At 46.7% G+C, this 127,526-nt stretch overlaps 2 protein-coding genes and 1 long non-coding RNA gene across 11 annotated transcripts; 1 reads left to right on the top strand and 2 right to left on the bottom strand.

Moving 5' to 3' along the window:
- Window positions 1-49,272: 49,272 nt before the first annotated feature.
- RHOBTB2 (Rho related BTB domain containing 2) lies at window positions 49,273-69,958 on the top strand. Of its 2 annotated transcripts, none has more exons than XM_519653.8 (10): window positions 49,273-49,841; window positions 54,163-54,364; window positions 55,110-55,213; window positions 55,698-55,883; window positions 56,466-57,484; window positions 57,731-57,849; window positions 60,279-60,429; window positions 64,445-64,533; window positions 65,397-65,502; window positions 67,012-69,958. In XM_519653.8, the coding sequence occupies exons 2-10, from the start codon at window positions 54,173-54,175 to the stop codon at window positions 67,227-67,229; spliced, it is 2,184 nt and encodes a 727-aa protein (XP_519653.3). In that variant the 5' UTR covers window positions 49,273-49,841; window positions 54,163-54,172; the 3' UTR covers window positions 67,230-69,958. The 2 variants fall into 2 exon arrangements, with proteins under 2 accessions (XP_519653.3, XP_054512559.1); XM_054656584.2 differs by lacking the exon at window positions 49,273-49,841 and adding an exon at window positions 53,923-53,939.
- Window positions 56,116-69,106, bottom strand: LOC134810840 (uncharacterized). Its single transcript, XR_010159448.1, has 2 exons — window positions 68,888-69,106; window positions 56,116-57,855 (listed from the first exon to the last, which is right to left on the bottom strand). It is a non-coding gene; the product is annotated as an uncharacterized LOC134810840 (long non-coding RNA).
- TNFRSF10B (TNF receptor superfamily member 10b) lies at window positions 69,892-119,626 on the bottom strand. Of its 8 annotated transcripts, none has more exons than XM_063816950.1 (11): window positions 118,538-118,833; window positions 118,062-118,422; window positions 92,404-92,509; window positions 80,530-80,643; window positions 79,383-79,494; window positions 78,301-78,374; window positions 78,103-78,213; window positions 77,493-77,524; window positions 76,907-77,059; window positions 73,950-74,022; window positions 69,892-72,745 (listed from the first exon to the last, which is right to left on the bottom strand). In XM_063816950.1, exons 2-11 carry the CDS (start codon window positions 118,203-118,205, stop codon window positions 72,432-72,434), a joined length of 1,233 nt encoding a protein of 410 aa, XP_063673020.1. In that variant the 5' UTR covers window positions 118,206-118,422; window positions 118,538-118,833; the 3' UTR covers window positions 69,892-72,431. The 8 variants fall into 8 exon arrangements, with proteins under 8 accessions (XP_063673020.1, XP_063673022.1, XP_001158074.3 ...); XM_063816952.1 differs by lacking the exon at window positions 118,538-118,833 and adding an exon at window positions 91,308-91,560 and having other exon boundaries at window positions 118,062-118,367; XM_001158074.8 differs by having other exon boundaries at window positions 118,062-119,133.
- Window positions 119,627-127,526: the final 7,900 nt, after the last annotated feature.

The following is a 127,526-nucleotide window of genomic DNA, read 5'->3' on the forward strand; positions in this document are numbered from 1 at the left end:
AGGACCCACCAGAACCCTCCCAGTTGCTCATGTTGGAAGCATGGGGCTGCTGGAAGAATGCCAGCCCCTCTCAGCCAACTGAGACCATGTGCCCCTGTCTGCAATGGTGAAGACTGGAGCTCTTCACTCTCTTCAGGGTTGGGCTCCCCCCATTTCTCCCCACCCCTATCTAAGACAGGCAGCAACACTGCAACTTGCTGTTGGCCCACTCTATCTAGCGAAAATATTATCTCTCTTAAGTTGTATCATTTAATGATACTGAAGTGGTGTCATTGTCTGGGGTAAATACCCGAGGTTTGTCGTCTCAGCCAAGAAGGTTAAGGACACAGACACACACCAGGAGAGAACTTAGGAGTGGAAGATTAATAGGCAAAAGAAAGAGAAAAGAGAACAGCTCTCTCTCTCTCTTGCAAGAGAGACAGGGGTCTCAACGGGAATTCTGGTCTGTGCCTGAGTGCACTGGATTTTATAGACTGGCTTGAGGAGGTGGTGCCTGATTTACATGGGGCCCACAGATTGGTTGGACCAGTTGTGACATTTACATAACACGCAGGGTAGGCTAGCTACCCCATTCTAATTTTATTATGCAAAGGGCTTTCCACTTGGTCTGTGCTGTGTTGTATGCTTCTTACTGTACACGTGGAAGTAAGGAGTGGCAAAGAGAAGGGAACACGGAGCCGCCATTTTGAACATGCCTAGCTCCAGGTAGCCTTTTCCTATTGGCACAACTGCCGGCATTCACCGCTGCAAGCTTCTAGCTTACTTGTCTATGTCTGCAGCTCTATTTTATAGGCTGCTCTTTGTTAGAAAAGAAAATGATTTCGGGGCTGTTTTTCATTAGAAGAAAAACCTTACCAAGGACTTCCTTACCCTTACTATCTGCCTAAATAATTTCCTCTTAACTCTGATATCAGTACTGTAACATAGCCTATCCTATCATGATGTAACTGAGCAACCCCATTTTTCTAAGACAAAAAGGTTTAAAAATTTTTTTTTCCTTTCTTCTTTTTTCTTTCCTCCTTTTCCCCATTTCCCACTTTCTACTTAGCTCTTTTTTTTTTTTTTTTGTGAAATGGAGTCTCACTCTGTCACCCAGGCTGGAGTGCAGTGGCGCGATCTCAGCTCACTGCAACCTTCTTCTCCCGGGTTCAAGCGATTCTCCAACTTCAGCCTCCTGAGTGTCACGCGCATCCATGTGAAGAGTCCACCAAGCAGGCTTTGTGTGAGCAACAAGGCTGTTTATTTCACCTGGGTGCAGGCGGGCTGAATCCGAAAAGAGAGTCAGCAAAGGGTGGTGGGATTATCATTAATTCTTATAGGTTTTGGGATAGGCGGCGGAGTTAGGAGCAATGTTTTGGGGGCAGGGGTTGGATCTCACAAAATACGTTTTCAAGGGTGGGGAGAATTATAAAGAACCTTCTGAACAGTGGGGGAGATTACAAAGAAACTCCTTAAGGGTTGAGAGATTACAAAGTACATTGATCAGTTAGGGTGGGGCAGAAACAAATCACAATGGTGGAATGTCATCGGTTAAGGCTATTTTCACTTCTTTTGTGGATCTTCAGTTGCTTCAGGCCATCTGCATGTATACCTGCAGGTCACAGGGGATATGATGTCTTAGCTTGGGCTCAGAGGCCTGACACCGAGTAGCTAGGATTACAGGTGTGTGCCACCAAGCCTAGCTAATTTTTGTATTTTTAGTAGAGACAGGGTTTTACCATGTTGGCCAAGTTGGTCTCAAACTTTTGACCTCAAGTGATCCGCCTGCCTCAGCCTCCCAAAGTGCTGGGATTACAGGCGTGAGCCACCATGGTTAAAGAGCCTCTACTTAGCTCTTTAGAAATGTAATTACAACCTTTACCTTCCCTTCACCAGGCATTCCCTACAGGGCAAGCTTATCTAACTACGTGCTTACTTAGAACCTCCAGAGCCAGAACGCTGACCCACTGGGAGAGACAACAGTCAATTTGCCACCTAAAGTATGCCCTTGACCCAACTCTGTCCCACCTGGCGAGTATCTTGAAACAATGGCCATTGTACAACCTAGTTCTGCTTGCGGTGGCACCAGCTGAACCACCTGGTAGATAAGGCACCGAAGTGAGTCATGCAGACCCCCACCTGCTCGCTCCCTCCTCTGCATGCCATGCATGCATGCCAAGTCCCCCTTTAAAATCCCCTGATTTCTGCCCCAAAAGTAAAGCAGTACCCTTAAAGGCAGGAGTCTGTACTTCTTCCCCAAAGCTAAGTCTTGGAATAAAGGCACTTTCTTTATACTGTTACCAGCAGTGAATCCATAATGGTCTGCAGCAACCTCAATTCTTGCCTCCTTAGAAGAAGGAATTTACCTGAAGGACATAAGGCAGAGTGACAGAGGAAGGCAAGTTTTACAGCAGGAGTGAAAGTGTATTCCAAAGCTTTTGAGGCCGGGTGTGGTGGCTCATGCTTGTAATCCCAGCACTTTGGGAGGCCAAGGCAGGTGGATCACCTGAGGTCAGGAGTTCCAGACCAGCCTGACCAATGTGGTGAAAGCCCATCTCTATTAAATATGAAAAATTAGCCGGGCATAGTGGCGCATGCCTGCAATCCCAGCTACATGGGAGGCTGAGGCAGGAGAATTGCTTGAACTCGGGAGGCGGAGATTGCAGTGAGCCGAGATTGCACCATTGCACTCCAGCCTGGGGGGCAACAAGAGTGAAACTCCTGTTCAAAAAAAAAAGTTTCAAGCGGGAACAAAAGGAAGTAAAGTGCACTTGGAAGAGCACCAAGCGGGCTACTTGAGAGATCAAGTGCTTGGTATGGCCTTTGACTTGGGGTCTTATACATTGGCATGCTTCTGGGGAATTGCATCCCTTCTCCCCTGATTTTTCCCCTGGGGTGGGCTGTCCACCTGCGCAGTGGCCTGCCAGCACTTAGGAGGAACCACATGTGCGGCGTGTTTACTGGAGTTATACACATGCTCATTTGAGGCACTTTTCCCTTACCAATTGAGTGTTCCTAGAGGAACGTCATGTACCAGTTACACTCCGCCATTTTGCCCCATGGTGCGCATGCTTGAGCCCACTCTCCCAACTCTTAAGATCTTATCATTGCTGATCACCAGCTTCAGGTGTTTCTATGTGTTGACAGACTGCCTTTCCCTGGTGCTGGCTCCTACCAATTATTATTTTAGAGAGACAACTAACCACAGCCTGACCATCACTTGATGACCACCTGACATTCCTGGGGTGGGGTTGGGGTGGGGGGGACCCTCTCCTGCCCTGCTCATATCTGCCTGACAATATCAGACCTTGCTCTTGTTCATTGCATTCTGCAAGCGATGAGTGACTGAACCTGCATTTTTGTTGCAATGGTAACCCATAACATATCTCTCAGTGTAGGGCCCATGTGGTTAGTTCCTCCTTTTGAAATGAGGAAATTAATTTCAATCAGACCAAAGAGACTTATTTATTTCCCTACTGCATTTTAACACTAAGTGCTGTACATCATAGGCACTAAGTCAACATTTGTTGAGTTGAGTGGATGGAGTATGGGAGCTCCGGGAAAGTTCACTTCTGCTCTGTTCAGTCAAGCTCCTATTCCAGATGTTCAGAGTTGATTATGCAATCCTCACGATGTTGAAAAGCTTCCTGTAATATGATGATACATAGAAGAATATGAATGGTTGGTTTGTTTCCCTGGCCTGTCAGAGCACTGCCAGATGTACAAGGCTGCCTTTGTACTCAGGGCTTGGCTGCTGATAAAATGGTCTAAACACTTGTAAATCGTATCCTATTGTCATGTAGGAAGAGCTTATATAAGTGAATAATCGCTATCTAATTGATCCCTTTGTGTTTGCTTCAAGCTATATGCCATCGATATGTGACTGTTAAAGGGTGGTTTCAAAAAGGGTAAAATCATCACTCTCACACAGACATAAAATGAACACATGGTAGATTTTTTATTTAACTCACCATTAATGAGGGAACTGGTAAGATCTTACAAGGGCAATCCAAGGAATGGACACATTGATAGATCAGAGATATTGACATGAACATGAAAATGGCAGCAAAACTAACTGGCTTCTTCCACAGCAGGAAAGGGAATGTCAATTGAAGCTCCACCTGACAGGTTTTTTTTTGTTTTGTTTTTGTTTCTGTTTTTGTTTTTTAACGTATGTATAGACAAAAATCACTCTATTGGCTCCTAGTTATCTACAATGTATAAAGTTGTAAAATAGCTTAATTCAATGAATCAGAGAACCTGGAAGAATGAGCTCTAAGCTATGTATCATTTTCTATTGCAGACACTTAATAATCTTTTTTGTTTATTACAAGCTTCCTTGGCAGTGGTGACATTTCAAGTGAATAGGGAAAAGGACACACTATCCAACAAATAGTGTTGAGACAATTGAATTCACTGTGAAAAAATAAAATCATGTTGTGATGCCATACTTTAAACAGAACAAATTTCAGGTGGATTAAAAAATGAAATCTTAAAATGGAAACTTTTAAATCTTTAGAATAATATGCAGGAGAATATCTTTAGTACCTTAAGGTAGGGAAGGAAATATGACAGAAAAAAAAACCACAAACTGTACCAAGGAAACCATAGATTTGACTATATCTAAAAAAAAACCTTTTCTTTCGTCAAGATGCCCCAGATGGCTGGGTGCGGTGGCTCACGCCTGTAATCCCAACACTTTGGGAGGCCGAGGTGGGCAGATCACTTGAGGTCAGGAGTTTGAGACCAGCCTAGCCAACATGGTGAAACCCAGTCTTATTAAAAATACAAAAATTAGCTGGGCATGGTGGAGCACGCCTGTAGTCCCAGCTACTTGGGGGGCTGAGGCACGAGAATTGCTTGAACCGGGGAGGCAGAGGTTGCAATAAGCCGAGATTGCACCACTGCACTCCAGCCTGGGTGACAGAGTGAGACTCTGTCTCAAAACAAAGAAAAGATACCCCAGATAAAAACTATTGCATTGCCTATGGCCAGTAAAGGATCCACTTTCCCAGAATGTATAAAGAGCTCCTGCAAATCAAATCAGAAAAAAATCAACAACCCAGCAAAAGGGGGGAAGCTCTAGGAAGAGACTGTGAGTGCAAATGACTCCGCACTGCAGTAGCCCCTGCACCACCTCTCGGAAGAGCACTTGCATCCCAAACCATTAAAAGGAACCTACTGGGACAACTGTGGCCCCCGAGGTTTACCGAATGCCAAGTTTATCCCCACTCTGGCTCCATGTCCTCCAGGACTCTAGACCAATGTACAGACTTTAACAATTGCAGTTGCTTTGAAGATTCTCACTGTGGAGGTCAATTCTGCTTCCATTGTGGAAACCAGGATCTCATCCATCCATCAATTCATTCAATAAATCTTTTTTTTTTTTTTTTTTTTTTTTGAGACAAGGTCTCTCTCTGTCACCCAGGCTGGAGTACAGTGGCATGATCATGGCTCATTGCACCCTTGACCTCCTAGGCTCAAAGGATCCTCCCACCTCAGCTTCCCAAATAGCTGGGACTACAGGTGTGCACCACCATGACCAACTAATTTATAAATTATTTGTAGAGATGCGGTCTCATTATGTTGGCCAAGCTGGTCTCAAACTCCTGGGTTCAATCAGTCCTCCTACCTTGGCCTCCTAAAGTGCTGGGATTACAGGCATGAGCCACTGTACCCAGACACTCAACAAATCTTTAGTGCCCACTCTGTGCTGGGTATAGAGGATATGGAAGGATGCCACCTCCTGGAGCTTCCCCCCAAAGGCAGATGAAGAAGTTAAATCCCAAATGGAGACGGGCACTAAGGAAGGGCTCTGGGACCCTACCTATGCTCACCTTTGGTTTGCCCCTCAACCCACCCCTGTGAGTTCGTGGGGTGTATTTTTTCCAATTGATTCCATACTTTCAGAGAAGTTACACAAACAGTACAGAAAATTTTCGATATACCTTACACCCAGCTTCACCCAATAATAACTAATGTCTTGCATAACTGTAGAACAGTTACCAAAGCTAGGACATTAGCCACAGAATTTATTCAGTGCTCACAAGTTTTCCCGTTATTGTCTTTTTCTGTTTCAGGTTCTGATATGCTTTGGATTATGTCCCCACCCAAATCTCATGTTGAAATGTAATCCCCATTGTTGGAGGTGGGGCCTGGTGGGAGGTAATTGGATCATGGGACCAGTTTCTTATGAGAGGTTTAGCACCATCACCTCAGTGCTGTTCTCATGATAGTGAGTTCTCATGAGACCTGGTTGTTTAAAAGTGTGTAGCCCCTCCCCCTCCTCCTCCTGGTCCAGCCATGTGAAATGCTCACTCCCCCTTTGCCTTCTGCCATGATTGTAAGTCTCCAGAGGCCTCCCCAGAAGCCAAGCAGATGCCAGCATCATGCTTCCTGTACAGCCTGTGGAATCATGAGCCAACTAAACTTCAGTTAAACCTTTCTAAATTACTCAGTCTCCGGGTTTTGTTTGTTTGTTTTTGAGACAGAGTTTTGCTCTTGTTGCCCAAGCTGGAGTGCAATGGTGCAATCTTGACTCACTGCAACCTCCGCCTCCCGGGTTCAGGCAACTCTCCCGCCTCAGCCTCCCAAGTAGCTGGATTATAGGCATGCACCACCATGCCTGGCTAATTTTATATTTTTAGTAGAGACGGGGTATCTCCGTGTTGGTCAGGCTGGTCTTGAACTCCTGACTTTAGGTGATCCACCCGCCTCAGCCTCCCAAAGTGCTGGAATTACAGGCATGAGCTACAGTGCCCAGCCTCAGGTATTTCTTTATAGCAATGTGAGAAAGAATTAATACAGCTTCCAATCCTGGATCCACACTGTAGTCAATGTTACACATCCTTAGTTAGCCCTAGTCTGTTCTTCAGTCTTTCCTTGTCTTTCATGACCTTGACATTTTGAAGGGTACTGGCTAGATGCCTTGCAGAACTCTTCCTCACAATTAGGTTGAGGTGATATATTATTGCAGAGGATGCCACAGAGATGATGAGCTCTTCTCGGTGCTTCAGATCAGGGGTGTGGGATGCCGACGTGTATTCCTGGTGAGGCTGATCTTCACTGCTTGGTTAAGGTGGTGTCTTCCAGGATTTTCCACTGTAAGCTCACTATTTTGCTCTTTTGTGATCACTAAATATTTGAGAGGAAATACTCTGAGATTATGCAAATATCCTCTTTCTGCTTAAGTTTTGCTTTGGGCTGTTTTTCAAACACATCCCTGGTTTGGGCTTCATAAGCCTGATTATCCCCGACAGCCAGCCCTTCTTGGCTACTCAGCTGACAAAGGGCACTTGCAGCCCCTTCCTTTTGTCCCCTGCCCACAGGCACAAAGAAGCCACGCTGTTCCCACCTGGGGCAGCATGTGTGTTCCTGGACCAAACTGAGGGTTGGGCTGCTTGTTCTTGTGGCCCAATAACGAGATGCAGATGAACTAGGAAAGGACGGAGTTCATTTCTGTAACAGGGCACAGGGGGAAGGCTTGCAAAATATCGCCAGGCCAACTCAAAATTACAAAGTTTTCCAAAGCTTATATACCTTCTAAGCTATATGTCTATGTGTAAGAGTACGTTCATTTACAGACATAAGTGATTAACTTTTTTTAAATCTATAACTAAGATCTGAGTCCTAAAGACCTTCCTCTGGAGCCTCAGTAAATTTATGTAATCAAAATGGGTCCAGTTGCTGGGGTGATTACCCTTATCATGTCTCCTGCTAAGCCATGGAGGTTTGGGGAGTTTCTTCAGACCCCCAGTAAATGTGTTTAATCCTAAACGGGTCCCATGAAGTATTTCTTCATTATCTTGTCTTGCCTTAAGGCCCAGGAAAGGCCTAGGCAAAGCTGTTGGTGGGCTTTTGTTGTATCCCAGTCTTTGTAGACGTGCACTGGCTCTTTTGGCTTTCAATATTTAACTTTACCACTCAGTCAGTGCTGAAACAGTTGTGATGGAGGCCTGTCTGTTCAGCAGTTAGGGAGACCTGGCCTGGCACAGGTGGGTGCCCTCCCCTCTCCAAAGACGTGGGAATGCTCCAAATGCCTCGAAACAAGACAGCCTGCATGACAAGGAGCTGGGAAGAAATTTCAAATGAAGATGAGCTACACAAGTTAGTCTTCTGCAACCTGGATAAGTGAAGACTGGAGGGGGTATAACAGGGTCAACATGAACTTTTGTTTGTTTCTTTAAATGCTGGCAAACTGGGGCATAGTGTGGGGTAAGGAGAGCTTGAAACTTGAAGGAACTTGTTTTAAATATCAAGGCAAAAAAGCTGGACTCTCCAGCATGGGAAAGACACATATGAAATTAGTTACTCAAGAAGCTAAACAGGCCAGGTGCAGTGGCTCATGCCTGTAATCACAGCACTTTGGGAAGTTGAGGCAGGAGGATTTCTTGAGCCCAGGAGTTCAAGACTAGCCTAAGCAACATAGTGAGACCCTGTCTCTACAAAAAAATCAAAAAAATTAGCTGGGCCTGGTGGTGCACACCTGTGGTTCCGGCTACATGGGAGGCTGAGGTGGGGAGGATTGCTTGATGCCAGGAGGTGGAGGCTGCAGTGAGTTGTATTTGCACCACTGCACTCCAGCCTGGGTGACAAGAGTGAGACCCTCTCTGAAAAAAAAAAAAAAAAAAAAAAAAAAAAGAGGTTGAACATCTGAAGTATGCTCTGAGGCTATGGGTACACATCTGAATGGGACCCAGAATGGGGTAAGCCAGCATCACACAAACACAGTGGCCACACTCTCTGGCCGCAATTGGGGCCACTGTGTATGGTAAACATGTGTGTGGCCTGGAAAGTCTAAGGCTCCGGCTAGTCCAGTAGTCCTCAAGCTTTTGTATGAAGATGATTGGGACTCTGCTAGTCTTCCAGGTTTGAAAATCCATTGTTCACTCTCCTTAACCCCCTTAGGGGATGTATCAGAGGCATCAACCAATGCCTCCTTGGTCTTTGCCCTGTGTGTAGCCTGCCATAGCATTCTCCCTTCACCGCACTACCCCAGCCACAGACCCATCCAGCCACGTCCTGGGGTCCCATTTTTAATCTTTCATTTTTCTTTTTTTTTTTTTGTTTTTGAGACTGAGTCTCACTCTATGGCCCAGGCTGGAGTGCAGTGGTGCGATCTCGGCTTACTGCAACCTCTGCCTCCCAGGTTCATGCTATTCTCCTGCCTCGGGCTCCCGAGTAGCTGGGATTACAGGTGCATGCCACCATGCTCAGCTAGTTTTGTTTTTTGTTTGTTTTAGTAGAGACGGGGTTTTGCCATGTTGGTCAGGCTGGTCTCCAACTCCTGACCTCAACTTATCTGTCCACCTCAACCTCCCAAGGTGCTGGGATTACAGGCATGAGTCACCATGCCTGGCCTACTCTTTCTAGGGCTGAATTCAATTACAGCTCTCCCAGGAAGAAATAATTCTATCTCAAGATCAGGTTCAGTCTGGTATCTGCTTCCTGTTATCAGCTCCTAGTTATCCGCATACTTTTTGGGTTTTAGGCACTTTGACCACCAAAATCTCATGGTCCATCCCAGCTCTGCTCTGACCCCCTGTGGTTACCTTGTCAATCAAAATTAAGGCTGTTCAGGCAGAAGTAGTTTGATAAAGGTTTATTGGATGCCAGATGTGAGGACTGACCAGGGAAGATACACCAACAGATTTGGACATATTCTAGAGTTTGTTACAAGTCGAAATGCTGGCCGGGTGTGGTGGCTTATGTTTATAATCCCAGCACATTGAGAGGCTGAGGCGGGCAAATCACTTGAGGTCAGGAGTTCCAGACCAGCCTGACCAACATGGTGAAGCCCCATCTCTACTAAAAAAAAAAAAAAAAAAAAAAAAAAAACCTAGCCAGGTGTGGTGGAGCGCATCTGTAATCCCAGCTACTTGGGAAGCTGAGGCAGGAGAATCGCTTGAACCCAGGAAGTGGAGGTTGCAGTGAGCTGAGATCACAGCACTGTACTCTAGCCTGGGCGACAGAGTGAGACTCCATCTAAAAACAAAAACAAAAAAAAAGAACAAACAAACCAACAAAAAACAAGTTGAAATGCTTTCATAAAATGCTTTTATAAGAAAGTTTAGAAGAAGGAAGAGGAACCCCTTATAGATGAGCCCTCCCCTCCCCTCCCCTCTCCTCTCCTTTCCTGATAGAGTCTTGCTCTGTTGCCCAGGCTGGAGTGCAGTGGTGCAATCTCGGCTCACTGCAACCTCCACCTCCTGGGTTCAAGCGATTCTCCTGCCTCAGCCTCCTGAGTAGCTGGGATTACAGGCATGCACCACCACGCCCGGCTAATTTTTGTATTTTTAGTAGAGGTGGGGTTTCACCATGTTGGCCAGGCTGGTCTCAAACTCCTGACCTCAAATGATCCACTCACCTGAGCCTCCCATAGTGCTGGGATTATAGGCATGCGCTGCACCCGGCCCCTGAGTTGTCTTTTTTCATTGGAGGGTACAATCTTTGGCTACAGATCACAGTGCACAGCTAAAATGTTCTACGTGCAAGACAATCAATAAAACTTTGTGATTCCAAAACAAATCAGTGTCATTTTTAGTGTCAGCAAGTTACACATGAATTAGTATGTCTTAAGGAACTCACGATAAAATTTCTGGGACTCACAATCACTTTCTTTACTCAGGGACAGAATGTAAGCCATGAATTGTAAGACCTTCCCTGGGCGGTTCATTGGGAAGCCTGCCAAATGTGACCTGTAGGTTATCAGCTTCAAACCTGAAAAGTTATTTCTAGCCCTGATCCCCTACTTGTTAGCCTGCTTGTAACCATGGAGACTGTAGATTCTGTTAAATTAACCTAAATTTGGCCTAAGAATGCTTCCGTGCCTGAGTCCTTACTGAAGGAACTGCAACCTAACTTTTTTAAATTAATTTTTTGTAGAGAAGGGGGTCTCCCTATATTGCCCAGGCTAGTCTTGAACTCCTGGCCTCAAGCAAGTCTCCTGCCTCAGCCTCCCAACATAATAAGATTATGGGAGTGAGCCACTAAGTCAGGCCCTGCAATCTACCTTAGTAGTAAACTAACTGAAACCCTAACACAGGGATATACTTTTGTAACAAATCGCCCAGTCTCAACCAATCACAGCCTCTGAGCTCCAGTCAATCACAAGCAGCCAACTAATCAGACCACGTTCAAATGAGGCAAACCTGGAGCTGTAACTGATGAAGCTGTTTCTGTCCCTCTCTTCTATTTTCCTTCTATAAATGCTGCCTGCCTGCCTGCCTGCCTTGTGGAATGGAGTTCTCTGAACCTCTGCTGGCTCTGAGGGCTGCCTGACTCTCGAGCCCTTCTTTGCTCAGTTAAACTCTGCTAAATTTAATTTGCTTAAAGTTTTTATTTTTAATAACTCATTGGTCTTTGTTTTTGTCCTGCCTCGTAAGGTACATCATTGATGCCAGACATCACTGAAACGATATTCACAAAGAGCTAAAAGGTGGGTGGGGAGGGGAAAAATGAACACACAAGGACTCCCTGTGTGTCCACAGTGGCTCTGAGGTTGTCTTTGAGAGCTCAGCTTTGCATCTATCTCTTCAGTCTTCCCAAAAATTCTGTAAGTTATTTACTGCACTGACGTGATTTCCTTTCTGCTTACAGCAGTTATGGGGACTCTTTTTCTGCAACTGAACCCTGACAAATGCAAGTGAAAGAGGGAAATGACCAACAATGTAAGGAAAGGTATACAATCATAAATAAAAAGGCATTTTAAAAATTGTGAATAAATTGCATAAGACTATGCTGATACATTTGAAAAAAAATAGATACATCTGATAGTTTCTCAGAATATATAAGTTTTCCAAATTTACAGAAAAGCCAAGTGCAGTTGCTGGTGACTGTACTCCCAACTACTCAGGAGGCCAAGGTGAGAGGATCACTTGAGTCCAGGAGTTGGAGGCTGCAGTGAGCTATGATGGTGCCACTGCACTCCAGTCTGGGCCACAGAGTAAGGCTGTCTCTAAAAACAATAACAAATTTACAAAAAAAAAAAAAAAAAAAAAAGGAAAGAAAGGAAAGAAAGAGAAAGTAACCCACAAAGAGATAAATTAAAATGAAAAAAAAAAAAGCCTATCAAAGAATTATCTTCTGGATGTATACTAGGCCCAGGTGATTTTACGAGAAAATGATTTCAAATATGGGATATTTTATTTTACATTAACTGACGTACTTTTCATTAAAATAACTCTTACTTTCTCTTAGTTGCCTGGCAGCTCATTGTTCTTAACTCAAAGGCATTCACCGCTTTGAGGATATGGCAGTTCCAAGAACAAGAAGATGTTGCTAAACTTTGAGTTTCAAAGCAGGTTTTACTTTATGGGAGAAAGCCTGAATGCCAAAAACACTTGATTTTCAAGAGTCAGATATCTGAGAAAGAAGCCATTTTTATTTTATTTTGTATTCTAAAAAACTTGACTTTACAATTAAAGGCTATAGATGAAGCCACTGAGAACATAGAGTGTATGATCATATAATAAAAGGATAGTTTTGGTGACGTAGAGAGACATCAGACAGAGAGTCTCTGAGAGTGCTCAGCACCCTGACTGTCTCCTGCTGGACACTGAACAGCAGGATGAGAGAAACCCAGATCATTTAGTGCATCCCAGAGCAGAGCCATAGGCTGGTTTCTGTAGCCCAGCAAGCCTCAGAGGACAAAGAACAAGAGTGGTAAAAGCAAAATACTTGAGTGGACCACCTGGGTGGATGGAAGCCTCATTTGCTCACATGCACCCATGGGCAGGTAAGGGAAAGCAGCCAAGCACTAGTGGCCACAGAAGTGCTGAATAGGGAGGTGGACAGATTCGAAGGGTCCTGTCATCAGGACAAAGGTATGCAGTGCTCCTGGGCCCATTCCCACTAGAGACTATATAGCAGGGCTGGGCACATCTGCTTCAGCACCAGCATATGGCAGCAGGAGCCAAAGGACATGATGCCAGGACCAGATAACCCACCCCATGCTAGAAAGATGAGAAAGCCTCTTGGAATTAAGATCACCATGGGAAAGAAGAGGGGAAAGGGAGACAACTGACTTAAGTTTATACTCTGAATTGATACACATCAATACAAAAGCAGCTAAGATTTATAAAAGTAAGTTTTCTCTCATCAGCAGAAGTGAGCTGTCCTGAACTAAGTATCTGTTACAGAGAAATGAAGACACATATTTTTATCTCTGAGCCTGTGTAAAATTCATACCTGCTATAAAGATGAAATAGGTAAAGATATTTCCCTTGCTACAAAATATAATTTCACATTAGAGAAAAGCACAGGAAGTTTCCCAATACAATTTACAAAGCTAGCGCAAGTGTAATACCAAAACTTAACAAAGTGAAAAAAAAAAAGAGTAATTACCAACTGTTTTAGTCCATTCTCACGCCGCTGATAAAGACATACCCAAGACTGAGCAATTTACAAAAGAAAGAGGTTTAATTGGGCTTACAGTTCACATAGCTGGGGAAGCCTCACAATCATGGCGGAAGGCAAGGAGGAGCCAAAGTCACATCTTACGTGGACAGTGGCAGGCAAAAAATGAGAGAGGTTGTGCAGGGACACTCTTATTTTATTTATTTATTTATATTATTATTATTATTATTTTAAGACAGAGTTTTGCTCTTGTTGCCCAGGCTGGAGTGCAATGATGTGATCTTGGCTCACCACAACCACCATCCCCCAGTTTCAAGCAATTCTGCTGCCTCAGCCTCCCGAGTAGCTGGGATTACAGGCATGCGCCACCATGCCCAGCTAATTTTGTATTTTTAGTAGAGATGGGGTTTCTCCATGTTGGTCAGGCTGGTCTCAGACTGCCGACCTCAGGTGATCCACCCACCTTGGCCTCCCAAAGTGCTGGGATTACAAGCATGAGTCACCATGCCCAGCCTCCTGTTTTTTTTTGTTTTTGTTTTTTGTTTTGTTTTTTTGTTTGTTTGTTTTTACCATCAGATCTCATGAGACTCATTTATTATTGCAAGAACCGCACAGGAAAGACCCGCCACCATAATTCAGTCACTTCCCACCAGGTTCCTCCCACAACACATGGGAATTGTGGGAGTTACAATTCAAGATGAGATTTGGGTGGGGACATAGCCAAACCATATCACCTTTCTTATGAAAATAAAAGCATTCCAACATTCATTCCTAATATTAAAAACACATCTGAATGGAGCTCATAAGTAAGCAGACCATGTTCTGTGGGGCAAAGGTGTTCCATGTAGCAGTCAGAAAAATATACAGCGACAATCTTGTTTTCTGCAAAAAAATAAGACCATTTATTGTGCTATTGGGAAATCAGATTTCTGTCCTGCTCAGTAGGCATTTTCAGCACCTGCTCCTACACCAGTCCTCCTGCTAGAAAGGACCAGTGCCATCATGATGCCATCTCTGATTGTCCCCCAGCACCAGTGAACCCTCAGGGGACTCACATGAAGGCTCCAAGACACCATACAATCGTGTATGGTCAGTGAAGATCTGGTAGTTTGTTGTCAGTGAGCAATATCTTTATTATATGAGTTCTTGTAGCATCTTAAGAATTATACATGTATTTGAAATACCCAAACTAAGCTACACTGCTAGTAATTAGCTTTATTTTATTTATTTATTTATTTATTTATTTATTTATTTATTTATTTATTGAGATGGAGTCTTGCTCTGTCACCCAGGCTGGAGTGCAATGGTGCGGTCTCAACTCATTGCAACCTCCACCTCCTGGGTTCAAGTGATTCTCCTGCCTCAGCTTCCCGAGTAGCTGGGATTACAGGCGCCCACCACCACGCCAGGCTAATTTTTGTATTTTTAGTAGAGACGGGGTTTCACCATGTTGGCCAGGCTGGTCTCGAATTCCTCACATCAGATAATCTGCTCACCTCAGCCTTCCAAAGTGTTTGGATTACAAGTGTGAGCCACCACATCTGGTGTAGTAATTAGCTTTAGAATCTCATTTCTAGGCTGAATTTGAATCCATATTTATTGTCTTTTGTATCTTGGAAATTAGAGACTTGCTATAGACTAACCCAAATATTTGTCAACCTCATAGCTGACTTTAAAAATAATTGTAATACAATTAAGCTATCTGACTCAAAAAGAAAATCTAAGTGGAAAGACATCTTTTGTTCATAGATTGGGAGCCTTAATGTTGCTAAGATGTCAATACTACCAAATAAATTTAATGATTTAATGCAATCCCTATCAAAATCCCAATTATGCTTTTTTGCAGAAATAGAAAAAAATTGTAAAATTCATATAGAATCTCAGGGGACCCCCGAATAGCCACAACAATCTTGAAAAAGCACAACAAAGTTAGAAGACTCATACTTCCTGATGTCTAAAATTACTAAAAAGCTACAGTAATCAAAACAGTGTGTCACTGTCATAAAGACAGAACATCAACCAGTGGAATAGAGAAGAAGCCCAGAAATAAACCCTTGCATATATGGTCAAAGGATTTTTGACAAGGTTGCCAAGACCAGCCAATGAGGGAAGGATAGTCTTTTCAACAAATGGTACTAGAAAAACTGGATATCTACATTAAAAAGGATGAAATTTTTGCCTTTTACCATATGTAAAATTAACTCAAAATGGATTAAAGGTCTAATTGTAAGAGCTAGAACTATAAAGCTCTTAGAAGAAAACATAGAGGCAAAGCTTTATGGCACTGGATTTGGCAATGATTTATTGAATATGACATAAAAAAGACAGACAACAATAAAATAAACAAACTGGACTCCATGAAAATTAGAAACTTCTGCACATCAAAGAACACTGTCAACAGAGTAAAAAGGCAACTCACAGAATGGGAGAAAATATGTGTAAATCACATCCCTAATAATGGATTAATACTCAGAATATATAGAAAATTTATAAAACTCAGCCGGGTGCAGTGGCTCATGCCTGTAATCCCAGCACTTTGGGAGGCCGAGGTGGGCAGATCACTTGAGGTCAGGAGTTCAAGACCAGCCTGGTCAACGTAGGGAAACCCTATCTCTACTAAGAAAACACAAAAAGTAGCCAGATGTGGTGGCCTGCGCCTGTAGTCCCAGCTACTTGGGAGGCTGAGGCAGGAGAATTGCTTGAACTCAGGAGGTGGAAGTTGCAGTAAGCTGAGATGGCACCACTGCACTCCAGCCTGAGCAACAGAGTAAGACTCTGTCTCAAAAAAAAAGAAAACTTATGAGACCCAACAACAAAAAAACAAACAACCCAAGCAAAAAATGGGTGAAGGACTTGAATAGACATTTTTCCAAAGACATACAAATGGCCAATAAGTATGTGAAAAGATGCTCAACATCAGGCCGGGTGTGGTGGCTCATGCCTGTAATTCCAGCACTTTGGGAAGCCAGGGTCAGAGGATTGAGCCTAGGAATTCAAGACTAGCCTAGGCAACACATCAAAACCTTACCTCCATGAAAAGAAAAAAAAAAAAAGCGGGACGGTGGGGGGAACATCAACAAAAATGCTCAATATTATTAATCATTAAGGAAATGCAAATGAAAATTACAATGAGATATCACTCTATATCCTATAGCTATAGTAATTAGCTTTAGAATCTTGTTTTTCCTAATATTATCCCTAATATTAAAAACACATCTGAATGGAGCTCATAATAAGTATGCAGACCATACTCTGTGGAGCAAAGAAGTTCCATGTAGCACTCTAGGATGTCCATTATATATATTTTTAATACCAGAAAATAACAAGTGTTTACAAGGATGTAGAGACATTAAAATACTCTGCACTACTGATGGGGATGGAAAATGGTGTAGCTGCTACGCAAACCAGTATGGTAGTTTCTCAAAACATTAAAAAATAGAATTACCATAAAATCTAGCAATTCCTCTTCTGGGTATATATTCAAAAGAATTTAAAGCAGGGTCTTAGAGAGACCTTTGTAGTAGCATCATCTCATTAACTTGAAGCAACCCAAGTGTCCATCAACCATCATCATATGTATGTATCCATTCAATGAACGAATGGATAAATAAAATGTCATATACACATACAGTGGAATATTATTCAGCCTTAAAAAGGAAGAAAATTCAGACATGCTGCAACATGAATGGGCCTTGAAGGCATTATTATGCTAAGTGAAATAAGCCAGTCATAAAAGGGTAAATACTGGCTGGGCATGGTGGCTCAGGCCTGTAATCCCAGCACTTTGGGAGGCTGAGGCGGGTGGATCACCTGAGGTCAGGAGTTCAAGACCATCCTGGCCAACATGGTGAAACCCTGTCTCTACTAAAAATACAAAAAAATTAGCTGGGCATGATGGCAGGCGCCTGTAATCCCAGCTACTTTGGAAGGCTGAGGCAGAAGAATCGCTTGAACCCAGGAGGCAGAGGTTGCAGTGAGCTGAGATTGTGCCACTGCACTACAGACTGGGCGACAATAGCAAAACTCCGTCTAAAAAAAAAAAAAAAAAAAAAGGGTAAATACTATCTCACTCACATGAGGTACTTAGAATAGTCAAATTTATAGACACAGAAAGTGGAATGGTAGTTGCTAGGGCCTGTGGAGAGGGCAGAATGGAGAGTTATTGTTAAAGGAGTATAGAGTTGTAGTTTCACAAGATAAAAAAGTTCTGGAGATGGATGGTGGGGATGGTGGCACAACAATGCGAATGTGTAGTACTTAATGTCAGTGAACTGTCCACTTAAAAATGGTTAAAATGGGGCTGGGTGCCATGGCTCACACCTGTAATCCCAGCACTTTGGGAGGCTGAGGCAGGAGAATCACTTGAGTCCAGGAGTTCGAGAGCAGCCTGGGCAACATGGTAAAACCCCATCTCTACGAAAATTACAAAAAACAGCCAGCAAGGTGGTGCGCGCCTGTAGTCTTAGTTACTCAGGAGGCTGAGGTGGGAGGATGGCTTGGTCCTGGAAGGCTGAGTTGCAGTGAGCTATGATCAAACCACTGTACTTCAGCCCGGGTGACAGAGTGAGACCCTGTCTCAAAAAAAAAAATTGTTAAAATGGTAAGTTTTATGTTATGAATATTTTTCACAATTAAATAAAATTTTAAAACATTAGAAAACAATTTAAAAAATCTTAGTTAAGCTAAAATGGGAGTTTTTTTCTTAACAAATTAAATGAAGTATATATTAAATCATAAATATATATGGAGAAAGTGATTAAATTTAATAAAGTTTATTAAAGAAATCTTAACTTTTTAAAAAAATATTGAATAAATGGAGATACATATCTAGTTAGTTGAGAAGATTTACTATTTCAAGAATATCAGTTTTCCTTATGAATTCATAAAAGTAATTCCAGTCAAAATTTTGAGTTTTTAGTGCAACTTTACAAAATAAGTCTAAACTTCATTTGGAAGAGTCAATGTGGCAGAATATTCAAGACATTTTTTGAAAAAGAAAGTTAATGGAGTGTGGAGGGGAGAATATTATGCCTTATTAATAGTTTTCCTGTAAAGCTACAATAATTAAAACAGTATGATATGTTACAACAATAAATAGCTCAATGAAACAAAATTGAAAGTCTAGGAATAAACCCAAGAATGAGTAAATATTTAATATATGGTAAGAGTGTGATTTAATTAGGGAAGTAAGATGCTGGGACAATTGACTATTAATAAAAAAAATCAGATAGTTCAAAGAGAAAAGTATAACATAATGAGAAGAATAATATAAAATATTTATATGATATTGGAGAGGGAAAGGCCTTTCTAAGAATAAAAGCAAAAAAAAAAAAAAAAAGACACTCTAAACAAAAAATGGATCTTTTACAAGATAAAAATCTGGAATTCTTGAATGTCAAAAAACAGTATAAAAGTCAAGCAACAAATTAGGCGTATTCATTTGTTTTAACACTGCTGATAAACACATACCCGAGACTGGGTGATTTATAAAGAAAAAGAGGTTTAATGGACTCACAGTTCCACATGGCTGGGGAAGCCTCACAATCATGGCGGAAGGTGAAAGGCACGTCTTAAATGGCAGCAGGCAAGAGAGAGAATGAGAGCCAAGCAAAAGGGGTTTCCCCTTATAAAACCATCAGCTCTTGTGTGACTTATTCACTACCACAAGAACAGTATGGGGTAACCCCCCCACCCCCGCATGATTCAATTACCTCTCACTGAGTCCCTTCCACAACATGTGGGAATTATGGGAGCTATAATTCAAGATGAGATTTGGGTGGAGACACAGCCAAACCATATCACTGGGAAATAATATTGACAACAGATGACAAAATACTAATAATATATAAAGAAAGCCATTATAAACCAATAAGAACAAAAGTAGCTTTCCACTCGAAAAATGTGTAAAGACCGTGAACAAATAATCACAGGGGAAGAAATAAAAATTTGACTAAAACAATGCAAAATGAAGCACTAGCACTCAAAGAATGCAAAACGAAGCCAGGTACATTTTGATACATAATGCCTATCAAAAGCCTTAAAATGTTTATATAATTTAACCGAGATATTCTATCTGAAATTTACCTTAAGGAAATGCCCAAGTATAATCAATATTATTTATAATAGTAATAATCTGAAAACCATATCAGTTTAACAATAGGAAATTAGAATTTTACAAATTATAGTTTTGTTTTCTGTGTTTTCAGACAGGGTCTCACTCATCATCTAGGCTGGAGTGCAGTGGCAGGATCAGGGATCACTGCAACCTTGACCTCTTGGGCTCAGGTGATCCTCCCACTTTAGTCTCCCAAGTAGCTGGGACTACAGGCATGTGTCACTATGCCCAGCTAGTTTTTCTATTTTTTGTAGAAATGGGGTTTCCACATGTTGCCCAGGCTGGTCTTGAACACCTAGACTTAAGTGATCTGCCCACGTCAGCCTACTGTACCTGGCCAAACTGTAGTATTTTATACAGGAGAATGCACCACTACAATTTCGAAAACACACTGTCTCAGTCCATTTGTCCTGCTATAACAAAATACACAGGTGGGATAATTTATAAAGAAAAGAAATTTAGTTTCTCAGAGCTCTGGAGACGGGAAAGCACAAGATTAAGGCACCAACAGGTTGCACATCTGGTGAGCGCTGCTCTTTACCTCCAAGATGGCACCTTGTTGCTGCATCCTCACACGGCAGAAGGTGGAAATACAGGAGGAATGAACACGGCACCAAGTCTCTTTTAGAAAGGCCTTGAACCCATTCACCGGGGGGAGCCCTCATGACCTAATCACCTCCTAAAGGCCCCACCTCTTAATACCATGACATTGGCCATTATGTTTCAACATATGAATTTTGTTCAGACCATAGCATACACCATTAAAAATAATGTAAGCTGGGCATTGTGCATGCCTGTGGTCCCAGCTACTTGGGAGACTAAGGCAGGAGGATTGCTTGAGCTCAGGAGTTCCAGGCTGCAGTGAGGTATAATCATGCCACTGCATTTCAGAACCTGGGTCACAGGGCAAGACTCTGTCCCTAAAAAAAAAAAAAAAAAAAAAAAATTTATTTATTTTTTATTTTTTGTGGAGACAGTATCTCACCCTGTTGCCCAGGCTGGTCTTGAGCTCCTGGGCTCAAGTGATCCTCCCTCAGTCTCCCAAAGTGCTGAGATTACAGGCATGAGCCACTATGCCCGACCACAAAAACTATTTTTTAAAAACCCATCAGTCTCATACTCTATGTTCTCGTTTAATTTCCTTCTTTCCACACACAACTCTGCAGATGGTTGCTGCTAAACTGTGATGGTCTTTACCTCCGTTTGTCTCCTCAATGTTGCACGGTTTGATTTGTAATTTTCTAGTGCCTTCTCCCATTCTCCAGTGTAATCATTACAAACCTTCTGCACCCTCAATAAACCTCCCTGTGTTTCATGGTCCTTTCTACTTTATAGAGAAAAATAGAAGTTATGAAACAAAAACCACCTGAAATCCTCCGTCTCCCTCCCAACATGAGGGAGAAGCCATTTCCCCTTGAGTCTAAGCTGAGTTTTCTTCCTGTGCTTCAGCCCTCTCCTTCCCACCCTCACTCAGCCCATATTACTTCTCTCTTTCCCTTTTTCCTTTTTCTGTATTTTTTTTTAAGAGACAAGATCTCATTCTGTCACCCAGGCTGCAGTGCAGTGGCATGATCTTGGCTCACTGCAGCCTTGAACTCCTGGGCTCAAGTGATTCTCCTACCTCCGCCTCCCAAGCAGCTGCAGCTACTGGCATGTGTCACTATGCCCATCTATTTTTTTTTTTTAAGTAAAGGTGAGGTCTTCCTATGTTGCCCAGGCTGGTCTTGAACTCCTGGGCTCAAGTGATCCTCACATCTCGACCTCCCAAAGTGCTGGGATGAGCCACTACACCTGGCCCTATCTCCTTTCCTTCACAGCCAGACTCCTTGGAAGAGCAACCTGCACTCACTGCCTCCACTTCTACAAACCGACTTCCACAGCTCCACTGGTTCTGAAAGAACAAGGCCAGCTTGTTCACTGGCAACTCAATCTGAAGGACATGCTGCACTGCCCATTGCTGAACTTCTCTGCAGCATTTGACACCTGACTACTCTCCCTTGAAATGCTCACCTCCTTCGGTGTACCTGGGCCTTTCTGGTTTTCCTTCCACCTCCCTGGCCAGTCTATCCTTTGAATGTGACTTTCCCTCAGGTTTTGCCCACTGGATTCATCTTCTTACTTTCTGCAGAATAACCTCCACTCTTCTCCTGCTTCAGCTATCCCCTTGCTGGGAATGATCTACACATCCCTATCTAAGCTGATTTACCCCCTTGCTGGCCATTATTTACACATCCCTATCTAAGTTCAAATCCTGGTATCCAGCTGCCTCCTGGATGTTTCCACTTGGATGTGTCTCAGGCCCTTTGCACTTGAACTTGTATAAAGGAATTGGCCTCATCTCCTTCTGCAAATCTGCTTTTCCTCTGTGTTCTCAGCTTCAATGGACCACCTTCCACCCAGGACCCCAGCCCAGATGGTGGGCGTCAGTCACGATGCCCTCTCTCCCTCTTCCTCGCATTCCATCAAAGGCCACTTCCTGTTGAGAGTAGAGCCTGGATGTTCCAAACCAACTCCTCCACTAGGCACAGCACTTAGGGTTCATGACACATTTAGGGGCTCATGAAAAAGTTTTCATTTCTTTTAAAATTAGAAGAATAAAATTAACATAACCTGGCCCAAAGTATATTCATTTTTATACCAATGCAGTCATCACACATAATTTTAAATATCATTTAATGGAGGAAATGGTCCACAAAGTCAAAAGTGCCCAGACCCCACCAAAGTCAGCGCATGGCCCTGCTAAGGTTTCTTGAATCTGGTATACTGCTTCATGTCTGTTGTCACCACTGTCAGCCCTCCCGGGGGCGTTGGGTGCCACCACACACCCTCCTTCCTGCTATGCCTCCAGTCTCACCCACTTCCACACCACTTTCTGCCCTGCAACCAGAGACATCTTCCTGAGCTGCTTCTGTACTTCCCTGGTATAAAAGCCTTTTGCTCAGTGGTTCTCAAAAATTAACAGGCATCAGAGGCGCTCGGAGCAGGCTGCGAAGATGTGGAGGGTTGGACCCTACTCCCAGCGTTTCAGACTCAGTAGATCTGAAGAGGAGCCTGACAACTGGCTTTTCTGACCTGCTCTCCTGGCTGCTGACCATGCTTTGAGAACCTCCTGCTCTAGCAGTTCCCCTGTTCTGTCAGGATGAAGTCCACACTTCCTCACAAGGCCCTTCCAGATATGGCCTTCTTTTTCCTTCTCGGCCTCATCCCTCCTCCTGCCTTTCTGAATCTGCCGTGCAGCCATCCTGCGATGGGTGCAGTTTCCCGGGAAGGCATGCTCTCCACCGGGCCCCTGCGCCTTTGCACAGGCATAGCCTCCCTTGCCGGGAACTTCTCCAGCCTTCACTCCCTTCCCCTGACCTGGCTGGTGCTTCTCAACCTTCCTGCCTGTTCTCAGAAGTCTCCTGTTCAGGAAAGTCATTTTGGTCTTCCACCTGCCCCCAAGACAGTGCCCCTCTAGGGGCTCTGACCCCACCCTGTGCTCACCTCTCCTGGCTTTTATTTCCCTGAACTCTAACCGCCTGCTTATTTTTCTTTCTTACATTTGTTTGTTGGTTTGTTTATTTATAGACAGGGTCTCACTCCCTTGCCCAAGCTGGAGTGCAGTGGCCCGATCATCGCTGATTGCACCCTCAACCTCCTGAGCTCAAGCAATCCTCCCCTCTCGGCCTCCCAAGTAGCTGGGGTCACAGGTGTGTGCTGCCATACAGGACTAATTTTTTTATTTTGTGTAGAGATGGGGTCTCCTGGGCTATGTTTCCCAGGCTGGTCTCGAACTCCTGGCCTCAAGCAATCTTCCCACCTTGGCCTCCCAAAGCACTGAGATTACAGGCGTGAGCCACCACACCTGGTCTGCTCTCCCCCGTGTCAAACCACGAGAGACCCTGGAGGGCAAGCAGTGGGTCTCACTCCCAGCTGTATCAGCAGTGCCCAGCCCGGGCCTGGCACTTCCTCACTGATGAGACGATCACTGAATGAATGGAGAAATGGGTGATGGGAGGGAGGCCCCTCTCTTTCATTATATAATGGAAATCCCCCTCCTTGCTAAGGCAAAGATGGAAATATCAGAGGCAGAGGCTGCTTAGGGGACAGAGGGAAGAGGCAAAGTCTGCAGGAGGGGGTAGCACAGAGGTACCCTCCTTCCTGGAGGCCTCTTCTATCCCTCAACAGACCAGAGCAGCAGCCTGCCCCACGGGCATCTTCTCAGCCATCTCAGCCATCTCAGCCCATCACCCTCACCACCCCTCCCACGCCCCACCATTTGAGTCAGATGAGACCCACCCCAGGCACCAGCCCTTCCAGGGAGTCACCTGACCACTTCCGGGGCTCCCAGCCAGCTCTGCTGGGAGCCATGTGATCACTTAGGTATGCACAACCAGCTCCTCAAGGGATGCTCTGAGGGGTGACCTTGCTGTCCAGAATGGGCCCAGCTCCCTCCCTCCGAGTTTGCTGATATATAGTTGGGCTGATTCCCGGGTCTAGGGTGGGGGCATGGAGGGAGGAAAGCCGGGAGGAAGGGGCAGGGGAGGCTGGCTTGTTCTCTGCAGACATCTGGCCCTGATTTCCAAGCCTGGGTTACATAACACCTGAGGAGAACTGGGCTCCCGTCACCCACACCTCTTCCCTTTCTGTGGAGCATTTCACAACTGCAGCTGCTTCTCAGAGGTCTATTTTGGGAGCTGTTTTCATTTGACCTATATTAAGCACAGTCACAAGGCAGAGGCAAAGTGCGGGGTGCAGGGTGGCCTGCCGGCTCTTTGTGCCGTTTTTAGTGTCTTGGGTGAGACAACCAGACAAGCTGGGGGCCCACAGCACTCACTCCAGTGCAGGCCAGGCCTCTGCCCCATTTCACAATTCTAATTTTCCCCCTCCTGAGGCCCAGCTAAAAGATTAGACCTTAGTCACTGCCACATTGGTCAGGGAGAGATTTCGGTTCCCTGAAGGCCTAGAAGCTATAAGGCCAGGCCAGGTTGCATCCTGGGTCTATGAAGTGCAGTTTGTAGAGAGTTTAATTGGCCATCAAGCCCCTCCACTGGGAATTCCCTTTCCTGAGGTAAAAATTAAATCACATGACCAGCAGGGGGAGAGAAAGGGCTGCTGGGAGCTGCATGGCCCAGGTACTGTGCTCAGGTAGGTACTGTGCACAAACAGGTACTGTGCACAATCAGGTACTACTCAGAGTTCCTGCTACACGAACTTTAAAGACCCGCGCATAAAATGACAAGGGAAATGCCTCACCCACTAAGCGCCCCAATTGTCCCTCTTCATCTGGGGTTATCTCCTGGATCAATGTTTTGTCCCTTGAGATTCTTTCTATCATCTCCCTAGACATCTCTTTCCAGGGCCTAGACATCTCTTTCCAGGGCCTAGACATCTCTTTCCAGGGCCTAAACATCTCCCCCAATACTGCTGACCCCAAAACCCACATGGGAGGCGCCTCCTCTCTCCCAAGAGAGTCAAGCCCACATCTCCAAACAGCTGTCCCCCTGGCGCATCACATGTAAAGGGCTCAAAGTGGAACTGCATGCTTCCTTCCCACCCAAACCAGCCCTCTCCCCTCTGATGCTGCTCTTGGTGGGGCCCTTTCACCTGCCCCACCCTGTTTCTACCTTAGAAGGGGTGGAACGGGGTCTTCTCTCACTAGCTGGGGAGATCCTGAAGTTGCATTTCCTTGGAACTGCCAGAAAAGACTGCAGGCTGTGGGACAGGCTTTGGTGGGAGTTTGTCACACATACCAAAAGGGTCCCTTGACTCCCTCCCACCAGAGCTGGCTAGAGGCACAGCAGGAAGTGGAGAGGTGAGGCCCTTGGGAGTTGGTGCATGCGGTGTGTTTCATGTGGCCCAAGTGCTGGAGGCCTGAGGCTGAGAAGGCCAGGGGATGTGAACTAAAATGCAGAAGCGAAAGGAGATAAAAAGCACTAGAAAGTGCTAGAACTAGGCTTGGACTAGAGGGTGTCAAACCTGACGGATGGGTAGAAACTTCTAGGTACACAGCCCCCAGGTAAGATCAGAAAACGCACCTCACACAGGATGTGTGTGAAACCTGGAGAATGCAACAGGCTTGTTGGAGCAAAAGGTGGGATAGGCAAGAAAGAGGGAACCAGTCCAAGGGGGCCTGAATTCAAACCTGCTTTTCCAGCTGGGTGGCCCCTTCCCTCCCTCCTCTTCCCTCCCTCCTGTCTCTTCCTAGATCTCTCTCTCTAAAGACCACTGGGGGCCAGGTGTGGTGGCTCACACCTGTAATCCCAGCACTTTGGGAGGCCAATGCGGGCGGATCATGAGGTCAGGAGTTCGGGACCAGCCTGACCAACATGGTGAAACACCGTCTCTAATAAAAATATAAAAATTAGCCAAGTGTGGTGACACACACCTGTAATCCCAGCTACTCAGGAGGCTGAGCCAGGAGAATCACTTAAACCCAGGAGGTGGAAATTGCAGTGAGCCAAGATCATGCCATTGCACTCCAGCCTGGGTGACAGAGCGAGACTCTGTCTCAAAAAATAAATAAATAAATAATAAAATAAAATAAAAAATAAAGACCACTGGGGACTCCTGGGGGAGAAGGGCAAGGGTCAAAGCTGTAAAGTCCTTTATTTAAGTCGAAATTATGAGACCACCTCAGGCAGAGAGCTGACGACAGCCAGTGGGTATCACAGTTTGAAAACAGGCTGTCTCCCAGGACATCCTACTGCAAAGAGAGATTCCCGGACAGTAAATATTTCTGTTTTGGAGGTGGGGAAGACGGGACAAAAAGAGCTGTGGAAAGAACCTGGAAGCAGAGCCAAGCAAGGCACTTGAGGGGTTCAGGAAGAAAAATCCACTTAAGTCGTCAAGGAATAAAAAGGCAGTATTGTTTTCTACCCAACAAAGTGCCAAAGAAGAAAAATAAAAGAGAGTGATCCCATTATTGGGAATACCACCATTTTTAGTTGGGGTAAATGTCAGAAGCACTGTTTTTGTTGACATAGCAAAATCCATAGAACTTTTTTTTTCTGATACAGTCTCATTCTGTCACCCAGGCTGGACTGCAGTGGTGCAATCTCGGCTCACTGCAACCTTCACCTCCCTAGTTCAAGTGATTCTTGTGTCTCAGCCTCCCAAGTAGCTGCGATTACAAGCATGTGCCACCATCCCCAGATAGGTTTTTTTTTTTTAAGTAGACACGGGTTTTGCTATATTGGCCAGGCTGGTCTCAAACTCTTGATCTCAAATGATCCACCGGCCTCGGCCTCCCAAAGTGCTAGGATTACAGGTGTGAGCCACTGTGCCTGGCCTAGAACAATTTTTTAATGAAAATATACATATCAAGATGCAAGCTCCCAGGCAGGTACAGTGGCTTATGCCTGCCATCCAGCTACTTGGGAGGCTGAGGTGGAAGAGTTGCTTGACTCCAGGAGTTCGAGACCAGCCTGGCCAACATAGCAAGACACCATCTCTACAAAATTAATTAATTTATTAACAGCTCCCACTATTTAACTCAGTTTCCTCCTTCAGCTAATTTAGTAATACTTCAATGAAGAACAAAAGCCTCCTTGTCCACTAACTACATGCTGCACAAAGGTAGGAGCAATGGCTTTCACCCTACACTTCTCAGCACCCAGCACTTTCCTGGAACACAGTGGATGCTCAGTAGATATTTGTCGAAGGCCAGGTGTAGTGACTCGTGCCTGTATTCTCATCAATTTGGGAGGGTAAGGCAGGTGGATTGCTTGAGCCTAGGAGGTCAAGATCAGCCTGGGCAACATGGCAAAACCCCGTCTCTACAAAACATTAGCTGGGCATGGTGGTGTATGCCTGTAGTTCCAGCTACTCAGGAGGCTGAGATGGGAGGATTGCTTAAGCCTGGGAGGTGGAGGCTGCAGTAAGCCGAGATCATATCACTGCACTCCAGCTTGGGTGACAGAATGAGACCCTTTCTCAAAAAAAAAAAAAAAAAAAAAAAAAAAAAGCTGTTGAAAGAACAAATTTGCAAAGAAGCTCCTTGATCACTGAGAACACCTCAAGTGGTAGGAGAACTGATTAATTCCATCATGGTATACCCATTGATAGTAATATTAGGCAACTGTTAAAAAGGTATGAATAAGAAAATAGCTATAAAACTGTCTGGGGACATATTGGGATATATGACTATCAACTGGGTACTAGATAATATTGGGGAATTTTTATTAATTTTCTTAAATATGATGGTGGTTTTGTGGTTATATAGGAGAATTCATGTTAAAATATTTAGGAGTAATGCCAGGCATGGTGGCTCAGGTGTGTAGTCCCAGCTACTGGGGAGGCTGGAGTGGGAGGATTGCTTGAGCCCAAGAGTCCTGTGCTGACCAGATGTCTGCACTAAGCTCCATATCAATATGGTGACATCCTGGGAATGAGGGACCACCAGGTTACCTAAGTAAGGAAAACTCCCGTGCTGATCAGTAGTGGAATTTCACCTGTGAATAGCCACCACACTCCAGCCTGGGCAACATAGCGAGACCCCATCTCTAAAAAAAGAAAAATATCTTCTTTTTAAATCTTTTAAAATAAATGTGTTAAAATAAAAAATCAGTATTTAGGAGTAAAGTGACATGATGTCTACAAGTTATTTTGAAAAGTTATGGCCCAAAAAATACCCCAAAATTTAACAATTGTTAAGTTTATTTTAAAAAATACCCCAAAATATGGTGAAACCCCGTCTGTAGTAAAAATACAAAAAATTAGCCAGGCGTGTTGGCGGGTGCCTGTAGTCCCAGCTACTCGGGAGGCTGAGGCAGGAGAATGGCGTGAGCCCGGGAGGTGGAGCTTGCAGTGAGCCGAGATGGTGCCACTGCACTCCAGCCTGGGCGACAAAGCGAGATCTGTCTCAAAAAAAAAAAAAAAAAAAACCCAAAACTTAACAATTGTTAAGTTTAGGTAAGGAGAATATCAGTATTTATTGTACTTTTTTTTTTTTAGTTTTTTTTTTATGTTTGCAAACATTTACAATAAGAAGTTAGAAAACAGAATGTATTCCACGTAACAGGAGGCTAGAAGAAAGAAAGGAAAAAATGTTTCTGTATTTATTTCCTTTCTAATAAATTATAACTGCATGTTCATTGACTGTATTTACTTGCTAGAAATCATTTACGAGTAAATATCTGATAAAAAAGCAAAAAACATATAACAGTATATGACATGCAAATAGAATAACTAAAAATAGTTGGTATTCAGATGTTGAAATCATGTGTTTTTTTTAACTTAACTTCCTGTTATGTTTTCTTATCTTTGAAAGTAAGTTTAAAAGTTATTTACAGAAAGTAGTTCCCTGCCTGTCTTCCTTTATCTTATATATGGCCATGATGTATACATATATTCCCATCTTTATTAGAATCTTTTATGAACCAAGTTATTTAACATACCAAGTTGCAACTTTGTGTTTTGACTTGGTTAAATTACATTTTCTTTTATCACTGACCTTTGGGATGCAATAAAATAATTAAAATACTGTTCTTACCCTAAGAAAAAAAAATCCACCCATATTTGTTGCTTTAATGACATTTTACAAGGGAAAGAAAAGATCTTTCCAAACATTTTTCTTTCTTCCTTCCTTTCAAAATAATTAATTTGTTTATTATTTTGGTAAATAAATAAATCTGTGCTTCACTCAAACACTCCAATCTAAAAGTATTACATACATATTGTAAAAATCTGGAAAATATAAAAATACATACAGAAAAGAAAATTCTAAGAACGATAATTTTACCATCCAGAGATAACTACTTTTTATATTTTGTAATAGTTCTTTCTATCCTTTGTGTATGAATTTTTTTTTGGTTTTGTGTACAATCATGTACTGTGGATGTGTGTGTGTGCACGCATGTACCACACAGATTCTATCTTATGGATACGCCATTATTTATTGAAGACAACCCCTCTTAGAGGACAGTTTATTTTTTTCTTCATTTTTTTCCCCACTATCACTAGTGTTTATGACGTCCTATACATAAACCTTTTCCTGACTTGTGATTATTTCCTTAGATTTTGTTAGTAGAGTTTTCTTGGGCCAAATTATGGGAATTCTTTTTTTTTTTCTTTTTTCTTTTTCTTTTCTTTTTTTTTTTTTTGAGACAGAGTCTCACTCTGTCACCAGGCTGGAGTGCAGTGGAGCAATCGCGGCTCATTGCAACCTCTGCCTCCTGGGTTGAAGCGATTCTCCTGCCTCAGTCTCCCGAGTAGCTGGGACTATAGGCGCGTGCCATCACGCTCAGCTAATTTTTATATTTTTTAGTAGAGACGGGGTTTCACCACGTTGGCCAGGATAGTCTCGATCTATTGACCTCGTGATCCACCCTCCTTGGCCTCCCAAAGTGCTGGGATTACAGGTGTGAGCCACTGTGCCCAGCCAGGTATGAGAATTCTTTTAAGCCTCTTAATATATATGTAGAGGAGCAAAAAAGAAAAGTTTTCCTCTATCTTGTTAGGTTCATTACTTGAGGGCTGTAAATTGAACTGACAAAGAGCAGATTAATAGGAGAAAAAAAGGTTTATTTATGTGCACGTGGGAGTCAATAAAAGAAGTAGCATATATCATCTGATTAGTTTCCAGATATATTTTACTAATTTACACTCCTACTAAGCAGAAGGAGTATTATCACTCTTTAAAATCCTCACCAATTTGATAGGTTAAAAATTAATCTAATTTTCACTTTAAAAATTACTAAGTAAGGGAAAACCTTTTTAAATGTTTGCTTCTATATTTATTTCCTTTTTCATGAATTATAACTGCATGTTCATTGCCTATTTTTACTTACTAGAAATCATTTACTAGTAAATTTAAATCCTTCAGATTTTACGTATTCAATTGTTACATTAGAATATTTATGAGGATAAACAGTGAAAAACTTGTGTATTTACCTTACCAGTGTGAAGAGAAATAAGAATTCATTTAATCACCAAATTCCTTAGTAATTTTGAAAAACAGAAGGGCCAGTTCATTTAATCAGGGCAATTTTGATTGTTATGCTAGCTGTCTTCAAAGTGAAATTCTGAACTAATGTCCAACACCAAGTTTTTTTAAAAAACAAACTCTGTGGATATTTAAAATCAGAGCTCTAAATTCCAAGGAATCTTTTCTTCTAACAACTTCGTGTGATGTCCCAAATACTTTAGAAATCCCAAATTACAACTTCGTGTTTCAACTTGATTACATTAAGTGCACCTCACCCCATAGCCGTGACCCAAAAACAATATTTTTAAATTTGCTCTCATCTCCTATATTTAACTTTCTCTTTCAGCCACAGCCAATCAAAAGAAAACACCAAATTGCTTGGTGATGTTTCTTCTTCCAAGTATGATACGTTATCTGTTTGTAGAGATTAAAGCAAAAGAATTTGTTCACAACTTTTCCAATTTTAAACCACCAACTGATTTGTCTCTGAGATTTATACAAGTATTTTCCAGAATTCTATTTCAGTACATATAAAAGGTCTGCTTGTCAGATTACATATTCTTTTCTTACGATCTCATTTCCTGTTGTAAAGCAAGTTGTCAGTGCCTGGCACACCTGCCAGAATTCATTCAAGAAATGCTTACTGGCTGGAGTTGATTCAACCACCCAGTAAAAGTGAAATGTTTCCTTATCTCTGGTTGTGGTGACAATCGTTTTTAAACCTAGGCTGAATTTTATCGATATTCAAAAGAAAGAGAGCTTGGATGAGTCTGGGGGAGCTACCCTCAGCTCATTCCTGGTGTAGGACCCCCTCACCCTGGCTACTGCTCTTCTGTACTTCAATGGAGCCCTGAGACATTCTCTCGCCAGGGCAGGCCCCTCTAGACTGTTGTAAGTAGGCTGGTTTTGAGAGCTGGGTCTTTTGCCAAACAGATTCATTTGAATAAGACACCAGGTCCTTGCCTCGAATTAGGGAATGCAGGAATTTGCAGCTGTGGCTAGTCCAGGCTTCTTCTGTGGGGGTTGAAAGAGGGCAGAGGTGGGAGGTGGGGTAGGGGTGAAGCTGAAAGGGACAGAGGTGGGTGCAGTCAGCTGCCCTGTCCCCCCACTGCCTGCCCCTGAAGCAACTCAGTGTGTTTTCTTGGTGTGCAGAATGAGCAATAGGCCCACTCCTGGCTGGCATACTCTTACAGCAAAGTGCCAGCTTTTCCAGACGAGTTTAGGGCCTCGGCTTGGCCCTGAGCCCAGTCAGCTGAGCACCAGCTGCAGTTGCGCCTTGCTGCTGCAGCCTGGGCGGTTCCATATCCGGGCCACTTTACACTCAGGTGCAACTGGCCACTTTGCCCACCTGCCCCCCGATCCCAGGCGCCCCTACCAGGATCTTAAGGCCCTCAATGTATAAATGGTGGTGACCGTTACCAGAGAGGCTGAGCCCTGGGACCTGCCCAGGCATTTCTGCAGTAGACGAGAAGAGAGCAGCCACCTGCTTGCTCCAGTGACCTCTGGCTCTGTCCTGCCACCATTGCAACTAACCCAAGTGCAGGAAGACTCAGAGGCCGCCGGTTCAGTGCCCATCCCTATGCCATCAAGTAGCCAAGAAAGAGCCTGGGCAAGATGACGGTGTGTTTTAAACCCGTTCTCCCTGTCTCCTGGCCTTCCCACCTGCTGTTGGGACACACTGCTCTACCATCTCCTTCCAATAATCTTCTTGCCACTCCTCATTCTCAAATCTTTCTTGGCCAGGCTCGATGGCTCATGCCTGTAATCCCAGTACTTTGGGGAGGCCGAGGTGGGTGGATCACTTGAGGTCAGGAGTTCGTGACCAGCCTGGCCAACATGGAGAAACTCTGTCTCTACTAAAAATGCAAAAATTAGCTGAGTATAATGGTGGGTGCCTGTAACCCCAGCTACTCAGGAGGTTGAGGCAGGAGAATCACTTGAACCCAGGAGGCAGATGTTGCAGTGAGCTGAGATGACGCCATTGGCAAGAGGATCACTTGAGCCCATGAGGTTGAGGCTGCAATGAGCTGTGATTGCGCCACTGCACTCCAGCCTGAGAGACAGAGCGAGACAATGTCACAAAAACAAACAAACAAATGAAGAAAACCCCATGGATCTTTCTCACATACTATCTTATTCCATTCAGGCTGCCATAATAAAGTACCTTAAACTGGGTGACTTATAAACAGAAATTTATTGCTCACAGTTCCAAAGGCTGGACAGTCTGAGATCAAGGTGCCAGCTGACTCAGTGTCGGGTGAGGGCTGGTTTCTCACAGACAGCGCCTTCTGGCTGCTTCCTCTCATGACAGAAGGGCCGAACAAGCTTCCTCAGGCCTCTGCCTCTTTTATAAGGGCACTAATCCCATTCCTGACGGTGAAGCCCTCATGACCCGATGACCTGCCCAAAGCCCCACCTCTTAATACCACCACATTCCAGATTATGTTTCAATATATGAATTTGGGGAGGACACATTCAGATCATAGCACATAACAACATAGAACTGTCCAGCAAGTTAGACTTTCACTTCTGTGTACACCCCAATTACTGACACAGGCACTGTCTTGAGGATGGGGAGGTGCCTCTGATGTTGGGTTAGAAATTCTGGGAACTACGGTGGATTAGCTCTGCTTGCCATGTGTAAAGGGGGAATATGGACAACATGCAGATAAATCTGCACTGATGTGTGACACTTTTACCTTGATCCAGTGAAAGACAGTTCAAACCATTTAGTTAAAAAAAAAAAAAAGAAGAAGAAGAAGAAGGAGCAAGGCCAGGCACATGCCTGTAATATTAGCACGTTGGGAAGCTGAGGCAGGAGGATCACTTGAGGCCAGGAGTTTGAGGTATGGCTGGGCAACAAAGTGAGACCCACCTCTCAAGAAAGAAAGAAAGAAAGAAAGAAAGAAAGAAAGAAAGAAAGAAAGAAAGAAAGAAAGAAAAGAAACGAAACTCTGAGGTTGACAGTTCAGCCAGAGTAAAGCATGAGTAAAAAAATATAGAGAGTTACTTAGTTTTGGTGATGGTTATCATAACCTAGGTTTTACTTTTCTACCTTGAGGGAAAAAGGTTTTGGATGTGTAAAAGAAATAGAGGTATGACTTTTTTATCACTTAAATAACTGGTTTCACATACTTTGGATGGTTCTGTTAAATATTCAGCAGTGTAACGTGTTTTTTTTTTTGAGACAGAGTTTTGCTCTGTCACCCAGGCTGCAGTGCAGTGGCGCCATCTTGGCTCATTGCAACCTCTGCCTCTCAGATTCAAGCAATCCTCCTGCCTCAGCCTCCCGAGTAGCTGGGACTACAGGTGTGCGCCACCACGCCCAGCTAATTTTTGTATTTTTTAGTAGAGACGGGGTTTCACCATGTTGGCCAAGATGGTCTCGATCTCTTGACCTTGTGATCCACCTGCCTTAACCTCCCAAAGTGCTGGGATTACAGGCGTGAGCCACTGCGCCCAGCCAGTGCCACAGAATCTTACACTGCAGTGGGAATGAAGCCACCACAGCTATTCATATCAATGTGACCAGCTTTTAGTAAGGCAAGGCTGAGTGCAAAAAAAAACAGTACAAAAAGCTGTTGTACATGTTGTATAATACAGTTTCTTAAAACTTAAAAGCAAGCCAACCTAAACAGTATATGATTTTGGGATGCCCATACAATATGATACAAAATATCTTCAAAGACAATATCACCATCAAACAAATGACAAGCGCAAAATACAGAACAGGGGCTGGCTCTGTTGGAGAGGTCGGAGGTAGAAATTGGAAGTCACCACACAGGTGCAGCTTCAACCAGGCAGTGTATTGATTGTGTAATACATCAAGGTTTCATGGTTGATTGGGTCTTTGTTGTGTTTTATGACTTAGATATGTGTAATATTCTTACGCATCATATATTACATCATTTAAATATGTTGGTGACTATAGCAGAAGGAAACATGAGGCATATTCACAACGTGCAAGTGGAACATCTTCAATTTAAACCCAGACAGCTGGACTTGGGATTCCAGACTCTTAAACCCACCTGATCATGATGTAGTATTGTCTTTTTAAAGGTGTTTCTGGCCGACTGTGGTGGCTCACGCCTGGAATCCCAGCACAGTACTTTGGTGAGACCAAGGTGGGCAGATCACCTGAGGTCAGGAGTTCGAGACCAGCCTGGCCAACATGGCGAAACCCTGTCTCTACTAAAATTACAAAAATTAGCCGGGCATCATGGTGCATGCCTGTAATCCCAGCTACTCAGGAGGCTGAGGCAGGAGAATCACTTGAACCTGGGAGGCAGAGATTGCAGTGAGCCATTGCACTCACTGCACTCCAACCTGGGCAACAGAGTGAGATTCCATCTCAAAAAAGAAAAAGAAAAAAAAAAGAGTGTTTTCAGTTTAGGAAAAAAAAAAAATCTGTTATAGTCATTGGTATAGAATTAGAGGCCCAGACTCATTTTCCTACCCCCACCCCTTAGTCCTTTGATCTTCCCAAATGATCATGGTTCCCATGGGTGTGGCTAAGAGGGAGTGTTGGGGACCAGTCTCAACACCACCCATAGGGTACCCGAAGTCTGGTGGTGACAAAGGAATGACAAGAGACAGGTTAAGAGTTCATAAAGGTGGGAGCCAGGGGGCCAGTTGCAAAATGGAGGCTGCAAAAGGCCCAGAGTTCTGGTTCCACACTATTTATTGAGTACAATCACTTCGATCTAAGAAGCAGATGTTCAGGGTGAAACAGTGAAAGGGAGGCAGTGCGTCACAGGCGTAATCTATAGCAATAGCGGTTTAAATGAATCTCCTTTGTGCTCAAACAGCGTATCTTTAACTTATCGGAGAGGAGCTAGTGGGAGTGTGCTTAACTAGGAGGCTGCACGTCTGTCCACATTCCAATGCTTCAAAGGAGTGTCTTTCTCCTTGAACACAGTGTTTATAGATAAGAGAGCAGGTCTCGCTCTGAGCATGGGAACATGATGGCAGTTAGGAGGCTTTCCTCCTCAGAGGCCTCTTGTGGCTTTCCACAACTTATTGTCCCATATTTTTACGGCCAGTTTATGCAGGCACCCCACAAGCCCTTTTCCCAACAGGGAGGAAGGTGCGATGGAGGGCTGGAAGCATGCTTTTCCGGCATTCCCTATAGAACATTCCCAGCCAGACCTGCCTGATGAGAAGGCAGAGGATTGACCAGACCTCAGGGTGTGTCTTCACAGGCACTCCAATGCCCCTGACCTGGCCAGCCGTTCCTCTGCCTGGAGTCACTCTTCGGGCTGGAGTTACACGTAAGGGCATTGTTTCTAGAACCCACTCAGGCTCTCCCCTGGCCTACCCACCAGTGCACCCACAGGAGTCAGCCCAGCAGGCGGCACAAAGCCCTTCTCAACAGAGGCGCTAGCAGGCGCAGGAGCAAGGCTGGGACCCCTCAAGCCTGGGAAGCTGGAAGGGGGAAGCAGGTTAAGGACAGTTAAGTAAGAGATGGGAAAAGTAGTTGCCTTCCAGAGGAGTGGAGAACCAGGGGGCCTCTGCCAGTGACTGCAGGGAACATCAGAGACCCATGGGAGGGAACACTGCAAGGACGGTGGACTTCTCTCTCTCTCTCTCTTTCGTATTTAACTGATGAGGCACTTGGTAAGGGGTTGCCAGGGAATGGGTTGCTGGAAATGAATCCAGGTCTTCGATTCCCAGCCCAGTGCATTGCTTTTTTTTTTTTTTTTTTTTCTGGGAGACAGGGTCTCACTCTTTTCGCCCAGGTGTGCAGTGCCTCACTGCAGCTGCAGCCTCAACTTCCTGCGCTCAGATGATTCTCCCACCTCAGCCTCCTGGATAACTGGGACTACAGTCATGGGCTACCACGCCTGGCTAATTTTTTGTAGAGACGGGGTTTTGCCGTGTTGCCCAGGCTGGTCTTGAACTCCTGGACTCAAAGTATCCACCCACTTTAGCCTCCCAAAGTGCTGGGATTACAGGCAGGAGCCACCACGCCTGGCCCCCAGTGCATTGTTATGGCAATTTTCTTTCTCTCTTCCCTTCTCCAGAATTCTATCCAGGGCCAACCCGTCAAAATATATTGAAAATGGAGAGAAAACAGAGCTCAAGTAATTTGGAGTGACATGGAGGCACGATCACCCCAGTATAAAGGTCCTTAGCATCCCAAATCAGGAGCTATCAAACCTATAGGACTCACAAAAAGGTAAACTAAGGTCCAGAAATCCACTCCAAGAAGCATAATGGCCAGTCTAGATTTTACACTAGATCATTCCTGCTTCACATGTCTCCCGGCTGGCCAGCCCCGGATGTCTGGCCACTGTGAGCCGATAGCTTTTCTGCTGTTTGTTTTCTACCTGTGTGCAGGTGAGCAGAAGTAGGAGCAAAGCCTCCTCCCATCAACCAGCAACCACCCCTACCTTGCTTCTTCGTGGCCTTCCCTCTACCCAACTTCCATGGCCTCTAGCTCAGGTAGCCAGAATTAATTACCGGTGGGGTTGAAGCCATAACTTGTTCCCTGGCTGTAGGCCAGGCTCTCAAGATGTGCGTCAGAAAGGCCAGTGAGTGAAATTCCAAAGCAGTGTGAGTCACCAGGGGCTGAGAAGAACAGGCCAGGACAATAAGAGCAGGATGTGGACCAAAATAGTGCCCTGAGGGCCAGGGGCTGGGCCAGGCATCAAGAATGCTCACCTGGCCAAAGATGGGGAACAGGGCCCCCGGTCTAGGTGGTTTATCTCTGTGCTCTGCACAGCCCTGGACGGGGAACAAAGCCTCTGGCCCAGGATTTATCTCTGGGCTTTGCACAGCCCTGGAGGAGGAGGGAACTGACCAGCAGGCCGGCCCCCTGGTCACAGGAATCATGTCCTTCACCTGCCTTCCCATAAGCTGGACTTTGGATCCCAGCCCTTAAAACCCTTGTGTTGTTTCTTCCTGCCGACCTGGTCCAGAACACTACTTCAGGATAGGGAATAGTGACAGGCCAGCGGAGCCCCAGAGGCGAGGTGGCAGGTAAGTCTATAATCCTTGGGCCCTTGCTCTGTGCCCAGGGAAAAGAGAGGGATCTCCAAGCCCTGGCTTCTCTAACCTATCTTCACCTGGTCACTCACAGCACTGCACAATTTCCAGTTCTCAGAATCAGATTACTTCCAAAGGAGGGATGTGTGAAGGGAGCACGAGGGGTGGGGGCAATCAGCAATCAGGAATCTTCCCCATCAAGGTGCGGCGGCCCCTGGACTGTGGCCCAGCAGCAACCTGTGGCAGCCAGATCTGGGGCAGGAGGTGGAGGGCTTCCACTCGTCATGAGGGTGTCCAGGGGGAGTGTCACCAGTCGCCATGTGCCAGCGGCAGGCCTGGATGCCACTCTCTCCTTGTGACCCTGGCCAGGACGGAAGGGAAGGCCCCCAAGATCAAGTAGATGACACTGCACCCCACCCCCCACAACCCATTGAATCCTATCCATCCAGAGGGGCCACTGGCCAAGGGGAACACAGGAACAGCTTGTGATAAAGGGCTGCCTAGGCCCTCATGCCCACTCTATCTCCTGCCCCTCCCCAACTGAAGGCTGCTCTCCAGCATCTCTGTTGTCCTGCTCCTTCCCCCTTTTTTTTTTTTTTTTTTTTTTTTTGAGATGGAGTCTCACTCTGTCACCCAGGTTGGAGTGCAATGGCGCAATCTCAGCCCACTGCAACCTCCGCCTCCCGAATTCAAGTGATTCTCCTGCCTTAGCCTCCCATGTAGCTGGGATTACAGGGGCCTGCCACCATGCCCGGCTAATTTTTTTGTTTTTTTAATAGAGACAGGGTTTCAGCATATTGGCCACACTGGTTTCGAACTCCTGACCTCAAGTGACCCGCCCACCTCGGCCTCCCTAAGTGTTGGGATTACAGGCGTGAGCCACCGCACCTGACCTCCTTCCCCCTTTTCTTACTACTCACTCCCACGTCCTGGGTGGCCCATTCATGGCTCCACCCAACTCTGGGAGCTCCCCATCCTTCAGGCAGCAGGATCCGTTTATCAAGAGAAACTGAGCAGCATCCCAAATCCTCTCCCTCTCTTGCCCTCAGCCCCCCAAATTTTGTTCCTTTCTGTAGCCACACTTGGCCAGGAGCTCTCAGGCTTACTGTAGGAATTCCTTCCAGGGCAACAGAGACCCCCAACCACTCCCCCACCCACAACCCAGCCAGGCTGCTGTCACTTCCTCGCAAAGGAGTAGCTGAATGGGTCACCCTGGCTTTTGGAAGGGTTGGTGCTGAGACAGATGCTAGCGAGGCTGTGATAACTCAGACAAGGGGCTGAGGCTGATAGCCTCCACCGACACAGGTGGAGAAGGGCACGGGCTCTGCAGAAGTGGCAGCTTGGCTGATTTGGGCCCTCTTACCTCACCATGTAAGGATCTTGCTGGCCCTGTTAAGTTCACCTTTGCCTCAGGCTGTAAGTTAAAGAACTTTGTATCTTCTCCCTCTTCCCTGACCTCTAGAGGAAACTCATCTGCAACTGCTAAGACCTGTCAGTTCCTCTGATGGCCATCTCTATCAATACACGCATACTTTCCTTCAATTGAGTTAAAAGTCACGTGCCTTGAAGCAAGAAAACATTTCCACTTTCTTTTTTTTGAGACTGAGTCTCTCTGTGTCGCCCAGGCTGGAGTGCAGTGGCACTATCTTGGCTCACTGCAACCTCTGCCTCCTGGGTTCAAGCAATTCTCCTGCCTCAGCCTCCCAAGTAGCTGGGATTACAGGTGCATGCCACCACGCCTGGGTAATTTTTGTGTTTTTAGTAGAGACAGGGTTTCATCATGTTGGCCAGGCTGGTCTTGAGTTCCTGGCCTCAAGCAATCCACCAGCCTTGGTCTCCCAAGTGTTGGGATTACAGGCATGAGCCATGCATCCGGCCGCATTTCAACATTCTTAACTCCCTACTGGGCAAGGATTGTTCCCCGGGGTGCTTGTGGATGTGGCACGGCTCCAGGTCTAGTTTCAGCTGAGCCATTCCTGCCTCTCTGTTCTGTCTCCCTAACATGTCTTAGGCTAACATCATACAATCAGAATTTCAGAACTTGGGGATCATCTAAGGAAACTGCCTAGGTTCAGGCAAGCAAGAGGAAACTGAAGGCCAGAGGTAAAATCTGGCATCAGAATCACAGCGCTGGGGTCTGACACAACTGCAAACTAGCCATGACTTTGCGTAGGCCTCAGTTTGCTCATCTGTAAGATAAAGAGGGTGATTTTGACATACATTAAGCATAATGTGCTAGGGCAAGAGGCCTCAGGGCTGTGCTGTGCCTCTGTCTCCCCAAGAGGCTCTGAGCCAGCCGCCTGATGAGAACCCTCATCCTGCCTGCCTGCTTTGCAGCCCTGGCAAGTCACATCCCCTCTCGGAGCTCCAGTTTCCTTCTCTGCCAAATGCGGATAAGAATAGTTCCTCCATCTCATAGGATTGTTTTGAAATTTAAATGAGGTAGTACATGCAGCACAATCCCGGGCATGTAATAAACATTCAGTAAGTTATTATTAGTATTAGTATTATTAGACTTAAGCTCCTTGATGACATGATAGCATATCATCATTTTATCATCCTCACCATCTCTTGCACAGGGTGTGGCACTAGTGAGAGCTTAACATGCATTTGATAAATGAAAAAAAGAAAGGATAAACGAAGGAAGGACCAAACAAGTCTCATATTTTTCAGAGAAAAGGGGGACCCAGGTTAAGCAAGGGGACTTGGGGTGCTGTACAGGCAGGTCAGGTGTATTTTGGCCCAGAAGGGCTGCTGGTGCACCTGTGCCACCTTCGCCCTCCACACCCCCAGCACCCCACCTTGCAGGCCTACAGCTGGGAGGCAGCCTGCAGGCAGGACATCTTGGCTGGACCTTGGACTTGATACCTCCTAGTCCCCGGCTCTCTGGGCCTCAGTTCTGCATCTGTGAAGGGGTGGCCGCTGTGAGGCTTTGCAGAGGTGGCAGCGCGTCAGTCCACTCTAGGGAGACTCTCTCCTCCAGCCAGGCTTCCACCAGCAGCCCAGGCTCCCAGGGGGCTCTCTGTTGGCACCTCCCAGAAGGAGGAGGAAGAGGGTGGGTTGGGAGGAAGATCATGTGACCTAGAGTGAATGTTTCCAGGCATGTGGTGAGCCACAGAGAACCAGAAGGTTGAGGCATGTGTTTAGTGGCTTTTGAGGCACCCTGAACCGTGTGTCCAATGGGCAGTCCAGCAGCAGCCTGTGGCCCCCGCCGCTCAGCCCACGACCCCGCATCCCAGGCCATCTGGGGTCCAGCCTGTTCCACAGAAGGCTTCTAGCTCAGCATCGGCTTCTTGCCTCTCCAGTCCCTGCATCGGCTGCTTATGATCTGGCCTGCTTGCCTGCCTCCCCCCACCTCAATTCATGCCTTGTGGAGGGGTCAGAGGCTGTGTCAGGGGGGAATAGCCATGTCCTGCAGCGCAGTGCTTTGGCTGTGACAAGTCAGACTGGACACTTGGTTTTCTCCACCCAAGTCCTTTCCCTCTTCTTAGCTTAAAATTTGTCACTCTGGGAGGGGGTGGGATTCCCATGGGTGAGCTCAGAGGTAGCTGCTAACTTGGGCTGATGGGAGCCTGAGAGAGGGCTGTGGGTCCGGAGAAGGCCAAAGCAATGCAGCTGCCCTATGGGCTTCTCATCACTGTCACCACCTCAGGAAACTTCTGGCCGGCTTTCCCTGCCCTCGTCCATCCAGGGCCCATCCAGCCTTGTATACTTCCCACCAGGGTCCCTGGGGTCCTGGCCGTCCCAGCCTGCTAATCTGTGAGCCGTACAAGCCAGGGCCATGTGCATTTATTTTTACAGAAATCTCTGCTCAGGAAGTGGGGAAAGGGTAGGACAGATAAACAAAAGGGAGGAGGAGACGTAAGGAGGAAAGAAGGAGAAAAGAGGGGCCTGTGAAGATGGGCTGGAGGGTCTTTGATGGATGAATGAGTCTGGTGGAAAACACAGAGCCCTGGACAGTTGAGGGCATTCTCTTCTTTCAACTAGAAAAAGTCAGGGCCAGAGACCCCTCAGGTATCATCCAGGCCAATGACCTGTTTTCTTGAAGACCCCATGGGGACAGGAACTCAGCTCCTGACTCCACTCCACGGCTTTTACACCATTCTCTGACTTGCATTGTCATTTGGGGGTCTGTGTACCAAGAAGGCAGAGGGTAAGGGGGATGGCTGGGCAGGGTCCAGCCTGGAACTCTGCAAGAGGAGCTCAGAGCACAGGTGAGAACCACAGCCCTTCCCAGGTGGCCCCTGGCAATCCTCCAACCTGGGTCAAAAGCAGCTACGACCCTAAATTCATGCTTAGTTACTGACATCCAGCAATGCCTAAGGGAAGGGTCAAAGTTCAGGATTAGCTGACCTTGATAAGAACACTGAGTCTTCCAAGTGTTTACTACACAGATCCTGTACCCCTAGTCAGACAGCCTAATTGAAACCAGCCTCATTGCAATGTGATCATGGTTTTAAGCAGCCTGTTCTGTTCCACGCACTCCTTTATCTGGAAGCAGTAAACAAGAATATGCACGCGCAGTGGACCACTTCTGAAGGTCAACATATAACTTTCTCATCCCTGACATCAACTGTCATCCCTGTGAGCAGAACCAACTACCAAAGGAGAGAGGTGGGTCAGAGGAGAAGAGATGGGGGGGCTCCTGGACACATACCTCCCCTGCCCCCTCTAAATACTGCAGCCACATGGAAACCCATGGGGAACAGTTGGGGCTTTTTATAATCTTTATTTGTTAACAGTTCAGGCTATTTTTTTTCCATGCTGCAAGAGATGCTAATGCCTCATGAAAAAGTTGTGAAAAAAAACCAAGTTTATTTTGGGGTGATCAGCCTCCTCAGAGCTTCTCACTCCCAGCTCTGCAGGGCTTAAGGAATGGGACCTGCCTTCTCTCAGGAGGTCTGCAGCTTGGTCAAGGAGAAGGAGTCTTAGACCTGGAAGCCCTGGCTATAATTTGCATTTTTGTCTCCCTCTTGTACCCTCTCTGCCTAGAAAACAGGGTGGAAATCACAGGATCTAGCTTCTTTCTGCTGCAGACCTGCTTGATGGTGGCTTCCAGGCCCTGTCCTGAGATATCACCATCCCAGGGGACTTAGAGTGGATCAACAATCATTGATATATATCATGCATTTCCTTTGCATGCAATGTTTCACGTCATTAAGGGTGGTACTTGGAGCTCTTGAAAGACACAAACCATGCCCCAATTTCTTTACTGAAGTCGGAGATGTTTCAGAGATGCAATAAATGTTTCATGGAGGCCTTGGCCAGCTGTGACTTCCTGGGAGGCAGGGCCAGGGTAGGGAGGATTGGGGGAATGGGCACAGGGGTCTGCATGCCCACACCTCTGCCAGCAGGGACTAGGCATAGCCTGGCCAGACCAGACTGGAAGTGGATTCTTCAGGTCCCGCTTGGAGCAGCTCTGCCAGCTGCACGATGTGGCTGTAGAATGGCTGCAAGAGGCTGGCCAGCCGGGAGGACCCCACTGTCAGAACTCTGACTGGTGCTCCCTGTTCTGGGCTTCATTTTTCTGGGAGACCCACAGGGCACTAGAGCCAAGGTGCGCATGGGATTTATGGGATTTTTCTTTTATTCTTTCTTTTTTTTTGAGGGGAGAATGTGTTCTTGCTCTGTCACCCAAGCTGCAGTACGGTGGTACGATCATAGCGTACTGCAGCCTCAAACTCCTGGGCTCAAGAGATCCTCCCGCCTCAGCCTCCAGAGTAGCTGGGACTACAGGCGTGCACCACTGCATCCGGTTCTACATGGGATTTTTTGACCTTGGGAGATTAGGCCCTTACTCTCCGTGCTGTCTGCCCTCCACACACGGCCCAGATGGCAGAGGCACAAATGGGAGGTGGCTCCCCCTTTACCCAGGGCATGGGGCTTAGGTCTGTGAGGGGGAGCAGGCACAAGTGGAGAAGGAGTTAGAAGGGTCTCAGTGCCGGAAGGGACAGGAAGAAGGCCATGTAGCCACCCCTGTCTTCAGGTAAGGGATAATGTGATCTCCCCAATGGGAGACCAGAGAGATTAAGGTTCTTGCCCAAAGTCACACAGCCACTTACAAGGTTGGCACCGAGTTCATTGGTTGCTCCTCTGCATTGGTTTCTTTTCACTCCTGGGAGCTTCCTCTTCTCTTGGCTTCTCTGGCTTCCCTGCCCCTGAAGGGTTGTCACAGAAGTGCCCTTCCATCCTCCCTGAACCACACAGTGCCAATAACCTCCAGAGCTGTCTGCCTGGCATCTCTAACCTCTTCCTTGATCACTTCCAATCTCTCCTGAAATTCTAGACTTTTCTTTGGCTAAACTGGTCCCAAGACTGTGACTGACCATTTAAAGAAACTGAAGGTGGGAACGTTGCAGAATTAGATTCTCTTTCTGTCTCTTACCATGTGTTTAATCCTCACTCTCTCTCCAAAAAATACCTCCTCCTTCCATTCTCAGCCATGCTGGCCATCAGCTGGTCTTTTTCTGAGTCTCAATTTGGGTCAGGAGATGTTTCAATGAAAAGAATGACCAAGAAAATATAGACCTTCCATGCTGGGCACGCACAGAGGATATCGGGGCCAGAATGAGTCTTGGAGGTCACCTGACCTGGCCCTTGTCCATGAGAAAGTGAGGCCCAGAGAGGGGAGGATATTGTCCAGTGTCAAGCAGCTTTGTGCAGGCAGAATCCAGGCCTCCGATGCATGACTGACCGCTCTTTCCCAAATCACCAAACCAGCTCAGTATCCACAAATGCCTGAGGCACATGATGCACCAGGACCCCAGTTTCGGCCTCTCATCTAGTCCCTTGACTCCCTGGGTGGCCTTGGTCTTGGCCCCCAGGCTGGGGTCTCACCCCGCACTGGGCCCGGACACCAGGGGCCGCTCTCTTGTCCTGAGTAGGGCCCTCTATCTGGGCTGAGCGACCTTGGAGTAATTCGCGATGTGCTCATTCCCTTTCTCCCCTCTGTCTCCTCTGCCCCGCCCCATCCACTCCTGTTCCTCACAACCAGGAGCTTGGAGGGAACACAGAGCGATGCAAGCCTGGAGAAAAGGCCCCGATGGCCCCCAGAAGACCTCTTCAGACAGCATGTGAGTAGCTACTGTGTACTGTGCTCTCCCTTCCCAAACATTGATTCATCCATCGAGCATTTATTAAGCAACTCCCAAATTGTTTGTTGAAGCACTAGACTGCAAGCACCAGACCAACATAAAAAAAATACCTTTCTTTTTGAGACAGAGTCTCACTCTTCACCCACTGCACTGAAGTGCTGGAGTGCAATGGCGTGATCTCGGCTCACTGCAACCTCTGCCTCCCAGGTTTAAGCGAGTCTCCTGCCTCAGCCTCCCGAGTAGCTGGGATTACAGGCACATGCCACCACGCCCAGCTAATTTTTGTATTTTTAGTAGAGAAGGGGACTCACCTTGTTGGCCAGGCTGGTCTCAATCTCCTGACCTCAGGTGATCCACCTGCCTTGGCCTCCCAAAGTGCTGGGATTACAGGCATGAGCCACCACGCCAGGTTCAAAATACCTCTTTGAATAGGCATTATCTTTTTTAAAAAATTAAAAAAAATTTTTTTAATAGAGACAGGGTCTTATTATATTGCCCAGGCTGGTCTCCAACTCCTAACCTCAAGCTATTCTCCCAGCTCGGCCTCCCAAAGTGTTGAGATTACAGGCATAAGCCACCACACCCAGCCTGAACAAGCATTATAGTGTTGCTTCCTGGCCTGTGAGCAGGAACCTTGTCTGAGGAAAGAGAAATCTGCATCCTGGCTCTTAGGAAAGCTCCCCTGCCGGTCCCAGGGAGTTCTCAGTATAATCAAGGACAGAGAAGAACCCAATGATAGATTGGTATGATTGGTATTATTAGGGGAGCACAGGGGAAGAACAGGAAAGTTACACTTTGTCAAGTGTAAGAAAGTATTCATGGAAGGCTTGCTGGAGGAAGTGATATCTAGGCTGAGACTTGAAAGATGAGTACACATTTATCTGGTGAAAGGAGTAGAAATAGAAAGAGTGTTCAGGCTGAAGAACTGCTTGTGCAAAGTCCCAGAAGCTTCCTGTATCCTTGTGGGGACCTGATGGTGTCCCTTAAGGCCTGGACAGGGAGGCTGAGAGACTCCAGGCTTTCCAGATTCAGCTCCTTCACCCTGCTGGGGCTCTGCATCTTGAAATGCCTCTGCTTTTGCTCGTGGCTGGTTCTGAACTTTGCCCCAGCTGCAGGATAGGAACACCACGTGCCCCAGCCTGCACATGGCAGGGGGTGGGGGGCGGAGCTCATGTCACAAGGCCCATGGGGTGGGCTCCGCAGAGGCTGTAGTGTTCCAGGAGAGGGGTGCCATGAAAGCGCGGTTAGTAGCCTGCAAAGTGTTGAAGGGTAAATCTGCCTGTGAAGCAAAGGGAAGGTGCAGGTTGGAGGATGGACTGAGCCAGGGGGTCTGCGTTGGGCTGGCACTGGGGAGGGGCCTTCAGAGCCACAGGGAGAGCAACGCTGGTGGGACTGGCCGGGGAGCCTGCTGCGCTTTGCTAAGAGCCAGGATGGAGGTTTCTCTTTCCCCAGATAAGCCTCCTGTTCACAGGCAGGCATCTGCCCGGCTTCAGGAAAACAGCAGCCGCCTGACGGCCTGGTGGTATGGGGAGGCATAGAGGGGGTGCCTTCTGGCGACAGGTTCCAGGGGTTTATGTCACTGGGGAGGTGGGTCACAAGAGGGATTTGGTGAGGGAAGAGATGCTGGAGTTGGGCAGGGGCAGGAGATTGTAGAATGGAACCTGCCTCCATGCTGCCAGGAAGCCCTTGGGCTACAGCCACGCGGCCAGGCACATGGCAGGACATTGCCAGACCCACCAGCGGAAGCAGGCTTGGGAAGCCAGCAATGGGGGGAGTCAGTGCTCAGGCTGAACTGCTCCTCGGAATCACACCAGTGTTTCCAAGCTGCAGCAAATGGACAGAGAGGGCTGGTGTGTGTGTGTGTGTCTGTGTGTCTGTGTATGTAACAGAATGGAGGAGGCAGAGAAAGAAAGAGGACAGGAGCTTTTGTCTCCCACCCAGGCCTGCCTTGAGAAGTCACCTGAATAGAGGAAAATGGACTCCTCAGGGCCTGGGGTGGGAGGGCGCAGTGAGGGGAGTGGGAGGCTTCCTGTGCTGTGAGACGCTGCTGCCTGCCGGGTGCTAACAGCTGGTGACAGGGATGGGCATGAGAAGGCCCAACAGCACCTTGCTTGCTGGTGGGGAAGCCTGGCCTCCGGGAGTGGCCCTGTTTTCCAGGATCTGGCATTGGAGAGATGGGCAAAGATGAAGGGATGTGGCAGATCCTCAGCTGGGGTACCAGGGGCTGGAGGCTGTCTTGAATAGCAGGAGTGGGGGTCCCGGGGCAGTCCTGGCCAGGGCTGGCTGGGAAGAAGGCCTGGTTTTAGCCACAACTGGGGCGCAGGCCGACGGCTGCAGCTTGCTGATGGTCTGCCCCTCATACAGCGTGGGGAATGCTGCCATCTGAGCTGTGAGTAGTGAACCGCTGGAGCTCCTTGCAGGCTGGCCTGAGGAAGAGGTCTGCAGAGGTCCCCAGACGGCCTAGGGTGGGACATGGATGGGGCGGCTTGACAGTGACAAGGGGCTGCAGAGGATGGGCTGGGGGGCACTGGTTGGAGAAGGTGGGGACTTGGAGGAACTCTGATGATAAGAGGGAACTGATTGGGGCGCCAACCATGACAGCCCTAGAGGTGAAATGATGGGGAAGGACTTTGATTTGGAGAAAGGCTGAAAGAGGGAACTGCATGCAAAAAGCAGGGCTGGGAATTGAGGGAACCTCCCCAGCAAAGCTCCTGCCTCTACCTGAAACAGTTCACTGAGTGTGAGCGGGGCAGGGGCTGTGGGGGTGCAATTTCATTTGACACCCACATTTTTGTCCAAGACCCTTCCCCCCCAATCAACACTACACCTTGGAATTCACACAGTCCAGCCTGGTTGAGGTTTCCAGGCTGAGCTGGCTTTTTCTCCCAAGGCAGAAAGGGCATTGGCTCTAGCTTACAGGCCGAGCAGCCACCCTCTCCTGCTTCATGACTTTGGGTGGACGGGAGTTCTGTCTTCCTACTCCTTGCTCCACAGGGGCTATGGTCCTGCCAGGACAGGTGAAAGGTGATGTCAACCGGCATCTGGCACTCAGCTGGTCTCTGGAGGTGGGTGGAGGGAACAGGGTGGCCGTGGGAGAGACCCTGGCCTGCCGTGGGAATCATGCAGAGAGCTCATGTTATGATTTTCTCTGGCGCAGGGGCTCTTTGGCACACAGAAGATAGGGTAAGGCTCTTCAATGCCAAACATGTGGAGGAAGAACATGTGTGAGCATGGTTTACTTTCTCTCCTAAATATGTATTCAAATAAGTACTTTCTGGTTTATGGAGGGTGATTTCTAACCAGAAATGAGAAGTAAGTAGCACTGTCAGTCATTGTTAACCTCTTGGCTAGCTCTGAGTAGATTGAGAAAGGGGTGGGAGAAGCATCCTCCAACAACTGAGCACTTCCTGTACATTGACCAGGTAGGTAGGCACGTTGATCACAAACACCTTGAGGGACAGCTTCCAAGTATATGCATTCACAGATGAGAAGCAGGCTTCAGACAACACAAAATTCATTTTTAACCCGGCTTTCTTTTGGCAGTAAATTTCTCTTCCTAATCATATTTTGCATAAACTAATATTAGAGTGGATTTGCATTTTCAGAGCACAAGATGGAGGAGTGGTGGAGGCGGTTCAGGTGGGTGGCATGCCGGTCTGGGCTTTAAAAATTGTCCAGAGGTAACTGAGGAGATGAATCAAACCAGACTGAGCTGACTACTTAACACTAGCAGTCAAGATCATCCTGGCTGGGCATGGTGGCTCACGCCTGTAATCCCAGTACTTTGGGAGGCCAAGGCAGGCAGATCACTCGAGGTCAGGAGTTCAAGACCAGCCTGGCCAAGGTGGTGAAACCCCGTCTCTACTAAAAATACATAAATTAGCTGGGGATAGTGGCGTGCACTTGTGGTCCCAGCTACTCGGGAGGCTGAGGCTGAACTGCTTGAACCCAAGAGGCGGAGGTTGCAGTGAACCAAGATTGCACCACTGCACTCCAGCCTGGGCAACAGAGGGAGACTCAAAAAAAAAAAAAAAAAAAAAAAAAGATTATCCTGATAAAACCAGCCTTGAATATGGAAAGTGTCTTCTAGGGACCCCTCAGGTTATAGATGTTATACCTTAGAATCTCTCTATTTTACAGAGGGGTAAATTGAGGCAGAGAACCCAAAGAAGGCTTAGGGACGATTTTTGAGGCTACTCACTTCATGGTGTTTCTTTCAGAGATTAGCAGCTATTACTGAACTCCAGGAGGCAACAGGAGGGGGGTGGGATGGAGGTGGGGACCCGCTGAAGAAGGCCTAGGTGGGAGACAGGTAACCTGGTACAGGTACCCACCCCACAACTCATTAAGGGCCATGGAGGGAGGAAGGCTCTCAAGTGCCACGAAAATTCCCAAGGCAGCAGAGGACTTGTATGGAAACGCCGGTTATTCGTCCCTACCCACCCCCCGCCCCCCGCCCCCACGACTGCCCCTGCCGTCGCCTCCCCGTGGGCAACTGGTGGGGGGCTGGGCTTACAACCACACGTTCTCCTCCAACCAGCATCCCTTCCAGGGTGCACTAGGATGCCTCTCAGAGGTTCTCCCCCGCCTCCCGAAGGAAAGGGGAAAACCCCGTGGGCGTCCGGAGAGCCTTTGCGCCTCGCCAGGTGGAGGGACCGGCGCCACCCAGACCCGCGAGCCGAGACCCTCCCCGCGGCGTCGCTGCGGGAGGGGCGGAAGAGCGCGGGCGGTGGGCGGGAGCGGTGCTGCGAGGCGGGGTCTGCGGGGCGTCCAATCCCCTTCTTCCCCCGCCCGCCCCCTCCCCGCCCCCCGAACGCTTTCCACCAACTGCGCGCGGCAGTGGGCGGGGCCCGTCACGGCTGTCGTCTTGGGTGCGATTTTTTTCTCCTCCTTTTTTTACCCTCCCGTTTTTTTCTTTTCTTTTTTTTTTCCCCTATCCTTTTTTTGTGAATGAAAAAAGGAGGTCGCGAGCGGTACCTGGGACTGCAGCGCCAGGCGTCTTCGCGGCAGCGCCTTCGCCGCGGGCCCGGGCGCGTAGCGGCGGCGACCTCGCCCCTCTCCCGGCGCCCCTGCGCGGCGCCCGCAGCCTCCGCAGCCCGGCTCCGCGCGCCGCCGTGACATTGGGCGCCTGGGGCGCGGGGCGATGCTGATCCGGAAGGGGCAGCGGCTGCAGTGCAGCGCGCGCGTCCGCTCCTGGGCCCACGTCCGGCCTGGGCTGCCCTGCCGGAGTTTCTGAGTGGCCGCGAGCTGGCCGGGAGGCTGGAGCCCAGCAGCAGCGCGGCGGCGCCGGCGTCGTCCCAACTTGCAGGCGCGGAGGGACCCCTGACATTTCACTAAAATGAGCGTGCTCAGCAGGAAGAGATGTGTTCCTCACGCTAGAAGCCACCCCGTCACATGTAGTGGTGTAAGTAGATGGCTGCTTGCGGTTATGGCGGGGTGGCCAGCAGCCCTTGCAGACGCGCCGCGCCGCCCTCCCTGCCCTGCTGCGCCCCTCGCTACGTTCCCCGGGCCCCGCTAGTCCCTGGGCTCTGGCTTCGGCTGCTGGGTACAGTGGGGCTGGAGACTAATCCTTTCCGGTGTTTTTAGGGAAAGGAAGATGACTTGATTGCCTCGGCGTGTCGTGCCCCTCCCCCTTCTCGATGTTTAAAATTTTTTTAATTTCTATTTTGTGTGTGTGCAGAGTAGCGTGTCAGAAAAAAGGAAAAACAGTCCAGAGTGGTGGGAGTGATTCTGTTAAGAAAACAAACACAAAACAACAGTGGAATTGGGGTGTTTTGCTGGCGGTTCTGGAGCTGGTTCTTTGAACTCAACTCCATTGCAGTCTATGTAACTGAGTTCTGTGAAACTACTGGGGAGATCCTTGGCGGTGTTTGGTGATGTGTCCACATTTTAGGTTTGAGGGGGCTTATCTGTGTTTAGGCTTGCATTTCTTTAATCTGACCATTCAGGGTCCCTTTGGGCCTTGCTTTCTGTTGGATCTGCACGGGGCTTCTTGCAATGCCAGCGACCCCCGTGGGAGCCTCCCCGAATTCGGAGTCCACTCTCTCTTTGTTCTTCTCCTTCCAATTCTCCATTCAATCCATCTCCCTTGATTTTACCTTCATTTTCAGGATTTTCCTCCCTTTCCCATTTTGTAAGATGATGTGGGATACTGGTTGCTAGGAGACAAGCCAGGCTCCCAGGGAGATTCTGTTGTTTCCTTGACAACCAGACTAGGGCAGCCACAGATGAACAAGCCTCCTATCAGCTGTGGGAGGGAAAGGGGCCCTTTCTGAGCTCTGCAAAGAGTGTGTGTAGGGGTGTGGGGGTGGGACTGGGAGAGCACGAGGTTTGTAGCTAATTTCAGCACACCTTGGGTTTTGGCTTGCATCAAGTACAAAGAGCTGGGAGAGCGGTGGGCAGGAGGCTGTTTTTGGAGAGGGGCACAGGGATCATGGGACAGGGATGGAAGGAACACATGCCAGTGACTTTGCGATTGTCATGGAAGAGGAGTGAGTTGGGGGTTGTGATGCCCAGGGCTGGGTGGTGAGGAGGTCATAGTTTATGGAGGTTGATTGAGTGGGGATGAGGCAATTGTGAGGGAGAGTCTGGAGTCAGGGAAGAAGAGAGAGCCAGAGGGAGAGGGGAAGCTGAGAAGCTCACTGAGTGGGCTGTATCACCATATATCAGCAATGAGTGGGCTGTATCACCATACATCAGCAATGATACAACATCAGCAACATCCTAGGGCAAAAATTATATTACTCTTGGCACACTCTCTCCAGGACAGGATCCTCCTTTAAGACAGGCCTGATTAGACTAAGAGTTCTGCCACTTGAATTGGGCCAGTCTGTATCTTAAAGAGAGATATAATTACACATATAGATATGCAATCTAGCATTATATAATACCATATTACATAAGAAGACAAATACCTCCTTTCAGCCCAGCCTCTCTTGGCACAAATTAACCACGGTTCAGGAGACTCTTCCAATGTCTTCATACCCATTTCCCAGAGGGGGAGACTGATGCCCAGAAAATATAAGTGACTTGCCTCTTCCTAGATAGGACAGTGAAGTTTGCTAGTCAGGCAGTTGGGACAGGGTAGAAAGGGTGAGATGATACAAACAGAGACGCAGCTGAAGGACAAGGGGACTGCTGAAGGGGCTGGGGAATGGATGGAAGGGGTTGCGCAACCCAGCAGGTCTGATGTCTAAACTCATGGCACAGTATTTGTCAATTTCCACTTGTTGATTGGCTGACCACTGCTTAACCCTAGAGGTGACATAGCACAGGTGGGCAGCAGTGTTTTCATCACAAAGTAGCTGAACTCGGCCCAGCACTGCTCTGCTGGTGTCCTGGCATTATTCTCACTGTCAAGGTGCTCCTGAATTTGAGAACTGGCATCCCTCCATTAGGCCTCCTCATTCCCCCGCTTCTGTCTACAGACCTACATGCTGCGAGAATCGGAACTTGAGAAAGAAGTTCTTTTGGCTCTTGGGTTTTAATCTTTATCCTCCAGCTGCACATATTTTGTATTTGGGATTATATCTGTTTTGGTATTCACTCGACAAAACAGAAACCACAGCCCAGATGCTGCCTCCTGGCGCCAGCACATTCCTCAACTTGAGATCAGGAACTGTCAAAGTGGAGTTCCCAGTCCTCAGTTCAGGAGAGAGAATTGGGAGGAGGAAGCCTGTGGTTAGAATAACAGTTCTTAACAGTTCTCTGGGCCAGGTGTGGTGGCTCACGCCTGTAATCCCAGCACTTTGGGAGGCCAAGGCGGGCAGATCACTTGAGGTCAGGAGTTTAAGACCAGCCTGACCAACATGGCGAAACCCCGTATCTACTAAAAATACAAAATTAGCCGGCATAGTGGCACACACCTGTAATCCCAGCTACCTGGGAGGCTGAGGCAGGAGAATCACTTGAACCCAGGAGGCAGAGGCTGCAGTGAGCCGGGATCATGCCACTGCACTCCAGCCTGGGTGTCAAGAACAAAACTCCGTCTCAAAAAAAAACAAAAAAAACGGTTGTCTGCTGAGGGAGGGTTAGGAGAGAGAAGGGATGGTACAGTTGCCCTGGAGACCACGAGGGCACTGCATGGAGACCTCGTTGAAGGGTCCAGATCCTGTAACATTCCAAAAAGGAGGAAGAGATTGTCTCATTGAGAAGTCCTTGCTGCGCTTTTTGCTTAGGTTGCTGAGATGCATCCACTCGCGCGAATCCCAGTTGCTATCGTTACTTGGATATTTCGGTCTGCATCCCTGCATGCTGGCATCCAGTTACAGCCCAGCAGGAATGGAGCCTCCCTGTTGTTGCTGGTGGCCTGGCTCTGGGCTGGATGGCTCAGCAGCCAGGGTGCCTGGGCAGCCTCCAGCACTCAGAGCTCAGCCTTCCTTAGCCTAGGAGGGATGACTCCGGGCTGCTAAAGCCCCCCCCAGACGACTTTCATACACACAGGAATGTGAGCGGGGCGGGCAGATGACGCTGGCGAAACCAAGCGTCCTAATCACGCCGGCCCTGCCCCTGCTCCCTAATCCCAGGAGGGTGGATGCCGAGGCCAGGGCCTCCTGGCGACAGATTTTTAAACACGAACATGACATCTGACTACAGAAGTGCCTTCTGTTTGTTCATTCAAGCCATCCCTCTCTGGGGGTGGACAAGCCACTTCCTCTCTGCTCAACATCGAAGGCAACTGAGGCAAGCATTTGCCCAGAAATTCAGGCTCAAGTTTCTGATCTTTTGCTTTCTGGCAACCCCATCACCCATGTAGCCAGTTTAGTGAACATCACCTAGGAGTGCCAGCTGCCTGGGATCTTCAGCCTGAGGATCATCCTCCCTAGGAATGGGAAGGGCAGAAGAGGGTGGAGGTGGATCTCACTCTCTGACGCTGGGGGCAGGGTGCTGGGAGGACAGCCCCCCGTAGGGGAAGTAGAGGCCCATTGGCCACTGACTGTATCATCATAGGCCTGTGGTTCCCCTCACCCGCATCTGAAAGCTGGACCTGTAGCTGAGCATGACACATGGGCAACAGGACAGACCCAGAGTAGAGAAAGGGAGGCCCCTGGGCTGGTCAGGTGCATCCAGAAACCTCCCCATCCTAGAGAGGCTGGGAGGAAAAACTCTTGCATCTCCATAAAGGGGACTGGGGTCTGGGGTTGAAGCATGCACTTAGGCAGGCTAGGGCTTGGAAATCCACCACCACCAGAGAGGGCAAGGGAAAGAGTGGAGGCCAGGAGAGCTGCTGCCCAGTTCTGACAAGTCCATTAAATTTTAAAGTGCCCTGCCCTCAGGCATGCTGGGAAGGGGTGGGGACCTGGCCGACTCTGCTTCTCTCAGCTGTTTGTTGTTCTGCTGCCACTGCTCTGCCGGGGAAGGAGGAGGAGAGAAGATGAGGAGTGAGCTGCCCTCTCTGGAGAGGGGACAGGGCAGGGCCTCGGCAAGCTCCACTGGTGATCTCGCGCAAGTCTCCTTCATCCAGACGCACAGCTGGAGGATCGTGGGAGCAGGAAGGGGACAGGTGGCCCATCTGGTGACACTGCTCCTCTCAGCCTGAATGGGCTCCTGGCCCCTTGGACCCTCGCAGAGCTCTTGCCCAGAACATTGCCCACTCCTTCCTCCTCCTGTCAGCTCCGGGGCTTGCAGAGGGGGCAGCCTGGCTGAGGAGAGCTGCGGGTGCTGGCCCTGGCCCACAGCGAGCTGGCATGCCATGCCGTCCTGACCGCCTCCCTCCTCTCCCTCAGGTCCCGTTTAATGGATTCTGACATGGATTATGAAAGGCCAAACGTAGAGACCATCAAGTGCGTTGTGGTGGGGGACAACGCCGTGGGTAAGACCAGGCTCATCTGTGCCCGCGCTTGCAATGCCACCCTCACCCAGTACCAGCTGCTGGCCACGCATGTGCCCACAGTATGGGCCATCGACCAATATCGTGTGTGCCAGGAGGTAAGGCTGCAGGGCTACCTGGCTGGGGGTCCACGCCATGAGTCTGGGCTTGGGGGCTTCCTGAGGCATAGCTTGGTGTCTCCAGAGCTCACGGGAGCCCTCTAGGGGTGGGACAGGATGGGGTGGGGGCAGCTGAAGAGGAAGGAGCCCCTGGAGAGAGGTTTAAGCCAAGCCTGCCCCAGGGAAGTGTCTCTGGCTGGTTGTGTTTTCAGGGACTGAGCTGGTGCCTGGGACTCCATCTCTGTCTGGGGTACCGCATTGTATGTAGTCACAGCCCTAAGTAATGGGGAGCACTGGGGGGCTGGGGCTTGGAAGAGATACAAGCTGAGAGGAGCAAAGAAGCTGGCAGCTGATAGCAAAAGACCAGAGGCTCACAAACATGCAGTTTGCAAGGAAAGCCAGGAACAAGGGTCAGCTCCCAAAGAGGCCCCTTCCACACCCATAGCAGTCCCTTAGGGTCTCTTCCACCCCCTTAGGGTCTCTGCTACCCTCTTAGTGTCTCTTCCACCTGCTTAGGGTCTCTTCCACTCCTGGTCGGCTTGGAGGCCACCCTTGTTATAGATTCTACAGAGATTTTACGTGGATGAAAGTTGTGCAGGGTGCACAGTGGGCGATGCCAGCCTTGTCCCTCCATGCCCAGTGATGTCTGGGGCCCCTAGGTGTCAGCCGGCGCTTATCCTGAGGTGGCAAGCAGAGGTCCCCAAAACTGCTGCCTTTGAGTCCCACTCTTCCTCCCCGTCCCCAGGTGCTGGAACGCTCCCGAGACGTGGTAGATGATGTCAGCGTCTCTCTGCGCCTCTGGGACACCTTTGGAGACCACCACAAAGACCGTCGCTTTGCTTATGGGAGGTAGGGAAGGCCTCTGGCCGCCTGCAGAGAACCAACAGGGTGGGTTTTTCCCTGCTTTTCCCAGGAACCAAGCACCTCTGTGAAATTTCAGCTGGCAAGAAGAAGTGGAGAAAACAGCTCTGGCAGAGCCTCATGGAGGCTGGGGCAGCCTGGGGCAGTGAAGGGAGCCTGGGCCCAGGATCAGGAAGCCTGGATTGAGTTCCAGCTCTGTGCCTAGTAGCTCTGAGATGATGTTTCTCAGCTGTGAAGTGGTGAAAACGGCCATTTCTAACTCACAAAATAGCTGTGAGGCCAAAACAAGTCTTGAGCTCTAAAGTGCCACATAAATTGGAGGTATTGTGATTATATGTTTTGTGTCAAGAGCACGTGAGCAGATACCTAAGCCAGGTGTGGGACTGTACAGGGCTGGGGTGGGGCAGATGTTCCAGGACCAGGTAAGCTACCGCTTGTTTCTCTGCCCGTAACCTTACTTTCCCACCCGCAGATCTGATGTGGTGGTTCTGTGCTTCTCCATTGCCAACCCCAATTCCCTCCACCATGTCAAGACCATGTGGTACCCAGAAATCAAGCACTTCTGCCCCCGAGCACCTGTCATCTTGGTGGGCTGCCAGTTGGACCTGCGCTACGCTGACCTGGAGGCTGTCAACAGGGCTAGGCGACCCTTGGCTAGGTAGGAGGTGCTGGTACCAAGGAGACAGACATGGATGGGTGCCTCACCATGGCTCCCTGCTCAGCCCTGGGGGAATTCCACTGAGCCTGATATCTCTCCCTCCATTTGGAGCAAGCTTTCATTGGGAGTCAACAAGCATGCTCATTCATTCATTCATTCATATACCTGTTGCACACCTCTGGTGTGGGCAGTGCTATGTAAAGCATCATGAAGAAAAATAGAGAGGAAGAGGTGATATTTGCATGAAAAAGTCCTATAATTTTGCTGAGGGATAAACTAAATATGTGAGCATGTTAAATACCCATGTGAAGCATTGCCTGCTAATTGCCAGAGAGGCAGTGCTGTCACGGCTTTGTACTGGGGAGGTCACTGGGGCCTGGCATAGTAGGGAAAGCTTTCTGGAAGAAAAAGGGCTTGGGGTGGACCTTGAAGGAGCTTGATGGGATTTGGCCAGACAGAGCAGGGCAGGAGTGGGTGGGGATTGGCACCCAGATCCTGAGCAGAGTCCCTCCAGCCTGTGGAAGAACAGGCAGCCTCCCTCCACCACCAACACAAGCTTGGTTTCCTTCTCGAACCTACCAGGCCCATCAAACCTAATGAAATCCTGCCCCCAGAGAAGGGTCGGGAGGTGGCCAAGGAGCTGGGCATCCCCTACTATGAGACCAGCGTGGTGGCCCAGTTCGGCATCAAGGACGTCTTTGACAACGCCATCCGAGCTGCACTCATCTCCCGCCGCCACCTGCAGTTCTGGAAGTCCCACCTCCGCAATGTGCAGCGGCCTCTGCTGCAGGCACCCTTCCTACCCCCCAAGCCACCGCCCCCGATCATCGTGGTGCCCGACCCTCCCTCCAGCAGCGAGGAGTGCCCCGCCCACCTCCTGGAGGACCCGCTCTGCGCGGACGTCATCCTGGTGCTGCAGGAGCGGGTGCGCATCTTTGCCCACAAGATCTACCTCTCCACCTCTTCCTCCAAGTTCTATGACCTGTTCCTCATGGACCTGAGTGAGGGGGAGCTGGGGGGCCCCTCGGAGCCAGGGGGCACCCACCCAGAGGACCACCAGGGCCACTCTGATCAACAGCACCACCATCACCACCACCACCATGGGCGAGACTTCCTGCTCCGAGCAGCCAGCTTTGACGTGTGCGAGAGCGTGGATGAGGCTGGGGGCTCCGGTCCTGCTGGCCTCCGTGCTTCCACCAGCGACGGGATCTTACGGGGCAACGGAACAGGGTACCTACCGGGCAGGGGTCGTGTGCTGTCTTCCTGGAGCCGAGCTTTTGTGAGCATCCAGGAAGAGATGGCAGAAGATCCTCTCACCTACAAATCCCGGCTGATGGTGGTGGTGAAGATGGACAATTCCATCCAGCCGGGGCCCTTCCGGGCTGTCCTCAAGTACCTGTACACGGGGGAGCTAGATGAGAACGAGCGTGACCTCATGCACATTGCCCACATTGCTGAGCTGCTCGAGGTCTTCGATCTGCGCATGATGGTGGCCAATATTCTCAACAATGAGGCCTTCATGAACCAGGAGATCACCAAGGCCTTCCACGTCCGCCGGACCAACCGGGTTAAGGAGTGCTTGGCAAAAGGCACCTTCTCAGGTATGGAACAAGCTTGGAAAGCAAGGGGGTTCTGCATTGGTGCTATTAGCATTGCCTGTCGGTCTCAGCTCCTGGTGTCCTGGAGCTGCGGCTGCCATGCTTTTGAAGCCTGGTTTTCCCCAGCTGGGAGCGGGTTTGTTCCGTGCCCCGAATCTTCTGGGTTCAGGAGGAGGCTCTGTGGCTCCCCTTGGGGCTTGTTCTCCCAACTTCTTTCACCAGTCCTCCTGTGATGCTTCTTCTGGACAGATGTGACCTTCATCCTGGATGATGGCACCATCAGCGCCCACAAGCCCCTGTTGATTTCCAGCTGTGACTGGATGGCTGCCATGTTTGGGGGGCCATTTGTGGAGAGCTCCACCCGGGAGGTAAGGCTGAGGACACAAAGGGGGGAAGGAGGGAGTGAGACATTTGCACCCTTTACATCTGAGGCACTGCCACTCAGGGTACTTTCTTCGTTGACTGTGTGCTAACCACAGGGTGATGGGCCCAAGAGAGGTTTATGAGGTGGTTCCTGGAGCTAAGGATTATACAATACACCAGGAAAGGGAATTACACTGACACCTCAACTTGAGAGTTTAGAAAGCACTTTCTGTTCATTATCTCATTGAATTGACACGCAACTTACACATGTGCCACTCCTACCGTATATCTAGGAAAGGGAGCCCCTGAGAAGTTAAGTGACTTGTATGAAGTTGGAAGTAGAGTTAGGACTTGAACTCAGGACTTCCATTCCTTGGCTCTTTGCTTTGTACCTTACTGCCTCCCTGACACACCTGAAACAACTGAATGCATCACTGTTTTAAAAGATAGGTTTTATTATTATTGAGGTGTAGAGAGGCCCACAGATTGCAAGATGGCTGTCATTGATAAGACAACTTGTTACAGATCCCAAGAAAAGGGGGCATGCCACACCACCATGGCTGGGGGTCACATGGGGAAGCTCTGGGGTCAATCAGGAGGCAGAGGGTTTCCGTGGGAGGGAATGGGCGAGGCAGGTTGAGCAGGTTTAGGATTAGCTGTTTGAATAATGTTAGCCAGCTCTGGGGCCTAGAGGCTGTCTCTAGTTGTCTGTCACCTGGCTCTAGGGGGATTAGGGCAGGTGAACAGTGGCCTGGAGTGTGAGAGCCCATAGGGGAGGTAGTGGGCTGTGGGCTCTGGATTGGTTGGTTTGCATATGAAAGGCACGCTTGCAGGCAACTCCTTCACTATCCCTAGGACTTGGCCAGCCCTGAGGGAGGCAGTCCCTATAGGGCCAGCAAGGCTTTAGTTGTCAAAGCATCAAAATACAGAAAATAGGTGTAGGGGGTGGCTCACACCTGTAATCCCAGCACTTTGAGGGGCTGAGGTGGGAGGATTGCCTGAGCCCAGGAGTTTGAGACCTGCCTGGGAAACACAGACACCATCTCTACAGAAAAAAAGAAAAAAAAAAAAAAGAGAGAGAGAGAGAAAAGAAGGAAGGGAGGGAGGGAGGGAGGAAGGGAAGGAAAAGCATACTTAATAGAACCACCTGCCTCTCTAATCAGTGACCCTCTAGCTCTCACGATGCCACCACTTTCTCACTCACCTAGATTGGAAACTTAGGGTTGGAAGAAGCCTATCAATGTGTCCTTAGAAATATTCTCTTAGGTTTGGTCTCTTTTCCATTCCAAGCAGAGTAGCCTGGGCAGTAGCCCTTGGTGTGCTCTGAACTCCTGGACCTCAATTGCCCATCACTGAGTGTCGTCGAACCTTGTAGTTAACGAGGTTCGACTTTGTGCAGGCGTGTGGAGTTCTGAACGTCCACACAGTTTCCCCTACTGTTCTGTAACTGCTTCTGAGCGCAGGGACTGGGTCTTTTTCCTTCTGCCAAAAACCCTCTCAGCGCCAGTCTCTTGGGAAATGCTCACCAAATGCTTGAATGAAAAACAGAACCAAGCACAAGGCTGCATCGCATCCCGTGATGTGGAATGTGCATTTTCTAAGATTTCTGGGAAGGAAGTACTTAAGGAAGGCTAAGTGGAAGCGTTGGGAGTTGGTCTCTGAAGTGGGAGTAGGATTTGGATATACAAAATGTGAGACTAGGAGCTCTCACAAGCCCCAGGGGCCTGCCAGCCCCGGGCACTTCTCGGTACTGTAGACGCCAGCTTTAAACTTCTAGCCAGTTCCCAGCACAGCCTGGAGAGCCTGATGAGAAGGCAGTTTGTGTTACAGCGCTGCTCTCAAGAGATCCTGGAGGCCCAAAGCAGCAGCTTTGAGCAGACAGAAAGAAATCAGCTGCCGTGGGCCTTACTTATTCTGTATCCCACTTCTGTTCTGTGCAGGGATGGGAGGGACTGAGGTGTAGATTGAGGTGACCAGAAGGCCTCCTTCAAGCATCCCGTGAGCAAGAGCGGCTTCCAAAGGGTGCCAGTGAGTAGCATCCGGGTCCCTTTGGAAGAGTTTAGAAGCTGGACGCCATGGCTTGTGCCTATAGTCCCAGCTACTGAGGAGGCTGAGGCAGGAGGAATGCTTAAGACCAGGAGTTCAAGACCATCCTGGATGGCATAACAAGACCCTGTTTCTAAAAATAAACACATAAATGATAGTAGAGGCCTGTACTCTGGTGCTGTCAGCAAACTGGGGCTCAGCACAGGTTGTCGCTCTAGGGGTCAGGTGTTCTCAGGGTCTTCTCAGCAGATACACATGCAGCACAGGGAAGGCTGCCCGTCTGGGGGAGCCCGGGTGTGAGGGCCAGAGCTCTTCAATTTCTCAGGGTTCAGTTCATCTTCTCCTAAGCAGGATCTCATTGCTGTCCGCTCACTCCTTCCCTCCCCAGGTGGTGTTTCCCTACACAAGCAAGAGCTGCATGCGGGCCGTGCTGGAATACCTCTACACCGGCATGTTCACCTCCAGCCCCGACCTGGATGACATGAAGCTCATCATTCTAGCCAACCGCCTCTGCCTGCCACACCTGGTTGCCCTCACAGGTAACTAAGCAGTGCACTCGGGGACCTCCCCGCGGCAGAGGCCAGGGAAACCCCAAGGTGCAATGTTCTCCTCTCACGTCTCTCCTGGGGGACAAGCTGATGTCCAAGGGACTAAGCGTACATGAAATGGAATCTGTTGATGGGCACAGAGTTCTGGATGAGGACATGGAGTGAAGAAGGGTGGTGTGGGGCATGTTTGATGGGGTCACCTGAGAGGCTGTCTCCAAAGGCGATTTAAACCCAACAAAATGGAACATGAGGCTGGGCACAGAGGCTCACACCTATAATCCCAGCACTTTGGGAGGCCAAGGCGGGAGGATCACTTGAGGCCAGGAGTTTAAGACCAGCCTAGCCAACATGGTCTTACCCGTCATGGCAAACTGCCATGAAACCCGTCTCTACTGAAAATATAAAAATTAGCTGTGTTTGGTGGCAGGCGCCTGTAATCCCAGCTACTCGGGAGGCTGAGGCAGGAGAATTGCTTGAACCCGGGAGGTGGAGTTTGCAGTGAGCTGAGTTTGCGCCACTGCACTCCAGCCTGGGTGACAGAGTGAAACTGTGTCTCAAAAACAAACAAACAAAAAATGGAACATGACAGTGCTTTATATTCTTTGCTTGGCTTCACTTGGACAAGCTTAAGAAGTCAAAAAATAATAGAACACAATTCCCACATTTCTACCCTGTGGTTCTCCTCCTTCTTCCTTTCCTTTTATTTTTCTTCTTCTTCTTTTGCCTTTTTTCTTCTTCCCCTACCTTTGACATCACCTTCTCATCCTCTTTCCAGAAACAGCACACAAACATCCCTGCCACTCCTTAGTCCCTGCACAGATTGTACGAGCCGGAGCTCAGCTTTTAGTGTGGACCAATCCCAGGGGCTCTCTGAGTTGGAACAAGAACTGAGTCATGGGGGAGAGCCAGCGGCAGGCAGTCTGGGTCCAAGGGGCCAGGGAAGAGAAGTGGTGCTCGTGGGGTGAAGGGAGCCTGGGGCCAGAGACCCAGGCAGGCAGATGGCTCTCGTTCATGTTGGAGTTGGCATTTGAGTTGCTAGTGGTGGCGGCATGGGTACCAGCGCTGGTGTTGATGCCGAGGTTAATATTCTTGCATAGGTCGGGGACAGAGAGCACATCCTCACATACTGAGTTGAGATTCAGGGAAGAACCCAGTGTCAGAGCTGCTGGGGTCCAGGCAGATGATCAAGATCGGGGCTCAGATATGAGGGAAAACAGCAATCCATGAGGAAAAATGAATGATAAGGTGGGGCTGGGTTACGGAAAGAAGGCAGAAATCATTGATCAGAACCAGAATATTAAGAGCGGAGGCTGCAGTGGGAGTCCAGGGTCCCCAGAAGGGGATAAAGGGAACTTTGGGGCAGGTAGCAAGAGAGGCATCTAAAGATCCCAGCTACAACAGTATATCTTGTTTTGCTGTCCATAAAAAAATGGTGTGATCTTCTCAGAGCACATAAAACTTCAAATTCCTAGGTGGAATAATTCCACTTTTAAAAGACTATCTCCAGAGAAATGACCCAAAGGGGAAAAATGCATAAAGGTATTTCTAGAAGTTCATTTCGTCATGGCAGGCAATTGAAAGCAAGTCACAGAAAAACCGTTGGTGAAGCACACACAGGCAGTTTTCACATGGTAGTCATTAAAAATGTTAAACTAGACTGCTGCATGGAAAGGCTTATTGAAAATAATGTTAAGTAGCTTTTCATGAAATTATCGATACACACTAGGGAACATACACAAAAATGTTTATATCTGCCTTGTTAAGGATCAGGGGAAGATGCCAAGTTTTATATAATTGGCGATGGTTTAAGTTTTGTGAGATATGCTTCCTATGAGGCCATTAATTCAAGCTGAAAACTTTTATTGCTCAGTAGAACACAAATACATAAAAGCATATTAAACATATGTTCAGGTTACTGAATTATTATTGTTATTATGTTTTTTTAGAGACAGGATCTTGCTCTGTCACGCAGACTGGAGTGCAATGGCCTGATCATAGTTCACTGCAGCCTCAAATTCCTGGGCTCAAGCGATCCTCCCAACTCAGCTTCCCAAGTACCTTGGACTATGGGCCTGCCTCATCACACCCAGCTAATTTTTAAATATATTTTTATTTATTTATTATTTATTTATTTATTTATTGACATAGAGTCTCACTTGGTCTCTCAGGCTGGAGTGCAGTGGTGCGATCCCGGCTCACTGCACCCTCTGCCTCCTGGGTTCAAGCGATTCTCCTTCCTGAGCCTCCTGAGTAGCTGGGACTATAGGCGTACACCACCACACCCAGCTAAGTTTTGTAATTTGAGATGGGGTTTTGCCATGTTGGCCAGGCTGGTCTTGAACTCCTGACCTCAAGTGATCCACCCGCCTTGGCCTCCCAAAGTGCTGGGATTACAGGCGTGAGCCACCACACCCGGCCTAATTTTTAAATTTTTTGCAGAGATGAGGTCTCACTGTGTTGCCTGGACTGGTCTTAAACTCCAGCCTCAAGTGATCCTCCCATCTCGGCTTCCCAGAGTGCTGTGATTATAGGCGTGGGCCACCAAGCCTGGCCTAGTTTAATGAATTATTATAAAGAAAATGCCTTTCTACTCATGACCTATGTCAGGAACTAGAACCTTGCTGGCCACCAGAAGTCCTCCACCTCTCCCTCTCTCACAGACCCCTCTCTCCTCCCTAAGAGGAAGCCCTTTGCCTAGTATTCCTTTTTTTTATGGCACTTTTTATGGGCATACTTCCTTACTTTCCTTTATAGTTTTATCATCCAAGTGTGTGTCATTAAACACTACAGCATGGTTTTTTACATTATTTTTTACTTTTATTTTTTATTTTTGGAGATGGAGTCTTACTGTCACCTGGGCTGGAGTATAGTGATGTGATCTTGGCTCACTGAAACTTTCACCTCCCAGGTTCAGGAGATTCTCATGCCTCAGTTGCCCGAGTAGCTGGGATTACAGGCAGGTACCAACACGCCCGGCTAATTTTTGTATTTTTAGTAGAGACAGGGCTTCACCATGTTGGCCAGGCTGGTCTTGAACTCCTGGCATCAAGTGATCCACCCGCCTTGGCCTCCCAAAGTGCTGGGAGTATAGGCGTGAGCCACCGTGCCCGGCCAGTTGTTTGTTTTTGAAGTATTATGATGATCTCTTAGATTTGAACATTCTTGATTGGTTTCAGTTAATTGCAGTTATCCTTGCTGAAGCTCAAATCCTGCACTCTTTGGCTTGACTCCAGAGTCTTACGAGCTTCCTCTCTATCTGGAATGATGGGATGTTCTAGGTTCCTCTTGAAGGTTCTGTGCCCCAGACCTGGAATCAGCCATTTCTCCAGGAAGTCCTAGTTTCTTGTGTTGGAAGTGGAACTGGTATTTATGTGCACTAGGAATGCTCATTGTACTGGGATGGACTGTTGTTTCTAGGTCTTTTCTGGGGGCAGAGCTGGGAAATATATTGATCTTTTTAAAGATAAGATACCTCATGAGTTTATACTGATACTTCTAATTAAAATTCAGAACCAAGGGTGTTTACTTCTTCAATATAAGTGTTTTAACTTAAAATACAAGGTTAGTACACAATTTGTTACAAAATTTAAATTAAAACAAACAACTAGACTTAACTCTTAGTTCTAACTCACAGTTCTCAGCCTTTTTCTGTGATCAGCAGACATGAGGTTTCACACACTCTCCCTTTTGTATCAGAGGCTGGTTCTGTTGGGAACTTTGACCCTACCTGTATCAGATTATGTCACGGGACATACGTAGTTTGAAAAATCCTCTTAGGTAATTCCAATGTCCTCCTTCTCCCTACCCTACCCCGTTGAGCTCTTGCTGTCATCCCTGGGGTCCCCCTGGTGGCAGCAGACTTCATAGCCTGGGGCCTTTCCTGGCCTGTTGGGACCTGCCCGGGCCCTGGTTTTCCTCACCCTGAAGTGAGCTGGGGGATGTGGTGGGGCAGGGTGAGCACAGGTCATGTGCTTCTTCAGCTGATTGGTGGCCGTGTGTGTTACAGAGCAGTACACAGTGACCGGGCTGATGGAAGCGACCCAGATGATGGTGGACATCGATGGGGACGTCCTTGTGTTCCTGGAACTGGCTCAGGTATCATGGCAGGGGAGGGAATCTACAACAGTCTCAGTTCTACACTCTGCCTGCCCATTGGCTGCGAATGGGAAGGGGTGGAAGATGGTCTATGTGGGAGAACCTGTCATCGGACTGGGCTCTTTGACTGCGCATAGCCCATCTCCTCCTCCATGCCAGGAAGCAGCTGGGGAACTCCCTGGTGTACCCGGAGGGGAGCTGACCAAGCGGGGAAGGGATGAGGCTTTAGGCAGGCAGCAGTAGGGCTGGGGAGGGAACCCCAGGCTCAGGCTTACACATGGTTGCTGCCTGCCTGAGGTCATTTAAGGGGCACTGAGGACTCTCCATCTGAAATTAACCGCCTACTCCCTTAATCCCAAACAAACAAGCCAAATCTCCCACAGTGGCCTTCACAGTGCCAGAAATTCAGCCACCAAAGATTAGTGTGTGGAGTGGAAGCACGGCTCACGCAGGGCTTGCAGACACCCCTGGGAAGGCAGCTCCCTTAGCTCATTGTCAGTGCCTCCGTGCAGGCTGCCTTGATCCCAGATGTGGAGGAGAGAGAAGTCACGCAGAGTGAGATCTGAGGAGGGCAGATGCAGTATGAAGCCACTACATAGGGCTCTGGTGTCTGCAGCGAGGATGCCAGGAGTGGGCAGAACAGAGGTGAGATGATGGTGGTGCTGGCGGTGGTGCCAAGGAGCCTGAGGCAGCAGCATCCTCCTCAGTTTTGTGTGGCCTTGCCTCTGGCGCAGGCTCTCTAGAACTGCAGGGCCTCTGCCTGCCCTGCACCAGAGCTTCAGCTCTGAAGGCAGCTGGAGGTGTCTATGCAGACCCTCTCCCCTGGGGATTTCAGTACAGACGTTCTTCCCTTCTGTCCCCAGTTCCACTGTGCGTACCAGCTGGCCGACTGGTGTCTCCACCACATCTGCACCAACTACAACAATGTGTGCCGCAAGTTCCCCCGAGACATGAAGGCCATGTCCCCAGGTGAGCATCGGGGCCAGCCCTGGCAGTACCTGCTGCCCTCCCCTTAGGGGTTCACAGCTCCCATGTAATCCCAGGGACCCCGAGGCTGCCAGTAATCCTTGACCTTGGGGCTGGGAGCAGCCTGCAAAGGAGCCTCCAGCCAAGCCAAGGGGCCCCAGGAAAAATGCTGGCCTGGAGGGCAACTCACCCTGCCTCTCTGGGCTTCTCATTCTCAGAGGTATGAAGAGGATACTGGACTAGAGTTGGTAGATTTCAGACTTTTCTGGACAGAATACCATAAGAAATACATTTCATCTTGTGACCCAGGACACATATAGGAAAATATGTACATCTTTCTAATGCTCCTCATGGCCCACTAAATTGATGGTACAACCCAGGAATGGGTACAGGCCACAGCTTGGACCACCCAGGTCTGGGCATCCTCTGAGGCCTCCTGTCTCTTCTTGATTAATTTCTTAGGCCCTAGAACTCAACAGGAACTGCACAGGCTCCAGGGAGATGTGTCCCTGGCCTCCCTGAAGGGTCTGCCACTCTTTCCATGGGGTCCTCTCTGGGCTCCCTCCACTCTGCCATGACCCTCCTCCCTGCTGCCGTGTTTTTGCCTCATGCTGCCAAGTCTCCACCCCGATCTCTCCTTTTCACTACTACAACACTTTAAAAAAAAATTATTTATTTATTTATTTTTTTGAGACAGTCTTGCTCTGTTGCCCAGGCTGGAGTACAGTGGCACAATCTCGGCTCACTGCAACCTCCGCCTCCTGGGTTCAAGCGATTCTCATGCCTCAGCCTCCCGGGTAGCTGGGATTACAGGTACCCACCACCATGCCTGGCTAATTTTTTGTATTTTAGTAGAGACGGGGTTTCACCACGTTGCCCAGGCTGGTCTCAAACTCCTGACCTCAGGCAATTTGCCTGCCTCAGCCTCCCAAAGTGCTAGGATTATAGGCGTGAGCCACTGCATCCAGGCTAGCATTTTCTTTCTAAAGCACAGGTCCAATAGCATCACTCCCTACTTCCAGACCTTCCATTGAAACAGTAGTCTTCCATGGCCCCCCATACCCTGCAGAATAAGGCCAGCCGTTCCTCTGGTCTGCTGCTGTGTCCTGCTGTGTCCTGACTCCGTATTCCCCCTCGGAACTTTAGCTCTGGCCAGAAACTTCCACTCTCATCCGCTAACCATGCTGAGTATCTCCTGGCCGACATTCGCTTACCCCTTCTCCCTTATCCTTCGCCTCTGTTTCATTCCCAATGCACAGGAAGCCCTTGTCTAGATGGCCCCTGTCTTTGGAAAGGAACCCAGCTGGAAAGGCCTTCCCCAGTGCTGACTTTCAGCCCTGCTCTTTGGGAACTTTGCTTGCCTCGGAGGCTCATGTGCCGTGGGTCATGGGGATGTGTTGGGGGCTGGGCTGGAGGCCTGCTGCAGGCCTTGTGGTGGGGTGGGGCTGGTGTCCCACGTTCCTCTTGTCCCTCTGTCTCCTTTCTAACCAAGCTGCCTGCTCTCTGCTCCAGAAAACCAGGAGTATTTCGAGAAGCATCGGTGGCCACCCGTGTGGTACCTGAAGGAGGAAGATCATTACCAGCGGGCACGGAAGGAGCGTGAGAAGGAGGACTACCTGCACCTCAAGCGGCAGCCCAAGCGGCGTTGGCTCTTCTGGAACAGTCCATCCTCCCCGTCTTCCTCGGCAGCCTCCTCCTCATCCCCATCTTCCTCCTCGGCTGTGGTCTGAGATGCTGCCACCCTCTTCTGACCCTGCTGCTGTTGTCCCCATCCGCCTTCACCCCTCTGCTCTTCCGCATCACCCCATCCACCTTACAGGGACCAGGGGGCCCACGTAACCAGGACCCAGAGGGTGGAGCTCTTCTAACCACCCACCGTGGCTCAGCCAGAGAGGAGCTGAGCCCTGTGGAGCAGAACGGGAACCACCTGCAGAGGTCCCCAGACCCAAAGCAGGACGGGAGACAACTGCTTGGAGGAGCGAAGAGCCCTGGCTTTTATCTCTGGGTTTGAGAGCCCTAGAGTCAAAGGGAAAGCCTCCCAGCCTCCGGGGCTTCTCTGTGTGTCTTGGTCGCTGCTCTGGCCAGGGAGGCAGCCCCACTCCCAGCAAGCAGAAGTGATCCTCGAGGGTCCTGTCCCTGTTGGCCATATCTTTCCACCGATGGACTTGAGTGTTGCATTTGTTTTGTGGGCATTTCCACACGAAGCCTACTCACACCCTCACTGGAGAAGTCAGGGTAGAAATTGAGCCTTCAGAGCCCAACTCAAGGCTTCTACATCCTGGGGTGCAGCTGCAAAAGGCCAGACATGGAAAGGCCTGTATCCCGCCAGTGTCCCTCCGTCCCAGGGGGCTGTGCTGGCACAGACCTGAGAATGGGGACACAGGTCATTCGGAGCTCCAGGCCTGGAAGCAGTGCCTCTTGGTGCAACAAGAAACTTCTCCCTCACCCCCTCCTTTACCCTCATATTTGGAGATGGGAACCAAAGGAAGCAGCTGGGACAGGTGGAGAAGGAAGTAGGAATGAGTGCACGGCGACCCCGTGCTCCTCAGGGCCCTCCCCTGCCTCTGGGTGGCACTGCTTTTTATAGGGTGAGGCAAAATTAGCAAAAAAACAAAAACCAACGACAACCAAACTGAAACCGAAACAAAAAATCAACAAACACTCTGTCCTCTATCCCTCCAAAGAATGAAAATCAGAAAAAGCCCCTGCCTAGCTCACATTTCTATAAACAGAGGCCCCCATGATGAGGAGGTGAAGATTTAGGTTGCAGAATCGACTCCAATGCCTTTCAGGAAAGGACTCGGCACTTCTCTGACTGCGGAGGCCCTGACCCTGCCAGCTGGCTCCGAGGGCAGCACAGGGGCCTGGCCTCTAGAGGGCTGGTGATTGAGGGGCCCGGGCTGGCGGCAAAGAGGGGTTTGGTCTCGGGGCTTAAATGGCACCAGACTCTTGCTTTTGCCCATCTGGAGACTGCAGGCTCCCTTCCTTACCCTCAGAGGGTGCTTATGGTGGGTGTTTTTGGGGGGCTGCAATAGGGGCCAAAGGTCAGGGAAAGGGGCACTGACCTGTAGTGAAAGGCCACAGGACACAGCCTTATTACTGCTGGGGTGGGATAAGGGGAAGGAGAAGAGGGAGAATGGAGCAGGAGGAAAAGCAGAGTTGGTCTAGAGAGGAGGAGGGCGGGGCTGGAGGAATGTGGGGGATTGAAACTAGCTCCCAGCCCCCATGGGGCAGCAGCTGGGCCACAATTGCCCCTTTCCGTTTTCTAACCCCGACTCAGATTTAACCACCCACACTCTTTTTAGGTGTAAAAGATGGAGTCCCACGGAGGAGGGGCAGAGCCAGGAGGCAGTGGGGCTGTGGGCTCAGAGCTCAGGAGTCGCCTTACCTGAGAGAGATGTTCTAGCTGAGAGGGCCTGGCCCTGGGGTGGGCTCCAGGAAAACGCTGGTTAGGCCTGGGATTGAGCTAACCCGAAACAAAGGCAGCAGGCAGGACCTAATGACCAGAGGTTAAATCCTCATCAAGAGAGACCAGGCGGCTGGAGGACAAGCGGCTTTAACCCTGGGGGCAGCCATGTTGTCCAGGCCCAGGCCCCTCCAGGACTGTGGCTGCCTCCCCTCCACGGCCTCCAGGGCGGCTGGCTGGAAAGCCACGCGTATGCTGCCCTCTACAGGCTGCTCGGCCTCCCTGCAGCTCAGCGCAGCCCAGGGCTCCAAGTGAGGCCCAGAAGCCCATGGGCAGGGCGCGGGGGACGAAGGGGGAACCCGGAGCACCTCCACTTCTAGGGAAGATGGACAGCGTGGGGGCACACCTGGGCCTCCCGGAAGCTGTGGACGAAAGGGAGAGCGGGTCCTCCAGGGCAAGGGGAACGGGAAATAGGTCTCCTAGGTGCCTGAAGCGCTGAGCAACCTGGGTACCCTGGTGGGGATGCAGGGAAGGCCGGGGCAGAGAAAGCGAAGGTCGACCCAGGGCTGTAGGAAGCCATAGGAGAGTGACCACAGGATTCCCTGAGAAATAGGGCCGGCCCCCCAACTTCAGGGACCCACCGCCCATTCCCCGAGAGCTGTCGGAACCAGATGCAACCCGGCAGCCCAGAGAACTCTCCTGGGAGGCTGTGGGTGAGCCAGGCCAACATTGGTGTCCCTGTTCCCAGAGGGAGGAGCAGGCAGGAGAGAGAGGGGAAGGAGGTATGAATCCCAGTCCCCAGGAACCTAGCTCTTTAAACTCTGGGGAGTCGGATTCAGGAAACACCCCCAGGAGGCCAAGCCTGAAAACAGAGGGGAGGGAGGAAGGAAGGAGTCCCAGCAGGAGCACAGCCCTGGCTTCCTGTCACTCAGAGCTGATTCACAGGAGGGGGGAGGTTGGGGGGTGGGAGACAAAAACCACACCTCTTTTTATATAAGGTTTCATATTTAATTTGGTCATGGATTCATAAATACATAAGTATTTTGTACACAGTGTGCTTCCTTGTTTGTATTATAACACATTTCAAATAGGGACCTTTGACAGGGCAGAAGCATGAAAGGACACCAACCACGAGTGACACACTATACTATGGCTGTCCTGTGTCACATGCTATTTGGCCTGGGGATATAGCAAAGCCTAATGTAACTAAACAACAAAACCCCCAATTATTTCATGTCGTCAGGAAGCTTACTTTAAAAGAATAGCTTGGCCTGGCTGGTGGCTCACGCCTGTAATCCCAGCACTTTGGGAGGCCAAGGTGGATCACCTGAGGTCAGGAGTTTGAGACCAGCCTGACCAACATGGTGAAACCCCGTCTCTACTAAAAATACAAAAATTAGCCAGGCGTGGTGGCGGGTGCCTGCAATCCCAGCTACTCCGGAGGCTGAGGCACGAGAATCGCTTGAACCCAGGAGGTGGAGGTTGCACTGAGCCAAGATCGTACCGTTGCACTCCAGCCTGGGCGAGAGAGTGAGATTCTGTCTCAAAAAAATTAAAAATAAAAGAATAATCTTAAACACTGATAAGGCTGACACTCTAGATGCATCTTCTAGGAAGGCCTCTGTGGAAGGGACAAGGGACCTGGGACCAGACTGGCACCTTCTGAGCCCTGAGGCTGAGCGTCCTGCACAGAAGGCCCAGCAAAGGCAAAGACCAGGAGGCAGCAGCACCCTGTGCCTTCCAGAAGTGCAGGGGACAACGTGTGGGATGCCAGATGGAAGTGGGAGAGGATGGAAGTGCAAAGACCAGAAAGGTCACCCCTGACTCCTAAAACTCCACAGACACAACAGTCTGAATGTGTGATCTTCAGGCAATTCTAACTTTGTCCCACCCAAACCAGTCCAGGAACAAAACACACAATGCCTTGAGACAGAAAAGACGAAAAACTCCTGGAATGACTACCTGCATAAATGATCCTTCCATGACTGAAATACAATGGAGAAGGGTTTGCTGGAAAGAGGCTGAAATGGTTACTGAGATCTTAAAACAATAATAGAACAGGACACAAGAAGAAAACCTTAATGCGTCAGCCATTCTAGGTCCTGTTGCCACAGTGTTTAAGAATTGACATTTCTGAGATGAGTCAGATGCTTATAGAGCGGCCAAGGTCCTCAAGTAGGCAATCTGTACCCTAAAAGGCAGCTCATGGGCTCAGGGTGACAGATAACCAGAAGTGAGCCGGGCCATCTACTTCTGAGATGGCAATCATTTCACACCATTCTCAAGCACCATCTACTCTTCCCCCTTGATGCCATGGCAGACGTGGGAGACAGATTTTGTCTTCTATCTCCTGAGCCCAAACAGGGCTCAAGTTCACTTGGGATATGACATAGACCCTATTGTTATGTGTGATCTAACCCATCTGCCTCCGTCCCAGCCTGTCCATAGATGGGGGCTATGGGTGCAAATGAGACTGCCCAGGTAGGGACCAGCCATACACAGGACTTCACGTGGATCCAGTTCTCTTTGGTCCCGACTCATATGTAAACAACTACCTATAAATAATACTCATATACTTGTAAGGTTGTCCAGTTCAAAAGACTGGCCCCTGTAGAAGTTGCCAGTCATTGAAGCCAAAGTACATCTGCAGGAGGGCTGGAACCCAGACAGTGACATCTTAGAGGGGACGACTTCTTCTTCCCCCATTGTATGTCTCCTCCTTTTATGTTTATCTAATCCATTCACATAACTATGTAAACAAGTACATTTACCAAAGTTTCTTCATGTTCATAAAATAATAACATACAGAATTATAAAAGTAGAAAGGTAAGGCCAAGCATGGGGGCTCACGCCTCTAATTCCACCACTTTGGGAGTCTGAGGTGGGCAGACTGCTTGAGTCCAGGAATTCGAGACCACCCTGAGCAACATAGAGAGCCCCCATATCTAGACAAAATACAAAAAATTAGCCGGGCGTGGTGGTGCACACCTGTGGTCCCAGCTGTTTGGATGGCTGAGGTGGGAGAATCGCTTGAGCCTGAGAGGTCAAGGCTATAGTGAGCCAAGATTGCACCATTGCACTCCAGCCTGGGAGACAGAGTGAACTGCCCCGCACCCCCCGCCCAAAAAAGGTTCATATCATATAGTATCAAGTGAAGTCAGACATCAACTGTGTAGATGGATCTTACAATGTAGCCCAAATAAATAAATAAAGCGTTTACATTAGGATAAAAAAGTGCTGTGAAAACAATGACATCCCAAACCAAATCTCAAAGTACGCACAAACATGGAACGATCCAGACATTTCCATAGTGTCCTTATTATCACATTCAGCTTATAAAAATAATTCCAAGTGCAGTGAAAAGTTACAGGATGTTCCATCCACTGGGTGATGTTGGATGGGAGAGTTTCTTCCAGTACCGGTCATGTGACAATTGTGGCACTTTCCTACTGACTGGAGTCCAGTTGGGCTTTTTCCAGAAAAAAGGTAAACCAGGGAAGGTCTGACTTCCTGAAGAGATTCACACTTAGGACATGGCAGAGTCTGCATTACCTTCTAGATACATGAACTTTCCAGAGCTCAACAAGTGGTCCTCAATCTTCTGCTTGGCAAGTCTCTCTCCCAGCGTCTCCAAGGCATCCAGCAGGGTGTGGACAGAGGCATCTCGCCCGGTTTTGTTGACCCACTTTATCAGCATCGTGTACAAGGTGTCCCTGTGGCCCGCTGCCTCAGCTTTAGCCACCTTTATCTCATTGTCCATGAGGCCCAACTTCCTCATGAGCGGCTCCCAGGAGTCAAAGGGCACCAAGTCTGCAAAGTCATCGAAGCACTGTCTCAGAGCTGGTGGAGAAAGCCACAGAGACAGCCAGGTGAGTTGGGACTCAGAAAGGGCAGAGGATCCCACATCAGGCCCAGAACCCAAGGCGGGTAACCTGGAGAGCCCCGTGTGCGGGTAAACCTGCCGCTCCAGCGCCCACCCGCTTCCCATCCACAGAGAGCGCGCCCACACTGCCTGGCCTCCCCCACGCGCAAGGCACTGCGGGGAGTCAAAGTCGTCAGAGAATCAGCCCTCATACAGGGCTGAGAACCCACCAGGGGAGTATGGATGGACGTTACAGAGGCAGAAAGTAAAGTGGGTGAGAGTCCGAGGGAGGGAGAGAGAGTGGCTGCAGCGGGAGCTCAGAGGAGGGAGGAGGCTGCCTGGGCTGCGCTTGTCATGGGAGCAGGTCCCAGGGCGGCCACTTCTGCGTCTGTGGAAAGCACAGGGCCTGGGACAGGGGACCTCTGTTTTCACCCAGCTCGGCCTCACTTCCTGGGGCTGGGGCAGAGCTAGGTGGAGGCAAACAGACTCTGAGCAAGAAGTGAACCCAAAGACCGAGCAATGCTGCCCAGATCTCGGGACGATGAGGGATTAAATGAGACGTGTGTGCAACATGATGCACCTCGCCGTCCTCAGAGATAGACAGGGTCAGTAACACGAGGCTACGTTTTCCAACAGCCTTATTTTAAAGAACATCAGAAACAAGTGACATTCATTTTAATGTATGGTACTGAATATATTTAAAATATAATTTAATATACAATCAATACACAAAAATTATGAGTGAAATATTTTCCACTCTTTTTTGCATTAAGTCTTTGGAATTCGTATGTAGTTTACACAACAGCTCTGCGAATTGGGCTGAGGCACAGGTCAAGAGCTCCTTAGCCCACTGGGGTTAGTGGTGCTGTGCAGGACAGGCCAGCCCCTCAGGAGGTCCTCAGGGGCAGGCGGGGGCTACATCAGGCCCTGAACAAAGGAGGAGAGAGGATGAGGGGACGGACAGAGTCATTAGGGTCAATGATAGGGTGCAGAGAGGATGAGGTAGAGTGGGGAGAAGAGATGGGAGAAGACAGTTTAGGGTCCAGATGGTCTATAGCACAGGACCCACGGCTTCCAGCATGGAATACTCTAGAAGAGCCCTCTCACCTCTGGGGACAGCAGTTAGGACCCCTGTCCCTATTCCCTCCATTCCTGCTGCATCTCCAGGAGCAAAACACTTACTCTCAGTGGGATCACCTTCATTCGCTGGAACCAGCAGCCTCCTCCTCTGAGACCCTTCAGCTTCTGCCGGTTCCTGTAACACATAGTGGGGAATGTCCTGGTCAGAGCCAGGAGTCCTACAGTCCAGTACTGACCCCGACCACCAGCCAGCCCTGAGACCTGCAGCATGTCACTTCCAGAACATTGTTCTGAAAGGTCTGGCAACAAGACAGGAAACAAAGGGGCAAGACTCTCGGAAGGAGGCCGATACAGCAGTCAATATTTTAGATTAGGAGTCTATATTTTTAAAACCCCAAGGTTTAATTTGTAATACTTAAAAGTGAATATGTCCTGATGATTTTTTTTTTTTTTTTTTTTGAGACAGAGTCTCACTCTGTCTCCCAGGCTGGAGTGCAATAGTGCGATCTTGGCTCACCGCAACCTCCACCTCTGGGTTCAAGAGATTCTCCTGCCTCAGCCTCCCAAGTAGCTGGGATTACAGGTGTGCACCACCATGCCCAGCTAATTATTTTATTGTATTTTTATATTTTTAGTAGAGACAGGGTTTCACCATGTTGGCCAGGCTAGTCTCAAACTCCTTACCTCAGATGATCCATCCGCTTCGGCCTCCCAAAGTGCTGGGATTACAGGCGTGAGCCACTGCACTTAGCCCTGATGAATGTTAAACCACATAGCAGAGGCCAGGCATGGTGGCTCACACCTGTAATCCCAGCACTCTGGGAGGCTGAGGTGTGAGGATTGCTTGAGCCCAGGAGTTTGAGACCAGCCTAGGCGACATAGCGAGATCCTGTTTCTAAAAATAAAATAAAATAAAATAAAATAAGCTGGGTGTAGTGGCACAAAACTGTCTGTCATCCGAGCTACTCAGAAGCCGGTAAGTCCGAGCTTACTTGGCTTTAGAAGGTCAAGGCTGCAGTGAGCCATGATTGTACCACTGCACTCCAGCCTGGGTGACAAGAGTGAGACCCATCTCAGAAAGAAAGAAAAGAAAAGTAGCAGCAGACATAATAAATTAGAAAATGGACTTACAAGAAGACCCAAAATGCAAAGAAACAGCTTTGATGAGGAATAGGAAAAATTTATCTGAAATAAACTCCCAAATCTTGATTGAGTCATAATAAAACACTTGACTTGAAATATTATCTTCTTTGATAATAAAATTGAATGTTGAAAGGATCTCAATCATTCCTAGAACCATGTATTAATTTAAATTAATATTTTTAAAGTCTAGTGACTATGTGGGCGGGGGAGTGCTGGAGAAAATCTTATAATTCTAAATTTTATCTAATTTTAAATTATAAGATGTGTAAAAATAATTTTGAAAACATATTTGCTGTCTAAGATATTAAAACATATTAGACAGTTTTGTTTGGTGTTGTACATGATATAATCCTTTTCATGTCAATACCACATAAATACATATGCATTTATGTACCTAGATGGTATATGCATAAAGAGTTTAGCAAAGAATCGCAAGAAATTATCCACCGTAGTTACCTGAAATAAGAAGGGCCAAAAGGCTGGGAAAGAGTAAAGAAGGCTCTTGGTATGATCAAGTTTTTTCATACTCTGGTGGATGTGTGGCTATGGGTGACCTGCTTTCAAAAAATGATCAGGCCAGGCAGGCATGGTGGTTCATGCTTGCAATCCCAGCATTTTGGGAGGCCAAGGAGGGTGGATTGCCTGAGTTCAGGAGTTCGAGGCTAGCCTAGGCAACATGACCAAACCTCGTCTCTACAAAAAATACAAAACTTAGCTGGGCACGGTGGCACATGCCTATAGTTCCAGCTACTCAGGAAGCTGAGGTGAGAGGATGACATGAGCCCAGGAGGCAGGGGTTGCAATGAGCCAAGATCGTGCCACTGCACTCCAGCCCAGGTGATAGAGCAAGATCCTGTCTCAAAAAAAAAAAAAATCTTCAAAGTCATTAATAAGCATGGAGGAAGTATTGGCATTGTTCATTTGTTTCCTTTTAAAATCTCTTTATTTAAAAAGAAAGTGGTACAGATGCAAGGAAGAAACAGAAACAGTCTAGGTGGAAGAGATCTCTGCCCATATAAACATCTGACATTTTCAAGGATAAGATCTAGTTTTTGTTTGTTTGTTTGTTTGTTTTTTTAAAAAAGAGTGAAGAGGAAGAGAGAAAAAAGTAAACATTTGACATGTAGCAAAGGAGGTGGCAAAAGGGCAAAGGCAGGGGAAAAAGGAAGAATTGGTTGCTAAATGGGCTTGGAAGAAGGAAACAGAGACTCAGAATAATTCAGGGAGTTTCTCAGCTTATATTGAATCAAAAATTCAATTCTGTTTAGATTATATTGCTGTATGTTAAAAATCAAATCATTAAAAATAAAACACTGCAGGAAACTGGATAGTCTCATCTTATGTTCGAGGGAAGGACTTTCAGTGCTTACGAGCAATGAACAATAAATGTATATATAGATTTCCTGCCTACTCAATATCATATCAAAACTGATGGATTGATATGAACTGATTGTGTGCGTGTCTCCAATACAAAAGCCCTTTGTGCATCGACTTGGAATCCTACTTTTTGGAAGCTGCCCTACGAACTTTGAAATATGTTCAATGTAATAACAATTTCAGAGTAAATTTAAAACTGCTGTTACAAGCAAGGGCTCCCTGAGTTCTGTTAGGAGCACACGATGGAGACTGTGCAGCCTTATTCACTCATCAATGAACACTGTGACCCCCACTCTATGCCTGTGGAGCTCCAGGCTCGGGGGACACAGCAAGGACAGGACAGGGAGTAAGAAGGAGATGTCCTGCAGACTGGCACGGTCACCACCTCAGTGCAGCTGCTCCATCCCCTGCAGTCCCCTGGCTCCTTCAGGTTCCATTTCCTCTGGTCCAGGAGAGCTAAGGCACTGCCCTCTCCCACTGTCTACGAAATCCCAGGTGAGCAGCAGGCCAGGAAACAAAATGATCTGTTCCCCACTCACCGGCAGATGCTCTGACTCCCCTGGGGACATGTTGACACCTGTTGGCTCTGCTGGCTCCTGGACTTCCATTTCCTGCTCAGGGACCTGGGTGGGCTGCAAGATACTCACGATCTCATTGAGGGCATTGTCCTCAGCCCCAGGCCGTTGTGAGCTCTGGAAAAAGACATTGGGAAGGCAAAAAGCCGACTCAGGAGTCCACACCTAGGGCTCGCTGCAGGGTCCCCAGTATGCAGCTGCACCTGACATCCCCACCCCCTCTCAGAGAGGTCACCGCAGGCAGCCCAGACTCAGCACATCCAGGACCTGCTGCTGGGGCCAGGCCCCCAGTGCTGTGCTCAGGCAGACACCCCATCCCTAGGGTGCAGGCTGTGGGGTGAGGATGTCACCTGGGCTGCAGCAGGGCTCACCAGCCTATGTGGTGCTCAAAATGGCCATGTGTCCCCCACAGTCAGCCCAGAGCCCCCAGGCCACTTCAGAGAGTCAGGGCAGCCATGAGGACAATGGGGACCCGCCCACCCAGGTTCTGCTGTCCCAGGAAGCAGTTCCTGAACCCCTGAGCCCCCAGCTGCTGGAGAAATCAACTCACTCTGTCCACACGCTCAGGGTCCCCACCACCACCTAAAAAAGAAGGAGTCTCCTTAGCAGGCGGGAAGGGGCCCATGAAGCACCCCCCTCCCAGAGGACAGTGGGGCACAGGGCTGGGCTGGGGGCTGGGACACTGGACAAGGAGCCCTGGGGCTGGGGACAGGAATGGGGCCTTACAACTCAGAGACACCCTGAGGAAGGGGGATGAGAAGGGGAACTAGAGTAAAAACAAACACGTGGAAAATCTCTGGTTCTGCTCTGACCAAGGCTGAAAAAATCCCACGACCACTTCTCATCCTCACCCTTGTCACCCAGTTGAGGAGCCGACTGCCCCCTGCCTGGCTGGGCCTGAAGATGGGAGGAACTGGTCCTGCCCTCCTGGACTTGGCTGGGAGATGTGGGGACCCCCAGACCTGGGAGAGGGACTGATGAGACTAGGGTCCTGGGGGGTACACGGGATGTGGGGATGGGGGTGACCACGAGGAGGAGGATAGAGCCAGGCTGGAGGCACTTAGACTTGGGGCAGGGGCAGGTATTTCTGTCTGTGGGAATAGGGTGGGAGGGGGCAGGGCAGAGAGTGCCCTGTGCCCCCGCCCTCAGCCAGCACCTACCTGAGCAGATGCCTTTCAGGTAAGGAAGGACTTTCTTCCACAGTAAAGACTTGCAAACAAACACAGCCACAATCAAGACTACGGCTGCAACTGCGACTCCTATGATGATGCCTGAGAGAGAACAGGGAGAGGCAGGAGTCCCTGGGCTGGTGGTCACCGTCTCCTCCACAGCTGGGGCTTCCCCAGTGTGCTTTGTACCTGATTCTTTGTGGACACATTCGATGTCACTCCAGGGTGTACAATCACCGACCTTGACCATCCCTCTGGGACACCTGGGTACACACAGGGAGGGAGAGGGGGGACTCTTGATGGAAAGCTGGCCAGGTGGGATGAAAGAGGAGCCACCCTCCCTCCCCAGTGTCCCTGAGAAGGTGTCAGGGGAAGGACAGTCTCCTCGTGTCTGCAGGGGGTCCCCCAAGCTCCCTTGTTGAGGCTGGGGAAGGGTCTGAGCATGTGCACTTCAGCCCCTCGGCCTCCCTGCTCTGGGGTCAGAGCTGCAGTTCCAGGAGCCTTCTGTGCTGGGCGCACACTGAGCTTCCCTGGGCTGCAGGGGAGGCCTGCGTTAGGAAGAGCCACACTCCAGGGGAAGGTCACAAGCCCCTGTGGCCACAAGATGAGTCCGGTCTTCCAGTCAACCACAAAAGTGAGCTCTTGTCCCCAGCTGTCTGCCCATTTCCCCCAATCACAGCAAATACTAGGGGGCCAGAGAAGAGCAAATTACTCTTGGCCCCTAAAACCCAAATAGGGAAAAGACAGGTCTTACTGAGGGATCAGGGGCCAGTGGTGAGGCCGGCTGGGTGGGCTCAAGTCCTCATGGGAACTTGAAGGAGCTCCACCCCATGGCCTTATTATGCCTTTTGTGGGCCATGGGCACTTTTGTCTTTATGGACCCCTGCATGCATAAAAAATATTTAAAAATACATTTTATTGCTGAATTGGTATAAAGATGAATATATGCCTGGCTGCATTCTACTCATTCTTCTTATTTCAAGAGAAATTAAATCATTTCATGGGCCCCTAAAATTATCATGGGCCCCAAGTCATGGCCTTCTGTGGTCAGTGAACAAGTCAGCCTGGTCAAGGGGACTCGTGCTGGGGAGGGGTGGAAAGAGGCTGCTGCAGGGGGCAGGGGTGGTGACATGCAGAGGGACCAGGAGGGGCAGCCACAGGCTCAAGGATGCCCCATGGGGGTGCTGTCAGGGGAGAGACAGGGGTACAAGGAGACTTGGGTCTTTTTGGGGTTCCATGGAGCTACTGGGAGCCCCCGGCTCCTGTCTCACCTTGTACGGCACTTCCGGCACATCTCAGGAGAATCTTCTTCCCGGAAGGTGCCTTCTTCGCACTGACACGCTGTGTTTCTGGTCGTGGTGCAGGGACTTACCTCCACTTCACCTGACGACAGAGCACAAGGTTTTGGGAATGTTTTCCTGATGTGTCCTTTGACCCTTCCTCCCCACCCCAAGACCCTGCTACTCAGCTCAACTCGGTTTGCCAAGGAGTTCTGAGGGCCAGTTTCTGCACCAGCACACTTATGGCTCATTCAGGATACCCACCCTTCAGCTGTCACTAACACTCGTTGAGTCATACAAAAGGACCACAGTTCATTATTTATTACATTAGATTAGGGGAAAGCATCATTTAGGGGACAAGCATCGTTTAGATCGCATGGCCAGTAGCAAGGGAAGTGCAAGGCATCACCTGAGAGACTGCAAGGAGAGGAGCCCTTGGGGGACTTCCCCAAGGCCCAGCCTGCTGGGGAGGAGGGAGAGGCCTGAGAACCTGAAGGGTGAGTGAGGCCGAGCACCTGCCAGGAGCACAGAGCCCAGGGGAGAGAGCCTGGCCCCAAAGCAGACCTGTGCCACTGCTGATATCCAGCCCCGTCCACTTGGCCCAGCTCATGGCCCCACCCCCTTGCAGCTGACAGTTTAAAAGATTTCCTTACCATGTAGCATACATTATACAAATAATTTCTGTATTATTATTATTTTTATTAATTATTGAGACAGGGTTTTGCTCTGTTGCCTGGGCTGGAATGCAGTGGCACAATCTCGGCTCCCTGCAACCTCGACCTCCTGGGCTCAAGAGATCCTTCTGCCTCAGCTTCCTAAGTAGCTGGAAATACAGGCACGCACCACCATGCCCGGCTAATGTTTATATTTTTGTAGAGACGGGGTTTCTCATGTTGCCCAGGATGGTTTCAAACTCCTGGGCTCAAGTGATGCCTCCCAAAGTGTTGAGATTACAGGCATGAGCCACTGTGCCGGGCCTGTTTTATTTATTAAAAAGCTCAAAGACAAAATCATGGAACATGGTATGATGAAGACCAAGGTGGACCAGAATCTAGGTCTCCTGATCCCATTTTAGCTACAACTTTTATGTCATCACCCCGCATTCCACCTTTAGGCATGGGGTCCATATGTTCTGTACCTGAATCACACCTGGTGCAGCGCAAGCAGAAAAGGAGGTCATTCCAGTGAGTGCTATAGTCCTGTCCATATTTGCAGGAGATGCAATCTCTACTGTCTTCTGAGATATGGTGTCCTGGGAGGGGAGAGAAAAGCCAGTGAATGAAATGTCACAGGATTCCCAGAAGCTGGCAGTGGTGGCTGGGGGACTCCTCTTTCAGGGATGTGTGGAACCATAAGAGGGAAATCTCCTCTACCTAGCTTGGTCAGTTCATCAATTCTGCATTTACACACCTTAAACCAGCACTGCCAAAAGAAATATAAGCCACACATTTATTTATTTTATTTTTTATTTTTGAGACGTAGTCTCACTCTGTCACCCAGGCTGGAGTGCAGTGGCGTGATCTCGGCTCACTGCAACCTCCGCCTCCCGGGTTCCAGAGATTCTCCTGGCTCAGCCTCCTGAGTAGCTGGGATTACAGGCACACACTACCACACCTGGCTAATTTTTGTATTTTTTTAGTAGAGACAGGGTTTCACCATATTGGCCAGGCTAGTCTCGATCTCCTGACCTCATGATCTGCCTGCCTCGGCCTCCCAAAGTGCTGGGATTATAGGCGTGAGCCACTGCACCCGGCCTATTTATTTATTTATTTATTTAGACAGGGTCTTGCTCTATAGCCCAGGCTGGAGTGCAGTGGTGTGATCTCAGCTCACTGCACCCTCGACCTCCCGGACCCTCCCTCTCCCCCCCCCCACAAATAGCTGGGACTACAGGTGCACACCACCACGCCGGTTTAATTTTTTGTGTACTTTTTTTTGTAGAGATGAGGTTTCACCATGTTGCCTAGGCTGGTCTCAAACTCCTGGGCTCAAGTGATTCACTCTCCTTGGACTCCCAAGGTGCTAGGAATACAGGTGTCAGCCACTGTGTCCAGCCCACATATGAAATTTAAATCCATACTCAGCACATTAAAAAAAGTGAGAAGGGGTGAAATTAATGTTAATAATGCATTTTAATTTAATGTACCCCAGATAATATCACTTAAATATGTAATCCACATAAAACATTGAGATATTTTACAGCATTTTTTTCATAGTATGTCTTCAAATCCTGTGTATATTTTAACTCATGGCACATCTCAATTTGCAGTAGCATATTTCTTTTTTTTTTTTTTTGAGACAGAGTCTTGCTCTGTTGCCCAGGCTAGAGTGCAGTGATCTCGGCTCACTGCAACGTCTGCCTCCTGGGTTCAAGTGATTCTCCTGCCTCAGCCTCCTGAGTAACTGGGATTACAGGCACCCGCCACTGCACCCGGCTAATTTTTGTGTTTTTAGTAGAGACGGGGTTTCACCATCTTGGCCAGGCTGGTCTCGAACTCCAGACCTCGTGATCCACCTGCCTCACATATTTCAAGTGATTGGCAATCACATGGGCCTAGGGACTACTATATTAGACAGTGCCATCTTAGACCTTTAAAATGCACAGAAGAATGTTCTAATACCTGTTCTGAATGAGCTCCTAGCCAGTGGAAGATACACCAGGAGCAGAAGTCATACAACAGTGGGAAAAGCCTTCAAAATTAAAGCTCACACCATCAGCCATGGGAAGAAAACGGGAGGAATCTCTATAGAGTCAAAGAATGATCCAAAGAAAGGGGGACTAAAGCTGCCCTGGAATGAGGATATGTTTCAAAATTGGAAAGTGTGAGTCCCGCCAACTCTGCTTTTCTTTCACCAGATTGTTTTTGGTCAATAAGTCTTTTTAATTCCATACGACTTTGAATATAAGTTCTTCCATTTTTAAAATAACACCACTGAGATTTTGGTAGGGATTTCATTGAATCTGTATATTGCTTTGGGTAATTTAACACCATTTTGATCTATGAACATGGAATATCTTCCTGTTTATTTTGCTTTTTAAAAATTTCTTACAGCAATGTTTGATAGTTTTCAGCGTAAAAGTTTTGCAGTAGCAAAGAACAATCCAAAAAGGAAATTAAGAAAACAATTTCATTGACAATGACATAAAAATGAATAAAACATTTAGGAATAATATTTAACAAGGAGGTGCAAGACTTTTAAAAAACATTTGTCTGCATATCCAAGAAACTCAATGATCTCCAAGCAGGATAAGTTAAAAGAGAACTACACTGAGACACATTATAGTCAAATGGACAAAAGCCCAACACAAACAGAAAATCCTGAAAGTAGCAAGTGGCCCACTCAGTATGTACAAGGGAACCTCAATAAGGTTATTAGCTAATTTCTCACCAGGAACCATAGAGGCCAGAAGGGAGTGGGTAACATATTTAAAGTGCCAAAAAACAAAAACACAAGCATACAAAATCCTGCAACCAAGAATTTGATATCCAGGAACATTATCATTCAAGAATGAAGAAGAAATTAAGACATTCTTAGATAAATGAAAGGTAATGGAGCACATTACTAGTAGATCTGCCCTGTGAAATGCTAAAAGGAATCCTTTAGGAGGTAATGTAATGACATTAGATAATAGCTCAAAGGCATACGAAGAGATAAAGAACACTGGAAAAGGTAACTATTTAGGTAAATATAAATGCTGGTACGCAGCTACTTAGGCTGCTATAATAAAATACCATAGACCAAGTGGCTTAAACAATAGACATTTATTTATCATAGTTCTAGAGATGGCCACCATCTTGCTGTGCATTTGCGTAACCTCTTCCTTGCACACACCAGAAGAGGGGGGGAGAGAGCAAGCGAGCGAGAGAGAGCAAGTTGTCTGGTGTCTTTTCTTAAAAAGGCACTAATCCCATCATGAGGGCCCCACCCTCATGACCTCATCTAAACCCAATTACTTCCCAAAGGCACCATCTCCAAATACCATCTCATTGGATGGTAATGCTTCAACATATGATTTTGGGGACACAATTCAGTCTATAGCACAGTATTATGGTACATTTGGTTTGTAAATCCTCTTATTTACTTATATGATTTAAAGAGCAAATGCAGAAAACAATAATTACAAATTGATGTTAATGGGCACACAATGTACAAGGATGTGATCTATAACAACAAGATGGAGGAGGAAAGACGGAGAAGTACAGGAGCACAGTGTTTGCATACCATTGAAGTTATGTTGTCATTACTCAAACTAAGCTCAAGTCCATCTCAGAAAGGGGCCAGTGGGTCCCCAAACCCATCCTGTCTGATTTCCTCATTTTAGTATGTGTAATTGGAATAGACATACTCAGCAGCTGGCACAATCCCCACCTTCATTCCCTGACATGTGAAGTGAAGACTATTATGGTGGAAAAGACCAGGTGGAAGCCACCAGATTTGCATTTACTTAAAAAAAATAGTAAATCAAAAGCAATACCAGATGGGCATGGTGGCTCATGTCTGTAATTCCAGCACATTGGGAGGTCAGGGCAGGAGGATTACTTGAGGCCAGGGGTTTACCAGCCTGGGCAACACAGTGAGACTCCATCTGTACACACACATACAAAATTATCCAGGTATGACAGTACATGCCTGTAGTCTTAGCTGCTCAAGAAGCTGAGGCAGGAGGATTGCTTGAGCCCAGGAGTTCAAGCTGCAGTGTGCTATGATTGTGCCACTGCACTCCAGCCTGGGTGACAGAGTGATACCCTGCCTGTAAAGCACAAAAAAACAAAAGCAATACAACATTCCTGGAGGGATTGCAGAGATCATTACCACCATCCAGGATGCATCTGTGGTGATTCCCATCACATGCCCATTGAACTTGCCTATTTGGCCTGTGCCAAAGACAGATGGATCTTGGTGAATGACAGTGGATTATCATACGCTTAACCAGGTGGTGATTCCAGTTATAACTGTCCCAGATATGGTTTCATTGTTTGAGCAAATCGCCACATCCCTGGTACCCTGGTACCTGGTATGCAGGTGTTGAACTGGCAAATGCTTTATTGGTCATACCTGTCAATAAAGACTCCCAGAAGCAGTTTGCTTTCAGTTGGCAAGGCCAGCAATATACCCTCACTATCCTGTCTCCGGGATGCATCAAATCGCAGCCCTATGTCATAATTTAGTTTGCAGGTTTTTTGTTTTTTTTTTTAATTAAACAGAGTCTTGCTCTGTCTCTCAGGCTGGAGTGCAGTGGCATGATCTCAGCTCACTGCAACCTGCACCTCCTGGGTTCAAGCAATTCTCATGCCTCAGCCTCCCAAGTAGCTGGGATTACCCATGTGTGCCACCACATCCAACTAATTTTTGTATTTTTAGTAGAGATGAGGTTTCACCATGTTGGCCAGGCTGGTCTAGAACTCCTGGTCTCAAGTGACCCATCCACCTTGGCCTCTCAAAGTGCTGGGATTACAGGCGCGAGCCGCCACATCTGGCCTGCAGGGATATTGATGGCCTTTCCCTTTCACAAGATAACACACAAGACGATCCATTATACTGATGACATTATACTGATTGAACCTCATGAGCAAGAAGTAGCAACTATTCTAGACTTAATGGTAAGACATTTGCATGTCAGGGGGTGGGAAATAAATCTGACAAAATTTCAAGGGCCTTCTACCTCAGTAGAAGGACAACAACTGGGAAACAAATTCCTAGTTGTTGAATGATGTGGCACATAAGATATTCCTTCTCTTCTAAGATATTCTAAGATAAAAGATAAATTGTTGTATCTGCCACCCCCACCTCCCTACAACCAAGAAAATGACACAATGCCTAGTGTGCTTATTTTGATTTTGGTGGCAACATATTCCTCATTTGGGTGTGTTTCTCTGGCCTATTTATCAAGTCACCTAAAAATGTGCTAGTTTTGAGTGGTGCTCAGAACAAGAGAAGGCTCTGCAACAGGTCCAGGCTGCCGTAGACATTTTTCTGTCACTTGGGCCATACGACCCAGCAGACCCAACGGTGCTTGAAGTATTGGTGGCAGACAGCAATGCTGTTTTGAACCTTTAGTAGCCCACTCTAGGTCAACCACAGCACATGCCCTTAGGTTTTGGAGCAAAGACTTGCCATCCTCTGCAGATAACTACTCTCCTTTTGAGGAACAGCTCTTGGCTTGTTTCTGGGCCTTAGTGCAGACTGAATGGTTAACCATAGGCCACCAAATTACTCTACGACCTGACTGCTCATCGTGAACTGAGTGTTATTTTGCCTACCAAGCCATAAGTTTGGGCACATACAGCCTAAAGTTTCCATTTCCATTTTCAAATGTAATTGGTATATATATAAAATTAGGCTTAAGTAGGCCCTGAAGGCACAAGAAAGTTACATGAAGAAGTGGCCCAAGTGCCCATGATCCCCACTCCTGCAAAATTACTTTCTTTTGCCCGGCCTGCACTTATGGCCTCATGAGGAATTCCCTATGGTCAGTTGCCAGAAGAAGGTTTACAGATGGTTCTGCACCACATACAGGTAACCCTTAGAAGTGGATGTTTGCAGCATCACATCCACTGTCTGGGACGTCCCTGAAGGACAGTGGTGAAAAGAAATCCTCTAGGCCAGGTGTGGTGGCTCACACCTGTAATCCCAGCACTTTGGGAGGCCGAGGTGAGTGGATCACCTGAGGTCAGGAGTTCGAGACTGGCCTGACCAACATGGCGAAACCTCGTCTCTACTAAAAATACAAAATTACCGAGCATGGTGGCACATGCCTGTAATCCCAGTTACTTGGGAGGCTGAGGCAGGGGAATCACTTGAACCCGGGAGGCAGAGGTTGCAGTGAGCCGAGGTCGCCCCATTGCACTCTAGCCTGGGTAACAATAGCGAAACTCCGTCTCAAAAAAAAGAGATCCTGCCACTGGGCAGAACTCTGAGCAGTACACCTGGTTGTTCATTTTGCTTGAGGGAAGAATGGCTAGACATGTAGTTATATACTGATTCATGAGCTGTGGTCAATGATTTGGCTAGAGGGTCAGAGGCTCTGAAGGAAAACTGATAACAAGGAAGTCTGGGGAAGAGGTGTGTGGATAGACCTTTCTCAATGGGTAAAAAAAAATGAAGATATTTGTGCCCCATGTGACACAAATATCTTCACAAAAAGTGATCTTAGCAGGGAAGGATTTTAATAATCAGGTGGATAGGATGACCTGTTCTGTGGCTACCAGTCAGCTTCTTTCCCAGCCATCCTTGTCATTACTCAATGGGCTCATGAACAAAGTGTGCATGGTGGCAGGGATGGAGGTTATGTATGGGCTTAACAATACAGACTTCCCTCACCAAGGCCAACCTGGCTACAGCTGCTACTGAGTGCCCAATCAATAGGCAGCAGAGGCCAACACTGAGTCTCTGATATAGCACCATTCAGAGGGTCAGTCTGCCAGCTACCTGGTGGCAGGTTGATTATTACACTGAACCATTTCTATCATGGAGGGGGCAGCATTTTTACTGGAAGAGAAGCTTATTTTGCACATAGACTTGCCTTCCCCTGCATGCAATGCTTCTGTCAAAACTATCCTCTGTGGACTCACAGAATGCCTTATCCACAGTCATGGTATTCACACAGCATTGCTTCTGATTGAGGGACTCACTTGATGGCAAATGAAGCGCCCACTATAATGGGCCTGTGCTCATGGAATTACTGGTCTTACCATGTTCCCCACCATCTCAAAACTGCTGGCTTGGTAAGATGGTGGGATATGGCTTTTTGAAAACTCATTTACAATGTCAGCTGGGTGGCAGTACCTTGAAGGGCTGCAACAAGGTTCTCCAGGAGACTGTCTATGCTCTGAATTATCCTCCAATACATGCGGTTGTTTCTTCCATTGCTAGGATTCATGTGTCCAGGAATCTAGGGGTGGAAGCAGGAATGGCCCCACTCCACATTACCCTTAGTGGCTTGTTTTCAAAATTTTTGCTGCTTTATGCTTTGCTAGAGCTCTGAGTTTCAGAGGGAGAAATGATTCCATGAGGAGACACAACAGTGATTCTGTGTAACTTGAAGACTGCCACTTGGCCACTTTGGGTTCCTCATGCCTCTGAATCAACAGGCGAAAACCAGTTACACAAACCCTGCTGGCTGGATTGACTGATTCTGAACACAAAGGGGAAACTGAAGGGAAAATTGGACTCTTATTCCACAATGGACGTAAGGAAGAGGATGTCTAGAATACAGGAGATTCCTTAGGGCATCTCTTAGTATTACCGTGCCCTGTGAGTAAAGTCAATGGAAAACTACCACAACCCTATTAAAGCAGGACCACTAATAGCTCAGACCCTTCAGGAATAAAGCTTGGTTCACTCTACCAGGCACAGAGCCATGACCAGCTGAGGTGCTTAGTGAGGGCACAGGGAATACAGAATGCACAGCGAAAGAAGCTTCTTATAAATACCAGCTACAATGACATGACCAGCTATGGAAACAAGGACTGTAATCGTTATAAGTATTTCTTCCTTATTGTGTTATGTGTGTGTGTTTATGTGTAAATATATGTTAAGCAAATATCTGTGTTTTCTTCCTTCTCTTATCCCCTTGTTATGTGACACAAGATATTTTGAATTTATATCGTAGTATTTAAGTATTGTTCACTTTATAGTATTTATGTTCCAGGGTATCAAGGAAAGGAGTAAACACCACTCAAGAACTTTGCATCCTCTTCTGGAGAAAGGGTTAGTGCGTTTTCAGTTGTATACAGGATAGCTGTATTATGTTAGGTGGAAATATAATCTTATTATTTCCATTACTTGGAGATCAAGTATGGTTTAAAAGAATTTCAAGTCTTTAAAAATTCTGTATTAGTCAGGGCTCTCTAGAGCAGGGGTCTCCAACGTTTTTGCCACCAGGGACTGGTTTCCTGAAAGACAATTTTTCCACGGACTGGAGTTGGGGGCATGGGGATGGTTTCAGGATGATTCAAGCATGTTACATTTATTGTGCACTTTATTTCTATCACTATTATATGGTAACATATAATGAAATAATTACACAACTCACTATAACGTAGAATCAGTGGAAGCCCTGAGTTTGTTTTCCTGCAACTAGATGGTCCTATCTGGGGGTGATGGGAGACAGTGACAGATCATCAGGCATTAGATTCTCATAAGGAGTGCGCAACCTAGATCTCTCAAATGTGGAGTTCACAATAGGGTTCACGCTCCTATGAAGTCTAATGCTGCCGCTGATTTGACGGCATGCAGAGCTCGGGCAGTAATGCTCACTCATCTACAGCCCACCTCCTGCTGTGTGGCCTGGTTCCTAACAGGCCACGGACCAGTACTGGTCCATGGTCTGGGGGTCAGGGGCCCCTGCTCTAGAGAGATAGAGATTTATCTTAAGGAATTGGTTCACATAACTGTGGAGGCTGGCAAATTCAAAAGGTACAGGATAGGCCAGCAGAGAAGAGTCACAGCTCAGGTCTGAAGGCTGCCTGCTGGCAGAACACCCTCTTTCTTGGTGGAGGTCAGTCTTTTTTCTATTGAGGCTTTCAACTGATTAGATGGGACCTGCCAACATTAAGGGGGTAATCTGCTTGACTCAAAGCCCACTGATTTAAACGTTAATCCCATCTAACAACAACAACAACAAAAAACACACCTTCACAGAAACATCTAGGATAATATTTGGCCAAGTATCTGGGTAACCAAGTTGACACATAAAATCAACCATCACAAGTCAACCTTGCTCCATACACATACATGTCCTTAAGATCGACGTCAGTGGTCACACAACGTGCAAGGATGTGATCTATGACAGCAACAATAGAAAGCTGGAGAGATGGAGCGGTACAGGAGCACAGTATTTGGATTGCAATGAAATTCTGCCGGTATTATAAAACTACCTGTTTAGATACTTAAGAAGGTAATTGTAATCTTCAAGGAAACCAGTAAGAAAATAAGTTTTAGGCTAGGTGCATGGCTCACACCTGTAATCCCAACACTTTGGGAGGCCGAGGCAGGTGGATCACTTGAGGTCAGGAGTTTGAGACAGCCTGACCAACATGGTAAAACCCTGTCTCTGCTAAAAATCAAAAATTATCCAGGCATGGTGGCTACTCCCTGTACTCAGGAGGCTGAGGCAGGAAAATCGCTTAAACCCAGCAGCCATAGGCTGCAGTGAGCTGAGATCGCGCCGCTGCACTCCAGCCTGGGTGACAGAGCAGACCCTGTCTCAAAAAATATATATATATCTATATATATATTTAAGATAGATATCTTTAAGATATATACTAAAATAAGTATATATTTAAATATATATTCATTAAATATATATATACAAAATATATATTTAAGAAAAACAGAAAATACATTTTAAAATATGCAGAAAAGAAAAGAAGTGAGTGAAAATGGTACATGCCAAGAAATAAACTAAAGTTTTTTTAAAAGGTGGTAAGGGAGGAACAAAATATATATAAGACATAAAGAAAACAAATAACTGAAGAGCAGAAACAAATCTTTTCTTGTCAATAATTATGTTAACTGAAAATAGTTTAAACTCTGCAATTAAAAGACAGAGATTGGCAGAATGAGTAAAAACAAACGCAAAAAATAGACCATAATCATCTATATGCTATCCACAAGATTCCTGAATTATTTTTATTAATATTGAAAGACATTCTAAAAAATCCAAATTACACAAATCTTACTTAATAATGTATCATGATACATTATTATCAAACATAATGTAAGTATCATACATAATCATAGTGATTCATGTCACTGATAAAAATGTGATTATTTAATAATAGTGTTGGGGCAACTGAAAAGGTGGCTGGAAAATAATGTGTCTTCCTCACTCTCCTCTTACTACAAAATGAAGTCCACGTGGCTCAATGACTTAATTACAAAATAGGAAACCACAAAATGACTGCAAAGATATATGATAATTTTTTTTTTTTTTTTTTTTTTTGAGACAGGGTCTCACTCTGTCACCCAGGCTGAAGTGCAATGGCGCGATCTCAGCTCACTGCAACCTCTGCCTCCCGGGTTCAAGCGATTCTCCTGCCTCAGCCTCCCAAGTAGCTGGGACTACAGGCACGCCACTATACCCAGCTAATGTTTGTATTTTTAGTAGAAACAGGGTTTCGCCATGTTGCTCAGGCTGGTGTCAAACTCCTGGCCTCAAGTGATTTGCCCACCTTGGCCTCTCAAAGTGCTGGAATTACAGGTGTGAGTCACTGCGCCCGGCGTTATATGGGAATTTTTATTAGAATTTTGGACCCAGCGCAGTGGCTCACGCCTGTAATCCCAACACTTTGGAAGGCCGAGGTGAGAGGATCGCTTGAGCCCAAGTGGTTGAGGCTACAGTGAGCTATGATCCTGCCACCGCACTCCAGCCTGGGCAACAGAGTGAAATCCTATCTCAATCAATCAATCAATCAATCAATGCATAATTTCCCTAATCTGTAAGAATTCATGTGACTCAATGATTTAAAAAACAAAAAACAAAAAAAAAAAACTAACCTCTTACTAGGAGTGAAGAAAACCTAGCAGAACCAGTGTACAAACAGTGTCTGTGTCATGAACAGATTCTTGACCTCATTCACAGGAAGAGAAATGCGCATTTCGAGGAGTTTCCACATCTCAGTCCTTGACACTTGCTATGGCCTGCTCCCTGTGGCTGGAAGGGCCATCTCCCCTCTAGGATGGAAGTTCTCCAACTGCTCCTGCTCAGCCCATTGCAGTCCTGTCTCCCTGGCCTATCGTCTCCAACTTCAAATCCTCATGGGCTCAGTTGTGCCCCTCCTTCTCAGTATTTACAACTTCTTCCAGGTGGACACCCTCAAGCCAGCGGCTTCAAGCATCACCTATGTGCTAGGGTCCCCAAATGTGTACTGCTAGCCCTGCCACACACTGCCCCCTCAGAGGCCAAGTTACCCTGAGCAGTTGAATTTGGTGCCTCGATTGTCCTCATTCCCCACACGTCATCCATCCACACCCCAAATATGTCTTGAGTCCTTCCTATTCCCGTCCTGCTTCCTGGTCTTGACCCTGGACCACAGCAATAGGAGCATTTACAGATGAGTTTGTGTCTGCTTCACGCTGGGTTCTTCCTTCTCCATGCTCTGCTCCTGGCAAGCCCACACGTGCAATGTGAGGGTCTGCCCTCAGGCAAGCCTTTCCTGTGGCCCTTAGTCATGGAAAAGAAATGCAACTTTGTAAATGGATTTTAAAAGCCACTGCTTGCCACATTTGCCTGCCCTGGAAACCTTCATGCAGCAATCAATTCCTAACTCATACACATGGGGGAAAGGGGGGAAGAAGTGCGAGGCGAACACAACAGTCAAGCACACTTCAGGCCAGGTTCCTGCTGCATCTCTGGGGGCTCAAATGACCTTCTGGGCACCACATAACATCCCAGGGGAGCGCCTCACACTCAAGGCCCTCCACCTGCTTCCTGTCTTGCTCCGGTTCAATCCAGGAGTGGGCACTCAAGATGTACATCTGATGCTGGTGGCCCTCTGCTGAAAACTTCTCAGGGACATCCATCACTCATGAAATAAAATCCAGCTTCATCTGTGTGGGATTTGACCCCACCTGTCTCTCTAACTTCCTAACCCTCCACTCCCCACAGCAGCCCCCTGCTGTTGCTCCATCTTCTCCAACTCCTGCCCCCTGGCAATTGTTCCAGTGGAACCCTCCTAGGAGCACTCTTCCTGGCTCTCTGAACCTCTGGCCCTGCCCTCCTCCGGATGTCAGCCCAAAGTCACCACTGCCTGGAGGCCTCACCAGCCCCATCTCTGTCCCACTCAATTCTCTCTCAAGGTTCCTATCAGTTTCTTTGGCTGTCTCATTCATTTGTGTGTCTTGATACCATCCTAGCAGGAAGGGTCCAGAAGGACAGAGCCTTGAACTGGAGGCACCCAATGCCTCTCTGTGGAATAAAGAACAAGGAAGTGCAAAGGAAACAGACTGGAAGCTCATGGAGACAAGGGGAGGAAGGGCAAGGATTAGAGACCCATCTTGAACATACCAGGTGGACACAATCCCTCTGAGGGGCTGGACCTCTTTTGTTGTGGGGCCGCTCTCTGCTGGGGAGCTAGGTCTTGTTGGGTGATCAGAGCAGACTCAGCTGAGACCTGTGGGGACAAAGCAGGGATGGGCATGAGTGGCTTCCAGACCTCACCCCTCCCAGGATCCACTCACATTCTCTTGACCCCAGGCGCCCAAGCTAAACAGAACCTTCATCTTTCTTGCAGCTCTCACCTCTCAAACATCCTTTAGTGTTTGTTTGTCCCTTCATATTTCAGGGAAGGCCAAGTAACATACACTTGCAAAACTCTTCTAAACATGTTCATTCCAGAAAATGTGGGCAAGGAAAGTTTTTAGAAGAATACACAGACCACACGTGATATTCTCAGCTAAAGACAGCATCCATTAATATTTTGTCTCATTTAGTTCCACTAGGTTTCCATAGGTATGCCTATTCTCTCTCTTTCTCTCTTTCTCTTATTCTCTCTCACACAGACATACACACAGACACACATTTTTATAAATGGGGATTATAATATAGCAAACTTAAAAAATTGGGATACAGGATCAAACATTAAATAGTGAACTTCTGATTTAAAAGGTGCTTGACCTATAGACCAGAGAGCCCAGAAATGAACTTGCACGTACAGCCATGTATTGCTCAACATTGTTCTGAGCAAAGGGTCATTAGGCAATTGTGTTGTGTGAACATCAGAAGAGTGTGCTTACACAAACCTAGATGGTGTATCCTATGACACACCTGGCCTATATGGCATAGCCTTTTGCTCCTAGGCTACAAACCTGTGTAGCATGTTACATAATTGCATGGAGCCACCATCATATATGCAGTCTGTTGTTGACAGAAATGTTGTTATGTGGTGCATGACTGTATATGATCAAGTAATTTTTGGCAAAGGTATCAAGACCATTTAATTGAGAGGACAATCTTTTTAAAAATGGTCTTGGGAAATCTAGACATTGACTCATCACAAAACAATGACCTCGAACCTTTAACTTACATGTATACAAAAATTAACTCAAAATGGATCCAAAATCTAACATAAAAGTGAAAACCCTAAAACTTAGAAGAAAACATAGGAACTATTCTTCCTGACCTTGGATTTGGCAATGATTTCTTGAATGTGATCCCCAAAACACAAGCAATATATAGGAAAAAAAGTAGATAAATTGCACTATGTAAAAATTAAAAACTTTTGTGCATCCAATGATGATCAACAGTGAAGGGGCAACCCACAGGAAGAGGAAAACATTTGCTAGTTATATATCTGATAAAAGGTTAATATCTAAAATATATAAAAAACTCCAACTCAACAACAACAACAACAAAAAGCCAACAATGTGATTAAGAAATCAACAAAGAACTTGAATGGTAAAAAGCTCCTGAACAGCCAATGTGTCAAAGAGGAAATCAAAAGGGAATTTTAAAAGTGTATTAGAAAATGAAATGGAAACATAACATAACTAAATGTATGGGATGCAGCAAAAGCAGTTTTAAGCGGAAATGGCAATAAACGCCTACATCAAAAAAGAAGAAAGATCTCAAATACAAGACTTAATGTTGTACCTCAAGGAAATAGAAAAAAGATACACTAAGCCCACAGTTAGCAGAACAAAAGAAATAATAAAAATCAGAGCAAAAATAAATAGAGACTGAAAAAAATACAAAAGATTATCAAAATTCTGTTAGTTTTTTGAAAAAATAAATGAAATCACTAAACTTTAACTAGACTAACTAAGAAAAAAGAAAGAAGACAAATAAATTAAATCAAAAATGAATGAGAAGGCCAGGTGCAGTGGCTCATGCCTATAATCCCAGCATTTTGGGAGGCCGAGACGGATGAATCACTTGAGGCCAGGAGTTGGAGACCAGCCTGGCCAACATGGCAAAACCTCGTCCCTACTAAAATACAAAAAAAAAAAAAAAAAAAAAAAAAAAAAGCCAGGCATGGAGGTGCACTTCTGTAATCCCAGCTACTTGGGTGGCTGGGGCACAAAAATCGCTTGAACCTGGGAGGTGAAAGTGGCAGTAAGCTGAGATCGTCACACTGCACTCCAGCCTGAGCAACAGAGGGAGACTCTGTCTCAAATAAAAAAAAAATGAGACACGTTACAATGCATACCACAGAAATGCAAAGGATCATATGAAAATATTATGAACAATTATATGCCAAAGGATTGAACCACCTGGAAGAAATGGATAAATTTCTAGACACATACAACCTACCAATACTGAATCATGAAGAAATGGAAAATCCGAACAGACCAATAATGATTAAGGATATTGAATCAGTAATGAAAAGTCTCCTATCAAAGAAACACCCAGGACCCAGAAGGCTTCACTGCTGAATTCAGCAAAACATTTAAACAAGAACTAAAACCAATCCTTTCTAAACTTTCCCAAATAAATTACAGAGGAGGGACTACTTCCAAACTTATTTTACAAGGCTTGCATTACCTTGATACCAAAGCCAGAACAGAACACTGTAAGAAAAGAAAATTATAGGCCAATATCTCTAATAAACACAGATGCAAAAATCTTCAACAAAATACCAGTAGACCAAATTCAATAGCTCATTAAAAGAATCATTGACCATGATAAAATGGAATTTGTTCCTGGGATGCAAAGATGGTTCGACATATGAAAATCAATAAATGTGATACACCATATTAACAAAATGCAGGACAAAAACCATATGATCACCTCAATAGATGTAGAAAAAGCATTTGACAAAACACATTCTTTCATCATAAAAACTCTAATCAAATTAGGTGTAAAGGGAATGTATCAACACAAAAAAAGCCTTATATGACAAGCTTACAGCTAATATCATACTCAGCAGTGAAAAGCTGAAAGCTTTTCCTTTAATATCAGGAACAACACAAGGATGCTCACTCTCACCACCTCTTTTCAACATGGTACTGGAAGTCCTAGCCAGAGCAATTAGGCAAGAAAAAGAAAAGAATTATTAGGTATTGAAATAGAAAAGGAAGAAGTAAAATTGTCTATTTGCCGATGACATGATCTTATGTATAGAAAACTCTGAAGACTCCACCAAAAAACTGTTAGAAATTTGTAAACAAATTCAGTAAGGTTGTGGGATACAAAATCAACATATGAAAATCAGCAGCATTTCTATATATTAATAATGAACTATATGAAACAGACATTAAGAAAACAAACCTATTAAGAGCAATGACAAAAAAAACTTAGCAAATTTAACTAAGGAAGTGAAAGACCTGTATGTTAAAAACCGTAAAACACTAATCAACAAAACAGAAGAGACAAATAAAATGGAAAGAGACACAAATGCATGAAAATAAATGTTCATGACTTGGAAGAACTAATATTGTTAAAATGTCCATACTATCCAAAGCAATCTATAGGTTCAATGTAATCACTATCAAAATTCCAATATCATTTTTCATAGAAATAGAGAAAACAAACCTAAAATTCATATGCAACCAAAAAAAAAAAAAACCACAAATAGCCAAGGCAATCATGATCAAAAAGTACAATGCTGGAGGCATCACCCTACCTGATTTTAAACTATACTACAAAGCAATAATAATTAAAACAGCATGGCACGGGTATAAAAATAGACATATTGACCAATGGAACAAAATACAGAGCCTAGAAATGAATCCACATAGCTATGGTCAATTGATTTTTGCCAAAAGTGCCAAGAATATACAATGGGAAAAAAAAGTCTCCACAATAAATGGTGTTAGGAAAGCTGGATATCCATATGCACAAGAATGAAACTGGACCCTTATCTTACACCATATACAAAAATAAACTCAAAATGGATTAAAGACTTAAATATATGACCTTAAACTATTAAACTACTAGAAGAAAACACAGGGGCTAAAACTACACAACATTTGTCTGGGCAACATTTTTTAAAATTTGACCCCTACAGTGCAAAAAACAAAAGCAAAAATAGACAAATGGAATTATATCAACATAAAAAGTTTCTGCAGAACCTGAGGTCGGGAGTTCAAGACCAGCCTGATCAACATGGAGAAACCCCATCTCTACTAAAAAATACAAAATTAGCTGGGCATGGTGGCATGCGCCGGTAATCCCAGCTACTCAGGAGGCTGAGGCAGGAGAATCGCTTGAACCCAGGAGGTGGAGGTTGCCATGAGTCAAGATCATGCCATTACACTCCAGCCTAGGCAACAAGACTGAAATTTCATCTCAAAAAAAAGTTTCTGCACAACAAAGGAAACAACACAGTGAAGGAATAAGCTACAGACTGGGAGAAAATATTTGCATACCATACATCTGATAAGGGTTAATATCTAAAATATATAAGGAACTCAAATAATTCTATTCAAAGAGAAAAAATAATCTGATTACAAAATGGGCAAGGGACCTGAGTAGACATTTCTCAGTAGAAGACACACAAATGGTCAACAGATATTTGAAAAAAAAACTCAACATCACGAATCATTAGGGAAGTGCAAATTAAAACCACAATGAGATATCATCTCATACCTATCAGAATGGCCATTATCAAAAAGATGCACGATAACAAGTGTTGGTGAGGATATGGAGAAAAGGGAACCCTTGCTTACTGTTGGTGGGAATGTAAATTAGTACAGCCATTATGGAAGGCAGTATGGAGCTTCCTCAAAAAACTAAAAATAGAATTATTATATGATCCAGCAATCCCACTTCTGGGTATTTACCAAAAAGATTTGAAATCAGTATATCAAGGAGATATCTGCACTTCCATGTTCATTGCAGCTCTATTTACAACAGCCAAGTTATGGAATCACCTGTGTCCACCAACAGATGAATGGATAAAGAAAATGTGGTATGTAGACAATACAGAATACTATTCAGCCTTTAAAAAGATAAAAATTTTGTCACTTGAAACAACATGGATGGAATTGGAATACATCATGCTAAGTGAAATAAGTGAGGCACAAAAAGAGAAATACTGTATGTTTTCATACATGAAATTGAAAACAACGAGGCTGGGCACGGTGGCTCATGCCTGAATCCCAGCACTTTGGGAGGCCGAGGTAGGGTGGATCACCTGAGGTCAGGAGTTCGAGACCAGCCTGGCCAACATGGTGAAACCCTGTTTCTATTAAAAATACAAAAATTAGCTGGGCGTGGTGGTGGGCATCTGTAATCCCAGCTACTCAGGAGGCTAAGGCAGGAGAATCACTTGAACCCGGGAGGCGGAGGTTGCAGTGAGCTGAGATGGCACCATTGCACAACAGCCTGGGCAACAAAAGTGAAATTTTCATCTCAAAAAAAAAAAAAAAAACAACTGAACTCAGAAGCAGAGAATAGAATGGTGGTTACTAGAGTCTGGGCACGGGGGAATGGGGAGATGATAATCAAAGGTACAAACCATTGGTTAGACAGGAGGAATAAGATTTTTGAGATCTGTTGCACAATGAATGTAGTTAATAACAGCATATTGTACATTTCAAAATTGCTAAAAGAATAAATTTCAAATGTTCTCCCCATAAAAATGCTAAGTATTTGAGGTGTTGGACATATTAGCTGATTTAATTATTCCATATTGTATTCATAAATCATAACATAACTTTGTACCCTATAAATCCCCATAAATACATACAATTTATTGGGAGTTGCCATGTTGCCCAGGCTGGTCTTGAACGTTCGCCTGGGCTCAAGCAGTCCTCCTGCCTCAGCCTCTCAAAGTGCTGAGATTACAGGCATGAGCCACTGTGCCTGGCTGTAATTTCTTAATTTACAATAAAAATTTTTTAAAAATTTTAAAAAGGGCAAAGGACTTGAAAGACGTTTCTCCAAAGAAGATAAGCAAATGGCCCATAAGCACATGAAAAGATGCTCAACACCACTAACGTCTACTATGTTAAAAACAGCAGCATGGAAAATAACAAGTGCTGGTGAGGTGTGAAGAAACTGGAACCCTCGTGCCCTGTTGGTGGGAATGTAAAACGCACACTGGGAAAAACAGTATCGTCGCAGGCCAGGTTTCACTAACTGAGCCCTCCATCACAATTGTGTCAGTACTGACTGGGTGGTTAAGTTAAATATTAAAAGCTAAAAAAAGCCAGTGCCCTTATATAAAGTCTGGGATGTAACAAAACCCCACCAAGAGTTTTGCCTAGGCCTTTCCTGGGCCTTAAAGCATGACAAAATAATGAAGGAATTCTTAACAAGGACTCATTTAGGATTAAACAAGTTTTACTGGGGGTCTGAAGAAAATCCCCAGGCCTCCAAAAACAAGTGTGTGGGAGGGCTGAAGGAACTCCCCAAACCTCCATGATTTAGCAGGAGACAAGGTAAGGGTAATCACCCCAGCACCTGGCCCCACTTAGATTAAGTAAATTTACTGAGGCTCCAGAGGAAGGTCTTCAGGACTCAGACCTTAGTTATAGATTCAAAGAAGTTAATCACTTATGTCTTTAGATGAAGGCACACTTACATGTAGGCATATAGCTTAGAAGGGATATAAACTCTGAAAAGCTTTCTGAGTTGGTCTGGTGATAATTTCCAGGCCTTCTCCTTGTAACCAGTTACAGAAATAAAAACTCTCTTCCTCCCCAGTTCACCTGCATCTCATTATTGGGCAGTGAGAGTCACCTGCATCTCATTATTGGGCAGCGAGATTCACCTGCATCTCATTGGGCAGCGAGATTCACCTGCATCTCATTATTGGGCAGCGAGATTCACCTGCATCTCATTATTGGGCAGCCCCACCCTCAGTTTGGTCTGGGAACAAAAAAGTCGCCAGCCAGAAGATAAGGACAGTGCTGCGTTCAGCGGCTGGTAGCTTGCGATGAGACAGTCTTCAGGAGGATCCCAGCAGCTGTCAGGTGAGGTTTCCCCAGGGGACCCTCCAGAGGGCTGTTTATGTGCAAATCTACACGTCCCTTTCTCTACTGGGGAAGAACAGAGATAAGGAGCGGACGTGCTCAAAGGGTGAGTCAATGGGATCTTAGGCCAGGAGCCTATTGTTTTCCCATTTGGGCTTGTTAAGCCATTTATCCGGTACTGCCAAGGGAAGCGACAGGGCTGGCTCATACACCCACTTTCCCTTTGGTTGATATCAGGTTTTGCGTTAGTTTTGAGAGTCTTTTTTGCCGTAGTGCACTTCCCCTTGGGTTTTTCTGAAATGTTTCCATTTGTTTGTGTGTCTGTCTTGTTCCTTTTGATACCATGTAAACTTGAAAATGGGAAGTTTTGGGTCCATCTCTGCTGAGAGGCCTCTGGGAAGGAGAAAGATTTTTTGAAGCTCAATGATTGAGAGTCAGCTTAATTAAAAGCTAACATCCAAAATGTGTATGTGCATATGTGTGTGTGTGTGCACGCGCGGGCGTGAAGGCCTTTAAAAGGCCTTCATGTTTTTGGTTTTATTTCTCTCTCTCCTAGGGCCTTATCTTTTTGAGCAAAACTTTTTTTCTTCTCAGTTGACTGAATTCTGTTTTCTTCATTAATAGCTATTAAACAGAAGCTACTCTGGGGTTTTAAAGAAAAAGTGTAATTTAGACACTTAGAAATGTCTGTGGGAAAAAATTGTTTAAGTGCACTGTAAAAGCATCACATGGTCTAGCGTCATAATAATTCTCCCTTTTTGAAAACCCAGGATTCAGTGTGGGCTCCACCCAGAGCTCAAACATCCAGTTAAGGCCGGGAGTGGTGTCTCATGCCTGTAATCCCAGCACTTTGGAAGGCCGAGGCGGGCTGATCACTTGAAGTCAGGAGTTCGGAGACCAGCCTGGCCAACATGGTGAAACCCCATCTCTAAGAAAAATACAAAAATTAACCAGGCATGGTGGCAGGCACCTGTAATCCCAGCTACTTGGGAGGCTGAGGCACGAGAATTGCTTTAACCTGGGAGACAGAGGTTGCAGTGAGCAGAGATCATGCCACTGTACTCTGGCCTAGGCAGAAGAGGGAGATTGAAAAATGAGGTCTTATGAATCTATACAATGTACTTCTATTGGCATGCATAATACACTTATGTATTTGTCTTGTGTACACCATGTTTCACTACTGAAGATATATAAAAGAGGTCTAATTAAATGGCTCAAAGAAAAATAAAAGCACTTGAATAACAGAAAAAAGGAAAGACTAGTCAAATGCTTTTTCAAGTTTATGTGACTTAAAATCTTTAATAAGTAAGCTGGTTTTAAAAATTATTGGTAAAGTAATATTAGAAATGTCTTAAGAGTTTCCAGCATACATTTTAGTTTGCATTTATTGATCAAGCAATTTCATACTTATCTCTGCCAAATATTATAAGGTGTCAAAATTTGGCATAGAGGCTACAAAACTATAATTCAGCGCAAACAGAATAATCTTTGCATGTGTAATTTTTAAATAAATGAAACATTAATATTGTTTTAATGAAGATAGTTACATCTTGAATTATTTAGTAAAATACCCTTTTTTTTTTTTTTTTTTTAAGGTGGAGTCTCGCTCTGTCGCCCAAGCTGGAATGCAGTGGCGCGATCTCGGCTCACCGCAAGCTCTGCCTCCCAGGTTCACGCCATTCTCCTGCCTCAGCCTCCCGAGTAGCTGGGACTACAGGCGCCCGCCACCGCGCCTGGCTATTTTTTGTATTTTTAGTAGAGATGGGGTTTCATCATGTTAGCCAGGATGGTCTCCATCTCCTGACCTTCTGATCCGCCCACCTCAGCCTCCCAAAGTGCTAGGATTACAGGCGTGAGCCACCGCGCCTGGCCAAAATACCCTAACTTCTAATCTTGTGGCCTTAAGCAATCTAGTCCACAGACATGAAGGAAGTTTGTTCTGGGAAAGGACTGTTATCATATTTGTTTCAAAGCTAAATTATAAACTAAGTTAATAAACAAGAATACCTTGTAGGTTAGAAGGAAGATGGAGTCAGTTAGGTCAGATCATTTTCACTGTCTTGTTATAATTTTGCAATGGTGGTTTCATAACTTTAATGACAACTATCGCAGTTTTCATATATAATCTGGGTAAATGATTAAAATAAATAATTAGATAAATGTAATGGGATACATACTCATAAGTAAACTTGTCATAATTTAGAATCTAAAGTTATATTAAACAACAGATATCTAATTATTTGGGGATTTTCTAATAAAAATATATTGTAGGAAAACATTCTTTCTAAAGATTTGTCCTTTTTAAAGGGTAACTTTTTTTTTTTTTTTTTTTGGAGACAGAGTCTTGCTCTGTCACCCAGGCTGGAGTGCAGTGGCACAATTACGGCTCACTGCAAGCTCCACCTCCCAGGTTCACGCCATTCTCCTGCCTCAGCCTCCCGAGTAGGTGGGACTACAGGTGCCCACCACCACACCTGGCTAATTTTTTGTACTTTTTAGTAGAGACGGGGTTTCACCGTGTCAGCCAGGATGGTCTCGATCTCCTGACCTCGTGATCCGCCCGCCTCAGCCTCCCAAAGTGCTGGGATTACACGCGTGAGCCACCACGCCTGGCCAAGGGTAACTAATTTTTGTCTTATTCAAAGCTTATTTAAAGGTTATATATAAAACAAGGTAAAAGAAAGCAGGAAATAAGAGAGATATAAAGAAAGTTATAAAAATAAGGAGAATTTTAAAGATTATTGGTCAAAGTATCTTCAAAAATGTAAATAGTTGGTCTAAATTATGCAGGTCAAATACTAGGTTTGCTAAATGCTTTAGGTCATAAAATGCTTCTTTGACTTAAAAAGTGTTCAATTTATTTTGGACTGTTAAATTCTAGATACGGCCTGGGGACATGTGAAATTAGCCATGTCCCCTAGCTATGCAAAAAGTTTTAGAGAAAAGAGAATTTATATAAGAAGGGCTCCTGTATGGTAAATTCTTGTCCTAAAGTAAATTAACTGGTTGTTTAAAGAGAGGGATGTTTAGAACAAGTCGGAAAGTCAAGGCATGTCAGAGATTGTCTGTGTAAGTTGTGAAAGAATTTATGAAAGGAAATTTATGCAAGAAATGTTGTACAATTTAAAGGTGATTAGGCCTCCTAAATGCTTTATAAAATGCCACTATGACTCTTAGCTGTACAACTTGCCTGCTTTGCAGCTAGGTAAGGCCTAGGACACATGGAGCTAGATGCTAGAATAAGTCAGACCTTACCTGCATTTCTGTCTAGGTCGTAGGCTCCACACCTAGTATATAATTAAAATCCCAAATTTACCAAGGTTTTCACCAAAAGAAAAGGTTGCTAAGAATTAACAATGTAATGTGTATTTAAGACTATTGAAAAAACAGTTTACATGCAAGGTGTGTAAGGAAAGTAAAATATACTTTTGGTAAAAAGATTATAAGGAGGCATGAGAATGTGGATATTTTTTACTAGATTAAAAGGTTAAAGGATTGTTTTAAGTTGGATAAAATAAAAATGAAAGTTTAAGCAAGCTGTGGAAGGGTAATTGTAAAGACAATTCTGTGTGTAAATGTATTGGCTAAAGTTAAAGGGATATCATCCAGTTTTTCTGTAAATTGAGCATTAAAATAAAAGCACAATGGGTTTCTCTTAGAGCACTAACCTTCTGTTTAACAAAAATTGTAAAGAGTTATGAAAGGTCTATAAAACTCTTACTTTATGGTCAAACATTAAAATTGGGTAAATGTGTCTATAAGGTTTTATTAAAAATTGGATTTAACATTAATAGTACACTAATGTAAAGGTGAAATGTGGCTTATTTGATATAAAATTATACAGGAAGCATTGTCAAACATGAAATGGTGTTTGGCTTTCTTTGGGCTGTATGTGCATAAATGTATTATTGGTATGTGTTCCAAAGTTATGGAAGACTCCTATAATTCTGATATATCTTAGTGTATGTTATCATTAATAATTATAATTGTTATGTTAAAATTATTGTGTGCCACAGAGGTAACAGATACCCTTGTCATCAATTGTGTCTTTAACTATGGCTACCCTAAAACCTTTTGTCCTCCATAAATAATTGTTGTCTGTCTTGTTTTGGTCCTCTTTAGAAGGTGGTTTTATAATCAGCTGTAAAGCTCTAACAGGTGCTCTTGAATGCAGGTTTCTGATAACTTTGGAGATTGTGACATCAAAATAGAGGAAAAACGTTGATGACTCTTGAAGAGTTAAAATGTTCATTAATATCAAACAGGACAGCAATTAACTGCATGAACTGAACTAATAGGAGACTGAAGTGATCTTTTTGACTTTTGGCTTAAAATGTTGCTAATCCTTTGTTTTGCTTTTCAGAGGCAAGGAAACTTTTCTTTTGAGCTATTAACACCTTTTAACATTTAAGTACAGTATACTCCTATGAACAAAATTTGGAGCATATTTGTTTCTCTCTACCTGATTTTCTCCAGAATTTGGAAACTGTGAGTATTCTTAAGTTATGGTAATATAGTTATTTGCATAAGTGCAGTAAGAATCTGTTTTCTTTTGTAACAGGACACAATTGGAAAAATTGGTTATTTTACCAAGGCTTTGACTTTGCTCTCCTTTAAGGAATCAAACTTGACTTAGGAAGCCAAGAAAGCCCTTGGAAACTGGCCTCATAATTTGTGTACACAGACCCTGTACAGGGTTTCTGACCTGTGGTAAGTAAAGAATGTCACTTTCTGACAGGCCAGGAACCCCAAGTTATCTTGGAACCTCAAGAAGAGAGGAATTCACCCAAATCATAGGTATTTGATGGTATAAATCCATGGTTGGGCTCGGCTTTAAAAAGGTCTTACCTTAGATTCCTGCTATGGAACAAAGTTCCATCAAAGCCCATTTAAAAGGCCTATGTAAAAAATAATTATTCTTGCTGCATGGTATATAAGTAATTAGGCCAAGTATAATAAAGCAAACCAGTCCTACCATGATTTGTCTTTTAATAAAAATGGGAAACGAGAGAGAGAAAAATTATGTTTCAAAAATTATAGTTACACCTGTTAAATTCTAGTCTTCCTCGATGTTTTTCAGTTTTTATTATTTTCTACAGTTTGGATTAAATTCTAATTTTTCTGGCTGCAAGTCTCAAAATGTTTTCAATTTTTTCCTTTTTCTTTTCCTTTTTCTCCATTTTCCCTAACTGGAAATCACTGAAACCTAAGCTTTGCTTTCTTAAAGCCCTGTGAACTGAAAACTAGGTGTTTCAGCAGGCACTCTCTCTAAGCCCCTAAAATAGACAGTGCTACCGGGAACAAATCAACCTCCTCCACTCCAGCACTGCATTTGGTGCCCCATAACAATGACCCTCTCTCAGCTAAAAGTAGCCAGAAAGATTATGACACCCCATCTCCCTACGATTCTCATGATAAATAAATACACAAGCATGATAGAAATCATGCGCAAATTGACAGTGGGGATTGTAGCAGTCCAGGTTTCACTAATGCAGGCCTCCATCACAACTGTTTCAGTACTAATCAAGTGCTTAAGTTAACTATTAAATGCTAAAAAAAAAAAAAAAAAAAAAAAAAAAAGGCCAGTGCCCTTATACAAAGGCTGGAATGTAACAGAAGCCCATCAAGAGCTTTGCTTAGGCCTTTCCTGGGCCTTAAAACATGACAAAATAATGGAGGAATTCTTAACAGGACCCATTTAGGATTAAACAAGTTTTATTGGGGGTTTTGAAGAAACTCCCCAGGCCTCCAAAAACAAGTGTGTGGGAGGGCTGAAGGAACTCCCCAAACCTCCATGGTTTAGCAGGAGACAAGATAAGGGTAACGACGCCAGCACCTGGACCCATTTAGATTAAGTAAATTTACTGAGGCTCCAGAGGAAGGTCTTCAGGACTCAGACCTTAGTTATAGATTAAAAGAAGTTAATCACTTATGTCTTTAGATGAATGCACACTTACATGTAGACATATAGCTTAGAAGGTATATAAGCTCTGAAACACTTTGTAATTTTAAGTTGGTCTGGCAATAATTTCCAGGCCTTCTCCCTGTAACCAGCTACAGAAATAAAAACTCTTTCTTCCCAGTTCATTGGCATCTCATTATTGGGTGGCAAGAAATAGCAGCCCGACCCTCAGTTTGGTCCAGGAACAGTATGGTTGTTCCTCAAAAAATTAAAAGTAGAATTACCAGATGATCCAGCAATCCCACTTCTGGGTATGTATCCAAAAGAACTGAAAGCAGGGTTTTCATGTTTATAATTTCACTGAAGCACATATATACTGTCCTTAGAGTCGTCAGCTTTAAAACTATAAATACGATATTACCTTAATGCCCAACTTTGTATTATCTGCCCTACTATAATAAGTAGATTTACTTTGTTTTTTCAGGACTTGTTTTTGCCTGATAAGACTCAGGAATTCTGAAATGTGAAGTTAAGTGTGGCTCACGCCTGTAATCCCAGCATTTTGGGAGGCCGAGGCGGGCCATCATTTGAGGGCAGGAGTTTGAGACCAGCCTGACCAACATGGTGAAACCCTGTCTCTACTAAAAATACAAAAATTAGCTGGGCGTGGCGGGGCATGCCTGTAATCCCAGCTACTCAGGAGGCTGAGGCAGGAGGATCCCTTGAACCTGGGAGGTGGAGGTTACAATGAGCCGAGAAATTTGCCACTGCACTCTAGCCTGGGCAACAGAGCAAGACTCCATCTCAAAAAAAAAAAAAAAAGAGAACCATATTAATAGCTTCCCACAAGTTTTGATGCATTAAACCTTCATCATATCTTGAAATATTTTTGAATTAGCTTTTAATTTCTCCTTTGAACCATGGATTATTTATAAGTGTGTTGCTTAGCATCTAAATTTGGAGGTCTTTCTAGACATTGTTATCTATTTCCAATTGAATTTCATTGAGATCAGAGAACATACATTATATGAGTTCTCTTTTTTAAAAGAGACTTTACTTAGACTTATTTTATAGCCCAGAATCTGGGCTATAAAATGAGTGAGGGTACCATCTTCACTAGAAGAGAATGAGTTTTCAGTAGAGGCATGTGTCCTCTATAAATGTCAATTAAGTCAAGGTGGTTCAGATCTTTTATGACTTTTTTTTTTTTTTGAGACGGAGTCTCACTCTGTTGCCCAGGCTGGATGGAGTGCAGTGGTGCGATCTTGGCTCACTGCAAGCTCCGCGTCCCTGGTTCATGCCATTCTCCTGCCTCAGCCTCCCGAGTAGCTGGGACTACAGGAGCCCACCACCACCCACCATGCCCGGCTAATTTTTGTATTTTCAGTAGAGATGGGGTTTCACTGTGTTAGCCAGGATGGTCTCAATCTCCTGACCTTGTGATCCACCTGCCTCGGCCTCCCAAAGTGCTGGGATTACAGGCGTTAGCCACTGCGCCCGGCCCTTTTATGACTTTACTGATATTTCTGTCAAACCGTTCCATTAATTGCTTAGAACAGTGTATTATAATTTCCTCTGAATTCTGTAATTTTTTTTTTTTTTTATGAGATTGGAGTCTCACTCTGTTGCCCAGGCTAGAGTGCTGTGGCATGATCTCGGCTCACTGCAACCTCCGCCTCCTGGGTTCAAGTGATTCTCCTACCTTAGCCTCCCCAGTAGCTGGGATTACAGGTGTATGACACCACACCTGGCTGATTTTTGTATTTTTAGTAGAGACAAGGTTTCTCTATTTTGGCTAAGCTGGTCTCGAACTCCTGACCTCAGGTGAATCCGCCTACCTTGGCCTCCCAAAGTGCTGGGTAAATTTTTGCTTCATTTATTTTGAAGCTCTATTATTGAGGACATATATCTTATGATTATTATGCCTACCAGATGAATTAACTCTCTTAACACTACAAAGGTCCCTTTTCATGTCTTATAATATTCTTTACTTTAAAATCCACCTCATATGATATTAAGATAGCCACAGCAGTTTTCTTAGGCTTATTACTTGAATGGTATATCTATTTTCATCCATTTGCTCCTACTATACCTGCATTTTGCTTTTAAATTCCATCTCTTGGCTGGGCACAATGGCTCATGCCTGTAATCCCAGCACTTGGGGAGGCCGAGGCGGGCAGATCACCTGAGGTCAGGAGTTCGAGACCAGACTGGCCAACATGGTGAAACCCCATCTCTACTAAAAATACAAAAATTAGCCAGGCATGGTGATGCATGCCTGTAATCCAAGCTACTTGGGAGGCTGAGGCAGGAGAATCGCTTGAACCCGGGAGGAGGTGGTTTCAGTGAGCTGACATCTCGCCACTGTACTCCAGCCTGGGTAATAGACCAAGACTCTGTCTCAAAAAAAAATTCCATCTCTTATAAACATTATGTAGTTAAGTCTTGCTTTTTCATCCTTCTAACCCTATCTACCTTTGAGCTATAGTGTTTGGTGGATTTACAGTTAGTGTAATTATTAATATAGCCAAAATAGTTCTATAATTTTACCATTTTTTTGTCCATTCTATTTTTTTACCTGTTCCTTCTTACCTGCATATTTAATGTTAATTGAGTATGTTTTAGAATCCCATTTTAATTGTGTATTGGCTTTTTTTTTTTCAGATGGATTTTCACTCTTGTTGCCCAGGCTGGAGTGCCATGGCACAATCTCGGCTCACCACAACCTCTGCCTCCCAGGTTCAAGCGATTCTCCTGCCTCAGCTTCCCGAGTAGCTGGGACTACAGGCATGCACCACAATGCCCAGCTAATTTTGTATTTTTAGTAGAGATGGGGTTTCTCCATGTTGGTTAGGGTGATCTTGAACTCCCAATCTCAGGTGATCCGCTCGCTTCACCCTCCCAAAGTGCTGGGATTACAGGTGTGAGCCACCATGCCCAGCTTGTGCATTGGCTTTTTAAATCAACAATATTTCCATTTTATATGTAATTGTTATAGTGACTATAATAAATGCTGTTTTTTTAAATCTAAAACTAAGGTAAATTATATATAACATGAAACTTATCTTTTAATCTTTTAAAGTACGTAGTTCAGTGACACTACATTTATTAATGTTGTTGTGCAATAATCACAACTATCCATCCTCAGAAGTTATTTCATCTTCCCATTCTTCCCTCTTTACAACCCCTGGCATCCAACATTCTACTTTTGGTTTTTATGAATTTGACTACATTAGGTACCTCATATAAGTGGAATCCTATTTCATTTGTCCTTTCATGAATGGCATTTTACTGAGCATGTCTTTAATGTTCATCCATTGTGTAGCATGTGCCAGTATTTCCTTTCTTTTCAAGGCTGAGTAATACTCCATTGTATGAATATACCACATTATCTATTGATCTGTCCAACTTGGGTTTCTTCCACTTTTTGGCTATTGTGAATAATACTGCTATAAACGTGGGTGTACAAATATCTGTTTGAAACCATGCTTTCAATTCTTTTGGATGTATACCTAGAAGTGGGAATGATGGATCATCTGGTAATCCTGTTTTTACTTTTGAGGAACTATCATACTGTTTTCCATAGTGGCTGCACCATTTTACATTCCCATTAACAGGGCACGAGGGTTCCAACTTCTCTACAAACTTGTTAATGCTTATTGTGTGTGTGTTTTGTTTTTGTTTGTTTTTTGAGACGGAGTCTCGCTCTGTCGCCCAGGCTGGAGTGCAGTGGTGCCATCTCAGCTCACTGCAAGCTCCGCCTCCTGGGTTCATACCATTCTCCTGCCTCAGCCTCCCAAGTAGCTGGGACTACAGGCGCCTGCCACCACGCCGGGCTAATTTTTTTGTATTTTTTTTTAGTGGAGACGGGGTTTCACCATGTTAGCCAGGATGGTCTCAATCTCCTGACCTGGTGATCCACCTGCCTCGGCCTCCCAAAGTGCGGGGATTACAGGCGTGAGCCACCGCACCCGGCCTGTGTGTGTTTTTTATAATAGTCATCCTGATGGGTATAGGATGGTATCTCTGTTGTTTTGACCAGCAGTTCCCTAATGATTAGTGATTAAAGTATCTTTTCATATACTTATTGACCATTTGTATATTTGCTTTGGAGAAATGTTTATAAAAATCAGTTGCCCATTTTTAACTGGGTTGTTTGTTTTTGTTTTGTTAGATCGTAGGAATTCTTTATATATTTTAGATATGAAGCCCTTATCAGATATATAACTTACAAATATGTTCTCTCATTCTGTGGGTTTTGCCTTTTTATCCAGTTAATAGTATCTTTTGATGCACAAGAGTTACTGATTTTCAAGAAGTCCAAAATGTTTTTCTTTTGTTGCCTGTGTCCATGGTGTCACATCCAAGAAATTATTGCCAAATCCAATGTCACAGAATTTTTATCCTATATTTTCTTTCAAGAGTTCTATAGTTTTAGCACTTAACATTTACATCTTTTATTTGTTTTTAGCTATTTTTTAAATACGATGTTAGGCTAAGGTTCACTTCATTCTTTTGAATGTGGATATCCGGTTCTCCTAGCCCCCTTCATTGAAAAGACGGCCCTTTCCTCCATTCAACAGTCTTGGCATCCTTGTGAAAAATAATTTGGCCATATATGTGAGTGTTTATTTCTGGCTGCTCTATTCTATTCCACTGATCAATTTATCTGCTTTTATGTCAGTACCATGCTGTTTTGATTACTGCAGCTTTGTAGGAAGTTTTGAAAATCAGGAAGTGTGAATCCTACTACATTTTTATTTTCAAGATTGTTTTGGATATTCTGGTCCCTAGAAATTCCATATGAATTTTAGGATGCATTTTTTCATTTCTGCAAAAATGTCCTTGGGATTTTGATAGAGATTACATTGAATGTATAGATCACTTTAGGAAATGTTGACATAATTAGTCTTACAATTCATAATCATGGCATATCTTTCCATTTATTTTTGTATTCTTTAATTACTTTCAGTAATGTTTTATAGTTTTCATTGTACAAGTCTTCCACCTCCTTGGTGAGTTTACTCCTATTTTATTATTTTTGATACTATTGTAAATGGATTTTTTCCTAATTTCTTTTTTTGAATTGTTCATTGGTAGTGTATAGAAATGCAATTGACTTTTCCAGTTGATTTTGTATTCCACTTCTTTGATGAATTCATTTTAGTGCTACTAAATAAAAATTAAAAACACAGTTTAGATATACCCCACAGCAATTACCCATAACCATGTAGCCAAAACTTAAGACATCCTGATATCCCTGAAACATTAGCTATAATCATAAAAAAAACCCCACAAAATGTAAGTTTTACACCTTCGTCATGACGTAATATGGTTCAGTGAAGTTAAATCAAGCAGCTATAGAAAAATCAGCTTAAACAGCTCTGATTGCCTTTAAAAAGAATATAAATTTATAATAGTCAATCATGAAATTGTCAAAATACATCCTCCTTTATAGCCTGTACTATACCTGCTGTAAGGCAAGTTTCTTACCACTTGGTTTGAAATCTCCCACATTGCAATCTGTACTGTCTTTTACTGAACAACAATAAATTTCAAAATTTTAAAAATTTAGTATGATTTTATTTTTGGCAGTTTAATTTTTTGTGAAATCTTTTGGATTTTTTACCAGTAAGATCATATCATCTGAAAACACAGATTATTTTACTTTTTCCTTTACAGTTCAGATGCTCTTATTTCTTTTTCTTGCCTGTTTTGGCTAGAATTTCCAGTACTATGCTGAGTGGCAAAGGTGGGTAGGTATCCTTATGTTGTTCTTAATCTTAAAGGAAAAGCTTTCCGTCTTTCAACACTGAGTATGATGTTAGCTGTGGGGTTTTCTTACATGGCTTTTATGATGTTGTGGAAGTTTTCTTCTATTCTTAGTTTGCTGAGTGTTTTCATCATGAAAGGGCTTTGAATTTTATCAGAGGCTTTCCCTGTATCAACTCAGATGCTCATGTGTTTTTTCCCCCTTCATTCTATTAATGCAATGTATTACATTGTTCAATTTTCATTTGTTCAAACATTCTTGCATTCCGGAAATAAATCCAACTTGGTCATGGTGTATAATCCATCTAAGGTACTGTTGAATTCTCTCTGATAGTATTTTGTTGAAGATTTCTGCATCAATTAGGGATACTGGGATATAGCTTTATTTTCTTGTAGTATCTTTATCTGCTTGGGTATCAGAGCAATGCTGGCCTCACAGAAAGAGTCAAGAAAGGTTCCCTTCTCTTTAAGTTTTTGAAAGAGTTTGAGAAGTAGTGGTATTAGCTCTTCATTAAAAGCTTGTTAGAATTCACTAGTGAATTCTGTCAGTTTAATTAATAGTATTGAAGAATCAATGTTGGTTTTGTGGATTTTCTCTATGGTTTTTCTTTTTCTTTCTTTGAGACAGAGTCTCATTCTGTTGCCCAGGCTGGAGTGCAGTGATGTGATCTTGGCTCACTGCAACCTACATCTCCGGGGCTCAAGTGATCCTCCCACCTCAGCCTCCCGAGTAACTGGGATCACAGGTGTGCTCCCCCAGGCCAGGCTGCTTTTTATATTTTTTGTAGAGACAGGGTTTTGCCATATCCAAGCTGGTCTCAAACTCCTGGCTTCAAGCAATCCTCCTGTCTTGGCCTCGCAAAGTGCTGGGATTATAGGCGTGAGCCATCACATCCGGCCTCTACTGTTTTTCTATTCTCTGTTTTATTTATTTCTCTTCTAATAATTATTTCCTTTATAATGCTAACTCTAGGTTTGGTTCATTCTTTTTCTAATTCCTACATTTGTAAACTTAGCTTGTTGATTTAAGATCCTTCTTTTTTAATTAAACCATTTCTGGCTATAAATATCATAGATGGAATCAGATACTATATATGCTTTTCTGTCTGGTTTAACTCAGCATAAGTATTTTGAAATTCGGTCGTATTTTCACGTGCATCAGTACTCCGTTCCTTTTTATTACTGAGTTGTATGGCAGAATTAATATGGTAATATTATAAAATGTAGGAGACTTGAAATAATACAGATTCATTCATCTCCACTACTCATTCTTTCTGCTATAGTTGTCTCAGGCATGTTCATATGTTACAAACCCTACAAAGTGTTATATTACTTGATAGTGAATATTTTCAAGAAATTAAGAGGAAATAATCATTCTTTATATGTGCATTCATATTTCTATTCCTGATGATCTTCCTTCTTTCCTTAAAATCCATGTTCCCAGCCGGGCAAGGTGGCTCATGCCTGTAATCCCAGCACTTTGGGAGGCCAAGGCGGTGGATCTCCTGAGGTCAGGAGTAGTTTGAGACTGGCCTGGCCAACATGGTGAAACCCCGTCTCTACTAAAAATACAAAAATTAGCTGGGTGTGGTGGCAAGCGCCTGTAATCCCAGCTGTTCAGGAGGCTGAGGCAGGAGAATCGCTTGAACCCAGGAGGCAGAGGTTGCAGTGAGCCGAGATTGCGCCATTGCACTCCAGCCTGGGCAGCAACAGTGAAACTGTCTCAAAAAAAAAAAAAAAATCCATGTTTCCATTTCATTTCATCTCTATTCAGATTGAAATCTTTTAGCATTTTGTGTACTGCAGGTCTATGAGCAATGACGTGCCCATACTGTCTCCAATAGCACATTCAGGTTCCTAATTCTTAAAGCCATTTATGCCCATTTACTCTTTCTTATTTGGTAATGACCTCACCCAAGTCTCAGATTAGAAACACTAGAATCCACCACAAACCTCTTTCCTCTTCTTGCCAAACCCATTGCATCACCGGCCTGCGTTATCATCATTTCTCTCAGATCCGCCTCAGCTGCCACTTGCCTCCTTCACGATAATGCAACCTGACCCTCACCCTAACCACTAGGACCCATCCCGAATGCTGTCCAGGCCACACCTGAGTTCACCCACCTAATCCACTCTCCACTGGGTGAACAATGATCTTTAATGGGTGGATCTGATGAGGGATGTCCCCGGTGAAAACTTGACAATGGCCTTGGTGACTCTGGACTTGGGTGATCCTCCGTACTCTATTCAGATCCTCTGTTCTGTCCTCAGCCTGCCTGCCACACTCCCCACCTCTCACGTTTAACACACTCTATGAGCAGGCTGAGGACACAACGTCTGGGTTAGTGCAGCTTCCTAGAATCCACGTTACTCATTCATTCATTCATGGAAAGCATGTAGGCGCCTGGCGACCACATATGCAAGGAGCCGTGGAGTATCGGGAACATGGCACGGCCCTTCCTTTCCTTAGCACAGTTTCCATTCACAGGAGCTGAGGCACAGCCATCATTAACCCCAAAGTCCATGAACATGCAAAGAGTCTGGAGGGGCTGCCCAGGCAGAGGTGACAAATGCCATCGGTGGCAGGGACAGTAGTGGACATAGAGGAAAGAGTTCACACAGAATCCCAGACAGACAGGAATCCAGTGTAATGGGGGAGGGGAGTAAAAACAAGAGAGGTACTGCTGAATTAATATTGTAATATGATTACAAAATGTAGGAGAGTTGAAATAATAGATCCATTCATCACCATTCATTCTTTCTGCTGTGCAGGACGAGGCTGTGCTGTCTGTGGGCCTCTCTGATTGAGAGAGAATGGGCGTGTGGCCAGAGATGCACGGCTGTGTTGGGCCACAGAAATGGGCTCATGGGGGTGTCCATGGGCATGGTTAAGAGAGAGAAGGAAAACAAGAAAAAAGGAGGCCAGGGGTTTGGCTTATTTCAGTTCTTGTCCCATTGAATTCTAGGGACCCTGCCTCCTCCCGGACATGAGCCATTGGCGGGGTTTCCCTGTCTTATGACTCACCCACCTGTGATTCAGGCTCCTTGCTTTACACCAAGTTTGAGCATAAAACCTGCTAATATTTCTCGTCAAAAATTAACCCGAATAACCTCTTCTTTCCTCTCTGAGTCATCCACATCCTTAAAACTGCCCAGGATAATCACAGTTCCTGCATAGGTTGTTGTGTGAACTGAAAGTGTTAATATGTATGGAAAGTGCTTAGAACACAGAACTTTAAACACATGCTCTGATTAGTACAATCATTACCCTCAATGCTGATTTTAAGCAAACCATATTATCCTGGCCAAACTACCATGACCTGGAGCCTTGGGACTGCACAGCCTCCCTCTGTCAGTCAAATATGGAGGGATGACATCTCTGGAGCCAGCACAGCCACTCTGGAGGTGGGGGAGGTGACAGTGGTAGGACCTCATGCTTCCTGATAGTTATTTAGGTCCCTGCTGTCACCTGCTCCACCGGACTGTGGGCTCCAGGGAGTAGTCAGTATTCACACAGGGCTCATTTGTCCTTCCCCAACCCAGGCACAGATTTTCCCAGAGTAAAGGGCTCCTCCTCTACCTGATGAATGAATCACTCCTGTCCCCGCCGCCAAGCACATGCAGTGAGACCAGCTGTGGCCTCAGCTCACTGCGTAAGGACAGCCTCCAGCTACAGCAGGGGCAGAGGACCCTGTAGAGCTCTGTAGTCTCTGTTGAGAACCACAGGCAGGAACTCCCAGAGGCCAAGTGCAGGGCAGAGACTGGGAGAAGCAGCTGCCTGGAGGACTCTGGATCCTTGCAGAGGACATGTCCAGTGTCTGCCAAGACTGACTCTGGGTGCCTGAGAAGAAGCCACCCAGGGAAGGAGAGACTAGATTGTGGACCACTCAGGGCTGGGAGATCTGCATGTTCCCCTTCCCACAGTGGACAGAACGCATGCCAGGGTGCTGGCTAGTTACCATCAGAAGTCGACCACTATAACTTTAGTAGTTAACTAAATGAGCCCCTGAATAAGGCAACTGAACACAAGGTATATAGTTATACGTAGATAAAAGCTAGTATCAGAGGAGCAAACTGATCCTCAGTTTTCTGTGACCAGAATAATACCCAATAGACTTTGAAAGAACACAATGATGTTCGGTACCGAAGAAAGCAAAATTCACAATATCATGCAATAAGAAATTACTATGCATGAAAAAAAAAGTCCCTACGGGCAGGAAAAAAAATGTAATCAACAGAAACAGTGGCCGTAATAACAGATATAATGGTGTTGATAGATTAAAGACCTTAAAACAGGTCATCTAAAGCTTACAAATATACTCAAGAATATTTAAAAAACAGAAAAACAAAAAACACCACCACCAAAATCATAGGTTGTGCACAGTGGCTCAGGCCTGTAATCCCAACACTTTGGGAGGACAAGGTGGGAGGATTCCTTGAGCGCAGGAGTTTGAGACCAGCCTGGACAACATGGTGAAACCGTCTCTACTAAAAATACAAAAATTAGCCAGGTGTGGTTGCAAGTGCCTGTGGTCCCGGCTACTTGGGAGGCTGAGGTGGGAGGATCACTTGAGCCCAAGAGGTTGAGGCTGCAGTGAACTCTGACTGTGCCACTGCAGTCCAGCCTGGGTGATAGAGTAAGACCGTGTCTCAAAAAAGAAAAACACAAAAGATGACCAGGAAATAGATGGAAGATATTAAAAATGCCAAAAGAGAACTTCTAAAGTTCAAAAAATATATATCTGATATACAGTAGATGAGATTAACAGCAGGTTAGATTCTGCAGAAGCAGATCAATGAACTTGAAGAGGCCTCACAGGGAAATGTCCAAAATGAAACATAGAAAATGATGGGGGAAAAAAAGAACAGATACTAAGTTAGCTCTGACACAAAATCTAACATTCTAACGTAAATGTAATAAGATCTCAGTCACCAGAAGAGACAGAGTATTTGAAGAAATAATGGCTGAAAATCTTCCAAGTAGAACATAAACTCGGCTGGGCGTGGTGGCTCACCCCTGTAATCCCAGCATTTTGTGAGGCCGAGGCGGGCAGATCACGAGGACAGGAGATCCAGACCATCCTGGCTAACACGGTGAAACCCCGTCTCTACTAAAAATACAAAAAGTTCGCTGGGCGTGGTGGTGCATGCCTGTAGTCCCAGCTACGCGGGATGCTGAGGCAGGAGAATGGCGTGAACCCAGGAGGCAGAGGTTGCAGTGAGCCGAGATCCCACCACTGCACTCCAGCCTAGGAGACAGAGGCAAGACTCCATCTCAAAACAAACAAACAAAAAAAACATAAACTCTAAAACCCCAAATCCAAGAAATTCAACATAACTCTGTTGTGGCTTGCTTTCTTTTTTTTGAGTTGGAGTCTTGCTCTTGTCTCCCAGGCTGGAGTGCAGTGGCGCCATCTCTGCTCACTGCAACTTCTGCCTCCCCGGTTCAAGTGATTCTCCTGCCTCAGCCTCCCAAGTAGCTGGGACTGCAGGTGCCCACCACCACACCCAGCTAATTTTGTATTTTTAGTAGAGACGGGGTTTCACCATGTTGGTCAGGCTGGTCTCGAATCCCTGACCTCATGTGATCTGCCCGCCTCGGCCTCCCAAAGTGCGGGGATTACAGGCATGAGCTACCAGACCCGGCTGTTGTGGCTTTCTTTACAGAAAAGTCTCCAAGGAGAACATAAACTCTAAAACCCCAAATCCAAGAAATTCAACACAACCCAGTTGTGGCTTTCTTTACAGAAAAATCTTCCAAGTAGAAAGAACATGAAAGTCTAAAGCCAAAAATCCAAGAAATTCTTTATAGAAATTAAAAAAAAAAAAAACCCACAACAGGGCAAACAAACCAAATCACTGCAAACCAGTGCTAAGAAAAATCTTTAAAAGCAGCCAGAGACCAAAGATCCACCACCCAAAGAGAGGTAAGATGCCCTGGGGACCTAGGCCCACAGAAACCACAGCAGGAGGGGGAGGCAGAGGTCCCTGTACACTCTCCTCACTAGGACGGTTCGGTCCTCCCTCCACTCAGAGGTGAGACCAAGGACATACTGTGGTGTGGGGCGGAAACAGTGAACTCAACATGAGGTGTGTAACAATATCCCATGAAACTCCAATGCTTCACACTGACATTCTTCTAGGTCAACACCAGCATTCTCTTGACCTTCCTTTCACTGTTCCTCCTCTCCCTTCCAGCCCCTCTGTACAGTCTTGAGTTAGGTCTAGGCCCACACACTTCCCCACTCTGAGCTGCGGTCTCTTCCTCTGTAAAATGTGATGATTCACAACCTCTCCTGGCCCCAAGCGCTGTTCCAGGCGCTGAGCACACCATGCTGTTCCCTACAAAGCCGACTCTTTGTCCCTTCCCCATTATCACAGATACTTGCCAAGAGGTGGCAAGAAAGCCTCCTCCCAGGCCAAAATGCAGCTGCTATTATCAAGCAGGTCAGGCCCCAAGTGCCACAGACTCCCTTCTCCTAAATCTCGTTTTCCCAAGGAACCCCAAACAATGGCATTGGCGATGAGCGGCCCCGCACGCGTAGGGGCGCAGCCGCTAAGGAGAGGAAGGGGCCTCTCCAGCTGCGCCCGCGACGACTCCCGCGCACGGAACGGAACCACCGGGCCGCAGCGACCACAGGGGAGTTCTTCGCCGGCCGCAGGTTCAAAGCTATCTGCAATGAGCACCTTTAGGAATTCATTCGAAGGCGCAAAAGAAAAAGAAATTAAGGCAGGAACTGAGCGAGGAAGGAAGGGAGGGAAAGAAAGAAAGGAAGAAAGAGAAAAAGAGAAAGAAACAGAAAGTAAGGAAAGAAAACAAAATCAAAGTCCGACGACCTCCCCGTGGCTTCACGCAGCTTACTCGGGAATTCCCACTTTGTCGCCCTCCCCCACTGGATTCGGGAATTTACACCGAGTGGAGCGCGCGCTCTGCTCCCTCGCGGCCCAGGTCGCTCCTGCCCAGCCCGGGGACCTGGCTCTTCCCCCGACTCCGACGACTGGTGCGTCTTGCCCGGACATGCCCGGCCGCAAGCGACCCGGGCCACGCACCCCCGCCGTGTCCCCCTCTCTCCCTGCCCTCTCCAGGCGCCAGGCACGCTCTTCCCCAACCAGGGACCGCGGCGGGGACTCACCAACAGCAGGACCGCGGCGACAATGAGCACAAGGGTCTTGGGAACCCGGAGCCCAGGCCTGGCTCCCCGCGCCTCCCTGGGTCCTGGGCCGTGCCTTTTCCGGGCCCCCGAAGCGGCCGGGGCGTTCTGTCCCCGTTGTTCCATGGCGGTAGGGAATGCTCTTAGTCTCCCAGGCCCGTGGGTTTCAGCCCTTAAAGTAGATCGGGCATCGTCCGTGTATTTTGTGGGCGCAGAGATTGCGGGGTACTCGGGACGCGTGCTGATTTATGTGTCCAGGCTGACTTGGGGCGGCGCGGCTGTACTTTCACTGGCCCCCCGGCAGGCGTCATTCGGGGCGGGGCGAATCAGAGCCAATATGCAACTGCAAATTCCGCCACAGGTTAGTGACAAAAAATAAATAAATAATGAGTCTCGTCAAAGCAACCCTCCGGAAGCGCGTCCAAGTGGGGCAGGGAGGGGAAGGGACTGGAACTAACCTTCGCCCGGGGCTGTGGTTTGTTTCTGGGTCCTGTCCGCCCCAGGACAGGCACCGAAACTTGGGGGGAATGAGTTGAGGGAGGCGCTTAGGGAGTTGACGCCTCCCGGGGTCGCGCTCTTGGCTGTGAACAGGGTTCTTGAGGTTCAGAGTTGGCTTTCCAGGCGCGTCTTGATCCTCTCCCCTTCCCAGGGGCACCTGTCCCTCCTGTTCTCTCCTTCTCTCTTTCTTCTTTCCTTTTCTTTCATTCTTTCGTTTTCTTTCTTCTTCGTTCCTTCCTTCCTGCTTTCTCTTTCCTTCCTCCCTCCCTCCCTTTCTTCCTTGTGGTTTTTTTGAGACGGTCTCTCTGTGGCTCAGATTGGTGCGCGGTGGTGTGATTCCGGCTCACTGCAACCTCCATCTCCCAGGTTCAAGCGATACTCCCACCTCAGCCTCCCATGTAGCTGGGACTACAGGCCTGCACCACCATACCTGGCTAATTTTTGTATTTTTAGTAGACACGGGGGTTCACTACGTTGGCCAAAAGACCATTGAACCCAGCTTACACTCACACCTAGTCCACAAATGTGCCTGTGTCCCTGCACCCTTGCTACACTTGGCTTTCATTTGTCACTAGTCTAGGAAATAAAACATGATACATCACATTGTTACGTATTTTCATTCCTTCATGGTACTGTGTCCGGAATTGGTGGGTTCTTGGTCTCACTGACTTCAAGAATGAAGCCTCGGACCCCCGTGGTGAGTGTTACAGTTCTTAAAGGCGGCGTGTCCGGAGTTTGTTCCTTCTGATGTTCGCTCATGTGTTCAGAGTTTCTTCCTTCTGGTGGGTTCGTGGTCTCACTGGCTCAGTAGTGAAGCTGCAGACCTTCCCGGTGAGTGTTACAGCTCCTAAGGCAGTGGGTCTGGAGTTGTTCTTTCCTGCGGGTGGGCTCTTGGTCTCGCTGGCTTCAAGACTGAAGCTGCAGACCTTCACGGTGAGTGTTACAGCTCATAAAGGCAGTGTGGACCCAGAGTGAGCAGTAGCAAGATTTATTGCAAAGAGCGAGAGAACAAAGCCCCCACCGTGTGGAAAGGGGCCCTAGCGGTTGCCACTGCTGGCTCTGGCAGCCTGCTTTTATTCTTATCTGGCCCCACCCACATCCTGCTGATTGGTAGAGCAGGAGTGGTTTGTTTTGACAGGGCGCTGATTGGTGTGTTTACAATCCCTGAGCTAGACACAAAGGTTCTCCACTTCCCCACCAAATTAGCTAGATACAGAGTGTGGACACAAAGGTTCTCCGAGGCCCCACCAGACTAGCTAGATACAGAGTGTCAATTGGTGCATTCACAAACCCTGAGCTAGACACAGGGTGCTGATTGGTGTGTTTACAAACCTTGAGCTAGATACAGAGTGCCAATTGGTGTATTTACAATCCCTTAGCTAGACATAAAGGTTCTCCACGTCCCCACCAGACTCAAGAGCCCAGGTGGCGTCACCCAGTGGATCCTGTGCCGTGCGCCCGCACTCCTCAGCCCTTGGATGGTCGATGGGACTGGGCGCCGTGGAGCAGGGGGCGGCGCTCGTAGGGGAGGCTTGGGCCACACAGGAGCCCACGGAGGGGGTGGGAGGCTCAGGCATGGCGGTCCGAGCCCTGCCCGTCAGGAAGGCAGCTAAGGCCCGGCGAGAAATCAAGTGCAGCGCCGGTGGGCCGGCACTGCTGGGGGACCCAGTACACCCTCCGCAGCCGCTGGCCCGGGTGCTAAGCTCCTCATTGCCCGGGGTCGGCAGGGCCGGCCGGCCGGCTGCTCCGGGTGCAGGGCCCGCCGAGCCCACGCCCACCCGGAACTCCAGCTGGCCCGCAAGTGCTGCGCGCAGCCCCGGTTCCCGCTAGCGCCTCTCCCTCCACACCTCCCTGCAAGCTGAGGGAGCGGGCTCCAGCCTTGGCCAGCCCAGAAAAGGGCTCCCACAGTGCAGCGGTGGGCTGAAGGGCTCCTCAAGTGCCGCCAAAGTGGTGAGCCCAGGCAGAGGAGGCGCCGAGAGCGAGCGAGGGCTGTGAGGACTGCCAGCATGCTGTCACCTCTCAGTACTAGGGATTTTCAAGGATACGGGAGTTTTTGGTACTAGGAGTAGATGACTGGGGGGATCCAGGCAAGACTGCAGGGGAGGGCGGCAGAGAAGACTTAATTCCCAGCTGTGTACTTGGAAAACCGTGCTCAGCTGGGGCCAGTCCCTGCCAACCGCCATGCCTGTTAATGGAAATAAGGTCTCCATCCTCAGGCTGTCAGGGTGACTTCAGATGAGCCTGGAGCTTGAGCTCAGTTCCTGACCCCAGGTCCTGGCTCTGTCAATGCTGGACTGGTCCAATCTCTATGCCAGGTCCTTCCACCCCAGTCCTCTCTTTATCAAAGTAGGAATCAAGAAGATCCGAAGGCTCAGGCTCTCAGGTTGTTAGAGAGTACTGAAATTGGAGGCTGTGGATGGCGGGGCCCTGCCGTGCTCCCGGTCCAGCTCAGTGACTCTGGTATGGCCCCAGCTCCTTCCTGTAAAATGAGGGGATAAAAATCTTCAGCAGCCCCGTGTAAACTTCTGCAGGCTCTGTTAACAGGTCTGGGAGGACAAACTGCATCCTCAGGGCTGGTGTCAGTCACTCTGGACTCTGGATCCCCAGGGCACATGTCCTCCACTCAGCAGAGGCTGCACCTTCTCCTACCTGCACCTCAGTACCAGCTCCCTGAGCTTGAGACAGAAACTTCTGAAGACTGGGGTGGAGCGCCATGCAGAGGGGCCGTAGAGGAGCAGATGAGCCAGAATTCAAATGAGGACAGTGATGGCACTGCAGGGCCACAGCCTGGTTTACCTGCCATTCTTCCAGTTGTCTTTCTGTTGGGCACCCAACCTGTGCCCCAGTTTGAAGAGTGAGCAGCAAAGGTCTCAATCCGTGTGGCCACAGATGGCTGTTCACCCAGCCTCTACTGAGAGACCACAGTCCCGGTTCCGGTTCTCTGTCCTGCATCCAGAAGTGGCAGGGCAGCGAGGCTCTAGCTTCCACGTTGGGGATGGGGACAGTGGGGACAGTGCCATGCCCTGAGCCTGTGCTGTTGGCCAGCTGGTGTCCTGCTCCCAGCCAGAGACTGCACATCTTCATGTAGTGGATTTTCCTAACAACCTGGGGACATGAGGGTAGGTTGTTTTCCCTGTTTTACAAGTGGCAAAAATGAGATTCAGGAGCAGTGTCTCCAGCATTTTTGGCCTCACCTTCTGTATAATAGCAGCCATATTTGGGCCTCTGCAGGGCTAGAGTTCTCTGAGCAGCTGCTTCACTGTTCTCTGTCCTGCACTTGGCCTCTGGGAGCTCGTATGGTTCCTCAGCAGAGTCCACAGGGCCCTCCCTGTGCTACAGCCTGGAGCCTGTCCTTAGGCGGTGAGCTGAAGCCACCACTGCGCTCACCTCATGGGTTTGGGGGGAGAATGATTCACCCAGGAAGTAGACAGTGAGCCCTTTACTCTGGGAACACCTGTGCCTGGAGTCCGCTGGAAGCAGGGAGGACAAACGAACCCCATGTGAATCCTACTCCCTGGAGCCTACAGTGTGGTGGGAGAGGTGACACCAGGGGTCATATAACTAATAGGAGGTAGCATGAGGGAGGCCTGAGATCTCACCACCCTTGCCTCCCCCTCCTCCAGAGAGGCCGTGCTGGAGGGAGGCCATGCCATTGCAAGGCCATAGGATGTGGTATTGTTTACCTGGAAGATGTGGTTTGATTACAGCCACCATTGAGGGTCATGGAGGGAAGCTAAGCTCCCTTTAAGGGTTTTTTTTTTTTTTGGCTGGGCCTGAGAATTAAATTGACATAAGACAGGTCCACAGGAGAAAAGCACACAAATTAATACAATGCAAGTTTTACATGGCACAGAAAAAGCAGTAAGAGTCAGTTACTTATATACTGAATTAGACCAAGTAACTTGGGAAGAAGCAAGTAAATATGTGGAGGCTAAAAAGATGAGTTATTCTATTATTTTTGCTTTAATATCTGCTCCTTTAAGGAATAAGAAAGACAAGCTTACCTTTTAAAATGTATATTACATATGTATACAATCTAAATTTATTTTTCTCTCTTTATCCCTGCATACTTTATTATTATTTTTTTTTTTTTAATTTTTTGGAGACAGAGTCTTGCTGTTTTGCCCAGGCTGGAGTGCAGTGGCATGATCTCAGCTCACTGCAAGCTCCGCCTCCTGGGTTCACGCCATTCTCCTGCCTCAGCCTCCCAAGTAGCTGGGACTACAGGCACCCGCCACCATGCCTGGCTAATTTTTTTGTATTTTTAGTAGAGAGGGGGTTTCACCGTGTCAGCCAGGCTGGTCTCGATCTCCTGACCTTGTGATCCGCCTGCCTCGGCCCCCCAAAGTGCTGGGATTACAGGCGTGAGCCACCGCGCCCGGCCTACTTTATTATTTTATTTTACTTTAAGTTCTGAAATACACGCACAGAACGTGCAAGTTTGTTACGCAAGTATACTTTTGCCAGCGATGCACCTGCTGTTTTTCAATAGCCTTTAATTCATAATAGTCAATGGGCCAGGGTGGGCAGGGTGCAATGGCTCACACCTGTAGTTCTGCCAAGGCGGGCAGATCACTTGAGCCCAGGAGTTCAAGACCAACCTGGGAAACATAGCAAAACCCATCTCTACAAACAACAACAATAACAAAACCCACAGAAAATTAGCCTGGTGCGGTGGCCTGCGCCTGTAGTCCCAGCTGTTTAGGAGGCTGATGTGGGAGGATCACCTGAGCCTGGAAGGTTGAGGCTGTAGTGAGCCATGTTCACACCACTGCACTCCAGCCTGGGAGACAGAGTGAGACCCCGTCTCAAAAAAAAAAATTCTTTTAGTAATGATTATGCTATTCAGAGTGTGCGCTGAAATACAGCACTTCCCATAAGTCAGGCTCTATTCAGAGCCCTTCATACAAATTCACACATTTAATTCTGACAGCAACCTGACTGTGCCGGAACTATAATTAAGTTGGTTCTCTTATGTGAGACACAGATCAACTCAGTAACTTGCTGAAGGTCACACAGCTATTCCTGGGGTGGGGGGCTGGGGGATGGGTGAGCCAACCTCAGGGGAGCAGCACCCACTGCCCAGCTGGCTTCTGCTGCCTTTCCCAGGGGAGAATTTGCTGCTCAGCTCATTCTGGGTCACTGCTGGGAGGCCTCTGAGAGCTCATTTAATGCCACTTCCTGTTTTCAGGAGAGAGAAACGTGAAGTTTAGAGAGGAAGGGAAGTGACTTCCCCGGACTCCTGCAGCTCTTTAGTGGCTGGCCCTGGTCTTGTACAGGGACAAAAAGAAACTCCACAAACCTCAGAAGTAGATCCCAGGCCACAGACTGAGAGAACAAGTCTGAGTTGATGTCTGGTCTTCTGAGTGATTGCTCAGTTCAGGGTCAACTGGCAGCTTTAAGGGTGTGTGTGCCCTGCAGAGGAAAGAGGAGCCTGCCTGGCTTGAGGGAGGGTGAGGGCCACACTGGGCTTTGCAACCACCTACCTATTGCATCACCAGTGGGCGATGTGCATGACCAGGAAACCCCCAGTTAATGACTCATCTGGGGAGAAGGCTGGATCTGCAGAGCCTTGCAGGAGAGGACCTGAGCAAGCCTCCACCCTCCTCCCTTCTCATTCTCCTTCTCTCTCTACCATGCCTCTAGCATGCTGCACGCGCTGTCTCTCTCTCTCTCACACACACACACACACACACTCACACTCACACACACCAGGAAAAAGTTCAAGTCTGACAAAATTCTATGGATTGACACAGCCACACATCTCTGGCCACACACCACTTCTCCCTCAATCAGAGGCCCGCATCCTGCACAGCCTCGTCCCAACCTCACTTGTTTTTACTCCCCTCCCCCATTACTTTGACTTACTATTTGTCTGGGATTCTGTCTGTGTGGACTTTCCCCTCTATGTCCACTAATGTCTCTGCCACTTATGGTACTTTTCACCTCTGCCTGAGCAGCCCTTCCAGACTCTTCACAAGTTCATGGACTTTGGGGTTAATGATGGCTGTGCCTCAGCTCCTGTGAATGGAAACTGTGCTAAGTAAAGGAAGGGCCATGCTGTGTTCCCGATACTCCACGGCTCCTTGTATATGTGGTCGCCAGACGCCTATATTTCTTCCATGAGTGAATGAATGAGTAATGTGGATTCTAGGAAGCTGCACTAATGCAGATGCTGCGTTCTCAGCCTGCTCATAGAGTGTGTTAAACGTGAGAAGTGGGGAGTGTGGCAGGCAGGCCGAGGACAGAACAGAGGATCTGAATAGAGTGCAGAGGATCACCCACATCCTGAGTCACCAGGACCATTGTCAAGTTTTCACCGGAGACATCGCCCATCAGATCAGCACTTCAGAGATCATTGTTTGCCCAACGCAGAGTAGATTAGGTGGGTGACCTCAGACATGGCCTGGGCAGCATTTGGGATGGGTCCTAGTGGTTAGGGTGAGGGTCAGGTTGCATTATCGTGAAGGAGGCAAGTGGCAGCCGAGGCGGATCTGAGGGAAATGATGATGATAATGCAGGCCGGTGATGCAATGGGTTTGGTAAGAAGAGGAAAGAAGTTCAAGGTGGATTCTGGTTTTCATAATCTGACATTTGGCTGAGGTCATTACCAAATAAGAAGGAGTAAATGGGCATAAAGTGGCTTTAAGAATTAGCAATGTGAATATGATTTTGGAGACGCTACGGACACTTCGTTGCTAGTAGACCTGCAGGACACAAAATGCTTCAGGCAGAAGAGATCTGACACCAAATGGAAACCTGAATCTTAAGGAAGAAAGGAAGGTCACCAGAAATATAAAGTTGGGGGAAATGTAAAGGATTATTACTTCTTCTTAGTTTCTTGAAAATATGTATTATCAATGATGATAACATTGCTGTGAGGTTCGTAAAGTATGCATAGTTAAGGCTTAGGAATACTGGGTGGTGATGAATGGACCCATCTTGTTGCGAGTCTCTTACAGTTTACATTAATATCACACAATTAATTCAGCAACACAACTCAGCCATGAAAAGGCAGTATTGCTGCACATGGCCACAGGGATGGATTTCAAAATGATCATGTCATGTGAAGGAATCCAAGCAGAATGCATACCATCTGATTCCACTTCTTATTAAAATGCAACTAATCTAATCTATTGTGACAAAAAGCAGAAGAATCATTGCTGGGGACATAGGAGCAGAGCAGAAGACAGGATTACATTGAAGAATGAACACATTCTGGGGGGTGGTAGACATGTCATTATCTTATTGTGGTGATAGTTTCATAGTGTATACATACATCTCAATCTACCAAACTACACATTTTAAAAATGTACACTTTGTTTTATATTCATTATACCTCAATAAATTCTTTTTTTTTTTTTTTTTTTTTTTTGAGATGGAGTCTCACTCTGTCACCCAGGCTGGAGTGCAGTGGCGTGATCTCGGCTCACTGCAAGCTCCGCCTCCCAGGTTCATGCCATTTTCCTGCCTCACCCTCCTGAGTAGCTGGGACTACAGGCGCCCGCCACCATGCCCGGCATTTTTTTTTTTTTGTATTTTTAGTAGAGACGGGGTTTCATCAGGTTAGCCAGGATGGTCTGGATCTCCTGACCTCGTGATCTGCCCGCCTCAGCCTCCCAAAGTGCTGGGATTACAGGCATGAGCCACCAAGCCCAGCCAATAAATTCATTTTTTAAAAAACTTCAAATAGAATATAAACACTTGAGTGTATACTGTATTCCCTATAGCACTTGCACATAGATCAGGAAATATGTATACATTAAAAGTCAGTATCCAGTTGGGTGCAGTAATTCACGCCTGTAATCCCAGCACTTTAGAAGGCTGAGGTGGGTGGATCACGAGGTCAAGAGATCGAGACTATCCTGGCCAACATGGTGAAACCCCATCTACTAAAAATACAAAAAATTAGCTGGGTGTGGTGGCACAAGCCTGTTGTCCCAGCTACTTGGGAGGCTGAGGTAGGAGAATCACTTGAACCCTGGAGGCGGCGGTTGCAGTGAGCCGAGATCATGCTACTGCACTCCAGCGTGGTAACAGAGCGAGACTCCGTCTCAAGAAAATAAAATAAAATAAAATAAGCCGGTTGCGGTGGCTCACGCCTGTAATCCTAGCACTTTGGGAGGCTGAGGAGGGCAGATCATGAGGTCAGGAGATCGAGACCATCCTGGCTAACACGGTGAAACCCCGTCTCTACTAAAAATACAAAAAATTAGCCAGGCTGGTGGTGGGCACTTGTATTCCCAGCTGCTGGGGAGGCTGAGGCAGGAGAATGGCGTGAACCTGGGAGGCGGAGCTTGCAGTGAGCCGAGATCACGCCACTGCACTCCAGCCTGGGCAACAGAGAGAGACTCCATCTCAAAAAAAAAAAAAAAGAAAAGAAAAGAAAGGAAAGGCAGTATCCAATTAAAATGGAATCCTAAAAGGTAACTAATATTAAAATGTGCAGGGGAAAAAGGAGCAAAAAAATTAGACTAGACAATCATTGCTTAAATGGTAAACTTACAGGTCTATTTCAACTGTATCAATTATTGCACTAACTGTAAATCCACTGGGCACTACCATTCAAAGGTAGAAATGGTTGGAAGGGCTGAGAAAGCAAGACTCAACTAGATCTTGTCTATACGAGATGGGACTTAAAAGGAAGACACAGATACTGTCTGTTGAAAGTAAATGGATGGGAAAAGATACATCATGCAAATCCTAAGGCCAAGAAAACTGCCATGGCTATCTCAGTATCAGACGTAGTTGATTTTGTTAGCAGTGGACGAGAACCGAGTTACCCTACGTTGATGGCAGCGAATCCATACGGGCCCACAGCAACTTCAGCTCTTCACCTCCTGATAAGAAAGAATTCGACTGAGGGTCATAAGGCAGAAGGAGAGATGGAGGCAAGTTTTAGAGCAGTAGTGAGTTTATTAAAAAGCTTTAGAACAGGAAGGAAAGGAA

Source organism: Pan troglodytes, chromosome 7 (genome assembly GCF_028858775.2).
Source record: "Pan troglodytes isolate AG18354 chromosome 7, NHGRI_mPanTro3-v2.0_pri, whole genome shotgun sequence".
In the NCBI taxonomy this organism is placed as follows: domain Eukaryota; kingdom Metazoa; phylum Chordata; class Mammalia; order Primates; family Hominidae; genus Pan; species Pan troglodytes.

Bases quoted from the DNA above. Each gene is read 5' to 3' on its own strand.
- RHOBTB2 (XM_519653.8), top strand. From the start codon at position 54,173: ATGGATTCTGACATGGATTATGAAAGGCCAAACGTAGAGACCATCAAG. The intron at 54,365-55,109 runs GTAAGGCTGCAG...CCCCGTCCCCAG, and splicing joins AATATCGTGTGTGCCAGGAG to GTGCTGGAACGCTCCCGAGA. The intron at 57,850-60,278 runs GTAAGGCTGAGG...TTCCCTCCCCAG, and splicing joins TGGAGAGCTCCACCCGGGAG to GTGGTGTTTCCCTACACAAG.
- TNFRSF10B (XM_016959224.4), bottom strand. From the start codon at position 118,205: ATGGAACAACGGGGACAGAACGCCCCGGCCGCTTCGGGGGCCCGGAAA. The intron at 77,525-78,102 runs GTAGGTGCTGGC...CTTCTTTTTTAG, and splicing joins CCTGAAAGGCATCTGCTCAG to GTGGTGGTGGGGACCCTGAG. The intron at 77,060-77,492 runs GTGAGTTGATTT...GTCTTTTTCCAG, and splicing joins ACCCTGAGCGTGTGGACAGA to AGCTCACAACGGCCTGGGGC.